This window comes from Dermacentor albipictus, chromosome 5, assembly GCF_038994185.2.
Source record: "Dermacentor albipictus isolate Rhodes 1998 colony chromosome 5, USDA_Dalb.pri_finalv2, whole genome shotgun sequence".
Taxonomy (NCBI): Eukaryota; Metazoa; Arthropoda; class Arachnida; order Ixodida; family Ixodidae; genus Dermacentor; species Dermacentor albipictus.
The window spans coordinates 67261200-67405378 of NC_091825.1; the positions used below are offsets into that span (position 1 = coordinate 67261200).

The following is a 144179-nucleotide window of genomic DNA, read 5'->3' on the forward strand; positions in this document are numbered from 1 at the left end:
TTTACAAGAGAAGAAGCACTGACTTGCTTCTTCTTCCAGCCACGTATATTGGTGACGAGTGGTCGCACGCTCGGCTTAGTCAGGCTTTTATTGGTTCCGATTAAGGGCAGCCTCCGCGCTGTTGCCATCTGCGTCAGAGCGTGATAAGGAACGGGCGAATGTACTATTGCCATCTGATTACCTGTCCTCTTTTAAGGTAAGCAAATCCGTGCCCGGATGGGGAACAAGGATGGAACAGAATGAGGCGGCGTGATGGGGCTAGGAAGTTTGTAGGCACATAATGGAGTCGGCTGAACCTACGTAAGAAACCAGTAGGCGATCAGTCGTAGATGCGTCTGTCGTGTAATGTGCGCGGAATAATAGTTGTTACTGCTGCTGGTTATGGTGATGGTACCTTTTTCTTTTCGCAAATATTAGCTACTTCAATAATAAATATAGTTTACCTTACGCAGCATACACTGTTATCATTAGCAATGCAGGCCAATGTGGGTCATTTATTATAGTTTCTTTTTCCTTTCCTATAACCAGGACTTGTGGACTGCCACACTGACGCCTGTAAACTTTTCCTATTGTTTTCTTTCACATATTTAATACTTGTGAGAAATTCGTTTTCGTTGGCTGATCCTGTGTAGCTCTGACAATTGTGCGTCAGAGATCTTCTCAAGCGCTGCCTGTGAAAAAGAAAGAACACAACAAAAGGTTTGACAATTAACGGCCACATCTTCGTAATGCTTAAAACTGCTTCAAGTAAAGGCTGCATCTGGAGTTTAAGCTCGGTAAATTACTCGGAGTCTTGACAGCGTTCCGCTCAGCTGCGAGCCACGCACGCACGGCGGCACGTCTGACCAAGGAAGCCTTGAGCAAATGCCCTAAAGGAGCAAACACCTGGGCCTAAAAAGAGAACCGTGCAGAATGCGGGAATCGCTCTGACGTGAAGTTTCAGGCACGCGCGTCTGGCTTAAGCAGGTTAGCACGGAAGTTTCTTGAGCCGAGCAGCTCGCTTATCCACGCTCGCTGCATGAACCCCCTTTCGCCTTCAATCTTCTTTCGAGCGTAGCAAAAGGAAAACAATGTTGACAGCAACAACGCAGCGTGGAGTTGGTGTTGCCGCTGCGTCGCTCACTGAGTGCCACCGGAGGCCCCCAGGGACTCCCACGCGCAGAATTGGGCTGGAAGGTAGTTAGATGGGACGAATGTGGACACAGATGCTTCGTCGGGTCACTTTCCGTGGCTCTGCTAAAGAAACTCGTTCTTTCTCTCGGCGTAAGTTTTTCACACCAGGAAAGCCATATCGCGTGAAAGTGTCCGAAGTGTTCATCCAGCATGGCACGCACTACTTTCAACCCACAAGGTAATCCTTTAGGAGGCCAAACAGTGCGCAAGTTTAAAGGCAATAAGCGTCAGAGATACGCACTCAGAACTACGTCAAATGGGTCGTAAGGACTCATAGACACTTGGTGTTGACATTTCTGAACTAATAATTCACATGAAGCAGGTTGTAACAGCTTTGAGCTATGAGTATAATTCTCGGTTCTAGTCGGGACCGAAAGAGAACCGATGCATTAGGTAATTTCTCTTGTTTTAGTTTGCTTCAATGTACACCTTATATTCCTGAAATTCGGTGTTCCCGTGTAACAAAACCAGTGGACATCAGGCGGTAAGTAGTGCTCACGGACGAAATAAAGAAAAACCCAAGAAATGTACGCGGTAAACCTTCACGTGCTTTTTTTCGTTGCGAGACTTTTCCCTGCAGACCTGATCCCGGTCTTCATTTTGGGCCATCGAAACTAGAATGAAAAGGTAGAGGCAGAATAGTATGAGACGCTGTCGAACAGGCAGCTTGCTAATAAATGTGGCTGTAGTGCTTCGCAAGGCTACGAAGGACGAAGTACATATACGGACGGCCTTTTCCGTGTACAAGCACGCATGCTTAAGCGGGCAGGTAATGACTTTGATTTGCAATGTGACAAGAATAAACTTAGTTTCCAATGCCTTATGAGAAACAAATGTAGTCCTTGGCCACACAGACAAACACAACGTAAACAAATACATAGCTAGGAGATCGTAATACGAAGCCGTATTCGCATCTATCCCTGGGTGTCTTCATACTCTGAACGTATGGTCATTGTGAACTCTAAAAGGCTTTGCCGTGATGCAGCAAAGCCCACCACACCGACTACAGGATCCTGCTACTCTATAAACATGTTCACCTTACTTCTCATGGTTTAAAATGGGTTTACGGGGTCCACGCCACATTTCGCACAGCCACATCTGGCTATTGTAAGCTTTGGTGCTAGGCCTTTTTGCCTTCCCTGATCCTCAATGAATCCAGAATATCGCATATCTCCCACCACAATCCGCCCGAGAACGCCGCATTCACTTCTGCAGGGACCTCTCTAGAAGGTTGGCCCACCCATTCGATCAAAGAAGGTTATGTATAGGTCACACACCTCTACGAACTCTTTAAATAATAATACAAATGTACATTCATAAAACAGCACACGCTTCTGTACCGCATTGGGTGCTAGGGGAAGAGCGGGGGGAAGGGGGGGGGGTGGCATTTCTATCAGCGACACCACCGACATTGAGGAAGACAGTTACGCGAATGGCCGTCACAAGTGGAGGTTTGATCATCGCCAGTGCTGGTAACAGCTGTTGCTGAAGTGTGAATCTATAAATTACACCCCTTTAATAAATTTAACCGTGGTTTGTCTTCACAACAGCTTATGCCACAGCCACCACTAAATTTCTGCTCATAGAGAAGACTACAACGCACGTTTACTTTCTCGATAATCCGTAGCAGTAGTAAAGGCGTCTTTGTGCATTATATATGTGTTATTTCAAGCTGGGCGAGGATCGGAATGAATGGCGATTACCACACTTCCCTCCTGCCCCCGCAGTCGTCTTCTGCAGGAGCCACAGAACACAGCGTGAAAAGGGCGGCCCTTCGGAAACACTACATTACTGTGAATAAATACTGAGCCGCGCCAAAGCTCGAGCATAACATCTTATGTGTCTCAAAGTGCTATAATAGCTTCAGTTTGGCAACGAATCCGCCCCGGAAACAAATTTGCACAAAAGCACGTGCTCTTTGCACAGACGCCCTTTCATATGTAGAAAAAGCCCGACCATCACTTACTACAGTGAAAGCGGACATAACAGCCAAAGAAATCCCTTGCCTTCAACACCCTGGTTCGAGCACTAACGTGTAAGGCTTCATTGTGACACTTGCGCTAAAAAAATCTAACTGTGGCCACAAGAATCATTCATATATAGCTCATTGCGTTATAAAAAAAAAAGAAAGAAAACCTCTTTGCATTCCACAGGCTCCTTCATAGCCAAACTTTTCGTTCGAAGCAAACACATTTAACTTCTTACAATGACGTTCAAGGCAGACACGTCAGTGTTGCAACCCAAATATTTGCGCATGAATTTTACAGCCTGTCAGAAGCGGCCGTACAGCGAACAGAACTCAAAATTTCGCCTTCGGGCCAAACTTTGGTTGCTCGGCACCTCAAAAAAGACACCCGAAACAGCTCGCTTCCTATATAGCCACGTTGAACCTCAAACTCTGGCACCATGGGATTCATGACCACTGAAGGCATGTGGTAGACATAGCCTTCTTTTACGCGCAGCTATTCCGCCTAAGTAGATTAAAGGCTCGCTTCCCATTGGGCGCTTTTTAATTAAGGATTCTCGTCCCACGGTTCTGCGTAAGTGCATGCACTAGGTCAGGTCTTTTCGAGGCCACGAAAGTTTCAGTAAATTTCATGTTCTGCAAATATTCTTCCTTCAAGCTTGCGAGCCTTCCTTGCAGCTACAAATTTCGCATAGCGCACTTCTGTGGTGACTCAGCCCTTCACTGCGTAGTTTCCCACAGCCTCGGGAGCATCCTGTATCACTCAAGGGCGCAACGTGATATTTTGAGAACCAAAAATTCTTTGTTTGTTTTCGTGGTTAAACTATCCTTTTTCAAAGTTGTGCGAAGGCTTGTAGGCCGTAAGAGGTAGCAGGTTCGCTGGGCGTGTGAATTATTAGACTGTCTAAGCGAAGCGTCCTCCTCTATAGGCAAGACGATATGAATGCGGGCGATCCGTCACTGTGTGTTGGGATTTGGTTCGCGTGGGTTCGCTGCTCATTTTCTTCAAAGTCACATTTCCCCTCTTCTCCTTAGTTGAATGGAAGCGCGCGTCTTCGGCTTCGCGCCCATTCACATGTGACACAAATAAACAAACGCACAAACAGACTAGTTAAGAAACTGCATTCACGTCCAGAGCCTGCCTCTCCGATATTTGTAACTAATATTTTGCGTCTGTCGTACGCATTTCACTACAAATTTATCATCTACGTAACTGAGCCTAAATGCAGGTGCTACGGAAGATAAACACACCTTTACTTAGTTGCACTTTTGCTAAATGACGAACGTCAAGTGATTAATCGTGGTTCTGAGTGTCTCCGTAGGTTACAGAGGCAAAAAGAAAAGCAGGATGTTAGAAAACCTTTAATGTCTATATATATTTTTCATGGCCCAGTGGGATGCAATTAGTAATAGGTAAAGCATCGAGTCATTTTCACCTACATTGATTTTGGCAGGGTTGTTCCGATTCGCGGTGCAACTGTGACTATAGCCAAACACTTCAAAGATAAATTATGGTGTGTTCCATCGTGATTGGAAGTGAAGGTACACGGTGATGCTTTAACGAAAGGTCGCACCTAAAAAACGCATCTTCTTTCATGTCATGGCGCAGAAAACTGTTCAATTCTACTGCAGACGCTTAGCATGCCACGCCCATTCTACACTTCAAACATCTAATGGCTTTGCACGATAATATTGGAATTTATACAGGTTCTGCTCATAAACATAGCCAACTACTACACATTCAATTCATGGAAGATATGGTATTTCTCGCAAGTATATGATGGCCTTGCCCATAATCTCAGATCAGATGGGATGTATCTGAGCTTGGCAATATATATACGGCACAAGGTGGTATATTGGTGATTTATGCGAAGGATACACAAAAACAACACAAGCATGAAGAAGTAAATTCAACGGGGTATTTTCAATACGGCTTTGCGAAACCTGCCACAACGTAAAGTAAACAATATGACGCATTACAATAAACGATAATTAAGAAAAAAATATTAGGTTTCTACTTGAGCAGAAGAGGCTAACGAAGTCAATATAAATTGATCTTAACAAAGAACAGAAATACATTTAAACCGACAGCTTTAAGAGGAGTGAATGAATGTTTGATTTTTTATGGTGCAAGGGCCAAGTATGGCCAAAGTGCGCCATGTCCGTGGTAATGACTTCGCAGTGTAATCATCAGTTCGATGAAGTTGGTGTGACGTGGCTGTAGAGAGGCCTTAAAAATGGTAGTGCTAAAGTGCGTGAAGTCTGTATAATAAGATTATGGCGATGACCTTGACGTGACTATAAACAGTAACATGCATTTAAAAAGAATGATACGATGTGTAAAAATATATAGGTTGTAAGATTTGCTAGAGCACTACTGCCTCCATAGAGCCCTTGAAAAAGAAGGGCCTGGAGGCATGTGCTATGCGAAACTGTTATCGCTGCGGCATCCTCTGGAGCGAGGATGCTCTACGAATGTAATAGGCATATAACGTGTAGTACGATATCATTTAAGAAGTTGAGGACCGCCTTGGTGTCAAAAAGTGGTTCCTTACCAAGAAACATAGCCGGGTGTAGAGGAATGTAATAATGGTAAGCAAGCGGAAAGTGTTTATTTCTCTCCGTTTCAGCTTCCCGACACTCCAGGAGCACGTGGAGGACGGTAAGCCTTTTACCGCATCTACCACAAGTCGGAGGTTCACTTCCAGTGAGCAGATAATTATGGGTGCCAAATATGTGTCCTATTCTGAGGCGACAGAATAAGACATCTGTTCGCCGAGATCTTCTCGGGGAGGGCTAAAAACCTAACTGTGGCTTTATAACGTGCAGTTTATTATTTATTTCTGTGCCCCACAGGCGTTGCCAGTGGCTTCGCAGTTTCTTTCGTATGTAAGGTTTCAGATCTGTGAGAGGCACCAAAGCAGTATTATTAACAGCGGGGGTGGAATTGACGTAGCCATCTGGTCTGCCAGAACGTTACCTTCGATTCCCCTGTGTCCAGGTACCCAGCATATGATGATATGCTGGTTAGATAGATAAGCTTGGCACAGGTCGGAATAGACCTCAGTAAGTACAGGATTTTTATGTTTGTAGGCTGACATTAAAGCCTTCACCACACTTAGGGAGTCTGTGTATATAACGGCTTTTTAGAGTTTCGATTGCTTTATATGCTTTACAGCCGACCATACAGCGTAGGCCTCTGCCGTAAAGATACTTGTTTCTGGATGTAGTACACCGGATTCCGAAAACGATGGGCCGCCGGCTGCATAGGATACTCCGGCATGTGACTTGGAAGCGTCTGTGTAGACCTCTGCGCATGAGTGCTTGTACTGAAGTTCTAGGAAATGCATTCGAATTTATACCTCTGGAGCTTGCTTTGAAACTTTTAGAAAGAATACGCCACATTCTGTGAGCTGCCAATCCCAAGGAGGTAATAGCTTGGTTGGGCGCATTAAGCGGTACTCCAGGAGTGGGGCATGTATTTCATCGCTAAGCTCCTTCACACGCAGCGAGAAAGGCTGTCTTATAGACGGACGGTTGCGTAAAAGTGTAGCACACGTCATATCAGAAACGGTATTAAAACATGGATGTTCAGGATTAGAGTGCACTTTAAGGAAATATGTAAAGCTGATGTATGATCTCTGCAGGTGGAGCGGCCACTCATTCGATTCGGCATATAAGCTTTCAATCGGGCTTGTTCTGAAAGCGCCAGTTGCTAAGCGGATGCCTAGATGGTGGACAGGATCCAGCATCCTTAGCGCGCTCGGGGTGGCAAAGTTATACACTACGGCACCATAATCCAATCGTGACCGAATTAGGCTCTTGTAGAGATTCATTAGACAGTTTTTGTGACTACCCCACGTAGTCTGAGATAGAATTTTCATTAGGTTCATTGTGTTTAGGCATTTTTCTTTCAGATATTTAATGTGTGGAATGAAACTGAGTCTATCGTCAAGTATAATACCTAGAAATTTGTGCTCTTTGTTAATAGGTATTTGTTGTCCACACAGTTCTAAGCAAGGATCCGGGATCAGGCCTCTCTTTCGTGTAAAAAGAACGCAATACCTTTTGCTAGGATTGATTTTAAATCCATTTTTCTCTGCCCATTTTGATATTTTGTTCAAGCCACGCTGTACCTGTCTATCGCACACTGCGAAATTACAGGATTTAAAAGCTATTTGAATGTCGTCCACATAGACAGAATAGAAAATGGCCGGCGGTTGTGAAGCACGAAGCTCGTTCATCTTCACGATAAAGAGCGTTCAGCTAAGCATGCCTCCCTGGGGTATGCCAGTTCCTTGTGTAAAAAGACGTGACAGAGCATTACCGACTTTTACCCGGAATATTCGATTGGACAAATAGCTTTCTATTAGGTTACGCATATTACCATGAATGCCCATTTCTGACAAGTCTCTCAAGATTCGGTAGTGCCACGTTGTGTCGTATGCCTTCTCCATATCGAGGAATATGGATAGGAAAAACTGTTTGTGTACAAATGCGTCACAGATGTTTCCTTCAATACGTACGAGATGATCAGTTGTGGAGCGCCCTTCTCTGAAGCCACACTGATAGGGATCAAGCATTTTGTTCTGTTCAAGGAAATGAATGAGTCGCCGATTAATCATTTTTTTCAAATACCTTACAAAGGCAACTTGTGAGGGCTATCGGGCGGTAACTTGCCACTGAGGAAGGGTCTTTGCCTTGTTTCAAAACCGGGATTACAATGGCTTCTTTCCATGCGGTTGGAAGTTATCCCACAGCCCAAATAGTGTTAAAAAGTGCGAGTATTGTGACTTGCGTGTCATTGTGTAGGTTTTTGATCATATCGTACATTATTCTGTCAGATCCCGGTGCAGAGCTCTTGCATGCACTCAAGGCAGCTACAAGCTCGGCATTACTAAAAGGACGGTTGTAAGGCTCATTTTCTCGACTTTATCTTGTGAATGGCTTACGTTCTTCTATTTGTTTATATTTAGGAAAAGATTGCGAATAATTGATTGAACTTAACATGCTCTGAAAGTGCTCCGCAAGTGAGTCTGCCTGATCTTGCAGTTTATCGCCCGGTGTACTTACCAGAGTCAGTGAATAGGTTTGTCGCCCTCTAATTCTATTTACCCGGTTCCAGGCTTTCGCCTAATCCGTAAACGAGTTGATACTCGCTAGAAACTTCTGCCAACTTTCTCTTCTGGCCTGTCGGCGGGTTCGCCTGCCGTGGGATTTTACTTTTTAGAAGTTGATAAGATCCTCCGCAGTGGGAGACGCGCGTAGCAAATCCCACGCTTTGCTGTGTTTCTTACGGGCGATCCTGCATTCGTCATTCCACCACGGGAGGCACCGTTTGCGTGCCAAACCACTTCCTTCAGATATGCATTTAGATGCGGCATCTATAATGAATGCTGTAAAGTACTCCACAGCAGCATCGATTTCTAAAGAAGACATATTAGCCAGCGAAATATTAGTAAGAGGTCGGAATTTCTCCCAGTCGGCTGTATGTATCTTCAACCTAGGAGGTTGTGGTGGGTATTCGTTTTGTTTTGATGTTCTTAGCAGTATGGGGAAGTGGTCGCTCCCGTAAGGATTGCTGGTAACTTCCCATTCAAGTTCAGCAAGTATAGACGGCGAAACTATGCTGAGGTCAATTGAAGAAAATGTTCTGTTTGCAAGAGAATAATATGTGGGTTCTTTCTTATTGAGAAGGCACGCTCCAGAAGAAAAAAGGAACTGTTCAACGAGACGACCTCACGCATCAATACAAGAGTCTCCCCACAAGCTGCTGTGTGCATTGAAATCGCCAAGAACAAGATAAGGTTCCGGCAATTGATCTATGAAGGAGTGAAATTTATGTTTGTTTAGTTGGTAATGCGCGGGTATGTAAATCGAACACATAGTGATGGGTTAGTTTAGCAGGACAACTTGAACCGCTACTGCTTCGAGGGCCGTTCGTAGCTGTAAATATTACACGCTATGCTTTTTTGAATTACAATGGCAACACCGCCCGATGATGCGATAGCATAATCGCGATCTTTGCGAAAAGTAACGTGCTGTCGAAGAAAATTTGTGTGTTTTGGTTTTAAGTGTGTTTCCTGTAAACACAGCACTTTTGGATTGTGTTGGTGGATGAGTTCTTTACATCATCAAGGTTTCTAAAAAGACCTCTGACGTTCCATTGAATAAATTGTGTATTCATATTGGAAGTAAATATGTGCTGTGTGTACGGAAACGGAAGTTATGCATTAGATTACAGAGCTCTTTCGAGGCCGTGTAACCGGGGTTTTGCCTTTTCTTGAGCGTTAGAGGGAGCGTCGCCGCTCCTTAGGCGCTTGGCGTGCCATGGGGATAGGTGTTGTGTCCATTGCCTCTGGTGAGGCGCCGAACACGCGCACTTGCGAGCGAGAAGTTTTTCGGGAGTGTCTGACCTCGGAAGGTAAGACCCCTGCGTCCACCAACCCGGAAGGTCGATGGGGCACCCTGTGGAATGTGGCTGCGCCGGCTGTTGCCAGTGCTGGGAGGGGCCGGGGAGATCGAGGCAGCCTCGGCTGCGCCTACCTTCGTGCCCGCTATCGGTCCTGCGGGACCACTGCGCGTAGCGCAGGTTGCTGCAGACAACTCTTGTGGGGCCGGCAACCCAAGGGTAGCCTGACCTGGTTGCTGGTTCGATGGAGTAGGCTTACCTACTTTCACCCTGGGGGCAGGAGCCAGAGGTACCTGCTCGCTGTACGCGGGCTGGGCACTTGGCAATGGCCGCTACGACGATGCCCCCCGACGCGCCGCATCAGCAGAAGGTGTGCCGTGGAAATGTGAGCACCGTTTACGGGTTTCCTTAAACGAAATGTTTTCCTTGACTTTAAGGGTGATTATATCTTTTTCTTTCTTCCAATTCGGACAGGAGCGTGAGTAAGCTGGATGGTCACCACTGCAGTTTACAAAGTGAGGTGTGCCACTGCAGTTGTCGGAGGGGTGGCCCTGCACTCCACACTTTGCACAAGTTATTGGACCACGGCACCTCTGCGAGCCATGGCCGAACCTTTGGCATTGGAAACAACGTCTAGGGTTTGGAATATATGGTCAGACAGTTAGCCTCATGTATCCCGTTTCAATGGTTTTCGGCAGAACGCTAGTTGCAAATGTCAAGACGAAGTGTTTGGTCGGAATTGCTTTGTTGTCTCTTCTAAGGGCAATACGTTTTACATCGGTCACATTTTGATCTTTCCACCCTTCCAGGAGTTTAGCTTCTTTCAAATCCTGAAGGTCTTCCTCTGACACGACTCCACGTGAGATATTCATTGATCGGTGTGGTGTAACAGAAACTGGTATGTTACCAAATGTCACCAGACTGCCTAGCCTCTCGTAATAATTTTTCTGGGGGATCTCAAGAAGTAGGTCTCCGCTTGCCATTTTCGCCACCTTATAACCTGGCCCTAAGGCTTCGGTCAAGGATTTTGAAACTATGAATGGTGAAATAAGCCTGGCTTGTTTTGCAGCACTCTCACTATGTACAACATGGTATTTCGGGTATGTCTCTTTTGTGCGGGTCAAACATGTACTTAAGTCATCGGTGCGTCCCCTCTTCTGAGAGTGACGATCAAGTCGGCGGGGAAATGCGGGTGTTACCACAGTTTATTACTTCGTTTTTGGCAGCAATGCGGGCCACCCACCACGGAGCCCAACTAGGGGACACTGCAGCACTTAACGGGTAAGGCTGCAAGCGCCAGCCGTACATTGCCACAATAACCTGATATATTATACCCAAGGGAGGGCACATGCACAGGGTTAGCCCTTGCCGCCGTGGAGAAAGGAAGTAAATGGAAGAGAGTAGGAGACAGGAAAGGTCAAAACGTGAGAGATAAAGACGAAAGTTTGAGGAGAGAGGGATAGGAGAAGGCGACTGCCGATTTCCTCCAGGTGGGTTAGTCTGGAGGTGCCGTCTTTGTGAAGCCGAGGCCAAAGAGGTGTGTTGCCTCCGCCGGGGGGCCTTAAAGGTCCAAAAACCCGGCATCGGCTCAACCCCCAAGATCCCCTTTTCCCCAGACACGGCTAAGCCACGCACGGCTACACGCGGGATGGTCCCACCCTCGTGTGCTCGTGTACGTGGTGTCGCAACGCACCCAACGCATGCTGACGCAGACGCCCCTGCGGGGAGCTTTAAGAGGATGCTTTAGCTCTGGTGCTCCTACTTAATACCTGTAAAAGGAGAATTCATTTTTCTCGGAAACCACTGCACAATGTTTGGCGAGTTTTGTGGCAATTCAAAGGAAAACTCAAAATCTGATGACTGCTGCTCTAAAATGATTGATGTAGGTCGATTTAGGTCGTCAACAATAAGCGATAATAAAGAAAAAAAATATTAGATTTCTACTTTAGCAGAAGAGGGTAACGAAGTCAATATAAATTGATCTTAACAAAGAAGAGAAATACATTTAAGCCGACAGCTTTAAGAGGAAGCTTTAGCTCTGGTTCTCCTACCTAATACCTGTAAAAGGAGAATTCATTTTTCTCGGAAACCACTGCACCAAGTTTGGCGATTTTTGTTGCATCTAAAAGAAAAACTCAAAATCTAATGACTGTTGCTCTTAAATGTTTGATTTAAGTCGTATATTGTTTATTAAAAATTGGCAAAATCGAAATTTTCTACGACACAAAACCATCAAGTTTAGAACTCTGTGACTCAGCAATAAAAATAATAAAACAATTCTGTGTATTATGTATAATACTACATCTAAAGAGAACAAAATTGATATGTCACACATGAATCTCAAATATGTAGAAATATGGAAATGCAGCTTTTTGGAAATGGAAATACACAACGTAACAAATCTACGTAAAATATAAAATGACATGTCAAATTTGTCCAATTTGAATGTTCTAATAGGGGCCGGTTACAGAACTGTGAAATCTGTTCTTGATGCACATCTATTATTTTGTAAACTTCGTTCTTCTATTCTGTTCAAACACTGGAATTTTTGAAAATTCTTGTAACAGAGTTCAGGCCCTAGATTGAAATTCCGCTTCAAGCAGTTACTCGAATTTAAGTTTCTCGAACAAATGCAACAAATTTCATTGAAATCGGCCCAGGAGTTCTCTCAAATAAGTGTTTTTGCGTTTTGCATGTATAATAAGAGGCCGTGTTGGAGTTGGGCGCGAGCTAAAGCTTCGTCTTAAGGGCGCTTTTCGTAAAAAATCCGGTGTTGGTGTCGGCGGAGTTGTCCATGAGCAATAATTTCCGTATATATGTCGGTATATATATAGGCCACGCTTTCCTATATGATCTGTGGTATATGCGGGTTATGTTCCCACACTAATCAATCCCTACAGTTGCTTATACCTTGTCTTACATTCGTGACATAGTCATTCATCAGAATTTTGAGAATGACAGCCCACAAACAAATGTGATAAAGCAAAACACCGACAACGTATGGCTTTTATTTTATGTCTTCTCAGGCTTAAATAATAAAATTGTGAAACAATAACAGAAACATGAAAACTATAAAATTTTTTGGCGCGGCTGTGCTCACCTCCGGGATTGTTCCACGCAAGAGGCTGCGTTTCTACCAGAAAGCTCACATTCAGGCATAGCATTCGCCGCTAGCGTTTGCCGGTAAACATTACGCTTACATAAGCTGCAGTTGCCAGGAAGCGTGAGCAGCAGTCATGAATCTTTGGATGCTATCGTGTTCATTCTGAAAAGCAAAGATTATGGGTCGTCCAAGTTTCATTATTAGCGCATTACTCTCCCTACTGCTGGATAGAGCGACGAATGTTATATGGAAAAAAAGAATTTCTTGACAGGAAAATTGAACTTATTTGATACAGAATAGTTAAACAACACTAACGAATTCAGACCTAATTTTGAAACGTAAAGATGATGCGTCGGCAAATTTTGAAGTTGCCGATTAATTTGTGCCTAAATAAGAAAGCTAATGCTGATTTAATGCTTGTTTACAAGCGTTATTTAAACGCTTAGAATTTCGCCCCACTGACATGAGGGAACATATGAAAGCAGCAATGTTATATTAACAAACTTAGGACCATATTACTGGGCTTCAGGACAGCGAGCTTGAAGTGTGTAGCTGAAAAACAGCTTTTCAGGCACATCACTTGCACAAGTGCTCCAGAAATTAAGCCTATTTTGTGCATCACGTAGACAGTTGCCTAAAGGTCCTGAAGAAACTCAATCTGCCGCAATGACAACACATTGAGGATAGGCAGAATGAGCGATGTCTTGGCACGTTTTTGAGCTGCGTGTATATACGGATTTTGTGAACGATTCCTTACAGAAGTGCTCAAAAGCGTTATTCAGCCGTTATTAGTTGGGTTTTCCAGTGTCCCGAGGAATCTCTACATCACACCACCTTGGAACTTGAATAAAATGTGACCCACGTAAAGTTGAAAGCATTGTCAAACATCAACGTTTCTTCTTGAAATATGGGCGGCGCCGGTAATTACAGAAGCTTGTCTTAATTTCGAGCATCCCACTAGGCATGTATACGGTTTCGCTGGTGTCCTATGTGACCTAAACCTTTTACTTGGGATTTAATTGATGAAAATGGTATGATGACTGTGCAGCCAAAGTGCACAGACCAACTATGGTTTTTGCAATATATTACGTATTTACGCGTTCCACGGAGTATGTGATTTACAAAGGCACTAAATTTAGCCGACTGTCCAAGGATAACAACAAATGGCAGCGAGGCTAACTTTATGGAAAATAGGGTAAACATTATGGCTATGCGCGTGCCAATGTCAATATGCGTGGAATAATTACACTTTGAGTGAAAAAAACTTTCAGCAAGCGCTTGTATGGTTCCTTTATTTTGCATTTCACAAGTGATGACTGTTACATTCTCTTTGGTATGAAAGCTTTCATTCGTTCAACAAGGCTATAATACCGGTAGCCACCACTGTCGTGCTGCCACTGACGGCCTCTTAGTGTGAAGCAATACCGTGAAGCTGTCAATTGACAAAACTTTTCATTCCTCTTGCTTGCATTCCTGATTTAAGACGTGCAGATATAAATTGAACTTGAATTTGAACGGACGCTCTGTGTTCTGCGCATGCTGTGTGAAATGGCGCTGTGTGTTCCAGTGTACCAAGACAAATCTGCATCACACCGAGTTTTGATTACACGAGAACACAAGAATGTTAAGTGTAACTTGTGATAAAACTTAACCGTTTTCAAAATAATTAGAACCCTCGTTTTTTTCCCTACTTTTATGCAGCACACATGGTCCCTGTGGTCTCTTCGCTTAACTATACGGGTCACGTTCTTCGTATTTCGTAAGAATAGGAAGCAAGCCATAGGTGATTTCTAGGCAAAGTTAATTGAGTTCGGGTTAATTATGGTGCTTACAGTATAGGGCATATAGGAGCGCTCCGAACCAATGTGTGTCTTCTATAAACGATGAAGAAATTAACGCGCTTTCTTGGAAGGACCATTATGGTCAGCAAAGTAAAAGGTAACGAAACATTAGGGAATGTTATGTTTGGCATACACGGTAAGTTTATTGCATGTATACAATGTGCACACGTTGTCTGCAACCTACCCGATGTAGCAAGTGCTCGAAAGTATTATACGGTTGATAGTACCCCAAGAGAACTGTACGTGACGTACTAGTTTACATTCGGTCAATACGAATATGAAATAAGTGCTGATTCGCCGGGAAAGTACACATTTGTGGATTAATGATGGTCGTTGCAAATATTAACACAACCATCGATTATTCCTTGTATTGCTCGATGGAAGCATGTGTTCTCTGTGTCCTTGAACTGAACAAGTGGTCTATTTTTTATATTTCGCTGAAGTGTGGGCATGTTGTGAGTGATACGGTGCCGAAATTCAAAATGCGAGATTCCTCTACGACCCAAAACCCAGAAGAATTTAACAGCCGCCGATATTAATCATTGCGAAGATGTGTGGAACGCTATCACAGGCTTTGCTTGAAAGGTGCGCGGGTGAAGTACGCAATTGGCATTTTTTTTATAAATGCTTGAGATTGGTGAAGGCTGGCAGGTTGTCAGTTTCGGGCAAACTTTTAAAGTTGGGGATTTAATTGCAGGTAATTTAAATTTTCAATGCAGTTTCTCGAAGTTAAAAGGTTATTAAGAAATACCGCTGGCACGTTGCCAAGATTGCACAAATAACTCCTTGTGAGTAATATATCTGCTTCGTTATGGTTTTTCTTGACCGCGAAAAAGCTGGACTGGCGGCCTACATATTTATCACTCTGAACACAGGAATCGCTCGTACATTATGCCTAGCTTACACCACGTAAAGGTAACTGCACCCCTAAGCAGCGGAATTTCTTCCAGCAGACACCGCATGACTTGTGCAAACAAAACGCCACGATGCACAGTCAGCATACAGTTACTTGACGGGGTAAATATTTGAATATTCCTGAACAAATAAACTGCAGTTTTCATTGCTTGAATGCAAATATAAAAGAGCAACGACACGGCGTAGACCACCACTGTTTCAGCGTCCCACTCGTTTACGACCCGCCGTAAACCTTTCTATGCTTTGTCGCGCAAACGACACGAGCGGGTTCCTGCGCAGATAAATTACAGCGGAAAATTTACTGCCGGTCGTATACCTTATGCTGTCCATGCGTATACGGCACGCAGAACTAGGTAGCGTACGACAAACGTTCGTTTCTCTCTGTTGAGTCAGGTTAGACACAGGCAAAGCACAACAAGACTGATCCGCACTTTCCCTGACTTCCAACGCACTGCACCTCGCGTATTGCGTTTGTACTGACCGGTGCGTGGTAATCGCAAGAAGTGGTTCAGCGGCTATAAAGTTCTACTACCGAGGACGAGGTCCGCTTCTCCAATCGGGCCAGTGTGACGGCATTGAAAATGGGTCGAGAGCAGGAACGCGTGAGTGTTGCGCTTTGGGAGCACGTCAGGTGAGCACAGGTGACTGAAATGAATCCCGAGTGCGGCCGTATGGCCTCTTTTATGGTGTGCTCATTATTACCTTATTAACCTTGATTTTGGCTCATTTACATTTGTATGCATGAAACACCACAAATGCTACTATCAACACTGAAGTCACGTTAAATACACCCGAAATCTATTTTGTTTTGCACGCAAACCCTAAGGAATTATTGCAAGGAGCACAACTCTTGGCAATACCTAGGGTATTTGGTGCCCATATTCCCGTTGTACGTCCTGGATATTTGTTCTTCCGGAGGCCAAGTGCCAGCCAGGTATTTATTCTAGGTCTGACTCCTTCAGGTATAGACAAGCTTCATATCTGTACACATAAACGATATGACGTCACCAGCGCAAAAATAATAAATAATATTTGGGGTTTTACGTGCCAAAACCACTTTTTGATTATAAGGCACGCCGTAGTGGAGGACTCCGGAAAGTTTGACCACCTGGGGTTCTTTACCGTGCACCTAAATCTAAGCACACGGGTGTTTTCGCATTTCGCCCCCATCGAAATGCGGCCGCCGTGGCCGGGATTTGATCCCGCGACCTCGTGCTCAGCAGCCCAACACCATAGCCACTGAGCAACCACGGCGGGTAGCGCAAAAACGCATAACAGAATAAAAAGGCACATTTTGTTTTGTTTCTCGTCGAGCCGCAACAAATCGTTGGGACATTAATCGGACTTAGCTTGTTTTTTTTTTTACGGCTATAAAAGGCTCAGGACCAATAGAATCGCCCACGCCTGATACTACCAACAGGTTCATGATACGCAACTCTTAGCTGTTATCTAAGTGACGTCACGGCGTGGAGAAGGTCAATGGGAGCAGCCATGGTTCGTTTGGCTAGGGTGGTGAGATGAACTTGCACTGAGCAGGAATTCGCGCAATCTTGTCTGCAGTGATTTGGAAATGTTTCTTTAGAGCACATTCTTTTTAAATATTGCATCAGCTGGATTATTTCGGGGTAATCATGCAGGCAGAAAATAAAACAGGAGAGGCCCTGCCATCACCTTCCTGAAGCCGGAAGTGCAGCCATGTTGGTCTGTCATCTCCCTTTGCACCTCCAATCAGCTCACCGGAGCAGATAGGAGCGAGCCCTGAACTTGCATTGTTACGGGCCGCCGGAAGTGTGTGCTTGCGACGCGCGTCAGAACAGAGCCTACGAAATTTATGTAACAGTTTTAGTGAAGCAGACACGCTCCTGAGCATTCCGGCATGTTAAAGAAGACGACGAAGACCCGCACTGCGATTACTTGAATTTCTCTGTTGCTCGCTAGAACGCGAAGAAAGGGGGTTAGCCAAGGGCCCCAATTTTCAATAATCATATCGTGAGGAGAGAACAAACAAAGACACCAAGGGAAACATAGGGGAATTGCTTGTACTTACCAACTGAATTCAAGAAATGATAAATTAATGGCGATGAAAGTGGATTAAAAAAACAACTTGCCGCAGTTGGGGAACGATCCCACGTCTTTTCATTAAGCGCGTGATGCTCTGGCTTCTCATAATCTGTTGGTGACTGACACTCAAACTCGTAAAACCCAGACACAACTTTGAAGCTTACCTAGCACACTACAAAGTCAGCTTGTCTCATGACCAGAGTCACGGACGGAAACAAATCCTCACACGGGCCGAAAAGAATTATCACATTTCACAGGCCTAGAGCAACAGCCAGAACTTCAGGAGCATGGTTGCTATGGTAACGTTGATTTTTTGCACACCCGTCACAGTGGTTCTTTGCGAAAAACTCAGCGCGACTTCCGCCACACACTCTACAACTGATGTGGACAAGCCAGGGCCTCTCCTATGCTTTCCTTCCTCCTTTAGAGAAATGGATAATACTGGAAGCGGGAACTTGTTGAAGCAGATAAGCAATTGGCTTTTTGAAAGCGCGTTTTTATTTATCTATTTTTTTTAAACTCTGTCACGGACTATACGTTACCAAGAAACCTTTGCTATTTATTGTTTTTCGCTCTGACAGCCGCGAAATTGCACCACGTTTCCTGTCAACACTCATAGCAGACAATGAAAACTAGCAAAAGAAACCCCTACTTTAGGTTAGGTGGAAGTCATTTTCTGTTTGAACAAAACGCAAGAGCTGCATGGAAAGGAAACACGAAGCATGAGATTCAATCTCCCGCGAAACTCGAAGATGGATAGAGCAACACAAGAGTAAACGGCTGCTTTTTGATAGTGCAATCAGAAGGAAAATAATTTATGCGGGTTCCGCGGACCATGGCAGTCAACGTAAGCGAAGCTTTTGTTTCTGCTTGCGTTGACTCATGCGAATAAGCAGCGATGTTCACGGCGGATGTTTACACTTTGTAGCGTTGAGTCTAATGCGAGGGTGTTGAGTACATGTTAAAGGTTACCTTGCGCGCACCAATTCTGTTTGTATGCACGATACACAGAATGTGAAGCGAGATGTCATTATTGCGGAGTTGCTGCACGTTATTCTTCTCACCTTCAGAGAAGGTTAGCATTCTCGTTAGTTCACGTTATGACACAACTGTTAAACTTTGATTTATGGGGCTTTACGTGGCAGGGCTGCACTTTGATCGTGGCGCACGCTATATTGAGGGGCTGCGGAATAATTTTGATCACCTCGGTTTTTTTTTTACGTGCCAGTTAACTTAAATATGAAAGTGCTTTTCCATCTCGCCTCCATCGAAATTCTGCCGTTCTGGTTAGTATGGATCCCGCGTCTTCGATCAATGGCATAGCCACCAAGTTACTGCGGCTGTAACAGAAGTGTTGATTTGTAGGGCGTCCACTTGCGCTGTATCTTGACGTCACGGTGCTTTAACGTTCTTTTTCGACTGCTCTCCCAGCGTTGGTTGTCTGATAAACAAATTTGCGTGGTGGTTATTTTTGAGAAAAAGTAGAAACATATCATACCTCATCACACCGCAAACGAGGCATGATTTCTCACGTCTTATTTCCCCTTTCCCGGCCTCGTCCCACATATGCAAACTGTCCCGAGAGAAAAATGGCCACGCTGTTGTTCTCTCGTTTTGTGAATTACTCGGCTCTGCCCATTATGTACATCACCTTCCTACATCCTTTCTACTATTCTGTCGACATCCCTTCTGGACTAATGCTCCTGAGTGCAAAGGTGATCTCTGCAGCTGCTTCACTGTATATGTGGTGAGCTCACACGTATTTACAGCAGTCTGGAGGGCTATGTGGCGACTATCGAGAGCTCCAGAGTGCATTGCGGCGAAGCTTTGGAAATGCGAAGTAGACGCCGCACAAGTCTATGAGGTCGCCCTATCCCTGTGCTGCGATCTGGCTACGCATGTGCACATTCGAAATCATCTCCGATGCAGTGTGCACACAGCAACGGCAGCTACAGTTGAAAACTCGAAGGAAGAGGCAAAAAACACTGTGCTTAGAAAACAACCTTGCTTGTTTTCGAAAGTCCACAAGGCAAAGCTAGTCTTGCGCAGTACTTCCTCACAGAAACCACTCTGCAGTAGAACGTTGTCGACTGCTTAGCGAAGAAAGTATACTAATAAATGTGTGTCTAAAACTATCCCTATGCTCCAGTTGTTCGCATCATGCACTGAAGGTACGATCTCGCCTAGAGCCCTCAACGCTTCCCCGAGAAAAATGCTTCACTGCGTAATGCAAGGAACGATGCTGCGCTAGGGGCCGCTAACTTCGTCATGTGGCCGGCTTGGGTGGCGTCTCTAGATTAATGGGGCACTGCTGAGTGTTTACGAAGCCGGCGCTAGCTGCTGTGAGCCGGAGAGGATCCCGGCTAACATGCTTACGCCTGCGTCGCGTTCGCGGGACCCACGTCGCAACTTCATACGTGCCCCTTACATTTTATTTCTGTCATTGGACTCTCGGAGAATGTTTCCTGCTGTGTAAATTGTGCACCCATGGCCAATGTACTCCGTACATGTCAAGTGGTCTGTCTGAAGGTTTAGCGTTTTTCTAGTAGTGCTGTTAAGAACCTATATAAGAAGTCGCAGTTTCGCCAGAAAGGCGAAGCATCGACTGCGATAGCAAATTAGTGGATAGCTATACGAAGCAAGTATAGTAGTTTTATCGGCCGTATAAATTTGTAAGCATATGCACACTAACTAAGTTGCCAACCCTGTTGTAATGACCGCACAAGCAAGCACGAACACATCTGACTCGTTGACCGCGCAAACTCGCTGTCAAAACCCTGGTGCAAGGAAACGTGGCACCAGCACCAAGCGAAGTGGCATTCGTGCTGCCTGTCGCTTCAACGCAAAGTGAGCACCGAGAACACACAGAAAGCATAAAGCTTCAAACCACCGACGATCCCAGACGGAACCATGAACGCAGATCGCTCTCATTATACGGCCGTACGACCGCGCGCAGCCGTCAGAGCTGCAGTTGCACCCGGCGTAGAATGCCAACCACTCCCCCCCACCCATCCCTCGAAACGACGGGTGCCTGGCACACGACAGAAGATGGCCCCTTTCTCCTCGCTTTCTTTTCTTTCGCGAGAGCGAGAATGAGCCGCGATCGTCGGCTCCCCTCAAATGCCTTCACTCGCACTCATAGCCTATACGCTTGGTTATGGTGTTATCGCCCTTGGACTTAATCGAGAACCTCACGGCGACGACGACGGCGGAAATGCGCTAGGGGTGTCCATATAATTCCTTTCGCAATAAAAGTTTGAATACGAGAGGTGCCATGCTGTCACCTGCTTCAACTATTACACACTACTACTATTTTTTGAACTCTTTAATATTGTTCTCACGTTGCTATTATATGCACTTATTATTGTTAAGCGATATTTTATGTTTACATAAAATAAAAAAGAGCACCCGTGAGGTCTTTTTATTGATGATGGCAATGTTGGTGATGATGAAGTGTGGGGCTTTGTGGCCCGAGGACTTTTTATGTGACTGTAGCCTTTTTGACCCAACTCTAATGACCTAGTCCACTAGCCTTAGCGGGCTTGGAACATTTGAATTGGCGCATGCATGGTGCATTGTGAGAAGTCATGTGAAGATAATCTGATGCTGGATATTTGAGCAGGAAATCATGCTGTTGAAAACATCTGGAAACGATAGGGTCTCTCACGTTGGCCACACCATCGCTACCCCGTGACAGCACACGGCTCTAGACTCATGTGAATGCGGCTCATTTGAAGTTAACACCTACAAGTTCGCAAAAGAAATGCAAAGAAGTATGTGAGGCTGGTGTCTACGAGAACTGCTGGTGCGGCGATTCAGTCCGCTTGGGGAGGAGAGCTAGCACATAGATTGGACTTAGCTTTTGCGGCTACACACTTCTTTGTCACGCTGAGAATCAACAACATATTGCGTTGTAAACATGACAGTTTGTAATGGTAAGCACACGCGCCAAGGCTTTGTGTTTTAATTTATTTAAAATAACATGATTGCTGGAAAACATGGGAGCAATGAACGTCACAATACCCTCTTTAACCCCAAGCACCAAAATTAGACGAATCGATGTGCCACTCTTTGTTTATAAGGTAACAGAACAATCATAGTGCCAGATTTTCTTCTAGTAATATTTGTACGAAACTCCTTGAGGGAAAGGATGAAATAAATAACGGCCTCTTTGATTATTGAACAAAGTTTAAATTTCCTTTTGCACTTCAAAAACAGAAGAACAGCAATAAAATCTATGATACTCATGGTTCATGAGGGAGAACTAGATGTATAATACCGTATACCAAGGGTCACCATCGCATTTTTGATGAATACGTTAAAAATGTGCTTTATAACTTGGTTATATCTTTAAAATGTGCTTATATCCCGTTACGGTTATCTATAGAGATCGCTGACTCGCTATGTATCTAACAATCAATGCGGCTATAGTGATCAAAACAGGAGTAATGTGGCCGCAGAGACAATGAAACCTACTCTATACTTTTAAAAAAAATATTGCTCGAGTACTTGAAATGCGACGCTGTGTTCCAGTTCTTTTTTCAACGTTAATTGCATCCCTGCGTCCGCGTAAAGCTGGGTATTAGGCCGCTATTCCGTCACTCAGCGAAATTGCCTTGATGCACTGGTTCGAACACCTGGATCACATGGAAAAATCCCGAGCTCGAACCGCACCCGTATAACTACACTCTTCAGCTGATCACAAATTTTTTAGAGCAGGGCGACCGACCGACCAAATGTAAGAGCTACCGGAACACTCGTCTGGTGATGTGTATAATGGCTATTACAATAAGAAAAAGAGAAAAACAAAAGAAGTTAACAAACTTGTGCGAGAACTCATCTCACAATGACTGTCGACGGTGATGCGAATAGTTTTCGGCCAATGTAGCGACAGACAGCACTTCTGAAGTGACGTATATTAACCGCCTGTAGGGATAATTCTGAAACTTTCGTTGTTTTGGCAGCATTCAACATAATGCAAAATCGTCCCTCTTTATTATGGCACTAGTTTGACAAAGTCACCCATGAGCACCGCGGCTTGACGACGGCTGTACGACGCCGACGCTGTGACCATGGAGTGATGAAGGAGGAAACATGTCGATGGGACAATTTATTTTTATTTTATTTATTTATTCATATATACTACAATGCCTGGTCGGAATCGTAGTAGTACAACCCCTCGGTCAGATTAAAGGCGTGACTATGATGGTATGACGAGAGTAACATACCGAAGCTAGAACAATAAATACTGAACTAGCATGATGGCACTACGACGAGGAGCCCATACCTACCGGCCAAGGCAAGTTTAGAGCTTGGGTATATCAGTTATTCACGTTTGCTCCCTGGACCAGACCGCTGTATTGCTCTCTTGACGTTGATCATAACATTTTGTTCCATCGCTTAACTTGTTCGAAAAGCGATTCGTGCACTAGTGCGGTACTTGAAGTGCACGAGCTTAACAAACCTTTTATAGTGTCCTTGTGTATTGTGTCTCTCCCACACGTACTCAGTGCTTACTCTCTCCCTTTCTTCCTCTTTCTATTCCCCTTTCCCCCACCCCCAGTGTAGGGTAGCAAACCGGATGCTGTTCTGGTTGACCTCCCTGCCTTTCCTACCCTTGTTTTCGCTCTCACTCTCTCTTAACTTGTTATAGTGTACCACAATAAAAGAATGCAGCCGGGTTATTTGGTACATATTGCAGTCTTCGGACATCGTTGACTAGCGCCAAAGCGACAACGGACGACACCGAATGCGTTGTCCTGTGTGCTTCTCGCTGTCGTCCGTTGTTTCTTTCGCGTTAGGAAATGATGCGTCAAGTTTGTTCTCGAGCTTCGTTGTTAACTTCCATGTTGCTGCCCACATATGTTAGACGGCAGTATGACGACAATCCCATGACGAAGCTAGAGCGACGACGACGTCACGACCAACACGGCATGAACGCGAAGACAGGACCATGGATGCAAAATGAAGACTTCCCGACGACCAAGCAATGACGACTAGGGCATGGCAACGCCGCTTAGCACGACCGGATGGCGACGTAATGATTACCTTAGAATGACGAAGAAGGAATTACATCGATGGATCGAAGAAGGTAGCATGTCGAATAAGGCATGGCGTCAATGGGGTGACGTCACTACAGTGATACCAGTGGTAAAATCACAGTGCGAGGACGACGACCTAATGACAATGGTGCTACAGCGACTCTATGACGAAGTGGGCGTGACCACGACGGCATGACAAGTTTAATAACTAATTTATAAGAACAGAAATAGAACGACCGCGGCGCAATCACGATGGAGGTCAGATAATGACCACATGAAGGCGATGGCATTACAATGGTATGAGGAAAATATGGTGACATTGGCATGAAGACGGCTGTATGCCGATGGCTATATGATATGATAGTGTGTCGACGCTGGTACGTCCAGAGTAAAAGACAAATCTCGAGTGATGACGATGCCATGACCTCACAGCCATGCCATGACCTCACGATGACGTTGTGACAAGGGTTTGTCACAATGTGACAATGTCTGACGACGTTGAAAGGACAACGATGGGATGACAACGGCAGCTTAATCACGATTTAATAAAGACGACATGATTACTGTAGAATGGCAAGCGACGATTGGCGTTGATGGATCGACAAAGCGGCAGAACGACGACGACATGAAGACATTAGGACGGCATTCCTTGAGGGATGACGGTGGTAAAACAGCAGCGGGGCGACAGTTGTATGCTAATCACATTTAAAAAAAGGTAATGATTGCTACGACCGGTTTCATTGCAACCGTAGATAAAGGTACAATGTAGACATAAGCCTTAAGTAAGAGGAAAAATATTAAGCAGAGAGAGAGGTATTTATTATGAGAGAAAAGCTGAGAAGTTGGCGTGAATCAATGTTCTGACCTGCTGCTCGGTGTTGGGGGAAGGTGAAAGAGTGTAGAAAGAAAGTATAGAGAAGATGTTGATTAAGAGGACGAAGTTGGTGATGAGACGGTGCTTACACACGCTACAGCGAAAAGTATGTGTATCCTACAAAGTTACCTCTGGGTGAATATTTGTCACCACCCCGTTTCAATAGGCATGTCGATAAATGATCATCGTGATCAGGAGGCAGATATCTCCACCCTGCACAAGAAAGCTAGCAGAAGGTACGGCCATATAGCGGACACGTAGAACATATGGTGGAATGCTAAACGAAAATGTGCGGAAATAAAAATGGCCACGAAGCTACAACAAACAACCTAGAATAACGTTGTGATTGCATACCTACTTCGTATGTCGATGTGGCCATGGGCCATGATTGAAACACATGCGCCGTCATTTGGAAAGGGGCAGGAAGCGGTACACTATGAGAGGGGCCCAAACGAAGTTGTCTGCAAACAGACAGTGTTCGGAGCGCCTGCACTTACTATGTGCCTAGCGCTTGAGCAGCGGGAGCTTTGAGACGCTCGGGTTCTCTGCTCGCTTTGAGCGAAGCGCCGGAGGGGAGGCTTATATTATCTGTAGCCTGTACTAGATTCGAGAAAGCATGAACCTAAAACACAAGACCTCCTAAACTGGTTGGCAATATACACAGGAGAAAGCCGAATACCGCAAGATAATGGAAGGCGGATAATCCAGCTGGTATGGCATGCTTGTGAACTGCCAGTTCACTTCATAGCCGAACTCAGCTTCAAGGGAAAAAAAATAAAATAAAATCACAGTGATCTCCTCCGCTATAGCAAGTGGAGCGTCAGTCACCCATCCCTAAATTCTGAGGATGTGTGAATTAACTAATTCATTTCATGCGATTGCCCACCCCTGAGTGACGAAATTATTTCGGCAGAAGTTTCAACGATGGACAACCAAGCACCGCCTTCTAGGTCATTTCTTCCCTGAAATCGAAATCGATGGAATGCGATCGGCAATCTTCAGTTTGGCGCAAGGTCTGGCGTTATAGAGGGCAGAAAATATTCGAATATTACCGATATTGACTTTAGCTGCGGACTTGACAGAGAGGTTGGTTTAGCAATACTATTTCCACCTACTTTCCCCATTTGTTGGCTGCCTTACTAGCGTTTTTGCTGTAGTTTGCACTCACAGAACTTTCACATCAAGCATTCGCAGTACTCATCGGGAGCGGTTTGTGACAGCTTCATTGTAACTCATGCACAAAGGGGACGACGACACAAGTAGTAGAAAAATAACGACAAGTATGCAGCGCATGGCACCAGCTTGCATGGCAACTTGCATTGTGCACTAGCTTAATTTTTCACGCCATCGTTACGTGTAGGACATAATAATACCGTCAGATTGGCGTAGAAATTTGTGCTTCACGACATTGGAACATAAACAAATATCATACGCTACTTCTTGGCCATTTTGCACCGAATGAAAAAGTGCGGCGTTATTTAGCAAAACATGTGGCAGCTTGTGAAATTCCATGACCCGTTTTTGTAAACTTTTGAACAAAGTGCACTTCGCGAGGAAAAGGTACATGGTATACTTCACTGTGCATACTAAAGTGCTATCTCGTAAACAACGCGCGAATTGAGTATTTGTAGCTACAAGCTTTTTCCAAGAGTATGAAAAATTCCCAATTCGTGCCCAGCGCGTTCACCAGCCGTTCCTCGCCATTCTAATCATAACTGTATTTCTTAGCACGGAGTGCACTCGCTCTTAGTTTATGCTATCTGGTGCGCTTTCTTCATAAATGAAAACATGTGAGCAGTGTTACCATTCAGTTAGTAAAAGGAACCATTACCGACACGACCCTTTAGCAGAACCACTAAATCAGTAACAACCATGGAGTGGTTAACTGCAGCGACAATAAAGAATGTTGCACAATGGCACGCAGTTTCACTTTCCGCACCACGAACTCCTTGTAGCCGGTACAAACATTACAGAAATATCGGTTGTGTACCGTGGCAAACAAAATCATTCACACAAAAAATCATCCTTGCGTCAAGAAAGTTACGCATCGTCCGTCGAACATAAAGTAGAATGGGAAGGAAATGCTAATCTTGGTTATCTGTGCGCGCCCTGCCGCGCTGTAATGACGTCGCTGCGCTTACGCTGACGAATATTAAAACGGTGCGCTAGCTCAGACCTAGGATCGGCGACAGCGAATTCAAGAGCAGCCTTCGCGAACGCAGGTCGTCGTGGTTAGTGCTTTCTGTTATCGTGCGCCCGTAATGGTAACAGACAGCAGAGATAACGCTAAGTTATTTCTTGAAGACGCTCAGAGCTGTCGAGAAAGGGTAAGACATGATAAACGGGGCTCGAGTCGGAAGCTTAAGTCCGGGGTTTGAGTAGTTGCACGGTAATAAAACAGCCCCTATGAGTCAGGATGAGTCACGTTGTTCGCTCTTTCTACAGGCTACGGGAATTATTGCAAAATCACACTTCGCGCATTTGCCCGCAGTAACCATTCCTTAAGCAAGCGTAGTGACAAATGGAAATTAGTCGAGAAACATTCTCGCTGCTTTTCGCAGGCTCATTCACTTGAAATTATATGTTTACGTCTCACCCTCGACCCTGTTCTTACATTAAGCTCTATCCGCTGCGGTTGCTTCGTGGCTTTCGCGTTGCGTTGCTATGCGCGAAGTCGCGGGATAAAAACCCGGCCATGCCGGCCGCAGTACGAAAGCGTTCGTGTACTGCGCGTTGGGTGTACCTTAAATAATCCCAAATGGACCAAATTACGCCGGAGCTTCCTACTATGGCGTGCCTCATAATCATGTCATGGTTTTGGCGCCTAAAGCCCTAGAAATAAAATTTTATTTACATAACATTAAGTGCTTTTCCTGAAGATCTGTCGACATGTTTAACGTCCCTGTCAACCATTGCTGTTATCAAGATATTGATTGTTGCGTATTCTGCACAGCATCTTCTGAAAAATAAATACTCGAAGTTGTCCGCGCCTATAGAGCAGATAAACTAGAGCGGCTAAATAAAGCTGAAAAAAATATAGTTATAATTAGAGCTTCAATAGTTTATATACAGTTAAAATACAGCTTATAGACAATACCATGACATATAAGGGTGCGGAAAGACTTTGTGAAGAAGGCTCACTTGCTGTCGTAGCCCTGAGAAATGAATCGGGAATTAGGCATTATCGTACAATTTTAGGAATCGTTGGTTGTAGCCTAAAAGCACCGAATGAAAGATGTATGTGATTCCCCATAAAATCATCTATGAAAGCATTCATACGCATTCATGCAAGAAAACAAAAATTAAAATTCCTATAATTGGATGTAAATGCATCTAGGTGGGATGGATCAGAATCTACTGCAAGGGAGCCTTGATTCAGTTATTTTATGCGCGGTGGTTTTTAGGCTATCTAGATGGAAATCTGGTGCTGGCACCCATACAAGTTCCTTGGATGCTCAGAACCAAGAGAAATCCTGAGATATGGAATGTTCCGCTTGTCATGGAGCAGTTAGATCTACAGAAAAAAAAAGAAAGCTTTTTACTAAAGGACGAAAAGGAGTGGAGCAATAAAGGCCCCCAGAAGGCAGCGGGAAAAAAGGGAAAAAAAGAAGGTGCCATAGAAAAATCAGGCAGATCCCACGAGCGGTGTACATCGATGTTATGCGGAGCAGTGTGCGGGAAGCCAACGAAGTTAATGAAACGACCAAGACAGCACCAAAACTTAAGCGGCTGTTTCATGACGTACATGACACGCATGTCATGCCGTTCATGTCATGACCTATCATTTATGCTCGTCATACACCCGTGTCATAGTATGCCAATTTTGGTACGTACTAAGGTAAAGAAACAACAATGTAAGCACTAAGGCGTAGGAGGCTGTTTCATGGCCTGCATAACATACATGTCGCGATATTCATGTCATGGCCAATTATTTAGGATCGTCATACTCTCTTGTCACACTATGCCAATTTTGGTACATGCCAAGTTAACGAAACAACCATGAGAGCACCAAGACGTAGGCACCTAGATACTGTCAATGTGGCAAATGTTCGCAAAGAAATGCCTCACATTTATATGTGGTGTTGGTGTGTTGAAGCAAGGTATAAGTAACAGCGTTTGCGTAGATATGACCGAGCTTCTCAAACAAGTCAATGTCTTGAGGAAATGACATAAGAAAATTCAACGTCTGCCATTGCTTGGGCGGAGAAGGCACCTAACCTAGTATGTTTCTTCGAGCTTTAGTGGTTATAGGAAACCAGAGCACTTTTACTTAAGTAGCAACCATTAATTAATAGCTACCTGTGCCTTCCTTGACAGACTTGGCTGGGCTTCAAATATTGGCAGGTCTGCTAAAGAAAGATTTCTTCGAATTAAATCATCATGACATCGGTTAACTTATCCCATATTAATTTTAAATTTGTTTGTTCACGCAAAATATAGCACGTAAACTAAGAAATCGGCCACATACAATTGTAGCCTGGCATCAACAAGTACGTATGCTCTAATCCTATGTGAAAGTCTAGCGGCAAGTACGTGTCAGTGTTGACATTTGATCTATTCGCAAATCTGTAATAATAACCACCATCATCATCAGTCTGGTTATGCCCACTGCAGGGCAAAGGCCTCTCCCATACTTCTCCAACTACCCCGGTCAATAATATAAACCAAGTCCTCCTAAATTTTCTTCAGGTGCTCAATAATTCTGTCTGCTGCAAATTTCATTTCACCACATATTATTCGTTTCGAGCATCGGGAAATCATACAACAGCTGCTAAAATTTAAATTAAAGCTTAGCAGTTAGTTTTGTCGAGTCCACAAATATTGGCTTCACGCCTATAACATTAGAAAACTACTTCTTTTGTGGAAACACATTGGTGATTTTGATGTGCACAATACATGAAAAACGCTAACTCTTACATTTGCCTTATGCAAGTCCAAAAACAAGAAAGGGGCTGACAGATGGAATAGCACACTGTGGTATAAAGTTTGTAAACAGGGATAAGGTGCCTCAGAAAGGCTGGCCAACGTTTCAATAGGAGGACCTATCTTCGTCAAGTAGTAAGTAACTTCTGCCCAAAGGACAAAGATGAGAACCCACTACCTCACCACTGACGAGCAACAGAAGCAAATGCAGAAACTTGTATATTCTAGCACTTTTCTCTGGAATGTTTCACGGATAATAATTAATCATGCGACGCAGATCCAGTCAAGAGTGTATTAAGATGCATTAAGTACTTCCCTACAGAACGTGTAGAGCGCCATTATTTTCATTGTTATTTCGCAGTTTGAGGCTTTGTGCTTGTTTCTATAATTGAATGCTGCTCGTTTGCACAAGATATACGCGTACCAAAAAAGCACGGCCGTCTTTCACGCTATTCTCATGCATAATGGTGCCTTCATCATTTACACCGGAGTTACGTAGGTGGTGATGCGGTTGTTATGAGTGAACAACACTGTGAAGGATGACCTCAGCACAGCACTAGTATATGTTGATAAACTACTCGCTTGAGAAGTGTTTGCAAGACAGCAAATCAAACTGGACATTCTTCAAGGCCTATTTAATTGCAAACACCAAGTTCTGCAAGGACGTGAGAGCGTCTTGAACGTGTTCGAACAGCAACAAAATGCAAACTCGAAGCCCATACTTGAGGGCATTACGCTGCGTCCAACAAGCGCGGCTTTTATCTTGATGTAGCTGTGATGTGGAGGCTATAATGTAAAGCTATTTCAAACTTTTCCATTCCAATTCTGCAATCAGCCCTCAGTGATTGGACGAACATTTTTTGGGCCACCCCCACTTCACCTGTCTGTCACATGACGTTACGAAAACCGCAATAGCTCCCCATCTGATATGACGTGTACTCATAGATTATGCATGATTTAAGCGAACAAACGAAAAACATTTATATCTGATTCAACGCCTTTTTGCCATTAGCCCATGGCTGTTGGGCAAAAGTTCTCGGGCTGCACCCACTTTACCTGCCTGTCACGCAACGTCACAAAACCGCAAGAACTCACCGCATCAAAGTGATGTGTACGCGTTAAAGATGCATTAATATGGCGAACAACGGTGAATTTTCTTCTGAGTAGACGCAGACTGCACTGTTCCGAAAGGAATAAAAGATGGCTGCTGCCGATCGCGAGGCACTGGCTAGTCGCACCTGCCGGAGAGCATGTGTTTATTAGCGTATAGTAATAAACTTTTTGCGTGGCCGTGTAACGTTTGCGAGCACTTCCGGCAGGTTTACGACCTCGTTCTGCCAACTCTCCTTTCCTGAGGATCCGTTTTAGTGTCACTCTTAAGCTTCCGTTGCATGCCGCCGCGATTGTCAACGATCTAACACAATCTAAGCGAAAGCGGACCAATCGCAGACACTGGCACCACCCTCTTCATCCGGTCATCGATTTTCAGTGCAGTGGCTCGGCCCCATTGAATCCTTCTCCGCTTGAGCATGCTCTTCGCCTCTTGGGAGCCAATTAGATAAGACAAGCTACTCAATGAAGAAAATGTTATATGTTTTTCAAGCAAACAAAAGTGACCTATGAACGAGGAGAGCGTTTGATTGGGGTGTTCAGACAACCCTGCAGGTCACCGCCAGAAGCTTGCGTCGGCGGTTACGTAAATTCGACAAGAGGTTGGAATAAAAACATATTGGAATAGTTTACGTTATGGGGCCCGTGATTCATTGCAGTATTCGTTTCTTTTTATGCAGTGCACACAAACCACGAAGGACTCACGTTGTTATTCAAGTGCTAATTCAGCCTGTATACTACACAAATTTTTGAATTCATTGTATCGCCAACTTCTCCAACTTTCAATTCGATCACAGCTCTATAGTAAGGTGCTTTTGTTCTTTAATATATTGAAAAAAAAAACAATCTATGTTGGCATATGTTTCGCTTGTGCTCAATTACGAAGGAATATCGTATTTTGCGGCCCGGATCTTTGAATAATATATTTAGCACTGTCACGGGAGCCTAGCTTGTCGTGGAAAAAGTGCGAAGTTGCCCACGTGCGCACTCTTCGCAGAAAGGGATGTCAATGACATGGCGTCTACGCGGCTGCCATGGCAACACTCTAGTCTACCGTGCGGCAGAGCACGGCCCAGAAGATCCATTTTTATTATTTTCTGAAGGCGGCGACGTAAAGGCGCAGACAAACTTAGCTTTGAATTTTTTTCACACAGACTAGGAAACTAAAAGTGGGAATCGTTATACTGAACAATCAGAGACATAAAATGCGACATTTCTGTAAAATTTGAATAGTATGAAAGCGGAGGTAGACGTTGTTGTTTTTTTTTCGTTTTATGGGGAGAAATATTGGTCATATTAAGAAACAGGAGGATAGACGTGGGTCGCTCTTGATCCCGTGGCATGTGGCATCCATCACGCATGGCAACGAGCAGAAGCGCAAGCTTGAGTGGAGACCATGTAGAAGCAGGCAACTAGTCGTGTACGTTATCAACGCGTATAAAAAGAGTATGCTCGGTTTCAGACCCAAATGGCCGTACCAACTTGAAACCATTGCCATCGCCTATTACTGGACGTTAACAGAGAAGGCCGAGGCTTACCTGGGCCGGTATTTTGTAGCGATGCCTTTTCCGATTCTATGCTTTTTCGCGCTTTTCGCGCTTGGCCAGTGGTCAGAGCGACGGTCTGCCCACATTATCAACGGGATCGGACGGCCGTGTGTGGTGGATGATAAGAATAGCATAGAATAAGGCATAAGGCATCGCTACAAAATAGCGGCCCTGGTAGCTTCCTGCTGCGGAGCAAGCCCGAGTCACAGTTTGCCATATAGTGCAGAAACAGCGTTTTACTCCGGTGGCCACTGAGTATGGTGTGGCAGAGCGCGGAAGCATGGCCCTATCTTGAAAGTGATCTGCGATTGGGGTGCACTGGGTACACCCAGGGCTGACAGGTTCATGTGCGCTTTGTTCTCGCCGCTTAGTTCGCATTGAAGCTAGAGACAGCACGAAGGTAACTTCACTCGCTAGTGCTGCCGCGCTTCCTCACACCAGTGTTTTCACAGCGAGTGTCCACGCCCATCGAGTGAGAAGCGGTCATGTTTGCCTGTGTGTGTGTGACACCATGCTTCTTAATTTATTTAGTAAGCGAATGTTTACAGGTTTATAAGGCTGATAAAACCACTATGCTTGCATATTTCATAGAGATGTCTAATAATTTGCTATCGCAATCAATGCTTCGCCTTTTGGGCGATACTGCGACATTTTTTTCTATAATATTTATAGAGAAAATTGAACAAAACAGTAACGCCATATATTCATGGAATATTTAAATTATTGGGCTCACTTCAAAGACAAACGTTTATAAATTTCTAATATTGTCCAACTTAATATGTCCAAGGCTGTGTCATTCCTCTAGCAAATGAGGCGGCGGAATGTTTTTCCTGCTATGCCAGCTTTAGCAATTCAGTAGTTCGTATCAGCCTTCTTTTGTCGAAAACATTGCGCTGCTATTTCTCCTTATTCAGGCGTCTCATACACCTAGTCGTGCTCGGCCGAATGACTTAGATATTTAGGGACATATGATAGAATAATAGCATTTTTCGTTAAGTGTGTTATTGTTTCCTCGTTAGTTGACATAAGATAAGCTCATGATGATAAAATAACATAAATAACGAAAAACGCTTGACTTCCGTGTCAATGTGAAATGAGCTCACTTTTCGACAGCAGTCTCTCATCATTACGCACTGAGAAAAAATGGTAGATGGCACGTTTCTGGAAGAACCAATGTAAATATAAATACCAGGTCGCAACTCAACCAAGCCAATGGCACAAAGTCATTTAGAGCATGCTGATTTATAGTATCACCCGCCAGCTGTGAGTATTTATCATGGCGTATAGAAGCAGTTTCCGCTGTTGTTTACGTTGAGCAATTGCCACCTACGCTTTAGTTCCTGCTCAATGGCAAAATTGTTTTCTCTGATTGTTTACCCGCATTTATCAAGCGAGCCTTGCTATTAAGTATTGCTGGTTTTGTTTTGTTGATACTCGCTTTCCGCAAACGAAAGTTTGCAAAGAGTATAGGCGTTGGAAGGAAATACAGCCAGAAAAGTGCAGTTGAGAATGAATTGTGCCTACAACCGGTGCGATCCGTTTTCTCTGCTTCCATTGAGATCGGTCTTTTGTACATGGCGTTGTCTCATATCTCTAACGCCGTTTACAGTTCTGCTTGCTAGTTTGACTGCCTTATTTGTAGTTGCGTCCTGTCGTGAAGCCTAAACAAAGAAGTCAACAAGGGCTGCATGAAACAACCGCGTATATTTCTTGTAGGTAGCTTATATTCATCTTCTGTGTTTTTATTATTCGCTGTCAGGTTTTGAGAGCTGCAAACAAGTACTGTGGAAATGGCTGATCGCCAGTCTGCGATGCGATATAAAGGATCTTCATCATACCATGCAGCTCATTTTATGTCCACTGCAGCGCTAAAGCCTCTCCTAGCAATCTTCAATATATCCCTGTCTTGTGCTGGCCGACTGCATATTATGACTGTCCTTTCTTATGGGACATCAACACAATACGGGACGATTACGTGTGTTGTCTCTAACCACCAGCTGATAAGCAATTTCATGATATACCCAGAAGGCGTTCTGATACTCCTTGAGGATAACATAGTCAGCAATATTCATCTAATTTCTTCTCGTTACAACACTGCATTACCTTCCCGTTGTCATTATATCTAAAGTGATGCTTGAACGTTGCTGCGACCGCGATATTATCAGGGCCAGTTCCCAAAGGTGCTTTTGGGAGTGAATAGCTTAGAGTTATCTACAAAAAATACTTGAGGGAAATGTGACTCTTGGATTATTCAGCTAACATACCCAAGATGGCTAGTATTCAGAGATTTGTTCAATGTCCATGCCTGTAGCTTGAAACGTTCTTGTGACGCTATTTAATATGCTTTATCTTTATTAATTTAAATGCAGTCATAGTTCTCTTAAGCAAATCAAGTTAACTAGTGCCTGCTCGAATGTGAAATAATTGTGCATTTTTGCACTTGCAACGTAATATTTTGTTGTAAATTATCAGCTAGCGTACTACGACACCCATTTGACGCCAGCGGGCAATTTATTCAAAGCCACGTACTACCCATCTTTTCTACGCTCTCTGAACTGCCATATTTGCAGCTCCCGTAGAATTTAGAGTGCCAGAGTTCATTATAGTAATCTTTGCTGGAAACGGTATGAACAAGACAGATGTAAGAAAAAACGTTCTGACTAATTTGTGCATTGTTTAACATTAAGGAGCATTTCCATTGTTTCTAGTCCGAAGTTTCTTCAAGCAAATGAAAATCTTAGAAGACGAAAATAATGAGCGGGTGAAAAGTGCAAGTCATAAACACAAACACAAATAGCCTATAATATTCGATTAACTTGTTGCGAGTATTATGAAACCTGCTTTTGAAGCGCAGATTTAAACGGGTACAGCCTCAGTGGCTATTCGGCGTTAGTCTAGTGTATCTCGCTGTGTCCTGTCTAAACTCGCGCCATAAAACCATGAATAAATGTACTCAAAAATGAACAGTTTCTTTTGTTTTAACAATCAAAATTAATCAAATCGCTCGCAAAATCCGACTCTTCAAGTCTGGCTACTGTTCTCCACGATGTGACCAACGTGCCACAAATTATCTGAAGTGTTAGAAAGCAAAAGCCTTTGAAGCAACCCAGAAACAAAATGGGTAATACAAGCTGTCTTTTCAATTTCGCCGTGGAAGCCTATACGAAAACCAGTTGTTTCGGCTGTAGCTTGTGATTTTGTGTTTTTGGCACTTAGCCATGTAGCAGACATTTCTTTTTTTACGATACAACCAGCGATGATTTCCTTACCGCGGGTCCTTTCACGTGTCCCCAAATGCATAAAAGTGCTTCCACAGCGTTTCGTTTTAATTTTTCGACAACTTCTGTTAATTTTGCAACAACCGTCAATTTTGATTTCTCGAAAACTAATCATAAAGGAATGATTTAGTATTCAAATGCTTCTTTCCAACCGGGCTCTAAAGTTTTAGACCGTCTATCCGTGCACTCTTTTAACGTCAAATATTAATCTTAATTTTGAAGCTTATGCTTTCCTCATGACATTTACTGTTTTTTCAGCGCTGCTCAGTACAGATGTGGTACTTCCATATAACGAAAAGGATGGTGCTTCTGTAAATATAGGGATCGTCGTTTGAATATTCGATAGTCCATTAGATATTCGATACTCACTTTTCGCAGTCAATTCGTATTGGAAAAAAGTTGATATTCGCCCACCTTTAAATAAAATGTTTCATGTGGTGCATGTTTGCGTTAACGAAACGATTCCATATAGTGCTAACATTGCGGCTCGTTAGCACTTATCTAGAGTGCGTATGTTTTTATTTTATTTTTTTTGCGCAAATAGATTCATTTGGCTCTTTCGGCCGTGTTGTGGTTAGTCAATAGTACGTACGTCGGTGTAGGTGCTCGGACTAAGAAAGATAGACATAAGTTCGCTCTCTTTATTTTTCTCTCTCTCGCGCGCAGCCCCTTCAGATTTATATTTCTCTTGCTGGTTTTCTGGTTTATTCACACGCTCTTTCGTTCGCTTGCCCTTGCCATCACTTGTTTGCGCTCTCAGCTTACATAGGCCACCATCCACATTGGTTCTGTGCAGTGGTGGTTTAACGTATTGGGCGCAGCCCATGTCTGCTGTCAGTCGCTGTAGTCACCGTCGACAAATTGATTTCATATGTGATCAAAAAACACATCGAAGCGCCGGAGAGCCACTGGCTCTGTGCACTACGCAAGCTGGACCTGAGAAAACCCGTTTATTTGAACTAGCTTGAAGGCATTTAATGGATCTAATGCCACCGTTAGAGCGAAAACTACTGCTCGTCATTGCAGCATATTGATGCGTGTATTCTATGCAGAAGACAACGACGATGGGGGCATTAACGGACACCGTCTAGTGGGTGGCTGAGATTGGGCGAGGACGGAGAAGACGTGCCTCTGTTCCGTTTGTTTTTCAACAGGTTGTCCAGTTTTTCTTGAAGAACGTCTCCCTGTCGTCTGTCTGCATTGCACCGCAACACTGGTGGAGGTGCTGGGTTCTGAGCTCGCCTGATGCTCCCCAGTCCTTCTGGGAGTCATTCATCTAGCCCGGACACATTTACACCAGTTACGACCCCCGTGCGTCGCTTTAGTCGTCGACTGCTAGGCCTTGCCACGGAGTTCTCCCCTCTTCAACCCCCTCTCTCCTGGAGCTGCACACATCTCGCAATGGCCGAAACCAGCCTACCGCAAGCAGCCTAAACCAGCCGATTTCCCAGTCCACAACAGGTAACCGTTCTCCGTCCGCTGGTTCCAGATCGCTATCGCGGTGCAGTCTTCGAAGACATTGAAGACTGGCTTGGCAAGTATGAACGCATCGCACAGATTAACCAGTGGACTGAGCAGTGAAACCTCTCCCACGTCTATTTCGCCCTTCAAACAGTGGCCGTAATTGGTAGGAGAACCGTGAAGCTAGCCTAACGACATGGAATGACCTTCGGTAGAAGATCACGGATACTTTTGTAAGTACCGACCAACGCGATCGTGCTGAGCAGATGATGGAGCTATGGGTACAACAAACTAAACAGTCGGTGACAATGTTCGCAGAGGACATGGCCCGCCTCTTTCGGAGAGCCAACCCGAACATGACCGAAGATAGGAAGTAGCGCTATCTCATGCGAGGTGTAAAAGAGCAGTTGTTCGAGCGACTTGTGCGGGATCCACCAGTCACCGTCAACGACTTTATCAAAGAGGCTACGGCTATTGAGTGCTGCCTTAATCAACGGTTCAGGAAGTACGAGCGACTGTCCACCAGCACTGCAATCAATGCCGCCACAGGGATGGCCGAATATCAGAATTCCTTGTGTGAATTGATCAGAGAGCTTGTGAGAGAGGAAGTGCAAAAGGTTCTGACACCTCAGAAGGGTTTGGGTGCGAGCTAGTAGGTACGGATCATTCATACTTAAAACAGCGCCAAAAACACGGACAAGAGAGGATACAGGACGAGCACTGACACCGACACCGACACCGTTCTGACACCGACATTGGATAGAACCGTAGCATCAATCGCAGAACTGGTGAGCGTCGAAATAAGGCAGGCGTTCCCGGCAGCCGATTTTCAAGGTCACCCACGTCCCATGACTTACGCCGCCGCTGTCCGATGTCCACCACCCGTCACAACCTCACCGCCGTACCACTAGCCTCCGGCAGCGGCTCCTTGGTCACCACCGCAACAGGACGCTTCGAGGCGCGCACCCGCTATGCCACTGCAGTCACACCACCAACCGTCGTTCGCCGCGCCTTGGTCAACGCTACGGGATGGCCGCAATTTCGGAGAACCGACGTATGGCGCCCCGTCGATATGCGGCCACTTTGTTTTCACTGCGGAGGCGCCGGCCATATTTCGCGTAATTGCTGGCATCGCGACACATCCTTTCGCCCTCAACGTCCGTCGTCCTATGGTCGACGTGCAAATGACGATTTCATGCTACGCCGCGACGACACTGCTTTTCGGCAACCGCCACTAGAGCACCCGAATGACGAATCCATGCCTAATCATAGGTCCGATTTCGGCCGTCGGTCGCGCTCTCCAAGCCCTCTACGTCAGATGGCTCCCCTACTGGACGTACTTTTGCTGACCTCCAAGGATGAAGGTCGCCCAGCGCACGCCGGGGAAACTGGAGGCGGCGACATCTGGGGGTAAGGTTGCAGGCCCGCCGCAAGACAATAAAAAGCCCCCAGCACTCCCGCTGCAGAACGCTGTGAAGCCGATAAACACCGAAGCAATTGTGAGCGCCAACATTGATGTTTTCACGGACGGGCAGCTGTGACAGCGTTAGTCGACACTGGTGCGGACTTCTCTATAATGAGTCTGGAATACATCCGCCACCTGCACAAAGTAAAGATGCCATGGATGGGACCTCACATAAGGACGGTAGGTGGTCAATTACTCATGCCTACTGGAAGATGTACTTCTAGAAATAATATCGGGGATTCTTCTTTCGTGACCGCTTTTATCGTTCTTCCTGTGTACTGTAAAGATATGATTATTGGAATGGATTTTCTGAAAGAATAGGGCACCGTAATTAACATCCCGGATCGCATGGTGACGTTTTATAAGAGCCCTGGTCAAGTCCATTGCTTATCGCCGCAACACCACTCCTTTAGTCTAACAGAAGACGACGTTGTCATCCCACCTCGATCATGGACCCTTGTTTCAGTAGCATATGATGTACCGTTTCATTGTGAAGGCATCGCCGGCCAAATAACCACGTTGTTGTTAACTCATGGTATCTCGGTCGCACGAGGAATTGTAAATGTCACCGACGGGCGCACGAGCCAGCTGCTAACAAATTTTAGAACAGAGCGATAGCACCTTCTAAAGGGCATGGCTGTGGCTTATTTTGACGGTGTTGCATATGTCCGCGGCTGCTGGCCACTACTCAAAGAAGCGCCTACTGATCATCCAGCTCCTGCACTTGACATCAGCACTGCTTTGCCGCCGCACGAAAGAATACGGCTTCTCACGCCACTGAACAAATTCAGTGATTGCTTTGCGTTGACGTCCAGCGTTAGTCGGACACCTCGAACAAAGCACCGAATATTTACAGAGGATACGTCAACACCAATTCACCAAAATCCTTATCGTGTTGCTTCCGGAGAACGTGAAGCCAGACAAGTGACAAAAATGCTTGCAGACGACGTAATCCAACCATCAATGAGTCCCCGGGCATCTCCTGTATTTCTAGACAAGAAAAAAGATGGCAGCTTGCGTTTCTGTGTGGACTACCGAAAACTAAATGAGGCGACAAAGAAGGACGTGTACCCGCTTCCCTGTATAAACGATTCACTCGACAGGCTTCGTCACGCATGTTCCTTCTCTTCAATGGATTTAAAAAGCGGATATTGGCAAATCGAGGTAGACCCGATAGATTGCCATAAATCTGGTTTTGTGACACCAGACGGCATATACGAATTTAAGGCCTTGCCTTTCGCCTTGTGCTCTGCCCCTGCTACGTTCCAACGCCTCACGGGCACTGTGCTTTGTGGCCTGAACCTGAAACCGGAGAAGTGCCACTTTGGATTTGCGGAACTACATTTTTTGGTCACGTCGTCAGCCACGCAGGTGTCCGCCCGGATCCTGGAAAAATTGCCGCTGTTGAACAGTTTCCCGTGCCGTGCGATAAAAAGGCTGTCAGACGCTTCTTCGGCCTGTGTGCCTATTACCGGTGGTTTATTGCAGACTTTGCTCGCATTGCGTCGCCACTAACTCGCCTGATAAGAGACGACGTTGCTTTTGTGTGGGGCGACGAAGAGCAAGGTGCATTCAACGACTTGTGGCGACGTCTCGAGGCACCTGCCGCGCTTGCTCACTTCGATGAGACCGCTCCTACATTGCTCCACACTGATGCCAGCAATGTTGGCTTGGGAGCGGTTCTTGTGCAGCGGCAGGAGGACAAAGAAAGAGTGCCTGCCTATGCAAGTAGAGCACTCTCAGGCACAGAAGCTAATTACTCCACAATTGAGAAAGAATTCCTCGCAGTGGTATGGGCGGATATAAAAGTTCGCCCATATTTGTATGGCCGCCGCTTCGCAGTTATCGGCGACCACCATTCACTCTGTTGGTTGACAAACCTTCAAGATCATTCAGGACGACTCGCGCGTTGGAGCCTAAGGCAGCAAGAGTTTGACATGACTGTCATGTACAAGTCGGGGAAACGGCATACGGATTCTGACGGCCTGTCTCGATCGCCGATAGAGTCACCTGCTCTAGCCGAAGAAGACCTAGCATTTCATTGTGTTCTATACACATCCACCATCGCGCAACAAGAACGGGACGACCCAGAGTTGCTTGAACTCATCAATTACTTAGAGGGCAGATCTGCGAAACCGCCTAGAGTTTTCGCAAGAGGACTGTTCTCATTTTGTTTGCGAGCTAAAATCCTTTACAAAGAAACTTTTCTTCGACCAGGTCCCTATATCTGCTCGTCATTCCTGCAGCTCTTCGCTCGGAAGTACACCAAGTCTCTCACAACGAGGTGACTTCTGGTCACTTAGGCTACACGAGAACGTTGGCCAGACTGCAGCAAAGGTACTACTGGCCGAGACTTACCACCGCCGTCAAACATCACGTTCGCACTTGCCTCAACTGCCAGAGGCGCAAGTCGCATCCGTCGAATCCAGCCGGCCTCCTACAGCCCGTCCAGGTTCCTCGAAGACCACTTGATCAAATCGGAATGGATATTGTGGGCCCACTTCCCCTTCTACTGCAGTGTTCGCATTGTTATCGCATTGTTATCGTCGCAACTGACTGTCTCACGCGTTACGCAGAAACAAAGACAATCCAGAGAAGCACAGCAACCAAGGTGGCGCGCTTTTTTTATTGAGCATGTCGTGTTGCGACACGGCGCACCAACCGTTGTCATAACAGACCGAGGAACCGCATTCACGGCTGCACTTTTAGATCACGTCTTGCTTCTAAGTGGAACGGCTCATCGGAAGTCAACCGCCTACCATCCACAAAACAATGGATTAACAGAGCCTCTAAACAAAACAATCGAAGACATGCTCTCGATGTACGTGAAGGATCAACATAAAAATTGGGATGACATCCTACCTTATATCAGCTTTGCGTATAACACGGCGAAACAAAAGACGACACGCATTCCTCCGTTCACCTTCGTTCATGGATGGGATGTACGAACGATGTTGGATGCGATGTTTCCACACGACTTTGACGACATTGACATGGACGCCGATGTGTTTACACAACGTGCAGAAGACGTTCAGCAACTAGCGCGCTTGCGGATCGGCCAGCAGCAAGACTACGACGCGGGCCGCTATGATTTTCACCGTAGAATAGTAAGCTATGAAGTCGGCGACAGAGTGTGGGTTTGGACACCCATACGGAAACGAGGCCTTTCCGAGAAACTGTACAGGTGATACTTCGGATTTTATCGAGTATTGCGGTGACTCAGTGATGTCACGTATGATGTCGCTCCCGGTAGTCCCGATTGTACGCGGGGCCGCACATACTGCCCTGGACTTGTGCACGTTGTCCGCATGAAGTCGTATGTGCGCGAATAACTATGCCAGTGACCCTTCCTTCCGCGACTGATATTTGTGGTTTTGCATCAGGGTGATGCTCTTTTAGGGAGGAATGAATGGCGCGTGTATTCTATACAGAAGACAACGACGATGGGGGCATTAACAGACTCGGCTAGTGGGTGGCTGAGATTGGGCGAGGACGAAGAAGAGGTGCCTCTGTTCCGTTTGTTTTTGAACGGGTTGTCCTGTTGTTCTTGCAGGACGTCTCCCTGTCTTCTGTCCGCATTGTACCGCGTCAATATGAACTCTACAGTGACTGTAAGTTGATGAGCAGCTTCTGAATTTACAGTGCAGGAGTCATCAAAACCACAAATAGTGGAGTCAACATTAACATTGAAAAGCAAATTTAAAGTACACCCAGCGGTGACGCTCAGTGGACGCAGCATTGCGGGCACAACAAAGCTCGGCCGTAGCCTCCACAATTGCAAGCCGTATAAAAAAGGAGCGAGACCACACAAACAATGAACGACACATGATTGCTGTAACTACGGTTGTATTGAGCAGGTAGAAATAGTTTTTGCTGCAAAATAGAACATAGTGCCATTACACATAAAGTAAGTCTCACGACCTTGACAGAATGGGTTGAAGGGTCACTTCGAGCAATAATTCACCATGCCCCAATGTGTACAACGAATATCAAGAGCACTGCCAAAATACTGTCCAAATTGCCGAAATAAGTTCCGCCTTCTATTTCTGTGAAATTGGTGAACGGGTTGGAAACTACTACGCGTTTGGCCTGAAGCAAGAAGGAGCAATTTTGCTGTGCCAAGCAATGAGACATAAGTCATATTCGAGTGGGCACTGCATGCAGCGTGCTCTGTCAGCACTACAAATGCCATATGAAGAAGCACGAAATGTTTTTGTAAGCTTAAGCGGGCTCCACTAATCATACTCAAGGAGAGAAATGACTTCAATACACGGCTTTTCATTTGATATGGCTTTGAAACTGTTTATCATCAGTTTCGCACAATGGCCAGAGCGCATCTCAAACACTTACCCGAATATTCCAATAGATGCAGTTACATTTTGATACTGGAAGTCATCAAGATACCAGACCAAACACGCTTCTCACGACGATGATGTGCCAGTGACATAGATAACGACCGCGCAACGACGGCGCCACGACAAGGGTATGACGAATACGGCAATGATGACAGATTGCTTAAGACGGCGGTGCCACGATGACACTCTCTTGAGAACGATTTGGCCACAACAGGATGAATGAGACAGCACGGTGACAATGGGACAACCGAAGCGTGACGACGACGAAGGCACATTAACACCGGTGCGACAATGACGGCATGACGAAGACGGCCTGGCGACAGCGGATGTTACAAGGAGGCGTAATGTTGCAATGCACCATGGTATTACAAGCAGCAGCGATGTTACAAACTACGGTGGTGCTACAAGGATATCGTGACGCCTAGCTCATAATTTTCACTACCGTGATTCGGTGCTAAATTCGCGATTTTCACCGAAAAGACGCATTTCCTAATTTTGTGTACTTCGGATTCCTACACGCATAAAGAAGGTGATCGCCAAGTTGGGATGCGATTTGTGGCGAAGAAAAGCAGAAAATGAATCCTCTTTTGGTGATGGTGGTGCGCGCTAGCCGTCGAGAGGACCGATGAGGGCTGTATTGAAGACGCGGTCGCCAAGGGGGCAACAAAACGAATACGGAGGAACGTCCGCATTAGAACGCTTGCTTTCCGCACCTTTTCATTGTGGGAGGCCTTTTATCGGGATGGCGTTAAGGGCTTCGTGTCGCAGAAAATCCGGAGTCGGCGTCCGAAATCCTGCGTCGAGGGTCGACCTCTGCTTCGAGAATAATTCGGAACCACGCGTATTCAAATATGCATACCCAGCCACGCAAGACCTCCGTGCAGCGCAATGAAGGTACTGAATTAATTGAATTTCTCAAAGGAAACTGCCTCAGAAAAGTGGTAAAGTACGATATGCACACAACATACACGCATGATAGCGTCGGATTGTTATTTGAACATACGACAAAACAAAATTCTGTTACGCGGAAACTCAAGCACAAATCTCTTTTCACGCGATAGCATTTTCCAGGTGCTGGTTGAGGTGTATCTTAGTAGGAACGGCACGGCCCCCTCTATTCCTTGACCCCCCCACACACACACCATGAAAACATTAATAATAAAAAAGAACCACGTAGTTCGCCTTCATGCATGGCGTTCGCTGCCAGCGTTTCCCGTTAAACATTACGGTTACATAAGCTGCAGCTGGCGGGAAGCGTGAGAAGAACTCGGGGATCTATGGATGGTATCGCACTCCACTTTTAGATGGGTAGCTTAAGCGTCCGCCAAATTTTTATCGAGGGTACAGCAGACCGCAAACTAAAGATTAAGAATGAAAAGCATAATTGTTTCTGCGGCGTCTTTGTCCGAGAGCACTGACCAGAGCTTTTGACTGCTCTAAAGCTCATAAAAAAAAAGCAAGCAAGACGACTTGAAGTATAATTGCTGCAGAGCAGGCTCGGAATGAAGAGGACGGTCCGCCCTATGGACCTAGGCGTTGTGATTAATTATTTTCAGAATTAATAGAAAAGCAGCGTGTTCTGATATATTCGAAAAACATTTTTTTTTTCAGCTTGCACTTTGTGGCTGAACAAAACATCTCGGGAAGTTACGATTTACAAACATCACGAAAACTTGCTTTCAAAGTTCTTTCTGTGCAGATATATTGTCAGAAAGAAGATGAGGTACCGTTTTATATTTCCTGCTTTCGATTAACAAGAAAGAATATTACATATCTTGCATAGAATGAAAAGAGCAAAAATTGAACTTAGCCTCAAAGTAATGTCACTGTTACAGAAATATAATGAAAAACACGCGACTGGCCTTATGCTGCGCTGTACCCCTCTAGAAGGTATCTAACAAAACAATCTGTGTGCCATCAGTATTTCAGAAATGACTGTTCTCATTAACGGTCCGTGACTAATTGGTCCGTATGACAGCTACAACTGTTTTCTATTAGACCTGCGTGAATGACATTTAGAATATATACATAAAATACAAACCTACAGAAATCTAATATGTTTTGCAAATATCGGCACAACGGTTCAAAAGTTGATTTTCAGCGCCGCATGCCCCGAAAAGCATACGACGGAATGAAAGCAAAAAAAAAAGAATAAACGCAGTGGTTCTTTAGCGGTAAATGAAACAAAGATGCGTAAGGATTAAATCTCACCTCGTTGAGGTAGCGGATCTGTCATTTACACCGCGTTCACCACACTGCAAAGTGCTGTTCACTGAGTGCATCACTAGTGACCACTTATGAGTCGGCGTCGTCTGTTCACAATGGTAAAGAAAAAGTGCGCATTTTGGCATAGCTTGATTCATACGGATAACTGCGTTTACGAATGGAAGCAACCACTGCTAGAGTAAAATAAGTGATTAATATTCACTGGTGACTAAAACATATGACTTCCTGGGAGGCATACTTCAGTCACACGGCTAATTACATTTCATTTGACATACCTGACGTAATATAGCGAGAACAGTGACGTCTGCATTGTATTTTACTTGCGATCACTGGGAGGAAACGTCACGTGAGAGGAAATCTACTGCTCTCCCACCTTGCCCTTTTTATTTTGAAGAAAGAAATATTAACCAATAATATTGTCGCAAAATTTATTTTGCCCTAAACTCGGATGTTCTCGAACTGCCAAACTTGAATTTTTTTGTCATTTGCATAAGTCTAGCTGGCGTTTGTATCACGTTCAATGGTGCTTGGAATAAATCGAACAGTAAAACCTGTGCGATAGAAGGCACACGATAAGACATCAAAACAAAATTAGAAATGGTAATGCACGAACAGCTGCTAGATATGTATTTGTGGCTGCAGATTCTTTTCCCAACTTCCAGACAGTAAAGTTGTACAAGCTCAAGCTATAAATTAGTGTGATGGTCGCTACAAGACAGAACGCGTACAAATAAAATACCAGTACCATGTTCGTCGTATTATTTCGGGCCAAAGCACCGGGTAACTCCGGCTACGTCATATCTACCCTAAATTACAGACTTTCTCCGGTGAACTCGCAATCAAGGCATTCTATATTCTTATCTGTCGGCAGAGATAGGCGCACGTCCTCATGACGGATATGTTCAGATATATAGATTGTATCGAAACCACGGTAGCCCGAGGGGATAAGCAATGCACTGACGTCCCTAGTGAAGGGCTTTTCTCGCCAGGCCACGTACTTTTCAACACTCAATGTGGGGGCAAGCCATGTAGCAACGCAAACCTGGTCAGGAAGCCCTAGGCTAATCACGCGCGGACATGGATTTGCTTTCCCGCATAAGCGTGGAGCAGTTAACGCACAAACCACGCACATCAGAACTTATTCAAAGCACGCACCCGGAAAAGGATACAAGCAAGCCGCTTGCAAATATTTGCAAGTGTACACACTGTCCGGGAGACACATAATGGCACTCTGCTAGGTGAAGCATGCACGTGCATTAATGACCGCAAGTTGCCACAAGCAGTGTGTGCAAAGCACATCAAGCATCATCAATAATGTTTCAGGAATGAAGGCACGCGTAAAACCTAGCTGAGCGGCGAATGGTAAGCATAAAATTGGTTAGAGAAGCGCTATGTCGGCCTTGCCTGAAAGACCACAATGTTTCGATATATGTATGCCGCCTCCCGTCTTGATTAATATGCTCAGTTTGAGAGCGCCGTTGGTCTAGGAAAAACGTTGACCGCCTATAATTAGAATACTTTCCCTGAACAATGTGGCGAGAGTAAACGGCGAATAATGTCGGTTCCTGCCAACGCTGATGGAAAAAAAAAAACTTCGCTTGGCAACTGGCGCTGCTATTGGCGTCATATCATGCGATGTGGTCTCAGCACAAACACTGCACTGTACGATATGCCATTTATCTATATAGTCTAATAAATAGGTTTTAATTTTTTTCTAGAGGCTCCGCTAAGGCAACTAAGAGTAATACAAAATGGTAATTTTTTTAGAAATAAAACTAACAAAAATAGATCAATAAACGTGATGGAAATACAAGACACACGCTAAAGCCACTGTTAAATCTCAGTTGGAGGAGCGATCAAGTTATGCGTAATCTGACAAAAAGGGAATTAATTTTCAAGATATTCCTTAATAAATAATCTCAGAGCATGCAGCATTATTTGCTGTTCAAAATCTTGTTACTTTAAAGTAGTGCATAAAGCAATTTAATAATTTTCGTACTTTGTCATGTTGTCATGTATATAGTTATGTTTTTAGTTATGTATTGAAGAGCTTCGATGAATTACGGATGTAATAAAACAAACATCTTCAATCTTTATAGGCTGTTCTCATGCATTATAAGGAAAGAAATACAGACAAACGCAGTCAAATGAAGTAAACTCTTGAAAGCATTTTTTTTTCAAGGAAAATTCATACATTCTGCACCCACTGAGAAGCACATATCGCCTGGAGCAACAAGTGAAATCTTATTAAAATGTCTGCGTTGTTACACATCATCTCGCAAGTCTACTCGAATGATGTTGTCCTGGCGCTCTACCCACCGCACACATTCCTTTGGATTTATTGAAAATTTTTCCCTAGACAGCCGCGGTGCACGCAGTAATTAATATAACTGGATTAGCACGCTCATTGTTCCAATCCAGCCGCCGCTCAATATCCGGAGTCGTCTGGCGGGGCATCTGAGTTGTAAGTTCGTTAGATGCATATTCAATAAAGGTTCATACCTAATTTTTGTTCCGTGCTTTAGCTTGCACAGATGAGGAGCGTAAACATAAAATCCGCCTCCCTTCTACTTGGTAAAAGTGGATGTACAGCGAAGGGGTCGCAGACGTTAGCTTTCGTTAGACGAGCAGCACCAACACAAGCGAAATACCCGCCAAGGGAAAGTGCCTTATTGAACTAATTCAGTTTTTCAAAGTACATTTTGTCAGAGCATTCACAAAGCAAGACTTGCACACAAGCTGCCAACCTGATGACATCGGATTGTAATCCGAATATACGACAAAACATACTTATTTTACGCGAGAGCTCAAAAACGGAGCCCTTTCCCAGCTGCCGTTTGGGGTCTGTCGGAGTGGCTGCGGCCGCTAGGTGGAGGTACGCTTTTCGGACAGTGTTTGTCATAAAGTCGATTATGCTCTCAGCCCACGCTGTGCGACAGATGCAACGCACAAAACACCCACGATTCATGTACAGATACCTTGTGCGCATGCGCACGTCACGCTACGCGACTGCTAGGACTCCTACGCGGAAGTACAGCACACATTTTCATTTTCCTAGGCCCTCCGCCAAACGCAAATGCGTTCTTCAACAAACTGAATTTCTGGAAGTAAATTGCGTCAGAAAATATGAAAAAATACGACTTACACAGATGCGGCAGGCACGATAGCTTCGGATTGCAATTCTAATATACGAGATCACGACGCCAAGCCATAACGTCTTCGTCCAGTTATGATGTCACTTGATGATGCCTTGCTGATGCCTTGAGAGAAGCAGCACATTGGTACGCTTCCCGCTTCTTTGCCGTATCCCCGGGATCGGCCCACTTTGTTGTGTGAGCACCCCCAAGTGGACAATAAACATCCGGACCAAGTAGAGGCTAACAACTTTGCTGTAATTATTGGCCGACTCAATCTTTCACATCTACGTAATGCGAATCATTTCTGATGTGTCGAGAAAAGTTCTATGAATCAGGTAACGTTTCTGTAGTTATGGCTACACTCTAAAAACTAAAGGCATCGGGAACTTACTTCTAAAGGCTACTTTATGGCTGGAAGAGTTGCATGCCCAATAGTTGCATGTCCGATCGGTGTAGTAGTTGCACGCCATTTCCACATCCACCCACCTGCACTAGAGCTGTTGCAGCTGGTTAGAGTAATTGAAGAGGTGTTTATTTTACTCTGTTCAAGCTATTTGCGGCGGCTTTGCCTCCACTTGCAAAAAAAATAAAATAATACTTCAATGTTTGTTTCAAGAAGTACAAAAAGTGACAATGTCCAATATTCGAAGATTGTAGTTAAGCCTAGCTACGTAGCAGTCCTTATTCTAGACTCATCAGTGCATTGCACTTATACGTCAAAAGCCCAAAAGGCCACCGTCATCTATGTGGAATGTTGACGAATATCAACTTACCTTTCAAGCTTTTAATATGCATAGTCTTTACATGCATACACTGTGAACCCACCATGAGCACTACCACTAATGTAGGCATAATCAGAATCCTTTAAATTTGAATATTCCTGCTCCTGCAGTCTTCGAAACAAAATCTTGGGCGCCATTGCTGTACAAGCAAGGAAAAAGCTACACGAAGCTCTTGAATGCCGCATAAATGTTTACCAATTCTTAAAAAAAAACTCATAAATATTACCCACAATTAGTTAAAGAGTAACATGAATAAAACCTAGCACTAAAATAAACACGTGGGCAGTTTATTGAACTCGAGTCAAATTATAGTAACACAGATGTACCGAATAACGAACGCCCAATACAAGCTGACACACAAATATAACCATGGGCAATAGACTACGCTTCTGGGCAGCGAGAACTTGGTTCCCATTTGCTGGTGCTTCGCGCAAATTAAGAGCTACCGGATGCCTGGACTACAGCCAGGAATCCGCATTAGGATGGAACTGAAGAAAATTTTCAGGGCAAACTATTCATTTCTCCCATCGCCCAATTTAAAACGAAGCAGGAGAACAGGAAATCTTAGCAAAACTTCACTTTACGAGGAAAGAAACTAGGAGACACGTTAATGAGTTGAAGTTGTGTTTTGTGCAATGGCAGCTATTGAAATCAAGGATTATGATAAATTAAGTGTTGAGTGTATAAAACATAGCCCTTTCCAAACAAGAAATTTATGGTAAGCAAACGTAAGCAATGGTAAAATGTTTATCGACAATGTATGCACGAGAAGAGCTACTGTACTCACTTGTGCATTGTGGAGACGCTGATATGAAGGCATCATATATTTCAGCTAATAAAAGAACCCAATTTTTTGACAAGTACCTGCAGCGCCACAAAGTCATTATTGCAGGAGTTGGGGAGGGGGGCAATAGAAGCGAAAATAAATGCATAAGCAAAAACTGAGCGTATTCCAATAACCAGACAACAGGGCACAGACGCAACATATAAAGGGGGAGACACCGAAGTGACGTTAACAAAATTCTACAGACAACTCATGTACACTGCACAACCCCGTAGGCGTCAAATATGCTGTAGCGGCACATCCGCCTCTTGAGCCGCTGAAGGTCGGCCGTGCGGGGTGTATGAATTCATAGGCTTTACATCAAAGTAGATGGCACTTCTATCGGCGCACAGCGTGACCTACGTGTACATTGGTGGCCGCAAAGTGCCAAATAATCGACGTGAGCTCCTTTCTCGCAGCGCTGGTCAGCTCTGAGGCGTCACCATCTCAGGCCATTCAAATACCATCTATAGTACATTTTTCAAAGAAAGTATGGTTTGTTAGAATAAAACAGTGCGCCAATTGTACACTTGTGAATACCAATGCTCACGGTCAGACGTTTACCGGGATCGAAAGCTGCCATACTGTTTAAACTGTCGTGCACGAGTGCCGACGGTGAACTACCTAGTGCATGCTTGGATTCCATCGCAGCCGACGAAATCGCGAATATGAGCGTACTGCTTTGTTCCCTGTATGGAATTATTGTGAGGAAAGGCAATGGCGGTCAGAACAGCAACAAAATATGGCAGCTTGTTAACGGCAACGGTTCATTCCGCAACGCGTTCAGCTACAGCGTCAATGAAAAATGAAAGAGGCCGAGCAAGCCATCAGCGGAGGTTAGGCTGCCAGCGACATCAGAGCGCAGCCCTGTTGGACGAGTATGATAACAGGGAAACTAAAGAGACGCATGCCATAAACCCAACAACTGGGTTATGTTACTCTACGAAAAGCTGGTGATACGCTGTTTAATTGCACGCTGCGAGTCAAACGAAGCATTGAAAACTCTAACCTGAATGAAAACTCCGTCATTACTGCTCCGTTTCTTCAAGGTATCGCTGCCTGGTAATGCTTACATCAAAAGCCCTGAGGTGCAGCTAGCAGTTTTCTTCCAGGACCCATAATAATCGGGGAACATCGCCCCCATTGTGTCTTATTATCGTGAATCCTCATCGCAATAGAACATGTAAATGGAGAGATATCCGTAGTTATTAGAGCCACAAACAAATATTGCATTTAAGCGCGGATCCAAGGGGGTTCTGATTTTGAGATGGCGATTGATGATGATGATGTGTTTTACGTGTTGGTGGGTTCTGTTCAATAATCATTAAACATTTTCTGTCATTCAAGAGCAAAATGGCACTAACAGCTTGGAAGAAAGACGTCAAGACGTCATGAATTTAAGTGGGTGACAGGACATCGGAACAGCTCCCCTGTATGCACGCATTCCGCCTGCACAGCTTCACGCCACCTACAACTAGAGTACACGGGCTACGGGGCCACAGAGTCTACGGCCACGGAAGAGCAGAGTACTTCTTTTCGGAGAGAGAACCATCTCCACTGAAAAAGTTGATGCATCATGATAATTGTAGCAAGTGGACATATTTGACGGGAGTGATGCTGATATTACATGATGGTTTGCCGAGATCTCGGGTATGAAGAGGGGCGTTGGCTCCGATGGCGCTTAAACTTAAACTTAACCTAACACAAACTCTACATCTTACAGTCAAATTTCCGTTCTCAACGAGAAAAAAATACAGAGAACCATACCTTATCGATAAGTTCAATACATTGCAACCAATAGGCATAAACGTTTCAAAGAGAGCTTTAGAATCTATTCGCTATGCTAAACTTCAAGCTATAGGCAACAACACTTAGTTTGATTTCTTGGCGTATCCCCCACCTCCTTTTTTCTCCTTTCCATTCCTTTTCTTTTCTTTTTTCAGCCGGCGTGTCAGACACCCTTGACACGCCGCCTAACACGCGTGCGTTGACAGACCGGGGTGGAGCGGTGGCCGAGGCTTTGACCTTGTGCACAGCGTTCCTTTTCTCTCAACTCGACACGTTAACACACCTTCCCTCGTTTCCACACCCTCCCGCCTCACACCCTCTCCTCTTTATAAGAACCCCACCTATATATACTGTGGCGAGGAAAGCGTTCGTCGCCTTGAAGAAGACAACGCCACTTCTCTAAACGTCGGCTCCTGCATTCACCTTGTTCACGTTTTGCTCATACTAAATAGCTGTCATTCCTGCGCACCCACTCAGCACTCGCGTACACAAAAACACGCATCCAATACGTGTAGCCGGTCAGGGAAAAGTTCTGACGCAGCATAGAGGCGCTTTATGCATACGATGCGGTATCGCGAAAGAAGGTTCCATTAGATCTAAGACTTTTGGCGTGTCGATCACATAATCCTGACCTCCAAAGGCTGCATAAGCCAAGCAGTATGAATACGTCATATAGAGTACCACCAGTGTTCCTAAACGGCGGAAACCTTACTGAGTCCTTTTTTGCGTGTAAGAATGACCTAGATGCCCCCCCCCCCTCCTTGAAGACGAGAATGGCATCTCTGCAGCCTATAAAGCAGTGCGCTACGGTATGCCCACATGGGTATCCGCAGCACCTCTTTCACGACAGGAAAAAGCAGCGCCTCAAATTTTACCAGGTTTTAACAGGAGCTGTTACTAAGTGCAAGTAATAGGAAAGGGTTTTCACTCTAGGAGGTTGGCCCATTCTGCAAATCCACCTACAGGTGCATCCTAATATGGCCTACCTAAGTAAGGTTCTCCATACGAGGAATCTGAAAAAAATGCATCCTAGAAAAAGGATTTTGCTTTTCAGCACGTGTAAGTTACTCTCAGCATGCTGGCACATGTAGTATGCATGGTGTTTCAGCTAACTCTGGCCGAGCTTTCAAAAGTGCTCGTGCGAGTTACAAAAATGCGATAGGCTTAATATTGTTCGCTGAATTCCGGAAATTAAGATATGTTTGCTAACATCTTAGGCATTTCATTAACAAGCAATAGCTGACCAACCCTTAAAGGATTGATTTAAACGCAAAGTCTTCAATGTAGATGTTGTAGAGCCTATTGAGACACATTTAATTAATTCCTTTCCCCGATGTGAGATTCTGTGATTTTAATTTTTCTGTGGCACAAGTAGAGCTCGCCATGCCTGAAAAAGTATCAAGTGGCTAGTGCCTAAATTTGTGCCAAACTTGCCATGCATGCTATCCAACATGCAATAAAAAGATGACGGGCGTGGGACGCCCCCGTCAGCTCCAATGCATCGCCATCCAATGTCAACACGTACTCGCCCTTAACGAAGCTTAAATAAATGCCATGAGTTATTTATTGCATCTGTCACGGCTGCAACCATTAAGATATTTAGGTAAAAGAGGAAGCAAAGATCATTGTGTTCCATCCATCTTCGTTGCTCAAGACCTGTTTGCGTCTCCGGCCTATATACGTGCCGCATCGCTCATTCGTTCATCGCATGTTTCGGGACACCAATGCCACTGAGCATGATCGCGTAGTCACGTGGTGCGTTTTATATATCGCACGATTTCTTCTCATCCGTGAAAAATTTATACCGCAGTAGCTATAACCAAGAAAAATTATAATTTGGTATTTCTCAATAGCATCTACAGCTTTTATATGCAGTCTGAACAAGGTTGTTGTTTCGGGGATCTGAATGCACTTCACAAGACAGATGCGAAGCCACTCAGGGATTGGCCGCAGAAGACGCAAGTCGCTACGTGCGAGAAGAGGACCCAGGTTAACCTGCTTATGTGCACTAACCAAGTTCGTAACCCAGCTGAGCAACGCTGAAGGCACCTTAGCTGTACTCGTTCTTTCTTTCTTTCTTCCTTTCTTTCTTTCTTTCTTTCTTTCTTTCTTTCTTTCTTTCTTTCTTTCTTTCTTTCTTTCTTTCTTTCTTTCTTTCTTTTTTTCCTAATTTCTTCCTTTCTTTCTTTCCTTTTTTCTCTCTCTCTGTCTCTTGTGCCTGCAGACCCTCGAAGCAACTGCGATGCAATTTATTTTGATAAGCCTCGCGGTGCATTGTGCTTACTGAACAGTTAGGTAGAAGGATTTCTAAGACTAGTGGCAACCGGGTAACCAATCACAGACCGTGGAAATAAACGTGCTCTTTCAAGGGACTCTGTTGCTCGGCGACGCACCACACTCATACACAGACGTGTGCGAACTCTTTACATAGAGTTAAGAAATCACTTTACTCGAGCTGTTACCAATATAGCCGTTGCAGCTTAGATTTTTGATGCACAATGCTCAATTTTCATACTGTCTTAAAGAAAAATTCTGCGTTCAGTCAGTATCTTGTTATTACTTATCCATGCTCATATCCATATCATACTAGATTTACACCGACATGAGGGAAGTAAGTGCTAGTTCGACACTTCCCCGTCCAAACGTTAATACGAAACCTGGGATTTAGCTGCAGTGGAACATAACGAAATCAATCAGTAGTGGTTGGAAGGGTAACAAAATGGCAATTTCTAGCAAGTGACCCAAACTCACATAAAGAGGGCTGGATAATGTACTGTTGTCAGCGTCGATTTCTGCCACCTCATAACTTCTAGTGTTGCGAATCTCAGAATATTCTTTGTTGTATGCAGTGAAATGTTCGATGCAATGGTCGATAATCTATTCGGTTCACTACACAGGTTAAACAAAGCGCACTCAGGGCACGAGGGTGACAGCGACAAACGAAAAATAGCTCCTGTCCCGTCAGCTGAGTATATGTCTAAGGAATGTGTATATTTGTGTGCTGACTTCAAGCAGCAAAAGCTTGGTGTTCAGCATAATCTGATCAACACAGATTGTCTGTTACACGTGAACATTGAGCAGCGCTGAACAAAACAAAATGTTGTTATAGCGTCAAGCAGAACTAGAGAAAAAATGTCCAAGTTTGTTACTAGTTCGTGTATAATATTAACAGCGCCACCAACACAGAGGTGACCGACAGAACAGATAATCAACGACAAAACTGCACTCTCCGCCACTTCGCTTGGCTTGATGCATGAAATGCTAAGCTTTTTATTAAACAGAAGACGCGCAATAGGGACGCGGGCGAGATGTGCGTACATGAGCGAGATGAATTGTGTGAGTATTGCAAGCCCATGCAGTGCATTGTATGAAAAGACGCAATACTGTACGTGATTTTATCGCATAGGACGAATTTGTATAAGCGAGGAGTTGGACTAGCCTTATTTTAAAATATAGTTGTTTCTCTCTCTATCTCAGTTACGCTTCTCTGTACTTTTGAAATGCGGCATGAGGATGCACGAATACTAACATTGCAAGCAGTACGACAAATTACGTATTCGTGTAACCGTGGAGGCCGACATTACGGGCAAGAACGGAAATTTTGAACTATACACCCTCTTCATCAAATTCTTAGCGAACACTTGCTCCCAAGAGCGTAAATGAACCAGCCTTTGCAAGTCTTCTTGCAGCAAACAGCCTCGTCTTCTGACAATTCACTGTCGCCAGCATCTTTGTCGACCTAAGCCGAATTAAGAGAAAAGACGGCGGAAAGCGGGAATACTGCCCAATGTTGCCAGTGGAGCGGCACATTAGTAGCGTCTCAGCGCCTTAGTGTTGATGGATGATACGGGTGTATAACCCCCGTGTAGGAAATACGAGGCTCGCACACCGAAAACAAGCCTGAGGTTCACACTCCCACACACATGTTGGCGGTTTCAGCAAGCTCGCTTGGTGTTGGCTAATGGTGATAGATGATTCAAAGCGGCGGCGTATGCTATCTAGGAGTGTCTCGCACCGCCAAGACGAGTATATTGCGGAGAATACAGCTCAACACATCTGATATTCATACAAAGATGTAGATTACTCGTACCATATTACGAGAGCACACATTAGTAGGAAAGCGGCAACTTCTTTGAAGGCCTACGCTGTGTTACCATGTCCTCCAAGCACGTCTACGAAAGTACGGAACTATCGTAATATTCGTTCTCACATCGCCTATAGGGGCTAGCGTTGTCCATGCGCTTAAAGAACGTAATAAATAATAATAGCTTACAAATGAGCCATGTGCTAGTTTCTCGGTCGCTAGTAAATTACAAATGCTGCAGCTTTGTCTGCTTTGCAGTCTAGAAAGGACCCTACAATAAAGTACAAGATGGGAAGGTACGGTAATTGGGTTAGGTGAGTGGGACATATGCACCGGCATAGCTCGTTATTCTATGTCCTGCCAGCGGAGAATAAAAGACAGTGATAAACATAAAACATCCTGGAGAACTAGATATATTTTGCCAAAAAAAACTTACACTAAGAAAGAAAGAAACGATAACTAAATTTCCGTACTAGGGAAGCGTCCACTGAAAGGTTGAGTTTGGAACAGTATTTCAGACGATGCAGCTGGCGTATGTGCTCAGCAATTCACGCTACAGGTGCAAGATGAATATGAATTGGCGCTAGGAAGGCACATATTTTACGAGCGTTTGTGAAGCCTGCAGTTTCTTTTTCTACGTGGAGTGCGCAAAAGTGCGGGGCTCGAAGGAGCGAAATGCGCATGCAGAGCCCGCGCACTCAGAGCAGATAATGTTTGGGGTGTGTTGGTCAAAAATGACCAACTCGCCCAAGTTGCTACGCCCAGTGTTGGTTGTGGCGCTTTCTCAGAGTCGCTGCAAAGGGTGCACTCGGCGAAGGATGGCCTTTCGTGATATCAGTGAACGAGTTTGCCACCTGTGCCACATTTTATACTGCTTCTTTCGTTTTTGGCGTAAATAGACATGTGACGCACACAAAGCCTCAGAAAAGATTCCACGAATTAGTGCGAACACTATGCATAGCTTACTGTCGCAAGTATCTTTCGCATGGATATATGTGTAGGAGACGCATGTGACACATAAAAGCCCCAATATATAAGGCATCGCAAGCAACAAGGCTTAATCAGGTAAAAGAGCTTAACCTGGAGCGTGAATAGAGTGTGACGGAAATGGGACAGCAACGACGTTTTTCTACTAGAATACGAGCATTACAACGTTTCGTCAATAAGCATGCTCTACTCAAAAGCGCCTTCGTGGCATTTATGGCAGTGACTCGTATTACAAAGACATAACTGAACTGTAGGCGTGCATCATAGAAGATGTCACCACTTATATACCTTTGCCTACATATATGTGGCCTAAAGATGTAAGCAGAGCCAATAAAATTACTCCTTGGCCGAACACACAAACGCACATACATTTTCGGCGTTAAACGCTAAAAAGGTTTGTTCGCCAAAAAGGAGGAGAAAAAGACCTTGAATCAGGGACGAAAAATGCCTAGACAATGTATTGCGTTTAAGATCATCGTGCCGTGCTTATGTGGCTTCAGAGAAGCAGGCGATGACAACAAAAATCAATGTTGTGCATGGTTTAGACGATCCACTCGAGCACCTTCGTTTTGTGATGCTGACAGCTCTTTCTTCACTGATTAGCATTTCGGATTTGGAGCTGTTGCAACCAGAGGTCAGAAAGCGTGGTACTTCACGGAACTTGAAGGAAAAGTGGACACAAGCCTTGATACTTACTACGCTTAAGAAAGAATCGGCTAGCCTGTACCGGAGACGCAGCCACAGTGAGGTACGTAAAATTACTTGTGTGCGCTGCAGTGGACACTAGCGTAATGAAATGACGTAAGCAAATACACAGTTGTCAGTTATTCATACATTACAAAGCCTACATGGCTATACTGCGATACAGACTATCGGGCTCCTAGTCTCTAATCTTGCAATCGTGCTCGCCTTCTATTCGTAGTGGGGACGCCATGCTCAAAGTAGACGGCGCTGATCGCCATCGCTGTGTCTTGTTGCTCGAGTCTTCTCGCGCCACTTCTGAGCCGTATACGTGTTGAACGTGGATGTAAAGCAAGCAAAAAATCTTTAAAGTTATGCACCATATTTCACGCATGCAAGGCGTATAACTCAAGATAAGTACACGTTTGACACCGCAGGAATAAACATATGGTGGCAGAACAGCTCTCTCAAACACGACCACTCCGGCTCGAATTGGCAAATGTGCTGCTGAGTTGCACCTCTGAAAAGCGAGCGAGGGGCCACAATTACTCCCTACTTCATCACGCGTGGTACGACAACAGCGCCATCTGTACCTGTGACCAACGCCTATTATAGTAATGGCTTCTTTTCTATACACAACAATGTCACACCAAGGCGCGGGGGCAGTACCGTTACCAAAATATAAACCAAAACAGTGTTGCAAATTTTCATTCTATTTCATTACAAGCGATTTCTGCAAGCATCCCCGCCGTGTGACGGTAATGAGAAGTTTCTCACTATAAAAGCACGTCTGTTAACATAAAATGGTATTTGCAAGTCGAAAATAGGAATGGTTGAGATAGCTAATTTTGTCACAGTACGGACTTGACTCCATGGCCCTTTCCCCTGGTAGGCCTCGTAACTACCTATACCCATACGGTGAAAATACCGCAAGGTCACGCGGGACAATAGTCCAGTCGCTGACGCTCTGCACCATGCTCCCCCTTCGCAAGACTAGCCTCCTTTTATTCCTGGGCGAGCGCACACGTACACTTAGGCCAAGTGCGCGCGTGCACATAGTGAGCAACCCCGTGGTGGCAGTCCACGAATGAGCAACTTTGATATTTCTCCACATGCATGCCGATTACAACAATGCTCCGAACGAGGGGCCTCTGTAGGCGCATCCGCAAGTGTCTATCATCCACAACCCTGCTTTGTGACATCGCAGTAAATGTTAACTGGTAGATCAGCAATGTCGCACAAAGCCACAACCTCCGATGATGTTTGCAGTGAACAGAAGAAATTTGAGGTAGGTCCAAGAAAAAACGCAAATAAAGATGCATAGATTATCAAAAACTATTATTGCGCATCATCTCATCTGAGAGTAACAGTAAAATTTGTTCCTACTAATACGGAAATGATTTATTCACAGGAATAAAAAATTACGATGTTTTGTGTCGTTATTAGAAGACCAAATAAAGTCCTGCTATGTTCAAACCGAAGGGTTCGTTCTCTATCTTACAATCTTAAAGCAAAGTTTTCTTGCTAACCCTGTCTGAATTTTCTAACCTGGCAGGCTGCAGATGTCATGACGAATAGCTCACACGTAAAACGAGATAACGTGACCAATAGTGCATTCAAACCTCTCGCGTCGAGCGCAGCATCGGGGGCTCTCACCATCAGACCAGATTTCATGCTTTTTTTTTTAGCCTGCCATGCAATTCGTACTATACACTATACATGCACATGAAGTACAGACATGCTCAAATCTTATGAAAGGGTCGAAATCGCCAGTCCTATATGGCTGACAATATCTAAATAAGCTTCAGCCAAATGGAGCAGTAGTTCTACTTAACCTATTCAAACTGGGGTGCACATGTTTGCTTTTTCCGCAGTTCCAGTAGAGGTCACATGGATTCATCAAAGTACTCTCACACAGGACATGCGTCAACATCTGCATGTTTTACACTCATTAGTGATTGTCAAATGCTGCGCAGTCCCAGCGACATTACAACATCGAATAGTACGCCATCCTCATTTTCTACTGAGAGATATCTAATAATGTGAGAATAAAGATTAAAGTTTTTTCTTGAAGACACGCCCTGTAAGGCATCCCTAATAATACCCCATTTCGACCGTGTAGAAATACATGCTACGTAGTTTCATGTTATCGCCACACACAAAAAAAAAACATGTTTGCTAGTTGACGAACAGGCATCTTTCTTCAAACCACGTACAAACTTGCAGTGCGCTTGATTTATTTTTCATATATGGATGGAGAAATTACGATGTATGTAAATAATGATCATGATCGTGACAGCGTGCTTTCTATCGTGGTCGTGGTCGGTGACATCACTGCGTGCTTTATTCTTGAGCGATTCTCACACTAAAAGAGGAGAGTGTGCCGCATTCGCCTTCCTTTAAAGGATAATGTGACAATACAGTTGTCTCCAAAGCACAGCCTACGAGAATATGTTGAAACTTGAACCTTCGGCAGATCGCTGTCTCTTTGGTAATAACAGAATGACGCGACCGAGTTTGTAGTCATTCGCCAACAACAAAAAGAATAGGCTCCGTCGCAGCAGAAGTTTATGTCGAAAGCCTCTGTTTTCCACTAGCAGCTGCTTAACTCGCATTTTTCTGAAACAATTTAGATTTCGCTACCATACGTGTTGCAGTTAAAATATTGTGCCAGTAAAATATGCAACGTCTTCTCGTGGTGCAACAGGTGCGTCATATCAGTGAAGTTCGATATATTCTCCTTGGGTAGATGGACTCGGTCTTCCAGCATAGCTTTGGGCCCTTGCTTGCGCACACACTCGTGAAGGTCTGCAGGAAGTCGCTACGGAACAGGTCCCACATTGTCAGCGTCGACTCGCGGCTCTAAAATCACGCCCTGATGGCGTCTTATAAGGCGAAGTATACATGTCGCCGTTGGTCGTCGCAGTCCCTGTTGTTCAATGTCGCGATTTGTTCATGGATCTCCAGCCAGGTTAATAGGTCTGCAGATGATGATCCACGGAAGATTGATGGGTCCCGAGGTTGTTGCAGTAGAATGGGCGACGCTGGGGTGGCCACTTTGGCTGCTGACTTGGGATTGATCCCTGGGGTCTTCTCGGGAAGTGGTCCGTATTCTGATAGCAGTCTTTGCTCCCTACGGCTAGCTCGTTGGTGCTTGGCGACGTTGGCGTTTTCCTCAGGTTTCGTGCTTGTATCATGGCTTAGCGGGGGCGTTCGGTGCACGAACGCTGCAGCACCTTCCCCAGATGTCACGCAGTGTTCACGGAGAAGAATGCAGTACAACCATGGAGAAAGACATACAACAAGAGGGGATACTCGGCGAAAACTGGCAACAGGAAACACGTCACGCCTAGTGTCAACTCCATCCGTTAGTTGACGCAGCATCATAAAAAATGAATGTGAAATTAACTTACATACATCGTTTTTTTTATTTTCTTTCCCACTAAAACTAAAAAGGTAACCCTAAAAGTTATCCTTTTTGCGTTGCCTAGCAACAAGCTAAAATTACTCCAGATGCTTGTGCATAGGTCTGTGCCAGACATGCCAGAGGAGCGAGAGGGGCCGGCTGCGCATGTGGTGCTTGTATGCTCGGCGACCCGTCTGCTTGGCTGTAGCCCGTTTTTCGGGCTCCCGGCGTTCTCCTCCGTTCCGTCTGCATTTCGACATGGTACCGCTGCAGTACTGGACTACAACAATGAGAGGAATTTCGTCTGACAGACGGCGACACACTTCAAGCACATTTAGGCTTACTGTACAAAACTGAACCTATATAGTGATGCAGTTATCGAAAAACAGCTCCGCCGTCCAGACCTAGTTAATTTAAGTTAATTACTCGTACTGGGAGATGTCTGCGATGCTTTCTATGAGGACAAGCAATATTACACTTCTTTCAGTAGTTGTTTGGGCATGCTCGCCGCACCTGGCTTTGAGACGGAAAGCACCTCGGCGTGTGGCGCAGTTTCGCGTCTACTGAATCTTACCAGGACATGTTTTGGCGCTTTCTCTTACCCCAGACATTATTGTAACTAATTTCGCTACTTTTTGGGTACTTTTGAGGCATGCTCGCTGCGCCGGGGGCTGTGAAGCTGTTAGCAAAATAGCAGACTGGCCGTGGTGAGTTAGTTTTGCGTGTACTCAATTTTAGTGGGACAAGTTTGTGACGCTTTTTATGACCCTGCTGCAACATGTACCTTATTTCGGTAGTTCACGCTTGTCATAAACGCGACGAGCGATTGCCGAAAGAAATAACACGGGAGTGTGTTGCTTGCGCCGGCAGGACGTGTAAAATATAATGCCAAGGAGCTCAAGAACTTCTTCAGTGCGACTAGAAAGCATTTGCGAGCGTGTAGCGTTGTCTGGCTGAGAGGTTGTGTTGTAGCCACCTCTGTGTACTTGGAGTACCATGGCGTCGACTGAGGCCAAGTTGTCTTGGAAACGCCCAGTCACCCGTATATTTGTGCTCTTAAAGTGCCGGAAATAATGACCGGGAAGGGAGGCATGTTTAAAAATTGTAGGTTTTTCTCATATTTTATGGCATTGTTTGAGAGGAGTCTGTTTGCTTCTAAATCTATGTAACAGTTAATTTATCTGTAATGCCGCTCATTCACCACTTACGCAGGTTTAACCTACACACGCAATATTCCTTTCTGTTCGGTCAATGTACCAAAATGATACATAGTTGTAATTTACTTTTTTTCAGCTGATAGCATCCTGTGGAGCTTCGTAGGGCAACGACTGCTGCTTACCTGGTGCCACAACTTTGGTATAATGCACTGGAATCCCGTAATGAGCATTTATACAGAGCAAACTTAACATTTAATCATTTCAGAAGACGTCTTGTGCTTTTTTTATAAACTTCCACATGGCACAGATTCGGTGGAGGTTTGTATAGATTGTTTCCAACCATTTTCACTAAATTATAAAACGCTTCCGTGCCAAGGCTGTGCGTGCTTCAGCAGTAGAAATGGAAAAAAATGCCCCGTTGACAAGCGGAGCCGGCGTGGCGTTTACCAACTGGCGTTCAAGACGGGCGGGCCAATACCGAACCCCTATGGTGTTAACACCCACCGCTTCTTGCGCTTCAGTCAATTTGTCTGCTGGGCTCTATGTGAGTGTCCGCTCATGTTGAAATTTCTTTCGCACGGTCCAAGTGCAAATGATGAAACTAGTGATTTATTGGGTGAACTTGTGGCCCTCAAAAATGAGCTACAATCAGTGAACGGCGACAGCGGCGAACACAGTCGGCCAACGTCAAAAATCTGATCTAATGGTCAGGTACGTCGGCTTGTATTCACCAGTCACCAAAGATTTCAGAGTAATCAGTTGTACCCACATGTCTTTCCGAAAGTTCTGCACAGTTAGCGTCGCAAATGCTATCAGATCAGACACGCTTCGGTGACAGAACCACTGATAACATTCAAGAAACTTCCGATACATGCGGGCGCGTCCCACGCTCAGCGATCAAATATTTTAGACGATGAAAAGCGCTCACGTGTAAAAGATGGACTATTTGTGTCACGTACTCGTGCATGGCCATTTATCGTCCCGTGAAGGTATCCTTGAGGCCAATGCAATGAACATTTACTCAAGAATGCAAATTAGTGGCCGAAAAACATGCACGAGATAACTGCTGAAGGCCTGTGCAACATAAGAGCTTTGGAAGGTTTAATTCTCAAATTTCGGTATTCAGGCAAAGTTCATTTTTTATGTTTTTAGAATGCTTGATGAAAACATTTCTCACTGCTTGCCGCAAGCTTTATGCAAAATGTGTGGCGAGTTTTAGTGAAACTAAAGAAAATCAACTTTCACATTCATGTAACGGCAGGTAGCATCTTGTTAACTGGGGTTCCTCTGCAACTACATATAAAAAAAACTGTGAAAGAGTTACGCTAGACACGGTGAGAGAAATATAGAAGCAATTTAATGTACTCAAATAAGTTTATAAGTAAATGGTAGGGGAGGTAGAAGAGTGTCATGTTCAAGCAAATGAATACCAATATTTCAGAAAAGAAAATATCTGAATGTTGAAGCCCATGTGTTATACTTTCCGCTAAAAAAAAAAAACTAAGTGCAATTCATTTGGTAAAAAAAAGGTGACAGGCCTGCGAGGCACACGCAGGACATTCACAGCGTAAATTGGAGGGGTGCGTCTATAGGCGCTTCATTTTTGGCACTAAACGCTACAGAGTCCCGCGGGAGTCCCTTTGCGTGGTTTTCATGAGGACAATCTGAACCGTCCGCACGGCCTCGACGGCGAGCTGCTACTTGTGCTGGTACTTGTGCTGCGGCTTGTCCTGCGCTCTGCACAGAGGTCTGCTGAGCCCGATGTTGCCTGGTCGCAGCCGTGGGCGGAGCTCTACGATTCGCTTCTTCAGCAGTGTTTCATAGCTTGCGAGGAGCCGCCATAACGTGTACCGGAGAGTAAACACGCGCATCCAGACTACGCGTCACACATGTCGCATTCCTTGATCCGTGACACCGTACGTTGCTGTTGTCAATGACGATAATGATAGTTTATTGCCATCCCCCTTGAAAGGGGTGGGTGACGTAGTCACCTGGCCTGCTTAAGTTAACCATGTCAGGCCGCATGCAGCATGCGAGTGCTGTATGCGACGGCTACATGTCTGACCATCCTCGTGGAATAAAGCTGAACTGCAATGCAACGTTTGTATGTATCGACGCTACACGGCGGGCATGTCATATCGCCTGTCTCATAGCATCACACAATGCTGGTGGTGATGATGATTTAATAACATTCCCTTTGAAACCGGACGGTGGATGGCCACTTGGGCAGCTTGATTTAGTCAGGTATACAATATATTTTTTTTCTAGCCCCCTTGTACCAATCTCCTTAAACTTGTTTTTCTTGCTGAAACTTTTTAACTGCCTAGCACCGCTACCTGAGCACCTGCTACATGGTGTTCTACCTGGTGTACCTGGTGTAGTATGCAGACGCCATGCAAGATGTGCACCTATCGAGGCTACGCGGCGCGCATGTCACATCGCGCGTCTTGTTGCGCACTGGCACGCGTTTATAGGGCATTTTCCCGCAGCATGCTTGAGCTCATTCGTTTTAATAAATAACATGATAAAAAAAGCGGTGATGCGCCTCAGTGGTACAGTAGCTGAATCCTACGCAGCGAACACGGGATCAATGCCGGCGGGGACTGAGTATTTCTTTATTTCTTATTCCCGTCGAACTGGACAGCCAGGACTTGAGGGATATGATCTGGAAATCGGATCATTCCTAAAAACTGATTCCGGGAAATGCCAGGGCCGAGCGACTCACACTCCCAGACCATATGTTCGAGCGTGCATATCTCCTTTTTGCATGGTTGGCATACAATATTCATGTCTGCAATGTCATACCATTCCTTTATTTGTACGCCCGTGATAGGGCTAGGAGGCTTGACCTCCCGGTCCCAACATGGGACTAGCCAGGCAGGTGGCAACACCTTGTAAAGGAAAAGCATAAAGTTTTGTCCTCTTCTTCCTCCTCCTTATTCCCATCGGTAGCTGCTACGGACACCGAACAGTGGCGGTGGCATACAGTATCGTTAAGAGAAACGGCTATTGAAATCAGCCCATCACAGCTTATTGTGCAATAAAGAGGGTTATTTTAGATTCTATATACATACATGCATACAAAGACTATCACTGTACGGATTTATGCTTGACTGAATTTTTTTATAAATCAGAAACAATTGATTCGGTTATGCATTCTACCATGACAATGACATTAATAAAGAAGAGAACAGCAAGTCCACTTGCATGCGGTCCAAGTATAGGAGGAGAGAAACACGACATCATGCTTTCAGTACCGAAAACTGTTTCAAGTATATGCAGGTACAGTGAGACCAGCCTAATAAGTTATTTGTTCGCCTAAATTACGAAGCAACTTATACATACAGGCTGCCTAAAAGAGACATTCTGAATAAATGAAGTGAAAATATTGAGCAGTAATTACTTGGAGCGTGCGCTCAATCAGAGTCTGGTGCTTGTTCTAAGGAACCGTGGCTTACCTGCAGCAAAATCACACGCAACACTTCTCATATGCCCCAGTACCTTTCTCTGAAGACTGCAATGAGTGCTGCTATCCCTTATATTATAACAGAAGAGAATATTCATCAATTGGGAGTAATGAAATCTCGCTTCGAATGCGAAAAGAATAGCAAAGCATCTTCTATTCGTGTTTACAATATTGAGTTCGTGGCAAACGGTGGTGCTTCGCAATCTTTTGAGTTTACGCTGTAACTATATGAGGCGTACACATTAATTATGGTGAGTTGAAATAACTGCTTTCGTAAATTTTAGGGGTCGATGACGTGAATTACTGCATTCGCATAAATATCACTGCTAGAAAACCGCTACTGCACTAAAAATAAGGGCGCAGGCTGGACAAAAACAGCGCAGAAGTGCAAGAATTAATTTCTATTCTTTATTAACATGATAATCTTACATACTTTCTGGGAGTTAAGCTTTATAGAACGCACAGGGAAAGCAGTGAGTCTGGTAAGATGCATTCCTAGTTGATCCAGCACATTTAGCGTGACACTGTATTATCATTTCACCCTTAGCTAAATGCTGCGAGATCAAAATTCATTATATAAAAATAGTAAAACCGCTTCTCCAGCTCGTACGTCCATTCTTCCTAATAATATCGTGCCAATTATGCCGGTTGTGTGCTCTAACAAATTATTTTACAGGAGTAAGCATAGTTTGCGCTTCACTTCTCGTTCTGTTATGTTCACGTTACTAACGGCACGTGCCGGCTGTGTGTTATGTCACCCATAAAGTGTACGCTCTATATATATTCATTCAATATTGATGGTAATCGGCCTTTTGAAATAGGCGGCTATCTGCTTCGTATTGCATGGACTGTTCATCGTGCGAGCGTACGGGATATTGCATATACTGGTTTTGAATGCTTGTTCTGAGAGACACTTCTCCATATATTCGAATACGGTATTCATGCGTGCGTCCATTTCTCACAAGAGAAAACTTCTGCGCCATGCGCAAAAGTCTTCCGATCTCTCAGCTTCACGGTAATTCTCCGTAGAGGTGGTATACTTCTGTAGCAGGTTTTCTAAATTTAATTTTTGTCGTACAGCACTCGTACCTTTACCTCCCTACGTGATTTTGGCCTTCATATTTCAATAATGAACCATGCCTCTACGAGAAATAAAAGTGAAAGTCGTAAGAAGGCACCAGAATGAAGCCTGCTTGCGCCACGAGTGCTAAGACTCTTAAAGCACTCATCGCCTATACTGCCGTCACTCATAACTCTGTTGTCGGATCATGCAGCTGCAGGCGTCATTAAATATTACTTTCGCTCCCGTAACAAGTCCAACGCTGTCGCCGCGCAGAAAGCCACTGCCATTAGTGCTGTCAGCACAAAAGTGCCATCAACAATGGCAACAAAATGAAACAATGTCGCCTTGCATTACCCAATGAAATATTAAGGGAGAAGGGGACGTTATTATGACAGCAAAGACGTAAAACTGCTTCTTCTGCTGCAATATCAAAACAATAGGAAGCTTCGTAACAAGCAGAAGTGAATTGGAGTAATCAGGCGTAGCTTTCTGCAAAATGAAGTGTTTAGGAGAGAACCCCGGTTTATGTACTATGCGCTCCGGCGATCTCTGTCCGATATAACGGAGGGAAAAAAAAAATGGCTGTGGCTTAGGTAAGGTTAAGCCCAGGAGGCGAAGCATACTAGCCTTTATTTTAGTTGTTGAACCACTGTTTAGCCTGGTGAACTGCTGTTGCTTGGCTATATTTGGTTCGGCTAGACGAAGAAACAACTCATGCATTACTTCTTCGCCTTCAAGAGTGGAACGCGACAGCGTTCCCGTCGACCCGCCAAGGGGTGTAAGACAATGGGCTACAGGGCAGCGACTACGCGCCCCGCATTGGACGCGGTGAGCGTCGAGCAAAGCAGCGTTCGGCGCGGCAACGAAATGTGCGCCTGAGCAAGAGACGCACGCCTTAGAAACAGCTCGTTTCTAAGGCAACACCGCATTCACTAGAGGCGCTTTTGTACCGCTTTGAAGCGTTGTACTCGTGGCTCAGTGGTAGCGTCTCCGTCCCACACTCCGGAGACCCTGGTTCGATTCCCACCCAGCCCGTCTTGCAAGAGTTGAGCCAAAGCCACTTCTCCTCTGTCGTGACGTCACGGTGTCACGTGATTTCATGGTCACCGCCGCGCCTGAGGAGCTGGGTTGAGCCCTCGTAATATGCTTCGCATAAAAACGCCGGCACACTGTTAGGCACAGACTGGGATGTCCTCGTCCCCAGAAAACGTATATCGCGTACGGAGCCTGCATAGCAATTTGGCTCCGACGGCGACCTCACCGGCCTCGGGGCGATCAATAATGTGTGGGACGGTCGCTGTTGTACAGACCTGCGCTCAATAGAGGCGCGGGCGAAGTAAGTGCTCGGGAGCTTCTTGCAGCTCGTCGGTCGAAAAGGTTGGGGGAAAAGGATGGTGGAAGAGCGGAGGAAGCGGTATTACGGTAGGTTTCCGCAAATACTGGCCGTCGCCGACGACTCCATACAAATGGCAGCTACTGCCAATGCAGGTAACGGTAAGCTATATGTGGGAATCCTCGGAAATCACTTCGCAGTAAACAAATGCGATGATATTATTTACGTCAGATTGCGAAGATTTCCATCCCCAATTGTATTACCTATCTTTGCTACGATCGCACCAGAAATATTAACATGAGTGAAAGTTTCAAATGAGTGCTAAAGAAAGGCTACATAAATAAGCCATCGAATGAGCCAGAAACATTGCTTTTAACAAATAAGTCTTCTTTCTCCCTGTTTTTGGAATACTTGTGACATTCTTAGTACCTTGTTTTAAAGTATACCTGAGGCTTCAGATATTTGCTGGATTACTGAGTGCATTTCGCTTCACTTACAGTCTCTGTGTAGTAACGCGAGCGTGTTATGTTCGATTATGCTACACCAACTGCGTGGCTAACGAACAAGCAATGTCAGATTGTGCAGGCTGGCAAATTGTACTTTGTAGATAGCTTGAAATTATATTACATTTCATTTCCTATTTTATTGTGATCGATCTGACTTTTTTGCTTTTTTTTAAGTATACCTTGCTTTTTACGGCAATAAAAAATTTGGTAGGTACGCTCGATTTAACTGCAAGATCAATACCGTAATAACGTACGAAATAGGCCTCACAATAGAAATACCCAACAACTACGACATATATCTAAATATAAAAACATAAAAGACAAAGCAGCAAGATATATGAAGGTATTAACCCAGAAACATTATTTTATATATCCATTCACAATCACTAAACAAGCTATTAAGGGTTTTTTTTCAGAGACAGTATAATAGTGAGCGATGAAACAACGGATATTATGCGGTGTATTTTTGCTCAGCCCTACAAGCCTGCATACGAAGCTCTTATGGAGCCAGCTCACATACCTTCGCATGGCGGGATCAGACATATTTAAGTTTTCTTTTTCCCCACGTACAAAAGATAACTGCAATTACAAGCAGCGAATATTTTCGTGAAGTTACTTTTTTTGTTTATTAAATTACATGACGATTTGTGCTGCTTTGTGACACCTGCCCTCTTTGTACATTGATTTTCTAATATTTAAAAATAATGAGAAAGTGTCAGACTCGACGTTTTGACCATACCTTCTGCTTTAATTGAGTGTTCAGCCGTTGCTGTACAACTTTAACTACCCCTTCACGCTCACGTTCCCGCTCAAACCGCAACTGCGTTTTGTTTTGCGGTTTTTATTCATCTCCCACCTCTAGCAGCAGCGTGCATCATTTTCTTAGCCTGCCCACCTGTATCTGACGGAGATTATGTCTTATTCGCGCGACTTCAATCCTGTTTCCCACAATGTCTTCCTCCCATCCGGACATGTCTTTCTTTCCTAAATTTTGGACAGTGTCCTCAAATACTTCCATGACACCTGTCTCTTGCCACGTTGTCACCGTACCGCGAGTGTCATATTTCCGCTGTATCTGTGGCGCCGTTTTCGACGAGTGCACGTTCTGCGCCATCTGAATTTGCCCCGCCCGAGGACTTTCCAAAGAATGTTGCGCCGTACCTCTCAACCGAAGATGCCGCAGAGCTCCGTGACGTCCCCGAGTCCTACACTAAGATCTTCGGCCTGAATGATCGCCCTTTAGTTCACACTACGTTCTTGAAGCATCGCATAAATACCGGCGATGCGGCACCAGCTCACCAACGTCCGAGCCGGGTGTCGCCCTCTGAGTGACAAGTTATTCAGAGCGAAGTTCAAAAATGCTTGCTAAAGCGATTGTTCAACACTCTTTCAGCCCGTAGGCTTCGCCAGTTGTTGTCCCCCAAAATAATATAGCAGCTGGCGATTCTGCGTGACTACAGTGATCCACCAAGAACTATTTCTATCCACTGACACGAATCGATCATGCTGTGGATCGTCTGCACGGTGCCACTTATTTTTCATCAAGAGACCTTCGTTCTGGGCAATGGCAAATTGATGTGGGTAAAAGTGACCCTTAGAAGGCCGAATTTCTCATAGATGACGGCCTATGTCAGTTGAGGGTACTGCCTTTTGGGTTGTGCAATGCGTCAGCGACCTTTTAACGGAGGCTGGACATGTTCTTGCGTGGCTTGAAATGGTGAATCTGTTTGTGCTACTTGGATGCTGCCATTTTGTTCTCTCCAACTTTACAACCCATCTTGAACAACTTTTATCTGTTTTTTCTGCTTTCCGCACTGTTGGCCTGCACCTCCAGTCGTCCAAGTATCACGTCGGCCATCGCTAAATAAACATCATCAGACATCTCGTCGATTCGTCAGGCATTCGCCCCGACCTGGCAATAAGGTTCGTGCATTGAAGAATTTCCTCTTACCAACCTGTTCCAAGACATTCGAAGTTTTAATGGCTTTTGCTCTTACATTGGCTAGCTTGCGAAAGATAGACTAGAAATGAAATAGACTTTATACTCTGTGCTAACTGCGGTATCATGCAAGATGTGGACGTGCTCGGCAAGGTGGGGTACAGTGACCATAGATGGTAAGAACTTGAATTAGCCTAGACTTGAGAACAAAACGGAAGAAACTGGTACAAAAGAAGTCGATAAATGAGTTAGCGGTAAGAGGGAAAATAGAGGAATTCCGGATCAAGCTACAGAACCGGTATTCGGCTTTAACTCAAGAAGACGACCTTAGTGTTGAACCAATGAACGACAATCTTATGGGCATCATTCAGCAGTCTGCAGTAGAAGTCGGTGGCAACTCCGTTAGACAGGATACCAGTAACCAATCCCAGGAGACGAAATATCTGATAATGAAACGCCAATGTATGCAAGCCTCTAACCCTCAAGCTACAATTGAACTGGCAGAACTTTCCAAGTTAATCAGCAAGCGTAAGACAGCTGACATAAGGCAGTATAATATGGATAGAATTCAACATGCTCTCAGGAACAGAAGAAGCCTTAAAGCAGTAGAGAAGAAGCTAGGAATAGGCAAGAATCAGATGTATGCGTTAAGAGAGAAAGTCGGCAATATCATTATTAATATGGATGAGATAGTTCAAGGGGCTGAGGAGTTTTATAAAGATTTACACAGTACCAGTGGCAACCACGATCATAATGGAAGAGAAAATAGTCTAGAGGAATTTGAAATGCCACAAGTAACTACGCAAGAATTAAAGAAAGCCTTGGGAGCTAGGCAAAGTGGGAAGGCAGCAGGGGAGGATCAGGTAACAGCAGGTTTGTTGAAGGATGGTGGGCAGATTGTTCTAGAAAAACTGGCCACCCTGTATACGCACTGCCTCATGACTTCGAGCGTACCGGAATCTTGGAAGAACGCTAACATAATCCTAATCCAGAAGAAAGGGGACGCCAATGACTTGAAAAAGTTATAGACCGATCAGCTTACTGGCCGTTGCTTAGGAAGTATTTAATAAGGTAATCGCAAATAGGATCAGGAACACCTTAGACTTCTGTCAACCAAAGGACCAGGAAGGATTCCGTAAAGGCTACTCAACAATAGACCACTGTCACACTATCAATCCGCTGAAAGAGAGATGTGCTAAATATAACCAACCCTTATATATAGCATTCATTGATTATGAGAAAGAATTTCATTCAGTCGAAACCTGGGCAGTCATGGAGGCATTACGGAATCAGGGTGTAGACGAGCCTTATGTAAAAATACTGAATGATATCTGTAGCGGCTACACAGCCAACGTAGTCCTCCCTAAACAAAGCAACAAAATCCCAATAAAGAAAGGCGTCAGGCCGGGAGATGCGGTCTCTCCAATGCCATTCGCAGCGTGTTTACAGGAGGTATTCACAGACCTGGATTGGAAAAAATTGGGGATAAGAGGTAATGGAGCATACCTTAGCAACGTGCGATTCGCTGATGATATTGACTTGCTTAGTAATTCAGGGGACCAATTGCAATGTATGCTCACTGATCTGGTGAGGCAAAGCAGAAGCGTGGGCCTAAATATTAATCTGAGGGAAACTTAAGTAATGTTTAACAGTCTCGGACGAGAACCGCAGTTTACGATAGATAGCGAGGCACTGGAAGTGGTAAGGGAATACATCTGCTTAGTGCAGGTAGTGACCGGGGATCCGAATCATGAGACTGAAATAAACAGAATAAGAATGGGCTAGGGTGCGCTTAGCAGGCATTCTCAGATCACGAACAGCAGGTTGCCATTATCCCTCAAGAGAAAAGTGTATAAGAGCTGTGCCTTATCAGTACTCACGTCCGAGGCAGAAAGATGGAGGCTTACTAAAAGGGTTCTACTTAAGTTGAGGACGATGCAACGAGCTATGGAAAGAAGAATTATAGATGCAACGTTAAGGGATAAGAAAAGAACAGATTTTGGTGAGGGAACAAACTCGAGTTAACGACATCTTTGTTGAAATCACGAAAAAGAAATGGGCATGGGCAGGACACGTTATGAAGAAGGAAGATAACCGATGGTCATTAAGGGTTACGGGCTGGATTCCAAGAGAAGCGAAGCGTAGCAGGGGGCAGTAGAAAGTTAGGTGGGCGGATGAGATTAAGAAGTTTGCAGTGACAACCTGGCGACAATTAGCACATGACCGGTGTTGTTGAAGTATGTGAGAGGCCTTTGCCCTGCAGTGGGCGTAACCAGGCTGATGATGATGATGACGACAACGAGGACGATGATGACGATGGCGTTGATGATGATGATGACAATGATAATTATGATGATTATACAGTTATAACCCATCACCACACCTTTTGTTGGCTTTCTTCGTTCAAAGATCCCTTTGGAAGCCTTAGTCACTGGGACCTATGCCTTCAGGAACACACACACTCTGTGATATACAAGTCGAGTCGTTTACATCAGGATGCTAACTGCCTGTCTCGTTATCCAGTCGATTCACGGGACGTTTTAGCAGATGCTGCGCCGATGTGCGCTCCCTTGCTTTCCGCGGTGAAATACAATGGTGGTGAACAACGACGCAATGAAGTGTTACGGCAGCTTTTCAAAAGCCTGCTCTATGATGCGTTTGACCCATCCCTTCAAATGTTCGTGCTACAGAATGACACCCTGCATCGCTCCAATGCGCACCCCAATGGGCTTGAGCTGATCACCGTCATTCCGCCTCATTTTCGGCAGAGGGTACTCCGGCAACTGAACGACATACCCACCGCTGGACACCTTGGCGTCTCTCGTCCCTATTACCTAATTGGGCGGCGGTTTTTCTGGCCTCGCCTAAACTGCTTCGTTCATCGCTATGTTGCCACATGTGAATCATGTCAACGCCGTAAAAGACCACCTGTGCATCCTGCTAGTGGGCTGCAGCCTCTGGAAATATCGACCGATTCTTTTTTTCGTGTTGGCGTTGAGCTTCTCGGACCATTTCTAATATCCAATGACGTAAATAAGTGGATGGCCGTCGCTACGGGCTGTACAACCCGCTATGCCAATACAAGAACCCTACCAACCAGTTGGGGTACAGATGTCTATGACTTCTTGCTTCATGACATGATCCTACACTTATTTTCATGCAAAGTTATCGACTACTTCGTCCGGCCATGTGCTAGTAAACACAAGCCTACTACAGCCGACCATCCTCAAACTAACGGTCTTGTCCAACGTCTTAACCGCACAATAACCGATATGCTCACAATGTATGTTTCCTCCTATCATGGCGACAGGGACACGGATCTACCATTTGTCACGTTTGCTTACATTTTCTCGCGCCATGATACAGCTAGCTTCTCAGCCTTCCACCTTCTAGTCGGCCGTGATCCGACCTTGCCTATCGAGACTCTGCTTTCGACCACACTCGACTCACCAATGTAGTGCATTCGTTATCTCATAGCCACCACGACAGAAGCACGCCAGATTGCCCGGCTTCGTCTCTCTGCATCACAGACATGCCAGATCTGCTGTTAGGATAACCGCCATCACGACGTGGAATACTCACCAGGTCATCTTGTGCTAGTTTGGTCTCCATCCCGGTGCGTGGATATTTCGGAGCAACTCATCTCGCGATACTACGGCCCTTACCGAATCCTCCGCCAGGTGAGCCCTGTCACATATGAAGTGTCTCCTCTGGATACCATCACGTCTTAAGCTTTATTTGACATAACCCACATCAGTCACCTCAAGCCGTACCTTTCTCGGACCAATGGGCCGCACCAATAAGTTGGTTGTTCCGTCGGGGGTGATGTCACAGTCTTTAGTGTTGGAAGAAGAGAACATGGATGACTTCCTTGGAGATGACGAAGAACATTTAGGTTATCGCTTCTCTGCGCGTGTTCACTCATCCATTAAAAGCCCCTGCATCAAGATGGCAACTTCGGGCAGTCTGTAAATAGACGTACACTTCTTCCTTCCCGTAACAGTTTTTATAACAAAAACAGCGGTAGCTAACGGTACAAGGAAGAGACAGACACCGAAACACGACTTCCTATTCGTTCTTGTCCACTTCACTCTATTTTCGTTGAAACTGAGCTGCGCCACACGGAAGTACGCAGGGATCATAGGGAATACGATTATTTATCAGGCGGGAATTCCAAAGTTCGAACGCTCGTTATCATGCTTACAACCGGTGATAAAGCTGTGCTTTGCAGACAGGAAACGATCATTACTTCTACATGCCTATGCAGCATACCCAGACATAATTCACAGCGTCATTAATTTCCGTTTATTGGGCTGTCCTTTACCTGGTTCAGACGGAACAGGAGACCAGATGTGATAGCAGTTATGCTGTGTATTAAACCATATTTGAAGTTTTCCTTCTTTCTAGCGGCTTCCCCCTTTTCTTTCTTGTCGTGATTTGATAGAGCTTCCAACAAAGAAAAAAAAGTTTGTAATTAGTGACGGAATTCTCCTCTGATGCGTTTCCTCCTATTGCTCTGTATTGATAAAGTATAGTAAAGAGTGCAGGAACACCCGGCGCACCATGCGTAATTAAATATGACATCCCTCATAAAAACTCTGTCCCCCTCCAAATTGCTATAGCCCCTTGCCAACAACCAGCGTAGTTTTACAGAGAAGCGTAGAAAAAAGAGACAGACATTTATGCGCCTCATTACTAGCCGGATTAGTGCATTCTTCAAGGAGGCATTCTTTTCTGCGGATTTCGGTCAACAAATTTCAAAAAATATGCTTGCAGTTATTTGTATCATCCTCATGTATCTCATCGATTGCAGTGAGCAAGTTATTGTCAGCCTTGGCAAGCAGATATAAAAATCATTCATAGTGCCACACATCAACATAATGAAAAAGCTGCTTCTACAATTTCCACAAAGCCGTTTACGAAGTGAAAAACTTTTACTACCACTGCATCGATAACGACACTATATCTTTATATACGCTGTAATTTTTCAAATGCGTTCGAAAGCGCCATAACTACAAAAAAATTTCGAAACCAAATGAAACATGCAGCAGCACGTACTGCCCTGTCTTTTGTGTTGTATACACCAGGTCTTTGTCATCCTATAACGATAACAAATTGGAAGAGCCAGAAGGGAAAGAATGATCCACTGCAAGTCATAGAGAATATGCATGACGCACTAGCGCTAACCAAGTACTGATGCACACAATAGCGCGCCGAGTCCTTCACTTTAGTGGACTTCTTTCGGCTGGAGAGCTAGTGGTAGGCATTCCATTATCGAGATGTACATTCCGGCTCCCTTTCTTCGGTAGCTTGCTTTAACACCGAAGAACTGAGGCGACAAGGAGAAGGACAAAAGAAAGACTGGAGAGGATGAATCCCCAGGCGGAAAGAGATTTCTCTGCCTTTCTTTATATTGCACGCCCACCGAGAAATGCCCAGAAGAATCGACACCACGCTAAGACCTCACGATTCACCTGCAATGTCATCGCTGAAAAAGAGGCGACTAAATACAAGCTAACTCAGGTGAGGAAGGGGGAGGGGTGCCATTGGAATTGTGAGAAAACACAGCTGAAATGAGAGTGGTGAAATCCACTTTTTGGTAGGACAACTCACAGCAACAAAATAAATATCAATAACGCATCGTTCAGGTCACGTAATCGCTTCATGACATCCAGTCAGCGTGCGTTCGAGGTTGCGCCAAGATGCGTCTTGCATGCTGAGCATGATCAAGCACATCTAGTGTAACTGAATCTATTTATGCAGGTGGCGGTTGTTATGACTTCACGATGATGCTCCACAATGTATACGAGTTCTATTGCAGGTACACTCTACACGGTAATAACGAAACCTGACGCAGCATAGTGGGCATTTATTTGCACAGGAGTCTCTCGTTCCTCTTGCTACTGGTAACCATTCTCTTAACCTTCTTTTAGCTAAGCGTATTCGTCGGCCAGCTCTGTGTTTCAACGTCGGGTGCCGGCAACGTATGCGGTTTGTGCTGTTCAGGACTGAGCAAGTTACATCTCAGTATTATTCTGTCTTTTTTAAAATCTCAACTAATATTGCGAACACGTCTAGATATGTCCGAAATCACTATTTCGAACTTATCTAGACGTGTTTAGATATACACGTGCTTAGATACAGATGTGTTAGGCTTAGACGTGTTTAGACATATCTATACGTGCACCATACAATTATGTAATTTATTATTTCTACATAACCTTTTATTAAACCGGTTAGTATGCAATGTTAAGTTATAAGTCTTGGCAAATAATTGCTGTCATTTGCAAACAGAAAATGTGGTAAGCAAATCCAAGCAATTTGCTTACCACATGTGGTAAGCAAAAGTTGTAAGCAAATCCAAGCGAAATGACACGCATCTGATCATATTGAGCAAAGCACTTTGCAGGATAGCGATCACCTACCTGCCAGTGAAAACGGCAAGACGCAGAGACCCCCACCATGCGACCCACGGGAGCGGCCATTATACTGTCTCCGCGATTGACCCTCCTCGCTATGACACTAAATAATCGGCGCACCGATTAAGGTGGGCCGATGCTGGAGATAGTTCTACAGTAAACGGTAATTTACTAGGCAGAAGCCTGACCTAACAAATCCGCCAAACCGCAAACCCTGGTATAGTTGGCACAAAAATATTTTCTTTATAAAAGAAATTGTGCTTTTCAAAACATGTTTGTTTCAATTAGGATGTTTAGTTATAATTTGTTTATTAACACAATAGTTCAGCTAAGTACAAGGGCAGCAGTAAGGAGGACACCTCTAATAAACATTCTGTAAGGGTAGTAAACACGGTACAACAAGTGCTGATTCTTGGGCTTGTTGGTGCGGTTTACTCATAATGGCAAAGCCTTTAGCGCGACTCAAAAAGGCGGGCACATGACAGAGACACACGCTGTCCTGTGTCTCTGTCACGTCGGTGTCTTTTTGAATAGCGATAAAGGCTTTGCCATTATGAGTAAACATGGAAGTGCTGTCGTATCTATCCCTATCCTATCTATAGGGTTTTTCATTGGGCGAGACGTAAAGGGCGTGCGGCGACTGTTTCCTCTTCGGTGGCTAACGCACGCGAGCCGGCGAGGTGCGGCTTGAATGTGTTGCCGTACCGTGCTGCGAAAATATTTGGAGATGATTTAGCTCGTTCTCCGCAATATTTAGGCGATGCGAGTTCATACGTGCTCGTCGAAAAACCACTTTGTAGCCTTTCGCAGCACACTCTAAGAAAATGAGAAAATGGGGTTTTCAGGTTACTCCTTTAGGGGATGAACTGATATGCGGCAACCATTTCTCTGCTTGTGGGGTAAGCGTGATAGGATTAACTGTTACTCCCCATGTGGTCACTTCTTCAAGGGCTAACAGTTACTCTTTTCTGATGCTCCTAAAACATGGAATTAAAAAGATTAGTCTTATATAGCCTGATAAGAAATTACTTAGCTGAAAAAAAAGAAAGAAAGTGTGCGAGCAAGTACTATTCCAACTCACGTCCTCATCCTCACAAGTCAGGTATTCTGAAGATTTCACCACGGCAGGTGTTATTTTTAACGTGATATTCGTTACAATGAATAAAATTATGTATGTGCAAGAAATATTTACAACATTATGAGCACCAGGCATCAAAAACCATCACACGTATACGTAAAGTACATAAAAAGAAAAACTTCACACAAAGAAACGTATTCGATCACAACAAAAACTTGTAACAAGCTAAACACCTAATGGAGTAATGATACCATACCAGCTGACATTCTTATTGATCGTAATTGTCCTTTAACTGCGCAATCATTTGAACTAAATGCGCTCTTGACCGACATGAAGAAAGAACAATTGGCATGGCAGGTCGGTTGACGGGAAAGGATACTGAGATAAGGTTAAGCATTAAAACGCAGCTGCAGCAATGTAAAAGAGACTCGGCAATTTGTATATACTATACAGAGAGAGTCTAACGTTGCTTGTACTTGCAACCATAAGCGCCTGCAAAAAGAAATCTGCCCAATTATTTTTGAGGCTATTTAAACTGAGAGATTACGTGATGTACGTGCAGCGAATGCAAACGGGGCAACCAATACGACAGAGAAGACCACCTTCTCCGACGCTTAACGTGTCCCGTTTGAGCTACACATCGCTTCAGTTAAGTTTGTATTCTCCTTGAAACGGAAGAAACTTTGGTACTACTGTCCAATAAAATCTAGCAGTCTATCAATTACTTGTGCTTTTAATGTGTATTGTTCACTTATGAAGCGCTCACGAAATACATGGCTCTTTACATTATGTCTTTTAAATACCGCACAATTTTCTCACGAAGAGGCAAAGTGCTGCATTGCATGTAGTTCAAGAGGCAGTGCATGAACTTCGAACTATTGAAGAATTCATTCATGCAGTCAAGCCATTTCGTCCCATCACTCCACGACACGGTCGAAGACAGCCGAGTGCATGGGGAGTAACTGTTAGCGTTCGTCTTCCCGTTGCTCTCTTTCCGACCAGGGACTGAACACTTACTCCCCCAAATTTTCACTAAGCACGCACATCCTGGAGTTAGTTCCTTGAGGGACGAAAATACCCTTTGTAGGACTAACTGGCCAGTTACTCCCGTTTTCCCAGGGATTTTTCTTAGAGTGCAGGGGTAAATACAGTAGGCTGAAATCACTCTTGGCTATGCATACATGCCACGTGTATCATCAGCCACGATGTGTGTATATGTTGAGAACCAATTCTCCGATATTGGACATACACTCTAAGAAGAGAACAGGCGCCTGTGAATTGCCAGTCTCAATTTGAAAATAACTCCCTATCTGATTGCATGGTGTGGGAACTAAATGACAAGAGCTCGTGCACGGCCAACGCAATACAACCCCTAAACACGTAAACGTCCATTGTTATAAAACACTTGCGTCCGCCACCGGCAATGCTAGGGCACATTTAAAATCTCTTAGACAAGAAATCACTATGCTATATATACGTTATCTTCTCGCAGAGGCCCATGGCGTTGCTCAACACACCGATATGCTTTGACCTAGCACCACCTACTTTAGAATACAACGTGTGCAGAGCCCTTGCCCTTAGTTAGTTTTTCTGCTTTGGAAACAGTTACCGGGTGTTCAGCGCACCTCGACAAAGGGAACACAGAATGCTGCATGTATGACAGATGTCTACGATGTTTTACTGGATGACGCTTCGCCCCTCGTCGAGCCAGCCGCAAATGAAGCCAGTGGAAATGTAGAAATACGGCGTCGCGCAGCGGCTTGTCACAAAAGCAGGACGTATACTGTTCTTACTAGTGTGTACGAGGACATGACATTGCTGCTGTAAATATGCTTTTCTTCGTGGATCACCGCATTTTACGAGATGATGTTGTTTCGACGTGTCTGGTAAGAGCTTTTTACGGTGATCTAAACCCGTATGCAATAGTTTTTTTCTCAGAGAAAGTGTTTTCTCCTTCACCATTGCTTCCTGCACGCGCCACTCATACTCTGAGGTTGTCGGCACTGTGATGAAAATTCTGGACATCTTCGCAGAACGTTTCTCTGGTCTGCTTCAGTATTCGGTAGCTTACGGCAGAAGGGGCAGATATTTTAGGGAAAGAAATGTCGAACTCCTGCTCAGGCGAAGTGCCGCAGCAAGGTAGTGAAGCTCCTACTACGGGAACCAGGTTGGCTTCATTCTCGGGTGCTCAATGTGCTATTTATACTCCTACAGTAGAAATAAGTGCTGTGTCCCCTTTTATACTGGTTCTATCTTGTAATCGTAACATTGGCTATAGCTCCCACCTTATTTTTCGTAACCTGCGACATACGAACACAAGATCGCATCACTGTGTTGATTCTACGGCTTTAGCTTTCTTGGCAAACTGCCCACACATTCAAGCAAAGCGCTAAAATAGATAGTCGGCACATTTTAACTACTGCTACTAGAGAGTCTTGTTGGCTGCTAGAGCTGTAAAACATGTCACCAGCCATCTGACAGGATGCAAGAATAGACGCATACAATGGAAACTGGGGCCATATAAAGTAAAAATATTGCAATATGTTTTTATTCCAATCTCCTGACGTCCAATTTGCGTAACCGCCGACGCAAGCATCGGGTGGTCACTCGCAGGGTTATCTGAAGAGACCAATCAAATGCTGTCCTCGTTCATAGCAGGTCACTTTGTTTGCTTAAAAAAAAAACGAATAACATCGCCTAAACTGAGCGACTTGTCTTATCTAATTCGCTGACAAGAGGCGAGGAGCACGCTCAAGTGGAGAGGGATTCGATGAGGCCGAGCCACTGCACTCAAAATCAATAACCGGATGAAGAGAGTGGTGCCGGTGTATGCGATTGGTCCGCTTTTCCTTACTTAGCTTGCAGTGGCTCGGAGAAAATCGCGTACGGCACGCAACGGAAGCTTAAGAATGACGCTAAAACGGATCCTCGGCAAAGAAGATTTGGCAGAACGAGGTCGTAAACGTGCCTAAAGTGCTCGAAAACGTTACGCGGCCACGCGAAAAGTTTTATTGTACGCAAATAAACCCACGCTCTCCGGCAGATTCAAGTAGCCAGTGCCTGAGCGCTAGGCGGCAGCCATCTTTTATTCCTTTCGAAACGGGGCAGCCTGCGGCTATTCACAAAAAAAAACTCAGTTTTGTTCGACAGATTAATACAGCTTTAACGCGTACACGGCACTTTGACGCGGTGAGTATTCGCGGTTTTTTGACGTCGTTTGACAGGCAGGTGAAGTAGCTGCAGCCCTAAATCTATTCACCAACTTCCTAGGGCTAATGGCAAGAAGGCTTCGAACCAGAAATAACTATTTTTCTTTTGTTCGGTGAAACCATGCATAATCAGTGTGTACATGTCATATCAGATGGGGAGCTATCGCGGCTTTCGTGACGTCGCGTGACAGACAGGTGAAGTGGGGGTCGTCCAAAAATGTTTTTGGCCAATCACGGAGGGTTGATTTCAGAATCGGAATAGAAAAGTTTGGAATAGTTTTACGTTATAGCGCCCCTGGACTGCAATTGTAGTTTACTTGCCACAGGGCTACAGCAGGCAAGTATGGTTACTGTATTACCTGGCGTTCTGTCAAATAAATGTTAGCAGTGGTTACGGTGTATTTCTAATTATTCTGAGCCATTAAATTGCACAATCAATGTTCGAAGTTTACACAGCGTTGGCGTTTCATTGCGCATGTGATGTCTTCTTACAAACACATGCAGTAATCTATCTGTAGAAGCAAAGTGAGTCACAAACATAAATGCTTTGATAACCTCCAACAAGTGCAGAGGGCCGGAGCCCTTACCAATAGCACATACTTGAAGCTATGTGAATATTCACTTTTCTCGCAGCTTAATTGTTCAGCAAATAATAAGGAGGTATGCTGTGCGCCTCTCCTTGACCAGTGCAATCTAGATACGAGGCTACGCAATGAGGCTGCTTGGTAGTGTTCGGCAGTATGACTTTGGTTTTCTGCTATACAGAAATATTTAGGTACTTATAACTTACTTTGCGATGAAGTAGTGCTTGCAGTACCTCTAGTCATCTGCACCATATTTCCACATAAATAATGAAAACACAATTATAAACGACCGGGCGGTGATAATGGGTCTCTCAGAAAAACCATAAAAATATATATTACGATTATAATTTGACGTAATGCCCCAACGAAACAGAAAACAACGCACGGAAGTGGATGGCGCTTCCATGCCACTAAGGTTACTGAACAGGCAGCAAGGGATCCTCTAACAGCATGAGCGGCCACGCACGAAGCGCTGAAAACGCGGATGAGAAATTATACTCAACCGAAGACAGAACAAAGAGCAGAACCTGATAATTAGGATTAGGCCGGGATGAAATGGAGTACCACGATATAGAAGTGGGGGACTGCATCATCACTCAAGGTAAAAGAAGATCATTGTGGTTGGCAAGCGGTCCGTTCCGTACGTCACAATAAAGCAATCGCGAATGCGGGAAAGTAACACAATAAAAGCGAGGGAGGCTATGAGTCCTAGGGTCTCCATTTTAAAGCACTTTCGCAAGATACGTCATAAAGAAGACAGCAGAAGCGGAAGCTGCCATCACTCCTCAAGGAAGATTTTAAGATATTCTTAATATCTTTCAAGGAACTACCTATAATGGAATTATCGGTACCACAAATTGCGGAAGCATTTGTGGAAGTGTGTCAATGCAAGGTTAGCAGTAGCAACTTTCTGCTCCTGATGAAGCGAGAATCAAACATATTCATCATCTCCACCCCTGACCCTGGGGTGGGAAAAATCACCATAAAAATCACAGGCCTCACTCTCAACGGAGAACTGCATGTCGTCAATGCCTACGCAGTAGTGCGGGACAGCGCATGAAAAGGAGTAATGCATGGGCTCACTCCCAACACAAGCCCGCGGATACTTTTCTAGCTAATATACATATACAAACAGAAGAAGTGAATATCCAAGTGCCAGAATGCTTGGAATAACTGATCGAGCGGTGATCACCTTTTTCAATCCCATAATACCGAGATTTGTGCGTTACATGGGCGGGGAGATTCCCTGCTTTCCATATAAATATACGATACAGGTGTGCTAGGCCTCCAAGCAAACGGAACACAGAGCAGATGCTCACCCGAATTCCCACCTCTCAGTGTGTCAAATGCGCCACATAAAGAAGTCTCAACTAGACAGCGCTTGCAACCCCGCATGTTCCACGTGCGGGCAGGGACACTTGACTAGAAGAAAAAAATGCAAACTGTGCTTCAAGCAGCCAGTACAGCAGCCAGTATCCAAAACCACCGGAATTCCGACAAGAAGGTATTTCGGACAGATTTCCCGCCAAAATCAAGATGGTATGCGTCGGAGGACATTGACAACGAAGAATGGGCACCACTTAGGAACAGGAAAAGGCAGGAATGCAAAGGAAAAGGTAGGAACGAAGAGAGCCGTGCATGTCAAGGGACAAAGGGAAGAAATACTGAGGACAGGAAACTCCCAAGTGGCAGCATAACTCCCTCCCCCAATCCGGAGCCACTACCCCAAACAGGACGCCCGGTATAGTGGTGAACTCGACACAGCAGGAGGTGAGTTTGGAGGCGAAGGTGGCACGAAGGGCGGCTGCAATAATATCTAACCCAGAGTATCAGAGGATACTTTTGGAAAACCGACAATTAAAAGTTTTTCGGCGAATTAAAGTTTGAAGTGAAAGCGCTTAGGAAGCATTTATAAAACTCTGATGGCATTATATTCAAAACCAATCAAACTGATAAACCAACTATCCAGCCCGTCACCTCGTAAAGTCTTGAGAGAACGATGAGCCGGCGATTGCTACAGATGCACGGCCTACAAAAATATCGACAACAGTTATAGTGTAGCGACAGAGGCTTTTAAAAATAAACTATTTATTAAGCGGCTAACTTGTACCCATGGCTAACGAAGATCGCCCTGTCACCTGCGCAGTGAAGGTAATCGACAAACGTCCTCTGCCACGTCCCACTGTCCTCGAATGTCGCTTGCGGCCTCCCTTCGTGAAGCCACACGGGGCTGTTTCCCATTGGTGGGGCAGTTCCTCGGTGGGGGCTCATGACCACGCATGCCGGCTGGCAAGGAGGCGTACTCCACGTGTCGTGATGGGCGCTGGTGGTGTTTCGCTTTGTTGAAACGCTTGCTGTGTCGAGGGCGATCTATGTGGTGCTTGAATGCAGGCTACGTGGCAATATCCGGAACTTCCCAGCCACAAGGCTTATGTGCTTCGAAGCCAACTGGCGACTCTTGACTGTGCCCGGCAAGCCGCTGTAACCAGTGGGCCCTGAAAGAGGGGCTCCACCCACCATAACCTCAATCTCTACTACAATAAACGTTTCTTTCTCTCTCTAAGGCTTATGTGAACGAGCAAATTCAGAAACAATAAACCTTGCATGAAAGGGCCGGCCGCAATTCAGATGCGCCCATGGCACCTAAAATTAAAGACAGAGTAGTCCCTTACTCTACAGATGCCGAGAGTGTGACCAGCCAAGGCGAGTAATACCGCTTGCACTACTGACATTGCTGAGGTATAGCAATGGAACTGCTTGTGGAACTGTCATTCCACAAGTGAGTGGCAGCACTTTATTCATACACAGGCGCTGGAATTACGCAATCTCCTGTTTGCAGGAGATTAGTAAGGAGCAATACAATTAAGAGATTACTCTAGCCTTGAAAATATAACATACTCCAGGATCGCTACATTGGTGCATAAAGACATCGCGAGCAATGTCTACTAATGCTTCCAATGCCTACCAGAGCATGAAGTGATCGAATACCAGACCACAAAAAAAGGAAAAGCCAAAGCGTTTATCCTGAATATCCACAGCCCAGCGAATGAGAGTCAAGTAAATTTTCTCGGTGTGTTATAGTGGGCTCTTGGGCACATGGAACATAAAGATAGATTAATCTTCAAAGGCGACTTCCATTTCCTTCGTACTAGTAGGGGATACCAGAGAAACACATAGAAAGGGATAGATTTAGTGGAGACAATATGTATATATGAGCTACAACTCGAGACCATGCCCCAGGCCGTAACGATAATTAGTAATAGCGTTCGCATGCACACCGATCCAGATCTTACTTTTAGGTACACTGTTTAAGAAAGATACTCGAAACACCTAGATGAAAATATGGAGAGCGAAAACTTTATAGTCGCTTTTTCTACGCCCCTCCGAAACTGTAAAGATCATTTGAGAGTGCGAAAATACCTGACTGGGTAGCCTACAGAAATTACTCAGTGGCACAGCAGCACTTAGAAAGGCTAGGAGAATGTGTACAGGAGACAAAATAGGAGCAACATCTCAAACACCAAGCACGTCAAAATAAATGAAAAAACTCCAGCAGTGGACCCATTTGTGTAAGCCCGCGTAGCATCACCAATAGGTGGAAAGGCAGAGATTGAATGGAGGAGTAAAAGCCACACTAGAAATGCCAACAAAAAAGCGAATGAATATGCCCGAGAGCATCCGCCTAACAAGTGGATCACCTTTTGCAATTCACTTAGGGGGACGCTCTCTACGGCGAAGACATGGGCGATTCTGAAAATAAATTTCAGCATTTCCATTTGTCGAGCGTGTTGGTAAACTGACTTCGAAACCATATTTAGCACCAGCGAATAAGGACACAAGGCTAGCGCATTGTGGTGTCGTCTTCATCTTGTCCTTATTCGCTGGCGCTACATATGCTTTCTGATTCTGAAAAATATGCTCGGCCCCATAAACACCCGAGCTGCGAAGAATAGGACAATGGGAACTTTAGCTGGATAATTCAAAGGGGATGATCAGGCATTGCTGAAGATCCTCCACGGCAAATACATTGTCAGCGGCGGTAAGGGTGTTGAAACTGTCGAATATAACGGCTTATAAGATGGCAGCCTTAACTCCCCTATACTGAGCGAAAAGTCTGCACGGCTTAAGTGTCGCATAAAAGGAGTTTGGCTCCAGGAGAAGATTGCTTAAAAACACGAGCAACTAGAAAGTTCGAAAAATGATGCCGTAATTTAACGAAAAATCTATGAAAGGAGAAAAATACCAAGCCAATGGAAGGAGCCCAACATATTCCTTATTCCAAAAATTCTGAAGGAAAAAAGAAGCGCTTCAAGATCTTCCAGCAACATCGGGGACATCATGCCTGGGCAAGCTCTTTGAGAAGGTTGCGCTCACGACAATCTCGGATAATATAGAAAAAGAGAACTGCTGCTATAACAACATGTATGGTTTTAGACAGTATTTATCAACGCAGGACATATTCCTTCGCATAAATGATGAGATGCTCCAAAAAGTCACTACTGGGGGAGAGGGGGGAAGGTAGTCGCAGCTCTGGGTTTGCGAATGGCGTTCGACACGATCTCCCATAAACTGATAATGAAAAAACTGCAATCATTGAATTGCGGAACTCTAGCTATTCACTACATAAAATCGTTTTCTCAAAACGGAAAGTAATCATTAGTATGTAATATATACGCTCCTATGTACTTCCAATGCCTAACAGAGGCACTCCGCAGTGAACGGTCGTCTCCCCACTCCTCTTTAACATGGGAAGGAACCGGCTGGCAAAGCAGCTGGAGAAAATCCCAGAACTCCGGTTTGCGTCAAAGTTGCGTCGGCGCCACGGTGCCACGTCGTCGTGTCGGTGCCACTGCGCATGCGCGAGACTCAAATGCGGTTTTTCTTTTCCGTCTGCGACGCTATTTCACCGAAATGACGCCGTGACACAAACTCGACGCAGAACTATTGCATCAGCGAACATGGCGGCGCCCATCAAAAAGGCCGCTCTCTCTCAGTACCACTTTTACTAATTTTTAACTAAGCGTGCGGTTCTGATCGCAGCGGCTCTTCTGCAAAGCCCCGCTATATCCCCTAAACATCGAAACAGTTTACCTTTAATTCTTGCATGCGAAATCCTCATTCGGCAAACTCCGCGGTAGAAGGCGGGTTCGATGAACATCGAAATAAAGCGCCAGCAACACGGTACAGCGGCACTAAATTGTACCTCCGTTAAAGAAAAGTACACGCATGACAAGCCGGATTACTCCAACGAGCCCATAAAGTTTCTCACTATAACATGAGAAACTCTTCGGAAAGGTTTCTGCTTCCTTTGTGATGATGATGAAAGCCTCCTATTGCTTTTGATTTAAGTTTCGCTATATATGCGAAGCCCCGACGGAAGGAGGGCTTCGCTTCTTGTACCTGCTTTGGCGAAGACTCGACGCAGTTTCCCGCTAAAATGCCATTTTGACGCAGGATCGCCCAAAGGGTTTCTCTGGGCGCAGTTTTTCATTGCAATGTATTTCATTCATGAAGGATCTCAGTAGTGATACCACTTGCCCATCTGTATGTCGCACGTCATCCGATGGAGCAGCTTGCTATACTGAATCCGCCACCTAGTGTTTCTCTTTTACATATCGTGTACTTTGAAGCTATATTGATTGATTTGTAGACAGACATTTCTCAGTTTTCTGCCCTCTAGCGTCAGCGTTTGCTGCGCTCAGATGTGCAGGTCACGTTGTTTCTTAAGAGGCAACGCATTTTTCGAAGCTGTCGCACTCCTATGTGAAGACTGTCTACGGCGACGTCGTCTACGTGAGATTGCTTCAACGGCCTCCTTGTGGGTTGAATTGGACCTAGCGATTTGTTCAAGCACAAAATATTATTTCATAATCTTCCGGCCATCTTTGGAGGAAGCAATGCGATCGCCTTGATAGTGCACTTCAAAACAGTCACATTACATTTCTACAGTCACTACATTTCTAGAAACGCCCTTAGCATGGTCGATCGTCTGCCAGTTACATTGCAGCGGTTTCGGAACAAACATTCGATCCAGGTGGCGGAAGTGGCCAGCATTCACGTAAAAGGGAAGGCAGTCACGTTTAAATGTTAATTTCGCACAACATCACTTACCAAAACGGCCGGTGAGCACAATAGCCCTGTTCTCACTCGCTAGATCGCTCAATCGAAATGTCAATACCATAAATGATTCCTACACAGGAGGTACAGCCCACTGGAACAATGAATAGCAGGCTAACGTTGCCAAGCTGCGTTATGCGCTGCAGAGGGCTCAGCGCTCTTGTGCTCATTACGTCGATGGCTAAGATGTTTCTTCGTGAGTTTGCCTCATGTCCTTGACCTCATTTGTGACAGTGTACTCAAGAGACAAGGACAGTCCTTGCCTGCTGAAGACGCGCCGCTTGTCAGTCGAGTTCTGTGGCACAAGCTGGATGGTATGAGGGCATTGTTGAAGCGCATTTTTACGGTGAACAAACACCCAAGATGCATTGCAATCCTTCGCATGAATTTTCGGAGCAAGACAGGTTCACAACGGTCTTGCGATGACTCGTCTGCTGATGCGGAGTACAGCTCAGTCATCTTGTTCTCGCTAGATGTATTTCCTAGCTTAGCGATTCGCGCTGATGAATCCGAAGCGGACGGGGCCTCGGGAGGTTGCACGTCCATCACCGTGAAATGTGGGGTGGCACACCCCACAACAACAGTGAAAAGTACAGAAAAGCAGTGAGACGGGCAGGTTGCCTTCCACAGAAGAAACACCTCGTCGTCCTCTCTCTACCATGGTGCTAGTCGAGAGCGACGCTACAACACGTTACATGGTAATGCTACAACAAGCCAATGGAGGCATGACCGCCACTGATACTAACCTATAATCACGGTGGGAGGGAAGCCTTGAAAGTCTATCCTCACCGGAACTGATCTGGAGACCCGAAGGAGCCTCCTGAATCAAGCTGGTCGGGCAGCGGCGGCCGGCGGAGTCTTGGAAAGGAAGCCTTTAAATTTCCCTTCATATTTTTTTTTAAATTCAATAAAGGTTTATCCATCCATCCATCCATCCATCTAACACGCAACACTTCAGACAACATGCAACAACAAATGCTGTCCAAATAATGAAACAAGTTTAAGCTCTGTTTGCTCGTGTGTGTTCGAACACGGCTCCAAACGGGGTAGCAACCCCATTATTATTGCCGAGTGGCTTAGCTCGCTGCAGTTTAAAGTGCCAGAAAATATCAAGAAAACAATCTGCATTAAAGTCTTGTTGCGAACAAGAACATAACCTGAACTGCATTCCGACGCCACGAACTATCAAAAAAGAGAAAGAAATTTGCCTTTTATTCCGTAGTTCACGGGTTTTTATACGCAAAGCAAAATTTGTTCAGCTCAAATATCATCACACTATGATGGTACGCAAGAATTAAAATCTTTGATAATGTAATAAGTGCAATTAATTTACCACAACTGTTGAGATTCTTCAATCTGTGTCCAGCATATTTTAGGATGCAGGGGTACCACTTCATTAAGCAATCGCGATATAATGTCTATGCACTGATCATTTGCAGGGCGATCCTGCGGGCACCGCCTTGTTTGATCACGCGGTGACGCCTCCATTTCGTGCCTCATCTGCCTCCGTTGCCTCGGTGTTTATAATGGATGTACGTGATGCTGGTGCTGCTCTGCAAGCCTGTTTCGGATGTCGTCGACAGTTAATGTGTGAAGAACACGTAAATCTTTCGCTACAGCTTCAAAGAACATGTAAAGGCTTTCCCAGCTCATTACGCTAAGTCCAAGAGGCGCTAGCAGCGTATGTGGTACATGTAATAAGAGGGGGGTATAAATGCATCCCAAGCTATCTTAACGTTCCGTTTACGGTGTTGAATCACTCTAACTGTATTTGGCTCCTTGTTCTTTATCTAGAAAATGCATTTATTCAGCGACATGTTATGTTTATCACTCAGTGAAGTTCTCCGGGTGGTTAGTATCTTCTGATTGTTTATATTCTTCTTTATCACTCGCGGGTGGACTCAGTAGTGATAGATATAAATTTGGTGGGCACAAGGCTTGTAACATATATGCCCTGCATGCTGTGACAGACTGTAGCAAATACGTATTATCGCTAGTCATTCGCTTACTGTAGGGAACTTTACGAAACGTTCAGTTTCGAACATTACTATGATGTCGGTGTAGTCGCCGTCAGTCGTGCTTCGGCGCGCAGATTGAACTGGGTGTCTGTTCGCTCGATACATTGGTGATACAGTGGGCTGAAATTTGCATGTTAATTGGGGTGGACGTGGATAGATGACGTGCGAGAAACTTAATATGTGCCAAGAAGCGGTGCGGCTCCCTTTGTCACCGTATGACAAATGTTTTTCACTCGCGCAGACGTTCTGAGGTTGAAATCCTTTCCATGGACCTTAGTGCTACAACGGTGGCAGATGAGTGAATCTTTTTTTATCCAAGAGGAAAGCCATGCATCGCAAAAAGCCAGCAACGCAGGTAGTGAGGTAGTCATGTAGCAACGGTCCGTGAACATGGGCACACAGATACATTCCATTCCTTAATATGCCAGTCACAATTTTTGCAGCCGGCTACAACGCACGTCTTCACTCCACCACTCCATGCTTCGCAGCATGAATGGAGCAGTTTAATTTCCGAGAAATGATCGCACAGGAAAAGAAGGGGTGTAGTGGTTCATATTCGTGTGCTTTCGCTGAGGCAACGTGCGGCGCGCTGCTAAAAGCGCTATCTCGTTTAATTATAGAAAACTGCTTCGCGATGAGGTTCAATACAAGCATTACCCGTGCATTTGCGCCACAATTTCCAAAAGAAATTAATTTTTCCATCTAAGTCTGTCTCACGCAATACTGGAAATAAAACATAAGTTTGTACAGTCACCTCAAAAGGAACACCTCATCTTCTCATTTCAGTTTGACATTAATATCGTTTGATGACACGCTCCTACAACGCTGAGGCTTGGTGCATGCTTTAGAGAGAAATTAACTCGAAAGCGATTTAAGGCAGGACACCTACAAATGCCCATTTCATGTGTAATAGCTTGATTGATTTTCTTTCACAACCTAGCAAGAGCAAATTAAAATTATTTCCCTCTGGTAAGCATTATTTCCTGATAGACCACGATCGAATAACATCAAATTACTACCCCAGATAAACTAATTGGGCTTCTGTATTAATGCCTTAGCATATTGCAACAGTTTCACTGTCAGACGTGTTGTAACATTGAAGGGGTGCTTGTCCACCAGCACTTCAATGCCACTAACAGTGATTACCTGCACAGCTAAGGAGGTAGCCATGATTCAGGTACACTCTTAGTCATGTCCTGGTTAACCTCTCGGATATAAGTGGTATTCATTGGCGTGCCGCATGTGTAAAGGCATATATGCGGCCTCGCAAGAAGGGTTATGCGTGAAAAAGTCATATACGGCGCAAAGAGATTGATTGATTGATTTGTAGAGTTTATTGGCGCAAGGGCGAGATGTGGCCAGAGAGCGCCAAGTCAATGATCCATGCTTGTCAATGATATGTGGGTGTTGATTGTGGGGGGTATATGATACACGGCTGCATAGTGGCCTAAAAATATTCGCTAAAAGGTGGAAAGTATACATGTGGTGCAATGTGGCTGTAAAAGGGCCTAAAATATATTTGCTCTGAAGTGCGTAAAATACAAGTATAAAAACATAACACTAATTGATGGTGTCTGCGATGAAAATAGATGTTTCACGAGATATGGATGATCAGTAAAACATCAAATGGCTGTAGCACTAGTGCCTCCGCAAGGCCTTGAAAGCAAGGGCTGGGAGGCACGTACTCTAGAAAATGGTTTCATTGCAGCTACGACCTCCAGGTGGAGGCCGTGCTACAAGTAGCCTGGCCAAATTATATTTAAGGTGTCGGTTTCAGTTAAAAAGTTTAATACTGTTCCAAAAGTAAAAAGGGGTTCGTTGCTCAGAAATAATGCTGGGTGTAATGGTTTGTGTTGGAGATAAGCGGAGGGGAAGTACTTTTTCCTTTCTGCCTCTATTTCAGTGCATTCGATAAGAACATGAATAACTGTAAGCCTGTTGCCACATTTGGTACATGTCGGAGGTTCGCTACCCGTCAAAAGGTAAAAGTTAGTGGCGTACGTATGTCCTATTCTTAATCTACACAGAAGTACTTCCTTGTGTCTTGCTGTTCTTTCAGTTATCCAGTTCCCTAATTTTGGTTTGATAACGTGTAGCTTATTCAGTACTGAATTATCCCATTGATTTTGCCAGTACTTCGTCAGTTTATGGCGTAAGAAGGCCTTAAGTTCTGTTGCTGCTATGGGTCTATTCACATCCGTTTCATTAAAGACGACTGATGTTGCACTTTCGTCAGCAGCTACATTGCCTTTTATGCCCCTATGGCCAGGTACCCAACATAGGACGATGTTTTGGTTCTACAATAATGCTAGGCATAGTTGTGTGTACAATTAATTAAAAACAGGGTTCTTATGTTTTCGAAAACTCATTAAGGCTCTTATTGCGCTTAATGAACCTGTGAAAATGATGGCCTTATTCAGATTTGTTTGTCTGATGTGCTTTACAGCGGAGGTATTGCCTACGCTTCAGCCGTAAAAATACTTGTGTTAGGATTTAGAGTACCAGAGGTGGAAAAAACTGGACGAAGAGCTGCGTACGCGACACCAGCAGATGACTTGGAAGCATCTGTGTAAAACTCGGCGTAGCAGTACTTCGCTTGAAGTTCGAGGAAGTGTGAGAGTATGTGTGCCTCAAGTGCATTTATTTATTTATTGTACATACTTTCAAGGCCGGCAGGCACAACAGAAAGGAGTGGTAGAGTACATTATTTGCAGAACGAGAAAAAACAAAAAAATAATGAAGGAACTATAAGGCACTTTGAACAGCAAGCTTGAAATTGGTGCTGTCACAAATGGTGACTAAGGAGGCGGGAAGGCGGTTCCATGCAGTGGCGGTTCTTGGTAAGAATGAAGAATGGTATAAATTAGTGCGGCAAGTTGGCACTTCAACTTTGTATTGATGATCGATGCGAGATGAGATGTAACTGGGTCTGGTGAAGAGATTTTCTTTCAGGAAAGGAATGAGGTAGTATATTTTATGAAAAAGACAAAAGTCGAGAATGCTTGCGACGTAGTGAAAGGTCAGGTAGATCTAATGTTTTTTTTCATGGATGTTACGCTAGAATGACGTGAATAATTAGACAGGATAAAGCGCGCCGCACGGTTCTGAATGCTTTCAAGTGAATTAATGAGATTGGAATGAGCAGGGTCCCATATGGCACACGCATATTCTAATTTTGTACGGACGAGCGTTTTGAACATGGTAAGCTTTAGTGAGGTCGGAGCGGATGCAAAGTTTCGTCTTAGATAACCTAATGTTCGGTTAGTATTGTTAGTGATATATTCAACATGCATGTTCCACGAAAGATTGCTAGTAATATGCAGGCCAAGATACTTATAAGAGTTAACAACCAACAGGACAGTACCATTAATAGAATAGGGGGGGGGGCGGATGAGAAGGGGCAGAGCGGCAGGAGACACGCATATGTTTGCATTTATTTGTGTTAAGCTGCATTTGCCATTTGTTACACCAATTTGATACACTAACCAGATCATCTTGAAGCTTACTGGAATGATTAAGGTTAGTTATTTTGTGGTAGATGACGCAGTCGTCCGCGAACAGCCTAATGATTGAGTTAGAGATACAGTCAGGAAGGTCATTAATATAGATGAGAGAAAGCAGGGGCCCCAGTACGGATCCTTGCGGTACACTGGAGGTAACTGAACAAGGTCTAGAGGTATAATCATTAGCGGTTACATACTGGGTCCTGTTAGAGAGAAAATCCTTAATCCATGCAAATACGTATGGGTCAATATTAAGAAGAGAAAGTTTGAAAATAAGTCAATCATGAGGAACAGAATCAAAAGCTCGCGAGAAGTCCAGAAATACATAGTCAGTATCAAGTTGCTGATCTACACTAATAAACAAGTCATTGGTAAAAGACAGGAGTTGGGTTTCGCAGGAAAAGAATTTTCTAAATCCATGTTGTGCGTTGTTAAAGAAAGAATTCATCTCGAGTAAATTAATGAGGTGTGAATAAATTATGTGCTCTAATATTTTACTTGGAATGCATGTCAATGAAATTGGTCGATAGTTATTGGAGGAATGAGTGTCACCTGATTTATGGACCGGAACCACCTTTCCCACCTTCCAGTCTTTGGGCAGGGTAGAAAGCTGTAGGGACTGGTCAAAAATCTTCGATAAAATAACACTTGAAAAAACTTCAGTACACTTTAACATTTTTGAATTAATGAAGTCGAGACCACAGGATGAAGAAATTTTTTGATTTCTGATAAGTTTGCCGATGCCAATCCAGTCAAGCGAGATAGGATCCATAGGCGGAAAACTTGGGGACGATAACAATGGAAAATTTGGCTGTACTGATCGCTGAAAAAATGACGAGAAGGTATTATTCAGAATTTCGCAGCACTCGTGAGTTGGAACTGGCACGTCTGATTGGAATAATTGAAGAACATTCTTTTTAGTACCTGCAACAATAGACCAAAACTTCCGTGGGTTAGAAATCAGAAACGAGGGCAGAGTATTATTTAGGAATGTGTTTTTGGCACTGGCTGTTGCCGAACAATATTCACTGACAATGCAGTGATATCGAGACCAATGATCAGGATGGTTTGTAGCTTTAGCGCGGCGAAACACCCGTTTTTTTTGTTGCGCAGGCGCTTTAGTGCATTATTAAAGCATGGTGATCGGGGGTTAGAAGGCACTCTTCTTTTAGGTGCGTAGCGGTCAATTATCGATAGAAGTTTGTTTTTATAGAGAGACCAGTTTTCATCAACTGTTCGTTGCGAAAAGTTCATTAAGTAGTTCGTAATGAAAGACTCAAATTCGGCTGTTATTGACGAGGCATCAGCTCTGTTGTAATCTAGTATAATCTTCGAGCTTTTTTTTAGTAGTAACATGCGCGTTAAGAGTGAAATGGATCATTACATGGTCGCTTATACCTTGCAGGAACGTTAGAGGTGAAACTAAGTTGGGGGCAGTGGTAAGGATGAGATCCAGGATATTGTCAGAAGTCAGTGTAGTGCGCGTGGGGTAGTGCACAAGTTGAATAAGCTTAAAATCGCGGCAAAGGTCCAAAATTGTAAAAATTGAGGACAACTCTTTCACAACTACGTCATCCTTCGACCACACAACATTGGGAAAATTAAAGTCCCCTAGTACAAACAAGGGTGATGTGGGGTATCTAACAATGAGGTTATTAATCACATCATGAAGTTCATGGCAAAACGAAATAGGGGCAGTGGGTGGTCTATAACAGGCACAGAAAATAAAATCGCGATTGGAAATGACAACCCGTACGCACACAAGTTCTAATGACGATGTAATCGGAATGATGTGAGAAACAAGAGCATCTTTGACACCGATAAGAACTCCCCCTCCTGATCGAATGTCGCGGTCATATCGGTATAAACTGTAAGTGTTTTCGCAATCCAGTATTTCACTGCTGCTTATTTTTGCTGACAGCCACGTTTCCGTAATGATAACAATGTCAGCAGAACAGGAATCAATGGTTGATGATAAAGCTATGCGTTTGTTGAGTACACTTCGTGCATTAGTGAATAGTATTGATAGGCTTTTGACGTTTTGGTGTACGGCAGATAGCTATGAAGAATCATTCGCCTGGGCGGCAGCGGACTCAGGTACGGCGGCTGGCACGTGTGAAGGGGGATACATTTCACAGATGCTATCGGTGGCTGCGCAGTAAACGTATGTTTTTTGTTAATGATTAGTTTATTATAACGAAGTGTAAAATTTTGTTTGCTGGCGTTTCCGAAGTCTATAAGTCTCTTACGCAATCGCCTGGTATTCTTGCAGAAATCCTCACCTACAAATACACCAGAGCCCTTTAGCTTTGCTCTCAAGGAAAGGATGCGTTCTTTAATCTTAAATGCCGAGAACATAACAATTATAGGGCGGGTTTTATTCGCAGAAAACGACCCCAATCGGTGCGCTCTAGATACAGCCGTGTCTGGAATAGAAATATCAAATGCTTTGACAGTATCTCCCGAACTCGGGTTTCAGACTCAGCCCAAGTCTCTGTGGGACTGTCAGCGATACCATAAAAGAGCAGGTTATCCCTCCTTGATTGATCCTCAAGGTCGTCAAGGCGAGAGGCAAGGACACTGTTCTCATTTTTGACTGCTTCCTTGACTGCTTCCTCGATTTCGGCCATAGATGGCGAGTTCTCGAAATTCTCTACAAAGGATTCTACTTTAGTTAGCCTGGTAGTTAAATCAGATACGGTTTGAGCGAGTGCGTCTTGTTTTTGTTTAAGTTCACCTAGTGTACCCATAACTTCGGCATGTCTCGAGTCAATTTTAGACGACAGGTCGCTGATTACCGCAAGTAATTGTGTATACTGTGCACTAGAATCATTGAGAGGCCCGGGATTCGTCTCGACATCGCCACAAACCAGTAATGCCCTTGCCACTAGTACACAGTCACAAAAGCATTGGAATAACAGACTTGGGCACGGGATAAGCAGCAAACACAGATTGTTCGATCGCTTGCTAAGAAGTGATGGTTTTTTACCAACCTGCATGCAAAACAGAAACGGGTTTCTGAGCGACGAATGCATTGTCGCCGCTATCCCGTGCCCACTGAAGGCCGAAGTCGGATCCGCCGCCCTTTTGTATTCTTCTGATGAGACTGTCGGTTACGATGCCGACATGTTTCATTATTGCAACAAAAGAGATATCGCAATCCATGGTCTGCCATTCCCAAGGCGGTGGAAGGCGAGTGGGAGGCAGAATATTTTCTCGGAAGTGTATGTCTGTATTTTCTGCCATTGCTTCCAAGCGCAGGCTCAAAGGAGTTCTAATAAGTGGGCGGTTACGGTAAAGTCTGGCAGCGGAAAGGTCGCTAACGATGGAATGGCATAGATGTTCGGTGTCTGATTTTACCTTAGCGTAGTATGATAGACTGAGGAATGTTCTGCGTAGATGTAAGGACCATTCGTTGGACTCAACATAGAGACTTTCAAGAGGGCTCGTTCTAAAGGCGCCTGTTGCCAGTCATATACCGAGGTTGTGGACTGGGTCAAGAATCTTTAGTGCAGTCTCTGTTGCGGAGAGGTACACCACGGCTCCGTAGTCGAGGTGTGATTGTATGAGACTCTTATACAGGCTAAGCAGACACTTCCTGTCACTGCCCCAAGTTGTTCGAGAGAGCAGCTTGAGGAGGTTCATGGTCTTCAGGCATTTTTCATTAAGATATTTTAAATGGGGAATGAAGTTAAGCTTTGTGTCGAGGATAACACCTAAGAATTTGTGTTCAGGGCTAACAGTTAGTCTTTCTCCATTAAGGTTAATGTGTGGTTATGGTAGTACACCTCTCCTGTTTGAAAATAAGACACATGTGCTTTTTTGGGGGTTCAACTTAATACCATTCTCGTCCGCCCACCTTGAGAGTCTATTCAAGCCAAGATGTAGCTACCTCTCGCAAATGCTAGCATTGCGTGACCTGAACCCTATCTGTACATCGTCCACAAAGACGGAGTAGAAGAGTGTGCGAGGCAATACGGTGTGAAGGGAGTTCATTTCAACAATAAATAACGTACAGCTCAGTACTCCACCCTGCGGTACACCTGTCTCCTGTAAAAATGGTCGAGACTGTACGTTGCCAACTCTAACACGAGATGTCCTGTCAGAGAGATAGCTTTCAATTATTCTCAGCAGGTTGCCGCGAATGCCCATCGCAGAAAGATCCCGAAGGATCCCAAAGCGCCACGTAGTATCATACGCCTTCTCCATGTCAAGAAACACTGATAACAGAAGCTGTTTGTGGACAAACGCTTCCCTGATGTACATTTCCATGCGTACAAGCTGATCTGTCGTCGATCTGCCTTCTCTAAAGCCACATTGATATGGATATAATTTCTTGTTAATTTCTAGATAATCTACCAGGCGAGTGTTTACTATCTTCTCAAAAACTTTGCATAAGCAGCTCCAAGTTGGACAAGGTTCGTTAGCTTGTCATGTTGTGCTTTGTCTTTAAGTTCAAGTAATAGGTCCCCACTGGCCAGCTTGGTGATTTTATAGCCGCCTTCAATGGTCTCTGTGAGATACTTCGCCACAATGAATGGTGAAATCGTTCTTGCCTTCTTGTCAGGTTTGTCACTGTGTACAACGTGAAATTTCGGAAAAGTCTGAGTGAGTTTAAGAGAAAACTGAAATGTAGCATCGCTGCGCCCCCTTTTAGAGGGACGATCGGTTGAAAAAGGGTTGGAAATTCCCATTAAATATGATGAGTATTCAGCGACGATGCCAGTCACCCACCACCGAGCCCAACAAAGGGACAAGGCAAGGCATGTGGTGAAACAAGCCCTGCCATGTCAACTGTACGTCGTCGCTATAACCACATATGTTATAACCAAGGTAGGTCATACCACACCAGGTTAACCCTCGCCGCCAGGAATGTTGGAAGTTATCAGAAAAAAAAGAAGACAGGAATGGCTAAAAGGGAGAGGGAAAGACGAAGATGTGCGAAGAGAGAGACAAGAGAAGGCGACTGCCGATTTCCTCCAGGTGGGTCAGCCTGGAGGTGCCGTCTATGTGAAGCCGAGGCCGAAGAGGTGTGTTGCCTCCGCCGGGGGGCTTTAAAGGCCCAAACCCCCAGCATCTGCTCAACCTCCAGGATCCCCCTTTCCCCAGACACGGCTAAGCCGCGCACGGCTACACGGGAGGCTCCAACCCTCATGTGCTCGTGTACGTGGTGTCGCAACACACCAAACGCCTGCTCACGCGCACGCCCCTGCGGGGGGCACAAAGAGCAGTGAAGATCCGCATATGGAAAGTGATAAGAATGCGGCACGTTATTATGCGGCCAGTAGATCCTGCCCCAAATATAGACGGCCGAGGACCATGCGGTACATTTCTTGGCGCGGCTCCACTGGATTGGAGCGAACATGTCAGTCCTTTGCATCAGAAGCCGTGATTAGCAGCAGCTACATCTTACAAGAATAAGAACGTATTATTTACAGTTTTTGTTATATTACGGTTGAATTATGGCAGAAGCTAACAAACGTTAACGGTATTAGTTGCCCTTAAAAAAGTAGGATACTAAAATATATCATTGGAAGGTATTTTGGCTGCTCTTATTTGCAATGGGGTACTTAAGCTTATTCTTTGTCCTCGCTTAAACCGTTACAGCATTTGCTTGATGGAAGGATGTTGCATATGATTGAATTTGAAAATCTTGACTGCTGCTGGGCGGTTAGTCAGGACTGAAGAAAATTACGTACACTTTTCGTCGCGTTCTTAGTACATAGGCGCCGATAATGCGCCTTCGTCAGCCATATTAGGGATGGTGACCGAGCGTTTTCACGCGTCTCCGATTGCTGCGTCAGCGCAGCGTTGCTGGCGGCTGCCGCCGTAGATCCGAAGTGAAAGGGTGTGCCTGCTGCTCAAAAAGCGATAGCGTTTAGTTTCACGTGCCACACGTTGAAGGGCAAAGCGCCCAACGCGACCGAATGCACGCGGCTCGAACTGGCTGCAATGCTGTTGCTAAGGTTTCGGTCTCACATTCAACGTACTGCAGGCAAGGTCGATTCAAATGGGTCGCGAAGCTTCGGGCGGAAAGCGGTTAAGTACAGATTGTCACCGACATCAGATTGGGGGTTATGGGAGCAGCGATTGAAGCGCGACTATGTTTGGGGGGAACAAACTTTGGGAAAGAAAAACGCGTTTTTTAATTCAAACTAGACACAGTTAGACTCATTCAACGAAAATAAAATTCCTAGTCAATTTTATATATTCGTGTTGAGTTAAAAAAATACGTACATTTTATTATTATAATTATAAATGCATTTCTTTTCAGCGCCCATCGCTACAGGGGGCGTTGACGCCACTATCACTCGCAGTGCAATGCATGTCTTAAATGGGCAGAAAAGTGCACTCGTATCACCTGTTGAAATACGCCCCTCTCACAATTTGTGCTTTCTTGCTTTTCGAAGTATGTCTGCATTTGGTGACGCGGGTAGCTTCATTGCTTCTTAATCTGTTCAGTCAAAAGTAGTGAGTTACGACCACCAGATAATTGTGTAGCTGTTTTCGTGCGACTGCCCTGGCCCACGGGCTTGGTATCCGACAATAGGATCAGCACTCCACACCTAAAGCTTTAGTCGGCCTCCAAAGAAAGTATGTCCTGTGCAGGGATGCGATTTCGACAACCGTACGGCTGGCCTTTTCCTGCATCGCTTTCCACGCTGAAAGCTCGAAACGCCCATCAAGATGAATGGCGGGGCATTTGAATATATAACTCCAAAGGAAGAACAACAAAACAAATTTCGCGTTTTCGAAAACAAAATGACGTCACTTCTGCTTTTAACGGACATCACGTCACGTTATTTTTTCTTGCGCCAGAAGTTTTCCCACCACATACAGATGGCGCTAAGCCCCATGAACCGGCGATGGACCGCCATGTTTCATGGAACGCGAAAGTGTTCCCGTCGACCCGCCAAGGGGTGTAATACTATGGGCTACGGCGCAGCGACTACGCGCCCCGCATTGGACACGGTGAGCGTCGAGCAACGCAGCGTTTGGCGCGGCAACGAAATGTGCGCCTGAGCAAGCGACGCACACCTGAGCCTTAGAAACATCTCGTTTCTAAGGCGACACCGCATTCACTAGACGCGCTTTTGTACCGCTTTGAAGCATCGTACTCGTGGCTAAGTGGTAGCGTCTCCGTCTCATACTCCGGAGACCCTGGTTCGATTCCCACCCAGCCCATCTTGCAAGTGTTGAGCCAAAACCACCTAGAAACAAGCGCAGCTGCTTATATACCGCCGCGACGCCGCGAGTGACGGCGCGAGTTGGAGCCCCGTTTCTCCTCTGTTGTGACGCCACGGTGTCACGTGGTAAGGCTTGAAGGCGACGCCGCGAGCGACGGCGCGAGTTGGAGCCCCATTTCTCCTCTGTCGTGACGTCACGGTGTCACGTGGTATGGCATGGGGTCAAAGGTCATTGAAGGCGACACCGCCGCGCCTGAGGAGCTGGGTTGAGCTCTAGTAATATGCTTCGCATAAAAAGAAAACGCTTGTTGCAATTGAGTAAATGCGACACCTCTGCCTGTATATTTCCCGTAAAGTTAGTCTTAGCCCAGAGAAAGTTATGACACATGGCCATAGTGAAACTGCTTTCAATGCCGCATTGAACATAGCATATGTGAAACATACGCTAACATAGCAGCATAGCGTATGTGAAAGAAGTTAACGCATTTTTGGGGAAGGAGACTTGTCACGAAACTGTAACTACTCCTGAGAGCTTGGTGCTTCGGTGGCCTGTGTTCGTGTACGAAAGGGATAATGATTATTATTTCATTCCACAAGGTATCTACACTGCTTCCCACATAGATTCACTACAATAACAGAAGTTCGCCGCGCACAGTTTGTATAAATATCTCCAGTCACTGTCAAACAATTACCGCTATCCAAAACAATACAACCATGTATAAAAATTGATATGTTTTGCTGTCAACTTCGGTATGTCGAGTGTCGTACGCTATTTGTTATTTCATTGGGCCTCATGATAATTTGTGTGGTTATTGCGTGATGTCCATGTGCGGCTATACGATGTTCTACAGATGCAGAAGCTTGGAGAAAGGAACACATTGAGTGTAAGATTTCATCTGCTTCTACCTAACGTAGCATTTTTGCCAGTGTTTAAATCAGTAAAATAATGTTTCGATTTGTTGTTTTTCCATGCTCAAGAAACTGCGATATGTGTAGTTGGACTTCCGAGGCTTAAACACATGTCGCTTGACGCCTTGAGTCGCAGCGGTGCCGTATTTCTTGTGCAAAGAAAATTGTTCCTAATGAAGATGAGACATGCTGTCAAATAAAAGTTTTTTTTTCAACCAAGTGAAACAGACTGTGATTCTGATTCCTTGCAGAAAACTCTGGCAAGCCTTCACTGGTCAGTAGACAACAAGCTGCCCAAGTGTTTTGCTTTGGTTCAGCCACTGCTCAATGGAATGGAAATTACGGAAGAACAACACCGCAAACAGTCGAAACAATTAACTTCACCATGAGCTGATTCATTTTCTCGAGTAAGTAATACACTAAGGCATGGCTGTTTCTTTCTCAAGTATTACTTGAAGAGGAAGTCTATGAAGGCGGCAAATACTGGCTTGCGTTTCTATATGTAATGGTATTATCTATACTTTTACGGTTAAAACTAAACGTGTCGTCGCTGCAGTTACATGTAACCTGTTTCGAGCTTGGAAAAATTCCACTACGGAATTAATAAAGCAGAAAGTATTATCTTCTCACTTTGCTTCAATGAAAACAATGCAATTCAGGACAAAAATACCGCCCTACGTCGATGGAAATACTTTGCGTTAGGAGAGACATTCGCAAATATGTATCCTAACATGCTTTGGGAAAAATCGCGTAAGGACGTAAGAGGACGTACAAAAGAACCAAAGATGCGTTTAACATTGCTGCAGCTTGAATAGCATTGAAGAGATTTATCTGCGCATTGCCCAAATGTAAATCTTGGCGAACAATATATTTACTGTAATGCACTTATCAATGCGAAACTGTTCAAATCCTAGGCTGTATTTCTGTCGCGGCTTGCGGAGGCAAGACGGCACAGGGCACAACGACGAGAAGCAAGTGAAGCTTCCAAGAAGGCTCCACTCCAGGCCGCACCTATGTCCTTAAAGCCCCAGTTAATCGACACCGAATCTGCGTCGATAGAACTGAAAGTATGTGCACTCAACAGGCTATTCTAAATTTGTGTGGGAGAGACGCTTTAAATGCAAGTTCTTCTAAATCTTAACCAAAGAAAAGTAATCGCTATTTTGATGAGTGTAATACAGATTGTGAGTAAACGCCGGAGACAGCCAGCATTTCCAACGCAATAAGAGCGCAAGACTTAATCATTGAAACGGATGCTTTATTGTGATATATATGCAGCTGAACACTGCGTAATGCTTAATGCACACTGTAATGGCTCTTTGCGAATAGCGAAATAACCACAGAAACCAATACGAATTTAAATCTGGACCTGGATTTTGGTCGAGAATTCTGAAATAGCCGTGCCGTTCGAAATAGAAGATTCGGTAACCAGTTATTTTTTTTTCTAGGCAGTTGGGAAGGCTTCAGGTCCAACAGGACCTTTTAACAAAGAAAGAATGGTGGTGCTGTTGCACAGCACTATCAAGATGCACAAGGCCAACCCACCCGCTCGGATGCCAAGCTTTTTTTTGAACGAAGAAATTGTTAGTATTGTACCTTTCATGTCGAAATTAAGCATGTAATGATGAACTGAAATACCGCTTCCTCTTTTCAGCTTGCGATCGAAGCAGGAATAAGGACTAACCAGAAAATAGTCGAAATCGTGAACCAACTGAACAAAGTTAAAGAGCTCGTTACAAAACTGTACAGTCGTGATATTGACTTCCCCAGCATTGATGAGGAGCTGAGAGGGAGACACGCGAAACACTCGCTGATTGCTTCAGTAAGTACGCTGATGTTCTAAACTCTAGTTACATTTTGTTCCATTAGTTTATTTTCGATCTCTCGTGCAGTTGGTGGCTGCACGCTGAAATGCTATATTTTGGTGATGCAAAATCATGTATTTGTGTGACACTCTACTCGTGATGCAAGCCACTTAAAAAGTACACGAAAAGTGTTTCCACATGACTCAGAAGTTGTCAGAACTTTAACGAACATTACTCTTATAACGTAAATTTGTCTCTATTATTACTCATAGAACAAAGATAAAATTTCACCTTTTGAAATTTTTCCGTAATTTCAGGGTCGCACTCCAGACGAGAACGGGCCCGGACCAAGGATTCTGTGGACTGAGTCTTCAATGAGCATCTGTTGTACAGAGGGCGAAGGTGTCATTTTGAGCAAAGAAAGCAAGCTTGAAGAAGCCCTGATGCTCTGCCTCGCTGTATATTATATTAAGGACCTCACATATCAAAACGCTTTCGCCCAAACCTTAGGCCTCGTGCAAAGTGCGCTGAGCAATGTTGAACAGTTCCCGCGGTGCTGGATGAGCAGCAAGCAGCAGCAGCATTGTAACAAAGATGAATAAGTTACATTACACCTGCTGACAAAAATGACGCGAGAAGTTTGTATACTTCGACACTGAATAAAGAATCCTGCGTCTCTTCAGAAATCTAGAAGCGCATTGGCGCATGCTCTTGAGCGCTTTATTTGCAGATGTTGCTGAACTTCGGAGGTGACTGCTCCGCCTGTTTGCTCAAGCTTTACACGCAGCACAGCGCTTGAGATGTAAGCTAGTAGAAACCAGGCAAATAATTAAGCAGTACATTCTGATGTCTGAATTGGTCTAAAAAGCCGACAATTATTTTGTCTGAAATTAGTGCTCCCCTTAATAAATATTGCATGTGAATGCAAGAAAGCGTTGCAAAATGCTTCTTGTTAAACGGCGAGAGGTTTTTTGGTTGTTTAACGTCCCGTGTCTGCTCAGAATATGAGGAACGCCATAACTGAGGGCTCCGGATGAATTTCATGGAATTGAGGTTTTTTTGAACGTGCAATGACATCATACAATACACGGGCCTCTGGCGTTTTGCTTCTATTGAAATGTCGCCGCAGCCGGGAGCGAACGCGCGTCTTCGAGATTAACAGTTGAGCATAATAATTACTGAACTGCCGTGACGGGTTCAGTGTGCGCTTTGTTCAAAAAGTGCACTGAAATAAAACATGCTCATGTTATGGGTTGTAAAATACTGTGCACTGGCATATTAAGAGCACTTACCGAATCTTTAGTACACTATTGCCACGTAACCCACAAAATATTTTAGGAACCTCTTACTCAGTGCCAATCGCTATGGTGGCATATAGTGCAGTGGTATAGATGTCTGTCTGACACGCAGTGTACCCGGGTTCGATTCCTGACTGGGGAGTATTTGGTCTGTTCTGTTTCTAAATTAATATGTGCTTGTAGGTGTATATCAATATGCATTCGCTGTTTAGGAAAAGGCGCGCAGACAGCTATAAGGGCTTTTTTTTTCAGCTACAGTATAGGCTACATGATTTACGGCCACATAATAGCGAACCATTCCTGTTGTGAGCCGCTTAGAAGACAGGCCAGCGATGCTTTGAGACACACAAGAATGAGCCGCTTGTTTTGTGAACCTCACGAACAGGTGGCCGCTTACGTCATAGGCCAATTGCATTGTGAGCCACTTGCACGGTGGGCTGCTTATTTCAGTCACGTATAGCCTGATCGGTATATTTGGCCCTTTGCATGGCGGGCCGCCGACTTCGTGAGCCGCCTAATCTGCGTGTTTATAAGCGGCTAAATTTTCATCTCGATTTCCGGTATATTATTGGACCATGTAAACTATCTGATGTTTGCTCAGTGGGCTGGTTAGAACGGCCGGTTAAAAGGGCTGGGTACAAGCGGCAATATATTGATCCCGAGTTCCGGTATATAAGCTGTGTTTTATGCAGGACTTGGCTAAGGGTGTAGTGAAAAGGTGCAAAATGAATCTATTCACATTGAGGGCAACAATATTGCAACAACTTGAGAGAAATTTAAATGGCAGATGGCATGCCGCAGACCTCTTCTCAGCTCCAGAAACTAGACTTTCAGTATTATTAATTGATAAAGTAGTATGCTATGCTAGCTTGTTCTTGCAAACTGTTAACATAGTCTCCTTATTTTCATGCATATATACTATCCGCATAGGCGATTCAACTGACATTCACGCATCCTTTTTGCACTGAGGGGCTGTTTAATGGCCGTGCAGTATGCAGTTGATGCAGTATTTCTGTACGCAACAACGGCTCACCGCACATAATTTTAAGACCTAAGTTATTCAAACGAAACAAATAAGATTACAAAGGGCTTACCTCATGAGCAAGTTACAAGGAGGCGTAGACTAACGAGCATCCGTTGGGCGTTGAAAGCTGGCCATCGCGTATCCAAGCGCATACGCACAACAGAACAGAGGACAACTTCATCGATACGCCAGTGTGCAGAGTTTTGGAGACGAAGTTAAATACATTGAGCGCGAATGCCCCCGAGCAATGACAGCACATGACAAGCACGCAAGCATACACCAAACAGCGACAAACTTGAATATGCCGAGGCAATAGCCGAGAGTCAAGCAGCATTACTGGTGGAAAACTTGTGCAACGTAAAACGGGGAGCGTTTCCGTATTCTAACGGAAGCTTTTGCCATATTTTTTTGGAAATTACGTTATCCATATTTTTTACGTGCGAATGCTGCGACATAATGGCAGAAGTGTTTTTTTTTTTTTACAGTGTGTGGATGATAGACAATTTCTCAATACTTCGCACAACATCTTTTTCCGTTCTTTGTTTGCATTTTGCCGATATCGTAATGCTGCACTTGAAACGTGAAATCCAACGTGGAGAATCGTGCTGTGTATATCATAATGCCACTGCCTTTCAATCACAACAGTAGGTAAAAACAGTTTGTGGCTTGTTTATGTCAGCGATCTTGTGCATATTAGCTACCCTCTGTGAAAAACACCGTAAACTGCTGTATACTGTTTTAGTAGTAGAAAACACGCTTTTTGCATCCTTCCTCTAAAAACGTCTACTGTTCCAGACGGGAACCCAGGTTCGTAGAGGTAGCATAGGCCTAGTGGTTCGGAGCTAGACCAGCCGTAAAGAGAGCCCAAGGCAGCGACGCGAGATGTTGAGATGGCCAGCGTAACGAGCAACAATAACATTTAATTACGTCGCTACGGAGCGCACCAGCTCTAGAAGCTTGGTGACGTCGAGCGACACAAAGGCTATAAGCTTGTGCTGAGAGCTGATGGCTCGTTGGCGAGGCCATCATTTACAACATCTCGGGACCGCATTTATAGCATCTCCAGAAAGCGCGCGCGCTAAGGAAGGAGGGAGGGGACCCTGTCCACGGTTGCGGGGGAAGTGAAAATGAAGAAAAGAGTACAGCGCCTTAACTGCCTATGACTAGAGGGTGCCTCCGCACCGCTGCAAAATGCAGCGGGGGAGGAGAATAAGAGAAATGAGGAAGGTAGTAAGAGCAAACGGCATTCCCCAGACTAGCGGCAAGGGAGACCGCTCGAGGAAGCTGCACGTTTGCGGCCGACGTTCAGTACACGGTTGTCCAACGGATTTCGAAGCGTCACTGGTACAGCAGAAAAAAAAGGCACTGACGCGCACGCGTGCACACACAGACACCACCGGAGTCTCCAGCACCGATCAGCTACAGGCGCTATTTCGCACACAATTTGTCAATTTGTAGAGGAAGACGAGCTATTTTCAGCAGCGCTTTAGGAAGCACCACTCACCGCTTTGGGAAAGGGAGTACAAAATAAAGAAGAAAGAAAAGAGAGAAGGTAGAGGTGAGAACATAGCCCGGTACCGTTAACGACCGCTGCCAGTGGTAGGCAGGCGGCACATTCACAATTTACACTACAGCCCCGTGTCCTCCAGGAACGTCACGAGGTGCGTGAAGGCGGAGGCTGGGAGAAGGGAGAAAGAGAAGAAACATTTATTTATCCGGATAGTTATGTAGGGCCGGGGAACATTACTCTACCACATGGCCAGCAGGTCAAGCCTACTGGCGACCTCATAGGCACGCTTGATGATCCGGTCTTGGATGCCCGGATCCGAGCTGCGCAGCTGGGTCTCCCATTCATCTGGAAGCCGGATTTCCCCTAATTCTGGAGGTGAGGGATCTTCCTTGCATCTCCAGAGTATATGGTTGAGGGTAGCTCTCTCATCGCACAATATGCAATCAAGAGAAAACTATTATGGAAACACATGGGAGAGAACTACCGGATTAGGGAAGGAGTTTATTTGCACTCTCCTTTAGGTGATTTCGTGCTCCTTATTGAGCTTATTATGTTTGGGCGGAAACCTCCTTCGTTCAAGGCGGAAATGGTGGGTTATAACGTGAAATTAAATTAGGCTGTCCTTGGCTGTCCCCATAGCGGAGGTGCACACCGCCCTGCCGGCGAAGCCTCGGGCTGTCTGATGAGCCGCCTCTTTTCCAGGGTGGCCAGGATGCACCGGTACCCAAATCAATTCAATAACCCTATCTGAGGAGACGATCATACTAAGAATATTAACAGTGGATTCAGCAATTCCGCCCCGGGAAAAATTATGCATGGCGATCTTGGAATCACTATATCTGCCAGTGAATTGTAATGTCAGCCAGTGAATTTGTAATAGCGAAACTGACGGCCGCCTCCTCAGCCATTGTGGATGTGCGTACATGGACGGAGGTGGAAAGGACTGTGGCATGTGTACCCGTAATCCATGCCACTGCAAATGCTCTGTTCGGGGCTGCATCTTCATCCGCGTCGACGTAGATGACACCCGGTTGCTGTTATATGCCATATTGATTGTCAGAGCCCTGGCAATCCTCCTACTTTTGTTGGAGAAGGGAGGCAGCAATGGCGCATCCACGCGGACATCTCGGCTTCGTGCGAATTGAGAGGGAGGAGGCGAGAATGCGCGCGCAACGGCTGGCGTGTTTTAGCCGTTGCGGCCTCCTAGGCGTCCGCCAAGGCGGCTTAGTGAAACGTGGGGCTTTCAGCGTGGCTTTGGTATCGTGATACACATTCTACCATCACAGAGTTCAATAGTAACGCTACTAAAAACGGTCCGCTGTGGTTCTCTGAACTTCAACATATGCGATACCACCACAACGCCAACAAAGCGAAGAAGTGATAGAGCCTGAAAACCGTTATTCCCGTTTCAGCAGCGAGAAATCGAGTGAGGAGGAGCCTCGATATATTGGATGGTATCGCATTTTTTCCCGCGAGATGAGGCCCGAGAGAAATTTGGCATATTTCGCCTCTTCGGATCCCCGGCGAACTGAAGCTCCTTTCACAGAAAACGTCTGCCTGGCACAAATCTATCCTAGCCCAGAACGGCCGAGATCAAACGCACACAACCGTAGATCTCCACGAGCCTCGTTCCCGATTCAGTGGCGAGAAATTCCCTGGCTGCCGAACGGGCTATTGGAAAATGCTAATTCTTCTCGTTGATTTAATCTCGTCTCAAGGATTTACATACCACACCTTTCCGAAGTCGACGCAACCAACCCGCCACACTGTAATGAATGGCGCCACACCGCAAAGCATTTGACAACCATGCCATGGTCGAGAAATCTCTCTGAAAAAAATGAAATACTCGTCATATTTAACAGGGTGCCCGAATTTGGAGCCATATATCAGTGCTAAATTACACAGCACGATCTGCGTAATTTTCCACAACTGCAGGTTTTAAGGAAGCTCATTGTTCCCATGTTATGGCATCGAGTTTTTTTTTTTTTCAAGGAAAGTGTAACATAATTCTAATGCCCAACAAAGGCGCCGACGCTATGCTTGAAATCGTGTGTGGTGCCGAAACATAGTCACCTTCGGTGAGGTATTCGTAGCACAGATTAACTTTGTTGGCCAAAACACCAACTTTAAGCAATGCCGGAATATATGCCCTCCGAAGCGCCTCAGTGGCTATGACGTTTTGCTGCTGAGCGCAAGGACGCCATTTCAATTCCCGATCCAATTACGGCGGCTGACTGCAATAACGCTCGTTTGCCATACTCTTGGCGCACTTTAGAGAACCCTATTTGGTAAGAACCAATTCAGAGCCCTCCATGGCGCTCTTTATAACCCACGGCACCAGATCCGGGACGTCACACCTCTCAATTTAGTTTTCAGCTCTGCAAGACATTGTGGCCCATTTGACCAATCAGAGAGCGTAGGATAACCTTCCCATGACAGGCAGGAAAATATTGTCCGACATTTTTGCGGTGCATCTCCATAAAAGCTAAGAGTATAAGCCACATGAAGAAAAATTGTGTCGTCTGTATTGTGTATGCGGTTTCCGTAGGATACAGGTAAGCTCTTGTGCGTTCTGCATAGGCACTATAGGCGGAAAATTACGCAACGAACTATACAACTGACATTTATTCACACATTACGAAGTCTACATGATTACCCTAACCATTGTCATGTATAGCGACATGCTCATGTATGCAGACTTGCGGATATTACGACTGGCCTGTGTGGCGAACAATTCCCGGATGTTACGTAAAATTTGGAGGAGGCTCAAACTTTACCTTTGAGTGGAACACGATAGCATTCGAAAATTCACGAATGCTTCTTACGCTTCCCGACAACTGCAGCTTATGTAACCATAATGTTTACCGGCGAATACTGGCGGTGAACGCTATGCCCGAAGGCGAGCTTCCTGGTAGTAACACGGCCTCTTCTGTCAGCCAATCTCCTGTTATTAGATCGCACTTCTAATGTTTCAGCCTCAGATGATCTAACATTGAATGTATGCGCTGTCGGTGTTTTTTTTTCATAGCATTTGTTAGTTTGACGTCATTTTAAAAATTCTGAGCAATAAATTTGTAAAGAATGAAAGCCAAGGTATGAAGCACTCTGGCGATACAAGAATGCTTGAATGGTTGGGTATGCGTGGTACGAAATTCCTTTTGTCATAACTACGTCCGACGCTGGGCGGCGGACACCGATGCCGGATTTCTGGTGACACGCGGCCCTTAACGCTGTCGCGTTAAAGCCGACCCCTCCACCACCGTTAAGGAACACCTAGGAGGCCGCAACGGCGCAAAGACGTCAGCGTTTGTGCGCACATTCTAGGCACCTGCGCCCAAAGCTTGCCTGGCGCGCTGATGTGTGCGTAATCTCCGCAGTACTGCCTTAGTTGGGCGAGCGAGACGGGTAAGCTTTGCGCGTGCATTTGTTTCTTCTCCTCCGCAAGGAAGCGGCTGGCGCCATCTGTGTGTGCGCGGATGTGTGTCAGTGCCTTTCCCTGACCTGGGCCAGTGGCGGTTGGAGAAACTGTGTTTTTTATGGGGTTTTACGTGCCAAAACCACTTTTTGATTATGAGGCACGCCGTAGTGGAGGGCTCCGGAAATTTCGGATACTTGGGGTTCTTTAACGTGCACTTTAATCTAAGTACACGAGAGTTTTCGCATTTCGCCCCCCACGAAATGCGGCCTCCGTGGTCGGGATTTCATCCCGCGACCTTGTGCTCAGCATCCTAACACCATAGCCACTGAGCAACCACGGCGGGTAAGTTGGCGAAACTTGGCGAAAAAGTTGACGAAACATGCAACGAGCGGCCGTCACAAGCAAGAACAGCATTCGCTCTGTTCTCCTGAGCGAGGGTGTTCCCGATTCTAAAAAAACGTGGCCCGGCAACAGAATTCAATTTTCGGCATTTTAGCACGCTTGACGGCGTGTCGCTCTTTTTCAGCATCTTGTAGAGCTGACTTAAAGGCTTAAGGGTCCAGGGTGAAGGGTCCTTAACATGAATGGGCGACTGCTTAATATTATTGTTGACCACTTCACTGTCCATCTAAATCATGGGACAGGGTGTGCACCAGACTGTATCATTTGATTGGAACATCAATAACCTTACGATGTTCGACTACACAGCATGCCTCAACCGTCGTATATGAACTACCAGCAACCTGGAGGCACAACCCTCTCCTCGGTCGATCCTAGTTGAGGGAAATGCGCACAGTGCGGATCCTATCGTTACCTTCTGCTCTATGGTGACACCCTTTGATGCATGCATGCGCTGAAGCTATGCCAAAAGAGCTCAACTGTGACTCTGTTTACTCTGAAAGTATCTCTTACAGAAATAGCGTCATGATTGCAATTGCTTGCTTCAAATCCTTCTGTAGTCACAACAGGCCACACACACTGTACTTGCAATTGAATTTGTCGATGTACACAGAGAGCATTATCGCTGTTTTCCTCTATGCTTAATTTATTTTCTGATAATCATTCCCATCAAGATATGTCCAAAAAGAACTTCGCGTAACCTAAGAATTTATGGATTACAAATAAGCTCCTAGCTTCAAGGCGCAAAAAGAATAATATTTGCAAGATCACCAAGTGACAACCATTTAACAAAACTTAGCCATTCGGTACAAGAAGCTTTCTAACCGGGTTTCTGCAACAGAAAGATAACTAAGAAAAACTACATGGTACGCGAGGGAAAATTTTTACCGAGGTAAAAATATAAAAAGGAAATCCAAAATTCCGAACACCTTCGCAACAAGACAAATATTCACGAACCTCTAAGAGACATTGCTAATCAGCGCAAGGTACGCAAAACTTCCAAGGAAATAGCTGGTGCGTTCACTGATTTACTCATTAGCAGTGAGCCACAGACAATCCCATGTACAACCACCTGCCACCATCTTTCTTTTTATTTCCAACTATATCCCAGGAAACGCTAAACGTTATAAACAACACAAAACTAACCAGCGCCGGAATTCATAAATTACACGCTTCTCAATTAAAATTAGTTCCGTTAATAACTACGACCTTTGCAAACCTAATCAATAATATGTTTAAATTGGGCAGTCTGTCACAGGAACGTAAACAAAGCAGGATCGCCCTAATTTTTAAAAAAGTGACCGCTCTTTATTATCCAATTATCGCCCCACCTGTGTACTACACTTTTTAACAAAATAATTGAAAAGCTAATTGAAAGACGCTTATATAATTACCTTACAAAATTTAACGTTCTCTTACTATTCCGGTACGGCTTTCGCGCTGGTTAAGCGACTGAACTTGCTCTTGTTGCGCTAATCGATTGACTAAAACTCGCTGCCAATGAAAGTAATCATCCAGCTTATGTATCCCTGGATTTAACGAAAGCGTATGAGAAAAAAATAGAGGGTCTCAATCATTTTTAGTCACTTGTAATCAATGGTGGTCATTACAAGCCGTCATTAGACACGTTGGTCATATCACAGTCATTAGCAGGCATTACAAGTCATTTCTGTCATTATTTGTCTGTAGTGGTCATTACTAAGCATTTTCCGTCATTTCTAATGAATCGTAGTCGTTACAAGTTGTCGTTAGTCATATTGGTCATTTCGTATTCATTACTACTCATTACAAGTCATTTCATTTACTATTAGTCGTTACTGCTCACTACTGAGCATTTTTGGCCATTTGTAATCAATTCTGGTCATTATAAGCCGTTGTTAGAATAATTGGTCATATCATAGTCATCAGTAGTCATTACAAGTCATTTCAGTCATTATTAGTCATTACTGGTCATTACTGAGCATTTGTAGTAATTTTTAATCAACTGTAGTCCTTACAAGTTGTCGTTAGACATATAGGTCATTTCTTATTCATTAGTAATCATTACAAGTCATTTCAGTCATTATTAGTCATTACTGCTCAATAGAAAGCATTTTTAGTTATTTGTAAACAGCTGTGGTCATTACAAGCCGTTGGCAGACATAATGGTCACTTCGTAGTAATTAGTAGTCATTAGAAGTAATTAGTAGTCATTCCAGTTGTGTTCCCGTTCACTTTTATTTCCTTAAAGACCCCTTTGCTAGAAATATTACATAAGGGGTGGGTACAGATTATAATGCAACATAAAAACAGGTAAAAAGAAAAGCTGTACAAGAAAGCTACATTTTCGCAAGTGCATAAGAACAGAAAAAATTACGCGTGAAAAAGGCAGGTTATTTTTGAGCCAACGAAGACACACTTTCGAAAAACGATGTTGGGCAAGTGATTTCAGTGACATGGTGGGGAAGCGCATTCTAGTCTGATACTGTGCGAGAAATAAAGACGAGGAAAAAGTAGTTGTATGGGGAGCGTGGCCGCAAGACTTGTGATGGGTGCCCAGTTCGTAGCGATAAGCGTGCGAGTGTTGTGATGTATCGCTCGTGAATAATGGAACTGTGAAAGAACTTATGAAAGAGGCAAAGACTGGCTGTAGCCCGGCGACGTCCGAGGGTCTGTAGATCAGATTTTGCTCTTAAGTGTGGTACGCTTACGTAATATGAGTAGGTTGAATGGATGTATCTGACGACGCGGTTTTGAAAGGACTCGAGCGCGTTAAGAAGATAGACTTGGTATGGACTCGAGATGGGTGATGCGAATTTAACTTTCGGTCTGATGAGGAATTTCAAAGCTAGGAGTTCTACGTTTTGCGGGGCATCACGCAAGTGTCGTCTCATGAAACGAAACGTTCTGTTATTTGATGAAAGTATGTTGGAAATATGCGTACCCCAACTGAGATCACGAGAAACTTTAATGTGCAAGTACTTAAATGATTTTACTGATTCTATGGGAACATTTACTATTGTATAAGAGGACAGGAAAGGGTTACAGTGGCGGGTAAAAGATATATGCTTACAATTGTTGGGATTAAGAGTCATCAGCCAATGTATGTGCCAAGGGTGCACATTGTTAAGACTTTGTTGTAAGGTGTTTTCGTCAGTAGCATTGGAAACTGGATGGTAAATCACGCAGTCATAGGCGAAAATTCGTACCTTGCAAGAAATGTGTTGGGATAAATCATGAATATAAATTAAAAAGAGAAGAGGACCGAGAACTGATCCCTGAGGGTCACTAGAAGTTACAGGGAGAAGCGCGGATGATTTGTCATTTACAGAGACGAATTGGCAATGATCAGTAAAGAATGCTTCGAGCCGTTTGAGTACGTCATTGTGTAAGTTCAAAGAAGAAACCTTTAGTAGTAAGTGGCGGTGACAAACTTTGTAAAATGCCTTCTCATAGTCCAGAAAAAGGTGTCTGTTTGTTAGCTAGAGTCAAGGTTTACATGCTAGTCGCGAAGAAACAAAGCTAGTTGCGTTTCGGTAGAGAAACCCCTACGTAACTCATGCTGCACCGAATGAAAAAAATTGATTCGCGTCCAAATATTTCATGATCAGGAAAATGACATGTTCTAGGACTTTGCACGGAAGGCTAGTTAGAGAGATGGGTCGCTAATTTAGCGGTGTGTTCTTATTACCAGACTTGTAGATGGGAACGACCTTACTCACCTTCCAGTCGTGAGGCATGGAACCTGTAGAAAGTGGCTGCGAGAATATAGGACACAATAATGATGAAAAAATTTATTTTGTGTTTTTTTAGTAGTTTGGAGTTTATACCACCTATACCTGCTGGGGATGAAAGTTTAAGGTTTTCACTTATGCGCAAAATACCATCAGGATAAAAGACCATGCTCGGCATGCTAAAAACTATGTTGCAGGGGACATTAGACAACGGAACTTTATTATCGTTACAAAATACTGACGAAAATGCGTTGTTAAATATCAGTGCACACTCAGTTTCAGGCATGATTTCCTCCATATCATTAACAAGAGTTATGGTGCGTGTGTTGCCTGGGTCGATAACTTTCTGAAATTTCTCGGGGTTGTCTTTTAACATTTTCGGTAAGTCATTATTGAAAAAGGACCATTTGGTATTGCGGACAGCACGTAAGTATTCACTCTCAGCGACGTAATATTTATCCCGTGAAGGTGGGCTTGTTTTCTTCTTGGCATAACAAGAATGTCTTTTTTTCTTATTTTCCAACCTCTTTAAATTGTTATTGAACCAGGTGTCCTCATGATTCGCACGGAATGATAGTTTCAGAATATACTTGTTTGCCAGTTCATTCATTTTATTTTTAGACAGTTTTCAGTTGTCTTGAACAGATCGTTCATTGAAAGGTGTTTAAAATACTGAAATAAAAGTGCACAATTCTTCATCTATAGGTTCGAAGTTTGGTTTTTCATGTAGATTGATATTTTTGCTGGAAAGAACACCCGGTCCTGGGGCCAAGTAAAATGTGGCATGAATTACACTGTGGTCACTGATACGACGATGATAGGTAACCGATGATAATGTTTTTGGATTGTCAGTAAGTATAAGGTTCAATATATTTGCGCAGTCGCGCGTTACGCGTGTCAGCGCTAAGATAAGCTGCGATAAGTTAAAATTGAAACAGATGTCGACGAAGTTCTTCACCTCTGTGTTGTCTATTGCGGAAGTCAGGTTATTCCAATCATTAATTGGGACGTTGAAGTCACCGAACAGAAGTATATGTGCGTTAGGATGGCTTGCTGTAATCTGGCATAAAGTACTGTAAAGCTCGGGCGAGAAATTTGGAGAACTGGTAGGTGGACTGTAGCATACGCCTTGAATGACATATCGACGGGAAGAGCAAATAAGAAGCCATAGTATTTCTAAGTTGGAAGAAATATTATTTGATGTACAGAATAATCCACAACTGCAAGCAATAAGAACGCCACCCCCGTGTGCCCCTTGACGGACACAGCGATAAACATCGAAGTTTGGCAAGTCTTGGACTACTTCATCGTCCCTAATTTCATTTGTGAGCCATGTTTACGCTAGAGCTAGCAAGTTGCTGTTAGATCATGTCACGAGATTTGATATTGCGTCACGTTTGGGAATGAAACTGTGGGCATCAGTGTAAACAACAGGTAAGGACATGTTCTTTTTAGGGGCGGAAGGGCGGTTAAGTGCACGTATTATGTGCAATGATTGCTACTAAACCTTTTCACTGATTTCGTGAAATCGTCATATTCATAGCGCTGGGAACCCATAACGATCGTTTCGAAACGCATGGAAAAATGCATAGATTGACTATTAGCGTAGGCGATAATACGTTTGCGGGTGTTCAGAACTGCGGGTGAAAAGCTTCGCTCATGCTATAATGTTTAGTCATTACTACTTATTACTAGACATTTCAGATCAATTGTGGTCACTGCGAACCATCGTAAGACATATTGGTCATATCGGAGTCATTAGAAGTCATTACAAGTCATTAGTACTCATTATTAGTCATTACTAGTACTTATTAAGATCTACCAATCTTTATTGTAACGTTTTCACTAACTGTCACTATCAGTGATTGTTCATTCTTTATTCTGTCTTCATATGACGTAATGATGTTTCGCGGACACTCCTGCGGTCAAGTATTTGGACACAAACCTCACCAAGAGCCTAGGAAACCTTTCGCCTCAATAAATATTCGTGTCTTACTTCATTACCTCAATCATTAGGAATCACCAGCTCAGTACTGCTGGCATCACAAAATTACTTGAAAGACAGAATGCACGTAGAAACTCTCAGGCGTGCATTCTAAAACCACGTTCACTAATACTGGCGTGCCCCCGGCTTGTATATTCGGTACATCTTTATTTTAATTATTTACGAGTGATCTCCCTAAATGCCTTCCTCGTTCAAAACGTATACTTTATGCAGACGATACTGCTAGCGTTAAGCTCGATAAATGTCTTACAACTCTAATATCTAACCTTATTGATGATTTAACAGCCTCCTGGAATACAACAAAATTGGTTATATTCACTTTCCCCGGACAAACACGTCACTCTATTCGTCTTTTTTTTTTCTTGGGCCAGTCCTATCCATGCCAGTTCATCCTTTAATTATCTTGGTGTAGAAGTAGACAGAAATCCTGAAATTTTTGAACAACACATAAAGTAAAACAGATCATTATAAAACAACTGTAAGTTGTGCATGTCCTTAAAACGTCTTTGTTTCACCTTACTTCTACGTATTTCTCCGAAGGCTATGGTAGTGCTTCTGTTTGTGAGTATATCTTTGCAAAAGCTTTTCTGTTTTACTGGTTATGTTTTCCTCCCCTCTACGTGATGCGTTTATGGAGATGTAGGTACTGTGTAAATCAATGAATAAATTACTTACGCGATCAGGGTACTTCTAAAAGCACGAAACATGTTTAACCATCAAACACTACTGTTCCAATGATTCCCATTTATTCATGCCCACATTAACTACTGTGTTACCTTACACTTACGTAACCCATTTAAACTCATAGCAAATCCTACTGAATCAGGCTATTGGAGTAATTACATTTACCGATAGAACCTCACCGCCGCACATCTTTTACGAAAGAATCCCATTATTTTCGTCACAAAACTAGTAAACGTAACCTTAGTACATTTTTGTTCTGCCAAATGAATTACACACGATGGGTGGCTTGATACCACTATCTTCACTGAGATATAGCATTAGACCCAGGTTTTCAATAACTATCAATTTCATTTTGCCCAATTGCATGCCAATTATGCCAAGCAAAGTGTCTATTTTTCACCTGTCGCATTCAGGAACACACTACCGCTATATATATAAACACTTAAAATTCACGAGTTCAAGTAGAAACTAAAAGAATATATTCCGTCCAATGCTTTTGCCTACTTCATACACATAACCATTCTTTCAGTGTGCCTTCATTTCCATTTCATTGTCACACTTTAGATACCTGCTTGGTGTTGTTGTCATGAATATGTATAAGAGATCGCTAATATTGCTTTGCGCGTAATCTCACTTATACTGTTAATTTATTAGTGTTAGACAAGATGATGATGATGATGTATAGGGTTTTGTGGCGCAAAGGCCAGTCATGGCCAAAGAGCGCCAAACAATGGTGTTATGTACTCGGTGAGAAAAGTAACAACAAAGGGTATGGTGGCTGTCTATGACGAGATAGTGTGGCTGTATAGAGGCATAACACAAGAAGCAGGGTATAAACATGTTAACATAATGACAATGGCTTGTGAGGTGTGCTGTTAACCTAAAAGTTATACCATGAAGGTGTGAGGTACTAAAAATGCATATATGTCAGTAGCACAACTGCCTCAAGAAGGTCCTTAACTGAAAGGGCCCGGAGGCAAGTGCTATACAAAGCGCTGCTTTCGCAGCAGGAGCCTCTGATTAGAGGCCGTGCTACGAAACTTGTGGGCCTAGTATTTGTAATGCGTCAACATCTTGTAAATAGTTAAAAACTGTTTTGGGGTTAAAAAGCGGGTCCGCACCAAGGAACATACATGGGTGTAAAGGGATCTGCTGTCGGTACGGTAGAGGGAAGTGCTTTCTTCTTTGAGATTCCGCTTCCCGACACTCCAGCAGGACATGGAGGACGGTCAGTGTTTCGCCACATTTACAACAGGTTGGAACTTCGCTACCGGTCAATAGATAAGAGTGTGTGCCATAGGTATGGCCTATCCTAAGGCGGCAGAAAATGACTTCAGTTCGCCTTGTTTTTGTTATTGGTTCGTAATTTCCTAAGTGTGGCTTAATTAAATGGAGTGTATTGGAAGTTTCGGTATCCCACATCTGTTGCCAATGCCTTCTAAGTTTTTTGCGCAAAAATAGCTTTAGGTCTGAAGGTGCGATACCTATGGAAGAGTTGCCAGCTTTTTTTGTAATCGATTTGGCAATTTCATCAGCGAGCGTGTTGCCCTCGATGCCCCTTTGCCCAGGCACCCAACATACTATGACCTGTTTATTACACGAATATAATTTGCACAGGAGTGAATATAGATTAATGAGTATGGGATGCTTGAGGTTCTTAGGTGATATCAGAGATTTTACGACAGATAGGGAGTCTGTAAATGCAATGGCCTTCTGTAGCTTTGTTTTCTTGATTTGTTGTACAGCAGACAGTATTGCGTAAGCCTCTGCGGTGAAGATGCTTGTTTCCGGGTGCATAACGTTGGATTCGGAGAACGATGGGCCGACAGCTGCGTAGGAAACGCCAGCGTGCGACTTCGAAGCGTCAGTGTAAAATTCTGTGTACGGGTACTTGTGCTGGAGTTCTAAGAAATGCATTCTTATGTGTGCCTCTGGACCGTGTTTTGTAACCTCTATGAAGGATGTATCGCATTCTATGTGCTGCCACTGCCACGGCGGCAGTGGCTTTGCTGGGGCCATAAGGTTTTGCTCAAGAGCCGGAACTTCCATTTCCTGAAAACGTTTTCTAACGCGCAGAGAAAAGGGCTCTCAAGCTGCAGGTCGATTATCAAACAGCGTTGCAGATGCAAGGTTGTTTGTGGTTTCATAACACGGATGGTCGCGGTTCGCGTTAACTTTCAGAAAGTAAAGGAAACTGCAGTACGACCTCTGAAGATGAAGCGACCACTGGTTGGCTTCAACGCAGAGACTCTCCACAGGAATCGTCCTGAAGGCACCGGTATCCAGGCGGATACCTAAGTGATGAATAGGGTCAAGAATCTTTAAGGCGCTTGGGGTGGCAGGCTGGTAAACCACGGCCCCGTAGTCTAGGCGTGTACGTATAAGGCTTTTGTAGACATTGATGAGGCATTTCCTGTCACTGCCCCATGTTGCATGCGACAAGATTTTTAGAATGTTCATTGTTTTTAGGGATTTGTGCTTAAGATATCTTAGGTGCGGAATGAAAGTTAATTTTTTATCCAGAATAATGCCCAGAAATTTGTGCTCTGTGTTTACAGGTATGCGCTGTCCATATAAGTCTACATTGGGATCTGCGGTCAGTCCTCTCTTTCGTGTGAGTAACACACATGAGATTTTATTGGGATTGATTTTAAAGCCATTTTCTCTGGCCCATTTAGACACTTTGTTCAGTCCACTTTGGATGTGTCGTTCACAGATTGCGAGGTTACACGACTTGAAACCGATCTGTATGTCATCTACATATAGGGAGTAGAACATGCCGGGTGGTATTGCTGAACGTAAGGAGTTCATTTTTATGATGAAAAGCGTACAGCTGAGTACGCCTCCCTGCGGCACCCCAGTTTCCTGTGTATATGGTCTGGACAGAGCATTCCCAACTCTAACGCGGAACGTGCAATTTGTTGAGTAGGTTTCTAATATGTTGAGCATATTCCCGCGGATACCAATTTCTGAAAGATCTCGTAATATTCCAAACCGCCACGTTGTATCATATGCTTTTTCCATGTCAAGGAAGACAGAAAGAAAAAACTGTTTGTGTATAAAAGCTTCGCGGATGTTTCCATCTATGCGAACAAGGCTGTCTGTTGTAGAACGGCCTTCTCTAAAGCCGCACTGATAAGGATCGAGCAGTTTGTTTTCTTCAAGGAAATGTAAGAGACTGCGGTTTATCATTTTTTCATAAAATTTGCAAAGACAACTTGTTAAAGCAATGGGACGGTAACTTTCCGCTGAGGATGCATCTTTACCTTGTTTTAGAATGGGTACCACGATAGCTTCTCTCCATGCCAGCGGAAGGAACCCAGTTCCCCAAATAGTGTTAAAGAGGGACAGCAGAGCAATTTGAGCGCTAGAGCCCAGATGCTTTATCATCTCATACATAATACGGTCGGCTGAGGGAGCAGAGCTTTGACAAGTGTTTAATGATGCTCTGAATTCAATAACACTGAAGGGACTGTTGTGAGGTTCGTTTTCTCGACACTTTCTATTTAACGGCTTGCTTTCTGCAGATTCTTTTAGTTTGTGGAAAAACTCTGAATGTCCAAGGGCGTTAGTCTGGTCTTCAAGGTCATTGCCTTGGACATCGACCAAAGGCAGGAGGTAAGGTTGGTGGCCTACTAATTTTTTCAGCCGACTCCATACTTTTCCTTCTTGTTTGTACGAGTTAATACCGGAGATGTATTTTTCCCAGCTTTCCCTTTTAGCCGTGCGCCGTGTTCGTCTCCCTTGGGACTTTATGTGTTTGAAGTTAACAAGGCTCTCTGTTGTTGGAGAGCGGCGCAGCATGTCCCAGGCCTTGTTCTGTTTTTTCCGTGCATTCCTGCAATCCTCGTTCCACCAGGGCACTCGCCTTTTTTTCGGGCTCCCGTTTGTTTGTGAGATGCACTCCAATGCGGCGTCAATCATAAAAGCGGTAAAATAAGCAACAGCGTCGTTTATATTAAAATCGTTAAGAGCGCTTCGAGGCATATACGTCAGAGTCCTAAATTTTTCCCAGTCTGCAGATGCTATCTTCCATCGAGGGGCGTGTGGGAAAGGATCATGTTCTCTTGTAGATTGGAGGATCGCAGGAAAATGGCGACTGCCATAAGGGTTCTGAATAACTTTCCAATCTAAACGGGGTACTAAGTTCGGGGATACTATGCTTAAGTCCATGTAACTGTATGTGTTGTTTGCAAGACTGTAAAATGTTGGTTGTTTCTTATTTAGCACGCAGGTGCCTGAAGAAAACAGGATTTGTTCAATTATTCGACCTCTTGCATCGTATCGGGAATCCCCCCAAAGGGTGATGTGTGCATTGAAATCCCCAACCAGTATGTATGGGTCTGGCAGGGCATCTATAATTCCTTCGAGTTCTGTTTGATGGAGCCGTAAGTTAGGTGGTATGTAGATAGAACAAATGCTAATTTATTTTCCAAACAATAAGAGCCGAACCGCAACTGCCTCAAGAGGTGTTTGAAGTTCCAGAGCACGGCATGCAACGGACTTATCAGCTATTATTGCTACACCACCGGAAGGGGTGTCGGCATCGTCACGGTCCTTGCGAAAAATGGCGAATTGCGTCAGAAAGCCTGACTGTGTTGGTTTTAGATGTGTTTCTTGTACACACAGCACCTTGGGATTATATTTATGTAACAGTTCTTTGATGTCGTCGAGGTTGTGGAGGAGACCTCTAACGTTCCAATGTAATATTGATGTATCCATGTTGGTATTAATATGTGCTGTGTGTTTAGGAAAGCGAAGCTACTTTAGGCCCACAGGGCTCTTTCCAGGCCCCGTGATGCGGGTTTTGTCCTCTTTGGCGTGCTCCTGAGAACTGCGCCGAGTCTTCGGCGTCTGGGACGCCAAAGCACTTTGTGATGTATCCATCGCCTCTGACAAGGCGCTGGATGTCCGCTCGCGGTGTCCGCTCGCGGGTGTTTCGGGCTTCTCTACACGTGCAGAGGCCCTTGAAGCACTAGAGACGGCAGACCCTGAGGCGTGCTGGCTCTTGCACGGTGGCGGATCAGCACTAGCTGATCCCGCAGTGGGGGTGAGTGGCGATGCCTCCGTTCCACTCTGGGTGGTCCTAACAGCCGCCGAGTACCGTTGTGGCCGTGCCCCCAGCCGTGCCACTTCGGAAAATGTGGGTCCCTGTGCGATAGAAAGACGCTTTCGCGCTTCTTTCAATTCGATATTTTCTTTTACTTTAAGTGTTATGATTTCCTTTTCCTTCTTCCATGAAGGGCAGGAGCGAGAATAAGCGGCGTGTTCGCCGTCACAGTTTGCACAGTGAAGTGGCTCGTTGCAGTTGTCCGCAGGGTGGTCATGGGACGCGCACTTGGCACAGGTGGTTCGACCTCGGCAGCTCTGAGAGCCGTGGCCGAATCTTTGGCATTTGAAACATCGTCGTGGATTTGGTATGTATGGTCTGACATTAATTTTCATATAGCCTGTTTCGATGCTTTCGGGGAGTGTGCTGGTACAAAAGGTAAGGATCAGGTGTTTTGTGGGTATTTCCTTGTCATCTCGGTGGATCTTGATTCTTTGTACATTGGTGACATTATGCTCCTTCCAGCCCTCTAGCAGCTCTGCCTCAGTCAGTTCTAGAAGGTCCTGCTCTGAAACTACACCTCTTGTGCTGTTGAGGGAACGGTGAGGGGTTAATGAAATTGGGGTTTCACCAAATGAAACAAGATTTGTCAATTTGTCGTGTTGTGTTTTGTCTCGTACTTCAAGGAGAAGGTCGCCACTGGCCATTTTAGTAATTTTGTATCCAGGGCCTAGTGTGTCAGTGAGGCACTTCGCAACAACAAATGGAGAAAGCGTTCTTACAGTCCTTTGGTTCGTTTCGGTGTGGATGACGTGAAAATGTGGGAAAATATCTTTGCTCTTGACGAAAAAGTTGAAGGGTTCATCGGTGCGGCCTCTTTTCAAAAGAGGTCCATCAGGTAGCTTTGGGAATGAGCTAGAAGCCATAGAAATTACTGAAATTTCGGCAGCTGTGCCAGCCACGCACCGTGGAGCCCAACACGGGGACGTGACAATATTCTGTATAAATGCAGCCTGCCAGCGCCAGCAGTACACAGCCACTATAACCTAATGTATATGCCCAAGTTTGGATATATTACACACGGTTAACCCTCGCCGCCAGGAAATATGGAAGTGAGAAGAAGGGAAGAGAAGACAGGAAAGATGAAAAGGATAGAGAGCAAGGCGAAGATTGGAGAGGAGGGCAGGAAAAGGCCACTGGCGATTTCCCCCGGGTGGGTCAGTCCGGGGCGCCGTCTATGTGAAGCAGAGGCCAAAGAGGTGTGTTGCCTCCGCCGGGGGGCCTTAAAGGTCCAAATACCCAGCATCTGCTCAACCTCCAGGATCCCCCTTTCCCCAGACACGGCTAAGCCGCGCACGGCTACACGCGGGAGGGTCCAACCCTCGTGTGCTCGGGTACGTGGTGTCGCAACACACCAAACGCCTGCTGACGCAGACGCCTCTGCGGGGATTCGACAAGATCATCCTATTGTGATTTTATATGCCTCTTATTTATGCACATTTACTTCTTTAATTATCCTATTCATACCAAGACATGTATTTCTTTATTATAAAAGATTTGTTTAAACTGCTGTATTCTGTGCTTTATTGCGTTATTTTGTAAAGGAGGTCCAATTACAGTCTTTGACTTTTGGATATCTCTCTGTATATTAACACCATGTAATCCTTCCAATCATCGCAATAAAAGCGATTATGATTCTGAAACACTCGGTTTATATGACACTCCATGTAAATATGTGTCCAGCTTCTCTATATGGTATTCTCTCTATACTATATAATATCCACCTGTCTCTGACTTACTACCAACAAGATCATTTATCCTTATTACGTGGTGCACTTTATTACGAATTTTCACAATCATATAAACACACCCACACACATATGCGTGAGCCAGTCACGCTAAGAATGATGCACTTTACACAGATGTCGCCGGGAGCTGAGTCTGCAGATTTTTTTTTTTCTGATGCGAAAACATTACTTGACCAATTGGGCCATTCCGCCGTGCTCAGAAAATCGTGACAGAAAAACAGCACACAAATTGCACCATCTTCATCTAACTGAGAAGAAAAGTGATGATGGTGAGGATTCAACCTTCTGCACCATCGTCGCTGCAACTGCTCCCTTGCCCAGCGCGATAACCACTGCACCACGGGTTTTTTCTCTTTATTGGCTCAGTTGCGAGTTAACTCATAATCAACAATGGAGTTCAGATAACAAGCAGGTGGAATGCACATGTAACATCTACTAACAAGCATGAGTGCAATCACATTAAAATGCTGCTAGTTTTGTCAAAGGCTAGTTTGCTAGTTTTGTCGCCCACCATTCCGGAGGGGATTCTTGAACTTTTGTACCTCCAGATAGACATTTATACTTTCTCGTAACTACATTTGCGTTAGTCGTGCGTCTAGGTCAAAGTAATACCCTCTGGCGTGCCAGAGACTGTGAAGGCCAATGAGCATTAGTAGATGAAAAGGAAGCCCATTATCACCGTTTTTTATAGTTAGATACCTGATGCTGTGGGGATCTAACAAGGGTAATTTTTTTTCAATTTTGCTTGTACAACTTCAAAATAAAAAAAAACCTTCTTCTCACCAATGCAGGAACACATAATATATGATCTCGGCATGTTTACAGATCAAACAATGAGTTCCCCAGGGTACAAAAAAACGTTTTTACAGAACTGTCTTTAGTGATAGCGTTCGTGTACGAACTCTGAAAAAGAAAGTTTGAATCCTTGGCGAAATTTGCATACTCTTTACCCTTTTTACGCCATTATTGGCATTGTAAATGAGTCTATACAACAGCATAGGAAATTCAGTATCGCACACATCCCTAGACATCTTTTTCTGCTAGAAGAGAACTCAGATATTCTTTTGAAAGATATACGCTTAAAACATCCTTAAAAAGCGCCCGTAAGGATTCCGGGAATGCTGTGTGTGGCAACAATAATTTAGTAAGCTAGTAGTGCTTTGCTGATTCTCATTTGACGTACAATGCGCAAGAAAGAGTCCCTGACCTCCCGATAAAATATAAATATGTTTACGAGATGACGCACAGAGTCGTGCACCTGAACAGGTTCATTCGACTACACCTCTCCCAACTCGAGGTCCACACAAATCCTGCAGATATGCGATGAAATTTCTGAATGTTCAGCCTAGAATAGTATAACACTTACATTGCATACCAAATCTTGCTGTTAACAAATTACACGCTGTTGCTCTGGCGAAGATGAACAGAATAGCCACTTTCCACCTGTGCACCTTCTCACGCATGTCTTTTACTTCTTGTTGCCAGTACTGATCATTATCTTTGTAGACGTCAAGCGTCACGCCAAGATATTTTACAGGAGTAGCTTCACACCTAATGTTTGCGAGAGCGTATGGGGTCCAAAGCCATTCCCCGTGCCCAAACCCCAACTCTTTCGCCAATTCAGAGGACTTCCAGAGATTTCACTAAACTTTTCACCACTCTAACGGCTTCAATGACACTTTTTTGTTGTCACAGAAAGGTGCCACGTCATCCGCAGACGCCAAGAGTTAAACTTCTGAAGCATTCAGACGGAAACTCTGAATAAAGCCATTCCAACTCTACAGCAGAACTGGTGCCAGCAGGAGGGCACTCAAAATTAATAGGCTATTGTAACTTTTGTTGTTCCAGACATCTTAACCTGAAGGTTTCCGGGAGTTCTGTTTGTAAGCCTAACAAAAGGGCCTCTAATGCAGCCGCTCGCTGTGCCTTTCACGTTGTCGGCGACCCGCAGACGCCATCGACGGAGCCCATGGACGATGACAAAAATAAGATGCTACGTGCTTCAAGTACGCGCCGGAGGACGAGTACGGCATCCCCCCAGATGTATGGGGTAGAGGTCGCCTACGAAGCAGATGAAGAAATGTAGTGTCGACACCATGGTGCCGCTCGGAAAGTATTAGTGTCATCACCAGGGAAAGTAGTTGTCATCATGCTGAAAAGTTGCATCATCGAGAAAGAACACTCAATGCTATGTGCGTGAAATATTGCAATAATGAGAAATCCGCAAATAAAATTCAGCTGAGAGACCGCAGTATGCTCGGGTTTTCGCTTTGCATTGTTTCGACCTCATAAGGAGCAACATTACACTCGGAAACAACGTAGAAGCTCCTAACTGCGTAACATAGCTCATCGACACATTTAGCGACAAGTAATGATCACGCATTTACACACCATAAGACTCATCACAACTGTCCCTATAGTATCTTAAACGACAGTCGAAAGCTCCCAGTCAGTATTTGGTAATACCTGCCGTATGCGCTCCAACCCAGTTTTATTCTTCTGTAAGTTTCCTTCTCATGATCAGAGTGCCGTGTGCGTAATTCACCTAGATAAACTTAATAATGCACAGACTATGAGGCTGACTGGCGATCATAAATTATTGTGCCATTGCCAGCAGTTGATTATCAACTGCATAATTATTTTCCACGAGTCGAATCTGTTCGTGTATTTCTAACATCTTTTGTATTATGCCTAAGGGCATGCTTTCGAATTTAAAAAAAAAATATTTTCAATCCTACTTTTATACTTTCTCAGTTAAGGTCCTCAATTATTTATCGCAATTAATCCCCAGTGTTGCTCTACAGGCCAGTGTCATCTGCAAACCGCAGGTTGTTGAGATATGCGCCATTCATTCTCTGACTCAGGCTATCGGACCCCGTCCGATAGCCTGAATAATTCCTCTAAGCATGCAATAAAAAGCATTGAAAGGACAGTAGCCCCTTGCCTGGTCGCTCTCCCGATAAGTAATTTGCTGTTTGTATATATATCCAAAAATATACCATCGAGATGCCGACCGACCTACCAGCAACCACCAGCCACACCACACCTGGGAGTGTAGGCAAAGATAGCATTGGCTTAATATATGGGAGTATATAAAATTCGAAATTCTCCTTTTTGCGAGAATGTTCACACGTAATTGGTCATATCTAAATTCTTATGAGCGTGCATGCAGTAATTAACAAATTACGACTCATCTTGAATTTGGATCCGCTGCTGACGTAAGTCGCCGCTGCGTCACTTCGCATATACGAAACAGTTAACGTAAAATACACACGCGAACATGGCAGCCAGACGTCCCATACAGCTCAAAAGTATTTGTGCTAGCGTGATGATCAAGCCTCATGACACCGCACAAATGAAGTGACTCTTCGCGTCTATGATAGAGCGTGTAAGCGTGATTGAACGAGGATGTACAAAGAAACAGATACACAGAGACAGCGCTACTTTCAACTATAGATTTTGTTTTCGGACGCATCGATAAATACATACCATACGATGTGAAGCAAACGTGACAGCAAAAAAGAACATTCAGTGGTGCATGTCGATTAATTTTACACGTGTGCAAGGCTTGGTGAAAACATATACAGAAATGGTAACAACGATAAGCCGAGCACTCGTATCTCCTTTTGAGACAGCGACACTGATGGCTTGCTCACTCACCTTTCCTCTAATTTCGCAATTTTATAGGAATCCACAATCTCCCTTGTCATCCTGTCATGATCTATAGTTGAAAGTAGCGCTGTCTCTATCTGTTTCTTCCTTCGCCTTTGTTCGGTCGCACTTACACACGCTATCATGGATCCAAACAAAATAGCCCGCCAACCTATTTTAAACAAGTTCTCCGCGTCTACCTGTCTTCTTCTTTTCGCAGTTGTTGTTTTTCGGACACTGCGCTTGCAAACATTACGTCCTAATAATTTCCTTAGATAAAAGCCGTTCCATGAAATGCTGACATCTCCTTCAGGCTTGGACGCAGTGCCATTGTCGGCCAGGTCCGCCAGACTAACCGCGCCTCAGCTACATCATCACCAGCACCATATCGCCTTATTGCACGACACGTACAACCTTGGATACTATAACTTCAACTGACACGGTTCAGGCGTACGGGCCACTAAGCAAACGTTCGAATTAACGAAAAAAACGCATGACCCCATAATGGCGATATTTGAAGTGCTCTCGCAGAAACAGTCGAAAAGGCAGATTTCCTTGGTTTCCCGCCCCAAGCTAGAACTTGGGCGATTAGTGGCTCCACACAAGGTTCCAAAATGGTGCCATTGATGTGCACAAAACACAACAAACAGGCGTGCCTTCCATTTCGCCTTTTGTCGAAAGGTAGCAGCTGTACGACGGGAAAAAAAAAACGACAAAAGGTGAGCGCTGAGCAGGCGAACACCGTACCCCTTGAACAACCACACCATAGCAATGAATCAGATGTCTACATGCCGACGCAGGGCATATATACAGAGCACTCCACTGTTACCTGTATGATATACACATGGACACAACGCTACTTACAATAAAAAAAAATCGGCCTTGTTCATGTGGCACTTCCCTGCACTTCTACGTCACTGCAAATTTAGAGGTCTACATGTAGATATATAGATAGACCAGCTAAACTGGTCGTCTCACGTGTACGCGTTTGTGGTGCACATAGGAACTTAACTCGTCGCAAAAAAATATCATGTAAGCAGAAAAGAATTCTCATTTGTGGTGTAGTGATAGATTGCTCGTCAAACACGCGGTGGTCCTTGGTTAAAATCATCATGTGTTGTGAATTTCTCCTTTTAAATACACTGGCTCGCATATTACTGGAACTTCGTTAATCGGTATGGCGCGACTTCATTGTGCCAAAACATAAAGGAAGAAACCCTACTCTCATATATCTTTCTTTCTTTGGTAGGAACCGCGTAAACTGCGGGTCCAACGTACTTGAGCCGAACAGTATGCGTCGTTATTTAAAACTTGCACACCCCATAAAAAAATCGCATTTACACGGCAAGCCGATTTGTAAGCATCGCTATTTTGGAAATTGTGTAGCACACAATAAAGTACGGCTACCAAAATGAGCCGCCAAATTTCAGGCTACGTGACTAAGGTTTGGTTGTACTGTGAGCCACACATACTCTAGAGTCGCATAGTAAGTGTCGTTTTTTTCAACGATTCTCCTAGATAGACGGCACTGTTATAAGCAGGATTTAACTGAGAGTGTAGTTCCCGCCCAATTACGGTTCTCTAAATTGTCTCGCGTATTTCAATTTGCATCACCAATAAAGTAAATAATGACATTCAATTGGTTACTAACGCAAGCACCTGAATTTCATTCAGCGTTACCAAGTAATTAATCTAATTGGTAGATAAGGATAGCAAGAAATGTAATAGATAACTATTTACATATAATTAGTTGCTTAGAATACTGGTAAGAAGGAGGCCTAATTTGTTGTCTGCTCCTCTGGTTTCAATATAGGAATAACTTTCCCTAGCTTCCAGTCAGCAGGAATGCCCACATTATACAAGAGGCGTGTTACAAGATCTGTTGGTAATATTTGTGCATGCTTTCTAACTGACACCGTCGTGGTCAGGGGAAGGTTTGTATGTATCGCAAATTGCTGCCGTTCTTCAGTTGTAATGAGAAATACAAGGCAGAAAAGGCCTCACAAGATGGAGTATACTGATTGCTTGCCTTTTATAGAGGTCCTGCCCTGCTGGAAAGGAGTTTAAAGTACTTTTCTAGAGCTTCTATCAGTGGTACATGCGCCTGCAATGAAAGCGTGATACAGGGGTAAAGCTGTTGCAGCTTTCTGCGAATACCTCTGATGACGCACTAAATTTGCTCAGCGGTGTTAATACGTGCAGCCTGCCACAAAATCCGCTCCACATCTTTTGGTTCAGTTTGGTGAGGTGACGCAGTATCTGGCTTGTCGACAAGTTATGAGGTATTCGATATCGCTTGTAGGCACAGCATTTCTATCCACTAACCCTCGAATGCCAAATCACATTTGGAATTCTTCGTCGTTGATAGGTACATTACATTGTTTATTGGCAAAGCCGGTACGCTGTCTGAGGCAATCAGCTATTTTAACGCGATAGCGCTAAGAGCCCCATGTTGCAGAAAATCCGGCGGGCACCATCCGGCGTCCGCGGTCGGACATCGACAAAAATCCGGCGTCCGCTGTCGCACAAAAGCATTTCGCATTGAAAAATTATCAAGAACCGTTGATACTCTTTGGTCACCTCAAAGTGGGGTGGAGCAGTTTACGTTTTCCCACGTAGGCAGCACTTCTTACGTGCATCTTAACAAATTATTACATCAGCGCCTGCGCTACAAACGAGCACGAAATCTCCTTGTTTGGAAACAGAGAGATACCTTAGTTTTAAATCCTTAAATGTCTTTTACGTGCACTTCTATGCTTTGGCATATTTAGAGTACATCGCACATAGTAGGGTAAAGGCCGAAATAATTATCGAAACAACATGTGTTGTTACGTTTCGATCTCGTCTACCGACGAGTTATTTTCTCATCAGCGTCTGTATCAGGCGCAGTGTTCGATCGCTGTTAGCAGCTAATGTTCAGACGCGGTAATCAATAAGCGCTTAATGGCCTGAGGAAACACGTGTTGGCTTGTTCAGTAAAGTTGAAAACGATGACGCCTATGTTTTGCCTAAAACTGTTGCATGAAGCCATGTGCCCAACGTGTGCGCTACGGGAAACTTCTTGTTTACATTTTATCCTGGTGATTTTCCAGGTTCTTTATATTTCTGTACAGAGTGTTCCAACTAACTTTTGCAAGCCCTTCCCCATGATTCCCCCCTGCCCCCAAACGAAAACATGCATATTATGCGAATGCTACCAGTTAAGTATTGTTCAATCTCTCGAGCGAGTGAAACTAAGTTTTAGAACAATCGAGCCTATGTCATTACTTAGCAAAAATAGGTAGCGTTCTTTTAAACTAATTTATTCCCAAGGCATTCAACGAAGAAGTTCAAGAGCCTAATGAGGAATATCGGCTTGACTTCTTTCTAAGTAGTTATTTGTTGTAGCTTCAAGTTTTGAGGCTCCAGGGCAACTCTGAGATCCGAAAAAGTGTGAGAGCCCCAGGCACTCAACTGCACCGGCTTGAATGCCCTGAAATATTATTCCATTGAATGATCTGTCCTTCGCACGCACAAGATTGATATCAGACACGCACTATGGGATGGACAACAGGCTTTTACAGCGAAGATAGGGTGACAAAAGTAGGAGCCGAGACCGCTGTCTTCGTCCATTTCCATTGCTAATGGCGTATTCTTACGCGGTGTCTTTGTCTGGACTGCAGGGTAGTGCAAACACCCTATTAAAATAACCCATACAGAGCTTAGACACGTGACATTTTTTTAGCAAAGCAAGTTAGCAAAATATGCTGGTGTCGTGCAAATTATGTACGCTTAGGTTCCATCGGCGACTCAAAGGAGCCATCTGAACATTTAAAAAAAAAATCGTGAAAGAACCCGATATACCTTGCGTGGTACAAGACATATATAGCAATTGGCACTGCAAGCAATGAAATGCCTTGCGCCACATTGAGAATACTGAGCTGTCGTGTGCACTGCCGCATTGCTTTGCGCGATGAATCATGAAAATGTCACGCATGAAGAAAGAAAGTCGACGAATGAGCAGTCTCGCCGTCTCTACACACTATAACATGGCGAGGAAGCCTCGTACATCTTTTTGATTTAAATGAGCTATCTGCAGCAGTTAAAGAAAGGCAACACCTGTTTTCTTATTTTGACAATGCAGTGCTGCCGCCGCATTCAGCGCGATCTTCTATTCATGGAAGCCCAGCTCAGCAGGTGTTCGTAGTCTTCCTTCATTCCCTTTCGCGCAATTGCTGCAAGCACCGTGTAAGCATTTCGCAGCCCATTGCATGGCACAGCCATACCGCTGGTGAGCGCATACCTATCAATACACCTCCTGTTTTGGTCATAACCGATATCCTCGCCTGCATAATGAGTCGATGTGCAATTTCGATATCTTCCTAATTGTCAAGGCACCTTGGTAAAGGCACGTAACACGCTAAATCGCTTTTTTTTCAAAATGTTTTCTCGTGTGACGCGTTTCTGACAAACGTTTTGCATACCCGGTCACCAAAGGGTTGGCTCCACGGAATAATACCAGGAGTAGGATTTTCACGATAACGAACAACAAATAACATTGCATTTTCCACGTGCGCTTCGCGATCTACAAACCTGCTACAGGCCATGACGTCATCGAGACTGCTGCCTACCATTGCCTAGCGTAAACCTGCTGGTCCTGATAGGCGCGTAATTTTATTGGTCCTGAACCTTTCGCCATTGTACCGGGAAATAAGTTAAGACGAAAGTTATTGAGGCCACGAATTGAAGTGGCTTGAAGGCAAGTCGCAAGAAATTGTTTCTTTTTTATTCAACTCTTGATCCTGTGTACTAGCGACGCTGTAGTTTATATTTGTGTGTGTGTGTGCGTGTTTTTGCTTGTAATCTTTGAGCTTCTTAATAGTAGGCCGTTTTATCAGTGAGGAGGAACGTAGCCTCAAAGCACCGTAATTTCGCCACCGCGTGACTCTCCTTCTCACCCTGATATGTGCGATGTGCTATTTCTCGCTGCGGAAGTTTGGAGCGGTAGAGGCGTAATTGTGATTTGAAGCCCTTCTAACGTGTTTCGTCTGCAATTGCTGTAAAGGCACATGACTCAACGTGAACAGTCTACCATTGTGCTATATTCGGTTGCAAAAATTACTTTCAGAACGGAACGTGAAGTGCATCTTCAGGCGCAGCGACTGCATCGATTCAGGCTTTTCGTGTCCACTGTTGCGGTTGCAGACAAGCATCGGCCTTGGTTTACCAGCAAAAGCGGAAATGACTGGACGCCAGCAACTTGGTCGCATGTTATATCCGGAAGATATTCCTTCTGGTAACCGCACGTCGGTGAACTCGGTACCCGAGTCGGCAAAGTGCCCTTGCGTAAGCACCTCTTGGGACGTAAGGCCATGCAAATGCTTTCAGTGCATCGTATGTGTCTGGTTGATTTTGATATAATTAATCCAGGTCGAAAGCCCAAGGGCTGGGAGCAAGATAGTACGCGTCATATCGTGCTCTTTTACATGAATGGTAACCGCATTTGTGATGTAAGGTCGATTAGAGCCCTAGGACTAATTCAAGATAACGGATCCAATGGATTGATGATAACTGGTAAAATGGAGAATGCTCTATGAATGTTTCGATGCAGTCTCAACAGAAATACAGGCATGAACGAGGAATGTGCCAATAGCGTCATTTACGCTTTCGTCCTTTGTCATATTACTTATGTTGCGGCTACGCTCGATTGGAAGGAAACAGAAGAGAAACGCCTCGATACGACCATCAATCGAGTCTTCAATGTAGCTCTGGGGCTACCGTTCTACGCATCCACCGAGCTTTTCTTGAATGTATAGGAGTACACAATACCCTTTCTGAAATCGCTAAAGTGCAGCGCACAGCGCAGGTCGTCCGGTCGTCAGGCACCAGAGCGGGCAGTGACATCCTGGTTGCTATGTTTATTTTCACTTAACGTGACAAGAGTAGCGTCAGACATCTTGACAAAGAAATAAGGGACGCGATTGTGGTTCTTCCATTTCCCAGGAGCATCCGCTTCGTCATTATTCGAGGCTCTTCTTGCCGAGGCCGCTACGGATGCTGTCTTCGTAGATGCCACCCAAGTGGTCAGTCCCGAAGCTTTTTCGGAAGCCGTAATAGACGCCCACGAACGAGCCTGAAACGCACTGTCTCTTTGGACCAAGAATCCGGAGGTGGCCGAACAAATTCCCATTGCACTCGCTCTGGTAGATCCGCAGCGCTCGGAAATCTATAAAGATTCTAGGGCAGCCACTCGCGCTTTTGCTAGGGGAGTGGTAGATGCAAAGGTTTCGGAGTTACTCGAAGGCGTTACACTAGCGTTACACTAGTGTTACGAAGAAGGTACACTAGTCTGCATTCTATAGTTTGTTTCCCAGCCCAGATGGGCGACTTCGTGGGAGGACAGCGGAACCTTGACGAATCCGCTCATCGGGCCACGTGAGGACTTGCCAGCTGCGATCCCACTGCAGAGCCCCTCACCTCCTTCCAAGACCTTCAAAGATCAACTTCAGACATACACTGAGCTCACCAAGCACTTCTATTTAGGACGTAGAGAATTCTCTCTTCCAAACAAGGGACTTAACAGGGCGCAGTCACACACCCTCCGCTTGCTAAAGACGAACTCGTACCCCAATCCTTGGCGTGTGAGCAGAATCGACTCGGACTTCAACGGATCATTCAATTGTGCACAGTGTGGAGGACATATGAACTTGGAATACATGTTGTGGGGATGTGCGACGCAGGCCTCCTATCCGGAGAATAAGAACAAGTGCGACGACGCTCTTAGGAGCAGCAAGCTACATGACCAACTCTCGGCTGTCCAGAAGGTCCGCGAAGCGGCGGAGAACCTAGGGCTCCCCGTCCCGATGTGGGAGGTGCGCTATACAACCTAGACCAGCATACGGGTGTTCTTCAGGACCCTTTTCGAAGATAAAGTGTCACCACCACGACCAACACCGCAACTTTTAGCAGGTTGTTTTATCTAGAGACCCTTTAATTTTATGCAATATGCCGTGTTAATGGTCATTGTGGTCTAGTTTAGCTCACTTTTCTTTATTTTACAATGCTTGATGTCCGTGTGCCAGGTAAACTACTGTTACAAAATTGCACCGCGGAAAATTTAGGGGCACAGAAGCAACAAAAACTTGATTCGTTAAAGCTGTGCTACTTACCGAGATTGGGCAGTATACGCTGGGGCGAATGAGCACATGGCACATGAATATAGCTGTGATTGCCATCACCGTAGTGATTCACTGATAGAATTCAAGACCAAACCTACACTAATAACACGTTGTACCCGTGTTACTTATCGATAATTTCCAGATGTGACACTTCTCCTATTTCCATCATATGTAAAGCTGTTGCAGCACCTCGGGCACCGTTTTACATTGCATCTAGGTTGAAGCTCAAAGCTTGACAACGACACGCTAGAAACTTACCCTATCACAAAAACATGTTGAGACACTAAGAAAAGAACGGAAATATACAATTCGCCCACGGCGGCACGTACCACTCTGAAAAAGAAAGGCCGAAATTGCGTATCGAGGCTACTACTTTTGGGGAGTAATGGTCTTGCCACGACCATTTGTTCTTTTAGGGCATAACTGTGAGGGGATGAAGTGCTACTCCCATGCGATTAGTCCGTCAAGGACTCAGACTTGCTTTTTTCCGATGGTCCTCAAAGGGAGAATTACCGAAACCACCCATTTATACGCCAGTAAAAAAATACTATACTGAAAAGCACCGAACGCGACTAGGATTTGAGCTCACGATCTCACGCTGACAACTCAGGTACTCTGATCACCACACCATGGCAGCTGGGTTGCCGAGGCAAAGCGCTGAGACGAGGTTTAAGCAACTGTACATCAATGGGGCTATACAAAGGAGACCCAGCATTTTATGTATGCCATGCGGAGAGAGTGTAACCTTGCGTGCACGTGCGAATATAAGCGACTGCAAAGTGATAGCTACCCGATTATTCCTAGGGTGATTTAAACTGAGACAAATTACGTGGCGTATGTGTAGCGATAGCAAACGGCGCGCAAAGGACGACAGAGAACTCCAACTTCTATCTAGCTAGCGTGCCCCGTTTGAGCTACAGAATCATTCGCGTAAGTTTTTAAACAAAGGAACTTAGGTACTATTGACTAAGGAAATCTGGCAGTCCATCAACGACTTGCGAGTTTAATGTGTATGACTCATTGGTATACAGTGTATCTACGAAGGGTTTCGCTCTTCACATTGTACATTTCAAGTTTCACGCAATTTTCTCAGAAAGAGACAAAGTGCTGTTTTGCATGTAGCTGAACAGACAGTGCATGAACTTCAAATCATTCGCAATTTTTCGACAGTACTGTTTTTGCTGCATCACTCCAGGACACGGAGGAAAACAGCAGAATGCATTGGGAGTAACTGTTGTCGTTAGTCCTCCGGTTGCTCTATTTCCGACCAGGGACTGAACACTTACTCTCTTAAATTTGCCCACGGTACGCACACCGTCTTTTGAGGGTCGAAAGCACCATTTTTAGGACTAACTGTCCAGTTTCTCTTGTTTTTCCGGCATTTTTCGTTGACTGATATATGGTGCGCAGAATTCAGATCGATTGCACATACGAGCATAACAGCGTAGTGTCGCTGACTATAGATAGCGTTTGATTACAAAGTGGTGTCACCTTCGATTAGATTAGATTAGATTATGGGGTTTTACGTGCCAAAACCACTTTCTGATTATGAGGCACACCGTAGTGGAGGTCTCCGGAAGTTTCGACCACCTGGGGTTCTTTAACGTGCACCTAAATCTAAGTACACGGGTGTTTTCTCATTTCACCGCCATCGAAATGCGGCCGCCGTGGCCGGGATTCGATCCCGCGACCTCGTGCTCAGCAGCCTAACACCATAGCCACTGAGCAACCGCGGCGGGTGGGTGGCACCTTCGATAAAGCATTCTATACAGATCGCAAAACGAATCCTTTCAAGCATACACTGTAAAAAAAATTTGCCTTACTTTACAGAAAATTTGCTGGTAATTTGTGACCGAATACTCTTCCGTAAATTAAGAACGGTCATTTCCGTAGAACGCACAACTGTAAAAAAAGAGACCGTAATACAAGATACGAGTGCTTCTGTATCTAGAAAACGGAAGACTGTATTCTGAATCTGTACTATAACCGTTAAAGTACGGTGCTTCTCGTATTCAGAAAACGGAACACACTGTAAGCTGAATCTGTACTATAACCGTTAAAAAACAGGTGCTTGCCGTATTCAGAAAACGAAAGACCCCGTATGCTAAATCTGTACTATATCCGTTAAAGTACAGGTGCTTCCCGTATTTCATCTTGCAGAGCATATCCATTATTCGAAGAATGTGCCATCGGGGACAAAATTGCCCAGGACGTGCGAGAGTTGACCGAATTTTATTGGTGTGCTATTTGCTGGGATCAGCCGTGCCACCATCTGCGTTCAGAATGTGCATACGTGACCCACTCTTTTCAGCAGTCTTGAGCAGAAATGCAATTTGTTCAACGCTCGCACATGCAGGGTACTTTTGTTCACGATAGTACATCTCCTTTAATGCAAATGTCATGAAGGCAGCTCATAGTCAAAGCAGCAGGTCACCATTGAGAAAATTGTCTTGCCAACACACTGACATGGCTGCAGAGATAAAACACTTTGCACGTTGTGATATGAATGCACTGCATAGCATATATACAAAAAGGTGCAACATTTCAGTCCTCAAGTTCTTAGATCACAGAAGCAACTTTATTTTCTTCAATCACTAGTCTTGCACTTCTTCCTGGTGAAAGTTGTTCTCGACTCCAAACGCTTGCAAGGATAAACTTGCTGCTGTTAGGAGAAACAAATAGTATTCGTGAAGATCCATCCTAAAGAAAGCGTCAAAAAAGTATAATCACAGAACACGACAAAGCATTAACTTCTGTGTTAGAAAAACATGTAAGTAGATCAACATTGTTGGAACAAGGGATGTTGCTGTAGCCAACATTTCGACATAGGTGCTTGTCATTAGGGTAGCAAATGTTTTCCTTGGCTGTGTTGTTTTGGATTGTGCATATCTCACTGGCCCCTAGCCTCATTGGGGGAGAAGTAACTGGTGCATATAATAGGTCAAGAGAAGCCAAAGTTTTAAAATAAAGGAAGGAAGGGTGTGCTTAGCAGTGGTGATTGTGATGGAGCGGGTATGAGCAATGCTGTCAGTACTTGCCAAGAGTAGGGGTGACCAAAACAGAAAACGATGTACACATGTAAGCAGTCATTATTCCAGTAGACCCAATCTTCCCAGAAGACAAAATAGGTATCAAGATAAACAGTTTGCACTTTTGGAAAACGAAAACGAAGAATTAAGGAAAATAAATTTTGTATCAAGATGCATCTGGTTAAGATCACTGCAAATGTTAAATGAAGGCACATTATGAATATATATTTTGTTGAAAGCCAATGAAGAAAAGATATATTAACCAAATATTAAAAAATAGGGACACTAAAATTAAACTGGGTATGACCATAAAACAGTAAAGAACAGCCTGTGGAAAAAAATGGGATGGATAATATAACCAGGTGCAACATTGCAAAACGTCGAACGCTGTTTATATTCATGCGCAGTAACGAACGCGCATGCCGTTCGTTACTGCAAAGCACAGGGCTCGCAGCGTTAAAGGAAGGAAATGCATAAAGGCAGATGACAATTATCGTTGTGTGGAAGAAGGGGCACTTCAAAGGGTGTAACTCTGCCTAAAAGTGTGAGCCGTGACGAGGGAAAAGAGTGTGTTCTGTGTAAAGTAGTGCACCTGTATAACCTAAAGCTTTGGAGAATGCATTTAGTATGAGCTGGGAAGGTTCCTAATTTTAATTGCACACAGTGAAAACCTCCATGCAGTTTTGCAAAACGCAAACCCCCTACCTTTTTGTTGTTCAAACGTAATGACACATAGGGCCATAACATGTATATTATGGGTTTCGTTCCCAAACAATCAAAGTGAATAGCACCACCCTAAGTGTTGTGTGCCTTCTTGTTAGTGTCGAATGCTGCGATCGGCAGAGAAACAGATTTCTGGAGCAATATAAAGTATTAGGTACTGCGATCCCAATTCATTCACTGCTGTTTAAGCATTATCGGGTCCTAAAGTAAAAAAAACGAGGAATAAATACATGCATATTTTACGTCACAACCCTCATAAGTATTTAGTAGTCTGGATTATAAAGGATTCCAGATTTACAATGCAGGACAGATTTTATTCCACTGAAAGAATGGCATCATGCCAATGATTCTGCATTTGGTGCTATATTTATTTGTATTTAGTTCAGTTCGAATGTGTGTGTATCGTCAGCGATATCACTTGACATGTTTTATATTGACTGTTTCCTAAATTTAGCCAAATTCGTATTCGCAAATAACCTTGTATGACACCAAGAACTTGCTTAGCAGGAGTATTTCTAACATTTGCAAGATATGAGGCTCTTGAATGCATATCTAAGCCTGGGGTACACGCCGCCCCCTTATCTCATCAGCAAGTTTCTGAAACTCATCTACGAGGTTTCTTATGATGAATGTAAAGTTGCTTGAACGGGAGAAATAGGGAATTTATAACAGGTGAATTATGCAGCATAAGAATGATGTCAGCAAGAAGCAAGCATCAAGAACTATAAAATGAAGACTATAAAATGCAAGAATTATTTGGGATGATTTAAAATTCTGGCATTGGAATGAAATGTATTTCAGTCTATATATAAACTCTGATTATTCACTATACTACCACTACCTTCATTAGAAACATTCATAATCATTATCCTATCTATGCCACATCATCTTAGCTAATATTCAAGCCTTCACAAGCTGCTTTTTTTACTGCTAATTCTCTGTGGGAAAGAGGTGTCCATATGAAGACCATATCATATACTTATTACCCGTTTTTTGATAAATGATAAGGGAAACACTTCACACCAAAAATGCATTGAGCTTGAGCAAGTTCTGCGTTTGATGCTGTTGATTCTTTTTTCCCTTTGCCATCATTGACCCACCTGGTTAGCTAAGTAGACAGAAAAGCTGCAGGAGAAAGGTGGGGGTGCGAAACCAGACTTGTGCCCCAGGGGACCTTTTCACGGTCACTGGACGAACTGCCTGCGGCCTCGGCATCTTCCTTGAGGGCCATGGCAATGTCTAAGAAACCTTGTCTCCACAGGCTGCACATAGAAAGATAATTTGCTGAGCTAAGTCTTTTTCTTAAAAGAACCTATTTAAGTTGTATTCGTGGCTTTGCACCACAAAACTGACACATGACTGGCCACTCAAGACACTTTATGTGTATTCGCAGGCTTATTCCTTGGAAAAACACTTTTATGTAGCACACAATGAGTAACAGTAACAAAAAAGTGTATCAGGAGGCTTTCACATTGCTCTACAACTTTCCGTTGACACATATCATTTCATTATTTGAGATATTTAATAACTAATTAAGAATTATGTAATTAGGCAGAATGCACAATATAATCAGAGTATCTCCAAGCGATGGCAAACATTACCTTCATTTTGTCTGGTTACATCGCATTTACATATTTCTAAATCTTGGTGCATGATAGTTAAGACACCCTCAAAAACAATATTAAAATTTTCATAATCATCTCTTGCGTGTTATTGGTGGCTATGGCTGCTTCAAAGTTATTCTTTCGGTATGGTACAAGCAGTTATGAAGTGAAATTTTTTTGCATCGAGGGCATGTAATCTAGACAATCAAGCAAAAGGTCAAGTTGTGTTCACTATTCAGATGTTTAACTAAGAAGCTGCAGGAAAAGGAAACAGGACACAACACCTAATCAACAATGCAAAATTTGAAAATTTAAACTGAACAAAAAACCAGTTTTTGAAAACACAGAAAAAAAGCCAGAAGCTTACATCGAATACACCCTTGCTATGTACTCCAAGTGAAGTTGTTACCGCAATGCTTGGGCACCATATGAACGTAACAGTCAACAACTTCGAGCAGAATATTAACACCACTAAATGAACTGGCCTTTGAAGATTCTTGAACTGAAATCCTCAACGACTTGTCCTGGCGTTTAATCTGTCAAGCTCAATCTGTATTCTCAAAAGCTGGCTCTCGGCCATAATTTCTCTAAACGCAACATCAGCTTAAATCTCAAGAAAGGGTTGACCTCTAAATAAAGTGGATAATGCATGGCAAACATCATGAACTCTCTTACATGTTAACCAGAGGGTTAACTCATGCAGCCATGAAATTGTGATGCAGACACTATATATTGAAGCTGGTTTTGTGAAGTGTTTCATGCTTCCAAGGCTTCTTCAGTTGTGAAAGCTATCTCCATTAGCTAAATAAGCGATGAGAATAAAAAAAGTACTTCAACATGCTCACAATATGTTGGCCATTTGCAAGTAAACAGCAGCCTTTTTGGGCGCCCAGGTTGCCTGGTGCAAATCTACTATGCCAGAGTACTTGCGTTACCCAGTACCAGCCACTTTAAAATGCAATGTGTTCAGAGCCCTTTCCCTCTGTTTGTCTGCTTTGGAAACAGTTTAACATGTGTTCAGTAGGCGTCGAGAAAGGGGACAGAAAATACTGTGCACCACTGATTTCTAACATGTTTCGCTGGATGCAGCACACCGCACCGGATGTAGGTGAAGCCAGAGGAAATGCGATGTCATGCAGTCGCTTGTCCTGGAAGCAGGGCATATGGTGGACTAACTAGTGCGTCCGATCAGATAATATTGCTGCCGAAAAACTTTTCTTTGTGGTTTTTCACATTTTAGGAGGTCTCTACATATCTGGTAAGCACTTTTATGACAATCTGAACCCGTATACGATAGTGTTCTCTTACATCAAGTTTTTTCTGATTTACCAGTGTTTCCATTGCAAGCCACTTATGTTAGCGACACTGTAGACACTACAATGGAAAAATTCTGGACACCTCGAAACACTGCTTGGGTAGGTTATGGCACATCAGGCAGGCATGTTAGGGGAAGAAATGCCACACACCCGTGCAACAAAGTGCTGCCGCAAAGTTGTGAAGCACCAACTTCCGGGACAAGGCCAGCTTCAGTCGAGGGCGCTCGATGTGCTGTTCATCCCCTGTAGTAGAGATCAGTGGCGTGTACCCTTTTATACTGGCTGTCTTTTCTGGTCGGAACCTTGGCAACAGCTTCCACCATACTTTTTTGAACCTGCAACATGTGCAGAGAAAGACACATCACTGTGCGTTGATTGTATGGCTTCATTGTGCTACACATTCTATCAAATCATTAAAAAATACAGTTCACACATTTTTACTACTCTATATAGACAGTCTAGTTGCTATACACGCGAAACATTACCATTCCTCTGACAGAATGCAACAATAGAAGTGTACACTCTAAAGCTACACTAAAATTTAAATTTATGTGACACTGTATGAGCATACAGTATGCTTACTGTATGCTCTATCCCTGTGTCAAATAAAAGTTAATTGTCAGTCATTTATGGTGTATTTCTACTTATTCTGGGTCATCAAACTGTACAATCAATGTTCCATGTTTACACATTGTTGGCTTTTGATTGCCTATGTGATCCGTTTCCTACTTACGCATGCAGTAATCCCAGTGTAATAAGGAAAAAGAGGATAGGAAATGCCGTGATAATCTTCCACATTTGATGAGGGCAGGAGCAATGGCCAATAGCATGTGGTTGAAGCTACGTAAATACTCAGTTTTCACACAGCTTAATTATTCAGCAAGTAATAAAGAGCTATCCTGTGCACCTCTGCATGGCCAATAAAATCTGACTACTTGACACTGCACTAAGGCTGCCGCTTGGTACTGTTCGGCAGTTCAGCTTTGGTTTTCTGATATACAGAACTGTTTAGGTACCAGTAGTTTACTTTGCGATAAAATGGAGCTTGGAGCACTGGTCAGTCATTTGCACATAAATAATGCGACAGCAAATATAACACAAGGATAGGAATATGGGTCTCTTGGAAAAAGTACATACACATTATGATTATAATGTGATGTGATGTCACAATGAAACAGAAAGCAACGCATAGAAGTGGACGGCGCTTCCATGCCACCAAGGTTATTGGACAGACAGTATTCAGAAGTGCCCGCAACACAATGTGTTGGCGGGCTAGTTGGTGTGAATCCATAAATACTTTGTTAAGCGCAAAACAATGGACACAAGAAAGACGACCAGCACAAGGCGGTACACTCAACTGACATCACTTTATTGCGTCGATCCTTTATAAATAGTAGAACCTAGAAGAACATGCGCAGTGAGCACCATGTGCAGAGACCACCAACAACCAATCTCAAGAGTGTACTCATGCGACGGGATCCACAAAACCATATTGAGCACTGCACAAGGTTAAAGAAGGCACAGTAATGCACTGTGACCCCAATGACTGTATGAAGAAAGCTTCCGATAACTCTCGGGCGGTGGTATCACAGCACTTTTTCAAAATCGAAGTATCACGAAACATGGCTTTGCACTTCCATATTTTACAATGTTGAGCCAAATGGGAACCTGTGCCTGGTGGTATGGATCGCTTAAGTTCGCAATGTTTCGTGATGCTATGATTTTTAAAAAGAGCCGTGATACCTCCGCCAGAGTTATCGGAAGTTTTCTTCATACAGTCATTGGGGTCACAGTGCATTAGTGTGCTTTCTTTAACCTCGTACAGTGCTCAATATGTTTTTTTTTTGGATTCTGTCGCATGAGTGTGTTTTTTTTGATCAGATGTTGGTGGTTGCTGCACATGGGTGTTCACAGCGCACGTTCTTCTAGATTTTGCTGTCTACAAAGGAGGGACGCAATAAAGTGATGTCAGTTGAGAGTAGCACCTTGTTCTGTCGTCTTTCTTGTGTCCGTTGTTTTGAGCTAAAAAAGCAATGATGTATTCCTTGTGTGTGTTTGAAGACAGCTCCACACGCAGTAGCGTATCCAGTATTGCTGCCCAGTGGTTTAGCTCGCCGCACTTTGAAGTGCCACAAAATATAAGGAGAGAAACCTGCATTATAGTCTTGTTGCAAACAAGAATATAACGTGAAGTGCATTCTGAGGCCAGAAACTATAAAAAAAAATTCATGATGCACAGCTGTGCAGGGTTTTATAACAAAGTCAAATACATTTAGTGTAAATATCACACTATGATTGTGCACAATGGTGGTAATCTGTAATAATATAAAAGGTGCCTTAATGTTAAAACAAAAGCTGACATTACTTAATAATAGCCCTGTAAAATTTAGCATGCAGGGGCACCGCTTGAATAAACAATAGTGATATATTGTCTATGTACACTAGTATTACCCACGCATTTCTGGCATTGTCTAAATGGCATAAATGAATGGGTAATACTTGTATACATAGATATTACATCTCTATTGTTTAACCAAGTGGGTAAACTATGTCTGCCTGACACAAGATTAGAATTAAACCATAAATTATATATATTCACCCTAACAGTAACACCTCATTTGAACTTCACAGTAAGTAGACGCCTGTTGATGCCAGCCTCCCCCAATGCTAAACTGTGCTGCATGCTCTACAGAGAAATTATAGTGGTATCACTCAACTCTGAAGCAATTCAGGACTGCAGCACTGTAGAAGACATCTACAAATGTCCCATTTCATGTATAATAGCCTGAATTGCTTCCACATCTTACCAAGTGCAAATTAAAATTTCTTCTTGTTTAGCATTTTTGCCTGCTAGACCACAATCAATGTCATCAATATATTAACATATTACCTCAAAGAACCTAATTTGGCTTATAGATTAACACCTTTGCATACTGCCACAGCTGCACTCTGTCATATGCTTTGCAATCATAAAGGAGTGCTGGTCCACCAGCACTCCAATGTCACTAATAGTGATCACCTGCACAGCTAAGTAAACGGTCATGATTCAGGTGGCAAA

At 44.4% G+C, this 144179-nt stretch overlaps 1 long non-coding RNA gene across 2 annotated transcripts; it reads left to right on the forward strand.

Annotated features, from left to right (window-relative positions):
• The first annotated feature begins 15804 nt into the window (after positions 1-15804).
• On the forward strand, positions 15805-103418 carry LOC135897743 (uncharacterized). Of its 2 annotated transcripts, XR_011514845.1 has the most exons (6): positions 15805-16041; positions 101179-101334; positions 101842-101994; positions 102376-102510; positions 102582-102749; positions 103050-103418. It is a non-coding gene; the product is annotated as an uncharacterized lncRNA (long non-coding RNA). The 2 variants fall into 2 exon arrangements; XR_011514846.1 differs by lacking the exon at positions 101842-101994.
• Positions 103419-144179: the final 40761 nt, after the last annotated feature.